This window comes from Populus nigra, chromosome 18 (assembly GCF_951802175.1).
Source record: "Populus nigra chromosome 18, ddPopNigr1.1, whole genome shotgun sequence".
In the NCBI taxonomy this organism is placed as follows: domain Eukaryota; kingdom Viridiplantae; phylum Streptophyta; class Magnoliopsida; order Malpighiales; family Salicaceae; genus Populus; species Populus nigra.
The window spans coordinates 12323741-12448747 of NC_084869.1; the positions used below are offsets into that span (position 1 = coordinate 12323741).

A 125007-nucleotide genomic window follows, 5' to 3' on the forward strand; every position below is an offset into this window, starting at 1 on the left:
CCTTTTACCCTCATGGATATGCCTATAGTTTTGAAGAACTTCCTCGAAAATCTTGCTTGAGGTGACAGTTTCTACCTCATTAAACACTACCTTCTGTTTTTCTGCGTAGTTTGTGCTACCTTCCAAAATTACTTGAAGGCTTCAGAATCCTTGCATAGCTAGAAAGACACCACCTCCATTTGTTGTTGACACCCATGCAACTCTCACAGTTAGGCAGGGTTGCCATGCCATATATAGTAGGATAAGTTTACTGGTTCATTCAGTTGCAATTTGCAGGAACACCCAGTCAGCTATCTGTGAAAATTCTTGTTGGGATACCAATATCTGAAAGAATTTCTAAGGTTCTGCCTCAAAGAGATTTGTCCCCAAATCTCACTGAAATTTGATGTTTGTCTCACAATTGCTGTTAGTAGTTTCTTCTTTCCCTGGTATTCTTGATCATGGAAGCAAATTAAGTAAAATATTTTGTCCTAACTAGCTAGGAACTAATCACTCATTGACAGTCAATCACATGGTTTATAATCCTTCTTACAGATTCAAAATATTAGCTATTAATCTGATACTACTAATAATTAATCTACGTAAATCTTCATGATCACTACATTAATTCACATGGCACAAAATGCCATTCGATGCAAAAGTCACTTACTGAACCACATAATTAGTTTAATTTAATCCCCAGATAACTTAATTAAGTTTTATGTTTGAATATTTGTATATTAAATCCTGCATTTTAGCAGTTCACGATAGATTAGTTATGTATAACTTAATGTGAACTCTTGTTTCTTTGTTAAGAGAGAGAAATTGAGGTAATGTTTATTTATTATTTTAAAATATAAAAAGCAAGGACAATGAGGAAGTTAAGAAGTATATGGGTCCAAATATTTTTTATTTTAAAAATACAGGAATTTACTATAAAATTATCTTTAAAATAAATTTATTTTAAATATATGTCTTTATCTTTTTAATTTTTTTTTATCCCTAATTGCTATATTATTTTAAAAAAATAACTCGAGTAAATTTAGATTGGCAACCTGTGCTATGTCGCGACCTAGATCAAATTGGTTTTAACATAAAAAAATGCTTAGACAATGCCAGTGATTTTAAATAAAAAAGAAAAAAATTTAAGACTCGAGTCATTAATCTCAATGGATCCATTAAGTCAGGTTAGATTAATAATATGATAAAAAAATTTAGCAAAGAATAAAAATAAAAAGACTCATTATAATCGGATTATTTTTAGAATTAGTTAAAAATCCTATAAAAAGCCAAGAAAAAAATTATAGAGCATAATCTCTATAAATATGAGTTTTTTAATAAACAAATAAACAAACTCAGGTGAATCTCATAAACATGGGTCAAGCATAAAAATTCTTAACCTTTTAAATCATAGATCCGGGGTCAATCAAGAATCTCAATTTAATTTTTCAAGGATGAAAGAAAAAAAAATATCAACTTAAAAAACTTGTCAAGGAAAAAAATAGCAATCAAAAGAAAAATGATAAAATCTAATATGTAAATATAATATAGAAGGATGAAATCGTAAAAAAAACTATCATAAATAAATTAAATAGAAATCAAAAGAATAAAGACCAAATTTAAAATAAAAAATGATGGAAGATAAAATAAAAATTTAATTTTATAAATTAATTCAAATAAAAAATAACAATTAAAAAAATAGGAACAAAATCCTAAAGAAAAATAAATTGAAGGGCTAATGTGAGATGTTAAAAGGCTAGGCATGAAAATCAAGAAAAAAAAAAGAGAAGAAAATCAACCACCCTCAAATAGGATGTAATCTAGAAACATGTCGCCCATAAAAGTACTACTTTTCGTGACGAGTCAGAAAACATCAAGAAAGCCTATTTTTTTGCTTTCGTAAGCTATTGCATGCACCGCTTGATGACAACGAGGTAACTTACTTGATGGCTTGTTCATGGAACGTGCTAATAATTTTTTTTAAAAAAAATATTTATTAAATTACCCAAGCATCTTAGGATCATATGATTATTGTAAAAAAAACTAATGTGAAATAACTAATATGATCGTATAGTTAAGCCTCATATTTTTTTGGCTGGATGGGCAAAAGAGTAATCACATTCTGCATGGCAAAATGAATTATAAAAAAAGCTCTTAGGCTAAAGTTGACTCTATGGGTTTTTTCTTTTAAGATTAACCAAGGAATTGAACTATGATAAAATTACAAAAAAAAACCAAGCTATGCTCAAACAATTTTAAAATGACAAATAAACACATAAAAAGATTCCTCTACTGTTCAAGTCTAGTTCATTGTTTTTTTAGTGGTTATAATCCACTCCACCGTAAACAAATGCAAGTGTGAAGTGATTTTCCCACTCCAAAGGGGCTCATGCCCTTCTTGCAGGCTTTGATGAATGTGAAACACCTATAGACTTAAAGAGATAAAAGAGAATAAAATTTTCCAAGTAGATTAAGGAATGATTGTGAAGGTACTCTAAAATGAACGAAACCTTCGATAATTATATTAGGATCTTGGCATGTGGGGCCATTGAATTAGGAGCTCTGTCCCTCTCTAGATAGGCTACGGGCATGGCATTTTAAAGCATATGATTATACAGCCTTCCAATTCTGTAGGTGTGATTTCATTTCTTCCTCTCTATTTTTCTTAATAATTCTTGTGTTTAAGTTTGTTTGTGAACCAGAGTGGTCTGCTCGTTAATCTACTTACCTGTTTTTAATACAAATACTTTCGTAGGTGCCCTTATCTCACACTATTTGGTGAAGAAAGAAAGCCGAATATCTAAGCAGCAAACCCTTATCATGTTCAAGGGATTTCACTTTCTCAATTGATTTCCCATTTCTTCATCGAGATAATACGTTTTCCTCCTCACAAATAAATTCTTAAATTTGCAGTAACAAGTAGGAGAGCAAGCTATATATATATATATATATATATATATATATATATATATATATATATATATATATATATATAAACCCATGAGTTGTTCCCACATGGTATGCGAAGTATCTACCATCAAACCCTCCATGAAAAATGATATTGCAGGCCCGCTTAATTCGTTTTTGTTCTCCTCTCAAGCTTGGTCCATCGTTTTGTCCCTAAATCATTGCATGTCCCTGATAAGACTCAGACCCCAGAAGGGGCAGAAAAATACAAAAGTGGCTTATCAATGGAGATTTATGTATCATGTTGATTTCATGCATTGAATTAATGGGGGGTTCCGAAGGAGATAGAGTAGACAGAACCAGGCGAGAAATTTGAATCTCATGCCAGGCTCTATGGGGTCCAAGATGTGAAGTACCCTCTAACTTTTATGTTGTGTTAAATGTGGGTTGGGAGCACACACCAACTCTGATCCATCGCCTAGAATTGACATTTCTTCGTCTTTTCTGCTTGCATAACACAATACGCCTTTCTAATATAGGTCCCACTCATGAATCTATAAGGGAGTGATCAGGAGTCATGGCCTTCCATAGCGTGTCATGCTATCAAGGATTTTGACAGCCTACAGAGAGGGTTGTTCTATGGTTGAAAGGATTTATTAGTGGGGGAGGATAATGCCATTGACATGGTGGAGTAGAAGAAAAGCTAGGGCATTGTGAATCTCATGGTTGAATAGAGAGAAAATGTAGATCAAGTATTGACAAGTGAAATTAATAGGAACCAGACAACTTTTCTGTCTGAGGTTTGAAAGATATATTGAACAGGCTCCATATTTTTTCCAAATAACAATAATTCCATGTGCTAAGCGCGCATGACTTTTTTTCATCCCATTAATTGGGTTTTGGAAATTATGGCAATCAAAGCTATGTGCTCGGTGCAGATCCTTCTTCCAAGTCCCGTCTATAATAGAAAGATTGTGTCATGTCTTGCTTTTTGAAGTTTTTAAGCCTTAAAGTCTTGATGCCCCAACATGAATTGTCTTACGGAGCTGTCTGTATTCGAGCCAGTGAGAGAGTGGGCACCCATTTCCCGTGTCCTTGAACCTGGAATTATGACTTTAAGGAGCTATGGGTTCATCTAACTGTTTCCACTGGTGGAAGAATGGTCTCCTTGATTAAGGAAAAAGATACGATATTTGAAGTGGTTTGAAGTTGAAAGTACTGTAAATGGACTCTGATTTTTCAGCATGAAAACAATGTAGCTTAGATCTACGATTTTGAAGACTTCTGGTGGAGCAAAAGAAGACTTCCCTCAGTTCAACACGTCTAAACGAAAGTGAATGAAGCTCACAATTTTTGACCAAAATATGTGAACGAAACACAGCCACTTAGTCCCCACAAAAACTGGAGTTGTGTTCCATATAAAGATAGAAAACAATGTGTCCCATTAAACTTGATGATTGAAAACAATACGTGCTCAGAGCCTTGCGTACAAGTCAAGGTGACCCCTTATCTAAGAGTATTAACTTCTTGCTCTAGTCTGGTCATGTTGGTGAATTTCTAGGACAAATCAGACAGCAGAGTCCCTTTTACTGGACTAATTCATCTCCAATATCATCACCATTAATATTAGTTTTTTTTTTTTAATAATGATGCTGTAATGTATAGAAGTGTTTTTAATTAACCTTGCAAGTTCATTACTACTTTACCATGTTAATCTTGACCTAATATTTCTCTTCAATGAACTACCAATTTACCATAGCCCATTAAAGAAAAGTTGGGAGTGGTCCAAGTTAGCTTCAAGAAGCTGTTGTCTATCGCGTCAACTTATTGTGATGCTTCTTGTAGTAATTGGACTTACCCCAGTTGGTGAGAATTGGGGAGCCTAGAGGAGGCTCGGTTTCGAGTTCAATTCTTCATGTTGGGTAGGTTTTGCACGAGCCCAGTCAGTAATGGATGATTGACATAAATATGTAGGCCAATGCTGCACTAGCTCCCATTCATGATGCTCAGAAACAAAGCATGGTAAGCATGCTCAGAAACACATAAATATTACACTAGAACATTGAGACTGCATATCTTAAATTGATTTCTAGAGTGACTATGATACGGATGCGATCGACAATGGTGCTCTGGCATTTTGAGTAACATAGTCTGTACTGCATCCGATGACTTCTGCTGCAAGTTCTGGTTCAAAACAAGACTATGCATGCAAGGATAAACATGAAGGAACCCATAAATCGACCAAATTAATTCAGAACTAAAGAGAAAAAAAAAATGCTTTCACAACTTGACAGCAAAATTTTAGAAGTACAGTTGCTGAGTTTCATCTCAGGCTATAAGTCCAACAAATCATACCGGCCACAATCCATTCCAGATCACTTTTGAAGATCAGAAGCATAGTTAATCCGAATAATCATGAAGTAGTATAACTCACAAAAAAGGTTAGTTTCTATTAAATTGCAATGAGAACGATCAAAAGGGCATGAATGGAGACGCTTACATGTGTGAGTAAGAGAAGAATTTGGCATTATAAATCGTATTGTGGAAGACATAACTCAATGCAGTACAATCAAAAAGCCTGTCAAAAGACAATCCAGAATGTGTTTGGAAATTGATGGTGCACAACTTTAAGAAAATAACGATAATTTCTTCCTTGTTGCCGGTCGCCTCGTGGCCCAAATGGCAACACGCATGCCATTTGGGCTCTGGCTCAAATGACTACACCCAGCTTGGTTCGGCCAGATTTTTTCTTCCACTTTTTTTGGCACACTATCCAGCACGCACGCACCTAAATATTTTTTAAAATTTTTTTGAGGAATGGGAACGCAGTGTCGTCGTGTTGTGCCCTCTCACATACATAAAAAAAAAATTGTATGCTTTGTAATTATAAATTCTTTATAAGTATACACTTTTATATATTTGACTCTATATTTCTAGTAAATAGTGCAAATACATATTATATTCTATGCAAATTAGATATATTTTTTTTCAATCAATAATTATTTATAACTATTATATCTTTAAAAATCACGAATTTCTCCACCAGTTAAAGAATTTACACTACAATCGATGGTGAATACCAAGTTTTTCACCTATTAATTGTCATTCAAATCAACATGTTTTATGGTAAGTTGATCTGATTAAAATCTATAAATATCTTGGATCACTAGGTAAATAGAGGACTTCAAAAGTTATAGGTCATAATTTTCTCAAACTCAAAAGTTTCACTCTTGAACAATTCATTCTTGTATTTTTTTTTCTCATTTTTCCTCGTACACTCACTAACTTAAACATTAAATAGTTGTTTCATTGAAAGCCCAATTTTTGTATAAAGTTTTTTCATGACTTTATTAATGGTATTGTCTATGAAAAACTCAACAAAAAAACTAGTTCATTTTCATTTCACACCTTTCACCAAAAAATTATTTCTATGACTGACGAAATTCTAGGATAAGAGAGAATAGTTAATCTCCATACACATGGACTCCAGCTTCTTCAGGTCTTAAACAACTCTTCCACCGGGTGCAGATGCTCAATAATATTGTTGTAACTATGCAACTACATCTTCACACTCTTTCTCCTATACAACAACAAGCTTCCATGCATGCACCACTAAGCGTGCAAAGGCAACTCTAGTTCCCTAAAAATATGGGGTAGAATGACATGTAAATGGGTAACATCTGCACTGATATACTAAAAAAGAGCCACACTCATCGTTCTCATATAAGATGTTCCAAACAAGGATCTAGTCACCATCAATCTTCATCTAAGTTTCACTTATGCTTCCCACAAAAAAAAAGGCCTGGGTATGAGACAAAATCCATAACTCTACAAGCTCCTGAACACAACCATCACCAGGTGAGAGAATCTTAACTCTATCAAAGAAAATAACACATTTGACTCCTTAAATATTATGTTTTTTACAAAAACTAACTTATACTCATAAACTCCCGAAAGCACATATAAAATATAAGAAGCATTATAAAGTTTGTCACACAAAACAATGATATAATGTGCAAAGTTCTCCACCAATGTTTTGTGGATTTATTTGTGCATGATACTATAGCTTAAAGTCTAACTTCATCCTTTATTTTTATAATCTTGTAATCTTAGCTATAAACTTATTTATTGCTTCAATGTAAGCATTTTAATTAAAAAAACACAATCAAATTTTTGTTATTATACAAGTAGAATATGAGAGCACTAATAACTATCATCAAAGTTTTAATGAGAAAATAATCAAAATAGAAAGATTTCTTGAACCTTTGCCTTAAAAGTCGTAGTTAATGGAATCAATAACTATTTTTCATAGGAAATGTTATATACTTTCACATTCATAAAGCTTCAATTGTCAATTCCCCGAGATCCTGACTGCCCCATTTATCATCATATATACTGACGTGCTAGCTTTTATTAAGAGGAAAATAATTTGTGCAATATCCTACCCCATAAAAACTGGTACAACACGAGAAACCCTATCAAGGCAAGGGGGTGACGAGAGAGCATCCATCCTTAATGGCTCCTCTTCATTGGCTGCTTTCAGAAACAAGTGGTGAAGTAGTTTCATGTTGTCAATGGCAACGCACAAGTCCTTTTCATCTGCTTGCCGCGCATTTGTCACGATAAGTCGCCCTATTTGGCCCAGGTTCTGGAGCCGTTCAATGAGGTTCCCATGCCCCTCAAGACTTGTAAGTTCTTTAGCTTGCAAATATCTAATGGTGCCTTTGTACCAAATTCATAATTAAAATCAGTTCCATGTCCAGGATTATGATGGCATGCTGCAGCTTTGCAATGCCAGAAGGAAGCTCCTCAAATTTGGTTTCCTTGATATCCAATGGTTCTAACCTGAAGTTTTCCATTTGATTCGTGAAGTTGCTCCATTTGAGTTCCAGTCAAGCTCAAGAACCTTAAATTGACCACCGAGTTTGGTAGTTTATCAATCTGCAGACTCTCTAGATCCAACACCCTTCACTATTTAAATCCACGAAAGGCTTTACGGAAGAGAGGTTTAGATGTCTTGTCTGCGGGAAACACAAAGAAAGAGTGGGTGTGTGAGATGCTCTTGACAGAGTATATTTCACGGTCCTTGACTAGAACTGACAATCGACGAGCTCCACTCTCCTGAATTTCTTCTTCTGCATAGAAAACACTGAATATTTCAAGACATCATCACAGCACAAAGTCAGAAGCAATAATTTAAGCATTTAGCAAAATGTACTGCCTTTTGCCCTTTCTTTTATCGTTTAAATGGATCGGGGATGTCTTAATATAAATGCATCCGTATTTCCAATCCAAGGTCAAATGGTTTGATCAGATTGAAGTGTTGGCATGAAAAGATAAACAATAATGAATTTAGCAAAATCTATTGCATCAGCAAATAGATTGCTAGTGCCTGCATTGCACAAGGACTCTGCTGCATTTTGTCCCTTTCCTGTAACATTTGGTTGAGCTATTTCTTGTGGATGGAAGAGTTATCAACTCTTTTTATCACTCTATTGACACCTCTTTCGAACATAAGACTTTCGATTTAAAAAACACATATCTGAACATTTGATACTCTTTAAGGCATTGCCATTGATAAAAAGAACACTGGATCCTTAATATAGAATTGTGTAGCTTCAGTATGTGGACTGAGTTGTGGCCTTAATTTTCTTAGCAGATCCATATACGCATCTGGATTGTCGCTTATATTCTGTTATTCTTAGCAGTTCAATTCGACAGGCGGAGGCTGTTTACTACCATTTTGAATCCAACACGTCTTGCCAATGGAGAAGGTTCAACAGTGGGAACTCTTATATTCGACAATGAGCTTGTCAGCCTGAGGAATCAGTGAAGCAAATATCTTGAATCGAAAAGACAAGCAATCTATTTACCAATAATCAAGATTTTTCTACGCTTTACATAGGACAACAATTGTGTTTGAGAATTTAGCTCACATAAAGCAGCAGTTTCTGAGTTCCAGAATTCATAATTGGTAACAAGCCTTTGCTTGCTATTTGCCTTTTAAACCAGAGATATTGTGTTCTGATTTGCAATTTATCTACAGTTTCTTAACCTTTTCAATTGGATAAGAATCAAGTTCCTATATGATTCTGTATCTAACGCATGTTTTTCCCAAAATACCTGCAATTTTTTATTTTACCTCCTCCTACTTATCTATGCATGTAAACTTCAGAAGATCCTTGCACTGAATGTATCGATGCAAGTTCATGAAGAAGAAGATGGACAGAAATTAGAGGGGAAAAAAAACCCTTTCCCGTAAACCTTAGTAGTTTGACTGAAATTACTTCACAAATTCTACACCACCTATCTTTGAGATCTGAGGACGCTAAGTGAAATAATATTATAGTTTCCAAATTACAACTGCAGCTGCACTGAAAAGGCTATCGTGAACTTGATAGGCAAGGCACAGTTGGGGAAGCAGAGATGGCAGTTCCCTTGGCATTATTGCAAGAGGCACGTATTTGATTTCGAGGAGACCTCTTCTACTGTTTCATAGGCTCCATCCTTTCCTAGACTTCCAATACTGCACAGAGAGTTAAGAATCAAGAACTTTGGAATGCTTAAAGAAACTAAACACAACCCAATCAAACATTAGTGGCGAAGAGTTCAAGTTAGCTGACAAACCTTGTACCATGACCTGGTCCACATTTGACACCAGTAACATTAATGCAAGCGGAAAAACCATTGATCAGTTCCTACAAAAGAGTCTTGGATATTGACATGGTTTGACTCAGAGATATCAATCCCATCAGTATTTGGGCTCTCATCTGGTGCAAGGATTTGAAGATTGGAGACTTCGACGTCAATCACATGCATTTATGCTTACGTGACCTTTTTGGCTGTTGACATGGTGCAAGTTACTTAGTCGGAGACCATTGCTTTTGTTGAAATGGAGAGGCTACATCCGCAACATTCATCACTCACACAGTCAGAACATTATAAAAGGATTCCTTTTTATGTTTTGAGGATGATGAAGACTCTTCGATCAATCGATCTTACTCGACGACGTTTCGAGCAGACACTATCATTATCCAGGAAGACAAATATTGCTTCTTTTTTTTAACATTCATATTAAAATGAGTAACAGGCTAAGAAAGATAACTTAGAAGGACTTAACTCCATTGATCAATAGGTAGACAAACATTGCGAGCTTTAATTCGACCAAGCTTCTCCTCGTCCATCAATTCTTCCCTATCCATCAACAATGAGACCAACAGAGGCTGCGAATCCAATCCATTTTTCATAATCACCATCCCATCAATCAAAGCTGTTTGGTGCACCAATTGTACCTTCGATCTACAATCAGAAAAACAATGCTAGGTTTTTTCAGTGACCCCCTTTGTAAATGATTGAATACAAGAAACGTTTGATGAAAACGTATTCCCTGCTGGTACTTCAAGGGTCGGCATTTCTTCACTTGCTTGACAGAAATGTCCCCATGCTTTTTGGAAAGCCTTTCAAGTACATTTTCAATTCATAAATATCTAATTTTCTCCACATACAGGTTATAATCAAGCTTAAAGAAAATAACAAAAGTACAAACACATTTACGTAGAACTCTAAAGAGCTAGTAAGTCTAACAATCAGGAAGGTTTGCTCCCACTTTCTATTTTTTAAGTTTCAAATCTTGAAGTTAACATTCAAAAGAAATTATTTACTAAAATACACTGAATCGCATAGATTTACTTAAAAGATGCTTCGTAAGTAAAACAAAATTCCCATATAAAAGAGCACATAAACCTACTGAAACAATAAAGCAGGACATGTCCTGATGTAGCATCAATTTTGCCATTTCCATCAGCACCATAGTAGACCACATTATTTATCAAAAATTTTAATTCAGGAATAAAATTAACAAGGAAATAAAATAAACCAGCTAAATAAACCATTATTTATTTCATCATATAACATCTAAGTTAAAAATTCAACTTAAATTTCATCAATTTACAAATAAATACAATTATATAAATTCTAAAACAAACTATAACATGTACAAATAATAAATTCATACAACAAATTTATATAAAAAAAACTTTAAAAGAAGTAAACACTTACACAAAAAATATATACAAAAAAAATATGCGAAAAAAATTAACATTTTAAAATTATGTTCAAATAAAAAAGGGTAAATTTGCTTACTTAAGATGGAGAATTCTTAATAAAATTTAAATCAAAATATGAATGTTATGGTAGCCGAATTTGTTGTGGGAGTTTGAGTTGTATTGAAATTGAGGGGAGGAGGGGGTGGTTGTTACTATTATTTGTTGCAAAAAAAAATACACAAGGAGCAAGATAGAAAGGGGGGGTCGTCAGATCATAAATTAAATATTATCAATGGATTTATCGATGGAATTATTTTGTCGGTCATTCTATCAGTAAAAAATATCATGTCACCATATAATTTATTTTTTTGAATCCCACTGTAATATCATCCATAATTTTGTCGATACATATCTAGGGATTATATCTGTCATATATCTACAAATGAACTTTACCGCCAGGTTAATTCCATTGGTAAAAGTTACATGTCATTGTACTTTTCTAGTTTTTTTTATTCTTTCTTTTCTCACTACAATTCTCTCGGTATATACCGATGAAATATTTTCTTCGGTGCTTACCAAAAGATATGGTGATGGAGAAGCCCGTTAATAAAATTCATTGCAATCTACCGATGAAAAAATTATACTAGTGTTTTCATTTGTAGTTGTCAAATTTCTAGTAGTGAACTACATGCAAATGCAATAATTAAAGGAAAAGAGGTTGAAAATATAAAGGGAATTAATAAAACTAAACAAATAGTACTCTTCGAAGCTAAGATGCAAATCAATCATCAAGCTTTATCAATCAGAATGGTGAGACACAATTATAAATTACCCTTTAATGAAGTGAGGAAAAAATTTAGAAAAAATTAGGTTTTTCATAGATGTATCCTTGATTGTTTTCTATGGATGTGTCCTAGGCCTGACCGTGAGTTCAAGAACTTTTCCATAAAACAAATTCCTTGTTAAAACACAAAACTATTTAATATTTATGTCAGCAAGTAGAAGACGAGTGTGGTGTGTATGAAAAGAAATGTAAGATAAATATATGTATGAAAAGAAAGAGTTTATAGCCTATGTCATGGTTAGCTTTAGGCTAACTTTTATAAATGGTTTTTTATGATCTAAAATGACATGGTTGGCTTTTATGGCCTTGAATGACATGGTTGGCATTTGTATGACTATAAACACCTTTGCATAGTTGGCTTATGGTCTAATTTCTATGGTTATCTCTTTGATGCTTAAGTGAGCAAGTGTAAAAAGAGTATGGTGTTTGTAAAAAGAAATGCAAGAGAAATATATGTGTGGAGGGAAAGAGTCTATGGACTATATGCTATGGTTGATTGGCTTTTATGGCCTAGAATGGCATGGTTAGCTTTTGTATAGCTAGAAGTACCCTTGTATGGTTGGCTTTTGCCTTGACTTTCTATGGCTATCTCTCTTTATGGGATTTTTCTTTTTGCCTTGTGATTGAATGTATTTATACACTCAAGTTTTGGAATTTCTTCATGAAAAAAAAAAAGATCATATATATCATTAATGGAGAAATTGGTATGTTATCATTAACTAGCCACGGTGGTTGTTACTTATTGTGTCAAGTTATGGTTGTTATGTTATGTGCACTATTGGTATAATTATTGGTGATGCATGAAAAGTTTATGCGCAACATATGAAAACCAAAAAAAAATGCATAAAAGGGTTTGTTAGGTCAGGATTAGATAGGATAGGTTAGTATCAAGTGTAAGGCTAAAAACTCTAGTCTTCTAGACTACTCAAACAGCTAAAAATTTGTTTTTAAAATAATATTGTGGCTTCATCATTTGCTTGCCCAAGTCTTTTAAATAATAAGTTTGAAAAACTTATCTAGCATATCATATGTAATAGGAAAGAAAAACTTGTTTCATATTGGTGATGTTAACTTTGTGAATGCATTTGCATGCATGCATAAGAATTCTTCTCTTAATTTATTGTTAACTACAAGAGAGAGGAGATCTTATCAAGGTATGGTAAAGAACATGTTTATCTATAAAATGGAAAATGCTTGGTGATCATAAAAAAATATTATGTAAGGAGATGTATTAAAAAAAAATTCTAATAAAGATTTTTCATGGAGTAATTCACGTCTTTATAGAGACATGACGATTTTATTGTAGATATTTTTCATTAAAATGTGGAGAATCCAATGTAGATGTTGAGATTTCTTTATGAAGAATTTAATATAGATATGGAAATTTCATCATGAAGATCTTCGTGAAGAAAAACTACTACTTTATTGAAAAATTCAAAAAAAATAAAAATAATCCAAAAATTATCTAATCTCAAATAGCTTATCATGGAATGTGCAAGCATGTTTTTCCTTTTTTTTCTAGTTATTTTTCTTTCTTAACAAATTGTTATTCAAGATATCATGTGGTAATTATTTTATCTATCACTTTTTTTCGGACATGATATTTCTTGTGCCTATGATCATGGTGAAAAAAACCACAATTGTTATAATTCATTGTATATGAACCATTTTTCATGGAACGTAAGTATTGCATGAAGGTTTTTTTTTTAATGACGATCAATATCTCATAATGTACGAGATTGAGAGATGTAGTTAAGAGCTCGAAGAATATCAGATAATTGAAAATTATTATTATTATTATTTAAAAAAAGGTTTTTACCGCCGCCACCACATTCTTGATCCCCCTCCCCGTGGTTATTGCATGAAGTTTTTTCTCTCCATGACGGTTAATATCTCATTATGTATGAGAATGAGAGGTGAGGTCAGAGCCGGGAGAATATCAGATGGTTAAAAAATTATTATTATTATTATTTAAAAAAACTTCTGCACCGTCACCATTCTTGATTCCCGGGGGAATTGATTAAAACGGTTAAAAGGGAGATAGAGCCGTCGGACTGGAGGAGCCATGGCCACTCATGGGCCAAAAACATTTAGATGAAGCTAATATATACACACCAATTGGAAAGGGCCATTTTCATGATAAATTGGCCCACCAAAACAGATGGATGAATCCAAAAGAAAAAAAAAATGATGATTGTGGTGAAAATGGTGCCTTGATGGGTTGCAGATCATTGAGTCACCTTGGCAGAGACTCTACTCCTCCTCGTCCTCCATGACACCATCCATCCAATCACCATGAAACCAAAACCCCACAAAAAAACCATCAAAACCCACTTCCAAAAACCAGCAGCAGCAGCAGAAAACCCATCAGATTATGCCTTCAAAATAACAAAAACAGCAGTCTCACAAATCTGCCAGTCGGTAGGGTTTAAGACCACACAACTCTCAGCTCTTGAAACCCTAACCCACGTAGCCACCCTTTGCCTCCAAACACTAGCCAAAACAGCTGTATTATATTCCAATGCGTCTAACCGTACTCAATCAAACATCTTTGACATCATCAACTCATTACATGACATGTCTTCTGTACAAGGTTTCACAGGAGGGTCCACACTGCATTGTAATGGTAGTGGCATGAGTCTTTTGAGGTCGAGTGTGTTAAAGAATATTAATTCTTTTGTTGAGTTCAGTGATGAAATCCCTTTCGCCAAGCCTATTCCAAGAGGGAAATCGATTTCTTTGAGGAGGAATTCGATTCCTTTGGAATTGAATGAATTGGGTTTCAGGGGTTTGCATATTCCTAGGTGGTTGCCAAGGTGTCCTGATGAGAGTAGTTATAACAAATGTGGGGACAGGTGTGAAAAGAAGAGAAAAGGGGAGCTGGTCTTGTGGGAGAAGTCTGATTTGGTGGGTGGTGGAATTGGGAGTGGAGATGAATTCCAGGGGATTTCTTGGGAGAACGAGAGGAGAAGCGGCGGCGGCGATTTGGCAGTGGAGAGAGGGAGGGTGAGGTTTAGGATTGGGGAAGGGGGAGGGGAACAAAAAGGAGGGGTTTTGATTTCTCTTTTGCCATCTGTGGATGGCAGAATTTGAACCCTGTTCCCTCTTGCAAAAGTGATGGAAAAAAAAATGATGAACAGTTACTGCAACCATCAAACCTACCAGGCATGTTGAGATAAAGCCATGTATTCTTCTTGATATATAACAGAGTTGCTGCCACTATACTTAATTTCTAGACTCTCTGCTTGTGCTTGAATTTTGTTGTTTATGATTTTATAGTGGAAAACAATCTGTTTTACAAGGTTCTGATTGAATTCATTCCTCATCTCGCAGACAAAGAGGGGTGTTGTTGAGGTTTCAAGATTTCAAGCCACACCCGTAATTACGAAGCAAACATCTTCTATCAAAATCTGGAAACATCCTAGATTAAGATTAAGATATTGAGGAATAAAATAAAATAAAACTTAAAAAAAAAGACAAAATAAATAGTAATTAAAAAAAATAAAGATTAAATATAATATAAAATAAAGTTTTGAAAGATATAATTGAAAAATAATTCAATTATAAACATAATCAAATTAAAAGACTAATTAAAAATAAAAATAAAATTAATTAAAAGAATGAGTACTAAATCTTAAAGGTGAGAAAAATTAAAAGGAATAAAATTGAAAAAAAATTTAATTTTATGAATTATTTAAAATAAAATCAATAATAATAAAAAAAACACGTACAAATCTGAAAAAAAAAATTAAGAGTAAAGCATACAAGAAAAACTCAAAAACTAAGAAGAAAAAAAAAAAATCATCAACGTAAAACTTGATATATTTTTGCCATATATGCCACTTAGAAATGGAGGCAACATCTAAAGGATAAAAATATCGTTTGGAAATGGAGTTTGGTTGTCGATCAACATTGTACGCACCCCTTAATAGTACGAGAGCATCCACGTGTGCCCATATGATTTTTACATGCAACCCACTTTTTATAATTAAATAATATTTTACATATACTAAATTATTAAATTACCCCTAATAGAAAAATAAAATAGTGAAAAGATTAAAAAAAAAACCTTGACCCAAGATGATAATAATCTAAATTTATGATCATTGTAGTTATTTCATTGTTCCATCTATAATGGAAAAGTAAGAAAACCACTGCCCCCATATGCATTATTTTCCGCCAAAAAAATTACATCAGTTATTTTACTGTGCAAGCAAATCTATTACATCCACGCTGCCAGGACCAATTGTGTTTTATTGATAAGCAGAATAGTATTTAACTGTTTTTTATTTTTTATTTTTTTTTATTATTATCATGAGGTGTCCGAGCCAACTTGCACGCACAACGACTATTCCCCACGACCCACTGAGCATCCTGCAAGTCCAGTGAGCAGGTAAGGCACCGCGGGGGTAACAGGCGTGCACATAGAGGATCGAACTTGGAACGGGGACAGAACAAGTCACACGGTTAACCACTAAGCCAGACCCTCAAGCGCATAGGACAATGGTCTAGCAACAATCAATTTGATACAGTAAAAATTCTACCCCTTTTAGTTTCTTTTAATTAATTTAATTCTGTAAATGAAAGAATTGGAACAAATGTAAAGGAAATTCTAATATGAGCATAGATTTTGCTCAGCTAACAAGTTTGTATGCAAGCAAATGAATATATTAGCCAGAAAGGGTGGCAACAAGAAAACCCATCATTTGGGACCCCACTTGGAGGTAATCCAACTTTTTATCTATCACGAAAGGTTGAAATGATATGACAATAACATATAGGGTTTCATTCACATTCAAAAATAAGTTCTTGGACGATATATCAAAGAAATCTCTAGTTGCTGCTACACACATGGTCATAACAATATATTCAGTATCTGCTTTTGCAACTCGCAAAAGCTCTAGAAACAGTATTATCAAGCCTTCAAAGAATAGCCAGCTCTCATTTTCCACAATTAAAGCCTTTGCAAACAGAGAGGACTATGATGAGGATCAAGGCAATCAGTATTCCCAATACAATCAGCTTAACCTTCATGTTCTGCAGCCACATTTTTCTTCGGATTTGTGTCCCTTGACTGCGAAAGTCTTGTGCCTATAATTACCAATTCCCACACGCAATAAAAGGGAAATTAGTATCATTATGACAATGAAGATTAGGAAAGCATCTAAATCATTTGTCAAAAAGCATGTTAAGACGATGTTGCTATAATATCATGTGATTGTCATGAAACAGGTAGAACAATCAATGACGCAAAATTTTCATTTAAATGATTATAGAATCTCCTTCAAGCAAACCCTACATCCTTCCAAAACATTAAGCATAGGAGTATCGAAACTTTCTTAAATAGCCTACTGTTCCTTAAAAATGCCAGAAATGAGAGAGAAAATCACTTACCTGTGAATGAAGGTTCTCGGTCTTGTCCACAAGAAGTTCTATTTTCTCTCCCCTATCCAGAACCTACATCAATAAAGAAAACGGATCTCTTTTGTTCAAACCTTGAAAACATGTCTTACAGGAACCAAGTTCACCTCAATCAGTCAATGAAGAGAACACATTAATTCGAAATAGGGATGCCCAAATTTCATAACCTCCGAACATAGTTAACATATAGAAATAAAGAGACAATGGTATCCCCTACAGTCCCACCAATGAGCATAATGACCTTACAGGTCCAGCAATTGGGAGGGGGGGAGCATACTAATAAACTGGTGCTGAAAACTCAATCCAGTGATAAAAGCTACTTGTGAACCAAAGAACAGGAATGCCATCCTGCTTAAACATAACCTCTATGCACTAATGCTCCTTAACACACGTCCACATGTTCAAAAGGCACATGGCAAGTACACATGAACAATCTACACATGTGACATATATGGTATCTTATGAACATTTTGGTAAAACCAAATGATTCAACGGTATTATTCATTCCTGCTACAGACCAAAGTATTACAAGAAAAATAATTTGAAAATAATAAACTTGTCATAAACATGAACTACACTTACATTCAGTGATGGAACACACACCTACGGGTGCACCCATAAACAAGTAAACTTGCACAGATGCACACATGAACTTTTAAACATTTTAACATTCTAGCCTTCTGATTCAACAGGAAAACTTATGTCTGCTTTTCAGTCAAGTATTACAAGAAAAAATAACTTGAAAAATGTAAATTAGGATTCAGGCAAGCATAAGGCCACTTACCTTCTCAATGTTCTCCATCATGACACCTTTAACTTCTGAAACCTGAGCTTTCACTTTCGCAAGCTTGCTTATCTCTTCAGGATGATCAGCACAATACTTCATATGTTCCTTCAATTTTGGCCTGCAACAAGTTAACAGTTCACATCAATTATCAACTACATTAACAAAACAAATTTCCATGCTCGTCTCTCAACGGTCTTAACACATCCATAATACCCACCCAAATTCCTTGTTAAGACCACTGGCCTGGGCTGTGGCAGCCTTCCCACCGCCATACTTTGACACGAAATCATCCTTGACACGCTCCAGAAAAGCCATAGGCACTTGTCTTCCAGCCGATTCATCCGCAACAACACAATATGCTGCAACATCAAAAACACTCAAGTCAATATTCAACATCAAAGCATCCAGCACTAAACCACAAACACAAAAACATCAATATAACAGAAACCCAGTTAGGCAATGCACCTCACTTAAAACTCAAAGTCACTCAGAATCCTTAAACTACTTTCATAGGTTATTTAAGAGCACTACAATTCTTAGGTTTTCCATTAACGTAACAGTTTTTGAAACCCGAACAAACAAACTCTCTCAGGCAATCCAAAAACAATTTCAACAGAATTAAACAGATCCAATTCATGTCTCATCGACAACACCTCCCTTACCAAAATCTACAGAAAACTAAACAAATCCATTTGCTAACTCTTTCTTAGCAAAAAACAACGATAGCCCAGTTAACAAAACAGAAAACCCACAGCACAAAATTCATTAAAAACCTAAAAAACTAAGCAAAAACAAGAAGCCAAAAACACTTACTAAACCCATTGTCGGCGAGGTAATTGAAAGTATGACCATCGCAGTTGTAAGTAAACTTGTTGTTAGTAGCAGGAAGTTTCTGGAGACATTGAAACGCTATGGAATTGAAATTCCCGCTGAATTCAGTGTACTCAGCAAGAATCACAGTTCCTCGTGAAACAAACGCGTAAATCAGTGATTTCTGGTTCATTTTTAAAAATTCAAAATTGGGGGTTTTCCAAAAAAAAGAGATCTGAGAGAGATTGTTGGTATCTCTCTCCTTGTTCTAGTCTGTTTCTTTGTTGGTTCGAGGGGGGGAGAAAGAGAAGAGGGTTTAATGAGATGTGTTTTGGGAAGGGGAAAGGGTGAGGAGAGAGAGGAAAGAGTAAAGAAAAGGAAAAGTATGGTTTAATTTAATGATGGGTTTTTGTGTGATAAAATTAAGTAATTGATTATTCAAAGGTTTGAATTTGAAGGAAAAGTAAGAGAAACTATTGTAAGAGATTGTTCTCATTTTTTACTTACATGAGACCACAAAAAAACCATGTATTTTAATCTCATGGATTGTTCTAATTAGGGATGATAATTATACTTAAAATTTGATGGGTATTTTTCAAATTTAATTTGAATAGATAAATGTTATTAAATAAAAATATTTTCATTTACAGATTTGAATAAAATTATAGAAAAAATAAAATATAATTAAGATATGTTTTTATTGAGATGCGGTCCAAAAATACATATAAATTAAATATAATTATGTGTGGGTTTGTAATTGTAATCTATAGTTTACTTAGTGTTAGATATTATGATACTAATTATTTTTTAAAATATTTTTTATTTAAAAATACATCAAATATTATTTTTTTAACTCATTTTTTATATTAGGGTATTTAAATGATATAAAAACATTAAACAATAATATTTTTAAACAAAATAAATCATAATTTTAGCAAATATATGGCCAGTCACATTCCAAACACTACCTAATCAAATGATAAAAATATACTTAATTTTGGCCTAAGAAAATCCAAGAAAAATATACACTACTTCACCATAAAACAAAATGCATTTTAATATGTTCTTTGAAGATTAAATACAGACGATCCCTTTGTTTGAGGGTTATTAACTTCAATGCAACTATAAACACCAAATAATTACGCAAACATTTCTACAAACCTCGTGCAATCAAGAATTGAAAATGTTTAACTATCTAGGTGGTGGTCCAGTGGTAAAAGCTTGGAATCAAGAGGTTTGCTCTCTCTATGGTCTCATGTTCGAGCCATGTGGTTGTGGTTGCTCAGATGATAGCCACTGGAGGCTTACATGGTTGTTAACTTCAGGGCCCGTGGGATTAGTCGAGGTGCGCGCAAGCTGGCCCGAACACCCACGTTAAACTTAAAAAAAAAAGAATTGAAAATGTCTCACCTTATACAGTTTTTTTCCCCTATTAATTAAAGATAATCTTGAACTAATTTATAAACATGTTGGAGAGGAAAGTATTTTTTTAAAAAAAAATTCATCGAAATAATATTATTTTAAAAAAATTATTTTTAACTTTAACGTATTAAAACAATATAAAAATATTAAAACAACTAATTTGAAATAAAAAATATAAAAAATCAATATTTTTAAAATATAAAAACAAACGGTGTATTTAATCTCAGCGATGCAAGTGTGGATCCAGTGATAAGAAGAAGGCTCATGGGATTAGGTTGTGTTATGGATACAGACAATCTCTATCGTTTTTTAGCATAAAAAAATTGTAGTTAACTCCAAAATCTCGTACAAGAAATGTGCTCCCTCGAGATTATAAACTATAGAAAATTCACTTTAATTTATTATTATTGGTCTGCCTTCATTTTGCCCCAACAGCCACGTCGAAATGACGATGAATTAACAGACGATCAGAACAGAAAGGGTGTCATTAGCTGTTGCCTGCTGCGATAAGATTGCAGTTTGGAACTTGAAATTGTGTTTTTAAACTTTTAATTTTTTATATAAAATTAATATTTCTTATTTTTTTATTTATTTTCTCATTTACAAGTAATTATAAGCTCTTGGTAATTTTTGTTTATATTAGGGTCAGTTTGTAAGAAAGTTTTTTAATTTTAAATCACTAGTACTTTAAGGAATTTTTGTAAATGTTTTTTTGTTAATTTTAGAATTTTGATATAAAAAAAATTGTGTTTGATATGAATAGAAAAGGCAAATTACCCTTGAGAGGTCCAAATTAGCTTGTCCTAAAATACAATTTAATTGAAATAATAATAATAATAATAATCCAAGAGCTAGTTTTCATTTATTTCATATATATTGTGTGAAAATAATTATCTATAAAAAATGATATTAATTAGTGATTGAAAAATAAGAAGAAAAAAGAATCGAGAACCGACCATCTTCCTTTTCTCTGTTTTGGTTTGCACCTCGCTCTCATGCACGATCATATCACCTTCCTTATTTTAGGTCACACATCACAAGCTTAAATGGTTTTATCTACCCCACTTTTATTTTATTTTATTTGATAGATTATATAATTGTACACCTTTTAGAATTGTGTGGTTAAAGTAAATTAAATCCTATCAATGCTAATTTTACATAATATTTATTTTTTAAATTCACTTATTTAATACATCGAATATATATTCATTCAATGGTTGATATTTTTTTTATAAATTAATTCTATAAAAAAATTACATAGGATTTACATAGCTCAATAATTTAACAGTAAAGTGCATACTATAGCATCACAAGTGTGTAGATTAAGCTATATCATTGCATGTACTCGATTGTGGGTAAGATTAATTTTTTTTAATGTAAGAAAATATTTAGGTATTGCTAATATGTTTTTTTAATAAAAAAATAATTAAACTATATAAGGATTGACTTGATGTAATATGATCGACTTATAAGGTTAAAAAACAATCTGGACGATCGATAAAAATATAATTTGACTAGAAAAATCAAGACATCATCTTTTTAAAATATTAAAATGATAATATATTAGATCGATTCAAATCAACTCAGGTTAACCTACTAAAATTATTATTCAAGTCATGATCAGACTCTGATAGCCCTATAGAAAGCAATTAAAAAACTTTATCAAACTTAATTATCAATTAACATAATGTTTGAAATTAAAAAAATTAATTGAAAAAAGGATACAAAAACCATATGAGTCAACCAACTAAATGCATGAATTAATTATAAGATTGGAATAATATCATAGAATACAAATCAGAATAAATTATTAGCATATACTAAAAGGCCTTGGATTGAATTGAAAAAAAAAGAGACAAAAAAATGATATATATCAACCCAGGTTAACATATCAAATCTAAGTCAGGAGATTAAGTTTAAAAAAATTATAAAGTCCAATTCTCAATCAATCTAATGTTAAAAAAAATTTTAAAAAAAATATTCAATTAGAAAAAAACAAAAAAAAACCCAAGTCAACTTAACTAACTTACAAAACTCGTGACTCGAGTTATGAGATCATGATAACCCTATATAAAAAAATCAAATAACAATTATGAAGTTTTATATAAAAATAATTAAAAAAATAACTTGAGTCAACATAAATTACTAACAAAAACTCATTACCTGAATTATAAGTCAAGATAACTTCATTAAAAGTAAATTAAAATAAATTATGAAATTTAATTCCCACTAAATTAAAGAATGAAATTTATTTTTTTAAAAATTAAATTAAAAAATTAAAAAACTCTAAAAAATCTTAAGAATCAAAATAAAAAAAGCCTTGGTATTCACTATTCATTGTTTCAGTAATATACCAAGGTCTTTTAATATACAACAACAACAACAACAACAACAATAATAACAACACGATGAGTTTCACCTTAAATTTTAGGTTTTTGTAGTTTGAAGTTTATGGAATTGTAATCTCTGGTAAAAACAAACACTACGTACATAGATTAGGATAAATTTTATTAGTGGTAATTAATGAAGATGATTATCATTCATGTTTATATTAACCAAATTTAATCATTTTCACTTCTATTTTATAATTTCTTCCGCAAAGACATAGTTCATGAAACACATCTAGCTGATCACCATGATTATCAAATAATTGATGAGGAAATATTAGCTATCAATTGGAGGAAAAAAAAAATCAAACAAGCAAACCTCTCTTTTGACCTCAAAAGGAGGAAAAGAAGCTAGTCTATCTCTATCTTGGGTGGAGTTTTAATGTTTTATTATTATAAAAAAAAGTAAAAGTTTTATGCAGCAAAATCCAAAAAGCACCGATTAGTACCTTACTTAGAAGAAACAAAGATTTAGATGCGCGTCATTTTTAAAAATAAATAAATAAATTCTTTTTCCATAGCGCCACTAGGGTAAAAAGTACAAGACCAAAATTAATCTAAATCAATAAAAAAAATATTATTTCATTTTAAAAAAAATTAAAATAACATTGTATTTATTTTTTTTTAAAAAAAACTCATACAAGGCCTCTTATATATATATATATATATATTTTTATTAATAAGAGTGTTTGAGCTAACTTGCGCATACCTCGACTAATCTCATGGGCTCTGAAGTTAATGAGCATATAAGTTTCTAGTAACCATCATATTAGCAACCATAGGGTTCGAACTTGAGACTACAGTAGGAGCAAACTTTTTAATCCCAAATTCTTACAATTAAATCACCTATTAGATGATTATCTCTTATAAATTTTGTTAGGTTACAAGTGAACTTATTAATTTGATCAAATTTGATTGGATTAACTTTTATTTAATTTAATATAAAAGTTAAAATGAATTAAATTAACAGGTCACTAAATTGAGTAGCACCAGTTAATAACACTAAGTTTTTCCCGTCAAAATCCAAGGGTAACATTAAAAATCCAAATAGTTTATAAAAAAAAATCATAAAATTAAAATAGCTCTCTAAATTCTAGGATGATTCCACATACATATATGGTATGCTTATTTTTTTTATCCGTAAACTAATCTCAATCAAATTATACTGAAAACGTTGATATTGCTAATTGACATTTTCATGGCATAATCATTGTCTTAAATTCAGGCGAAGAGTGAATCATGGGAATTTAGAGAACATACTAGCTCGAAACTAAAAATATTTTACGTTTGGTAAAAAGGAAACATTCAAGACAAATCTTTTTTAATTATCCCCATTAATATCATACATAGCTCCTACCATTAGTGGCAATGCTGATCGATCCTATTTATATCTCCCTCCCTCCCTCCCTCCCTCCAATACTATAATCATTTCATAAAATTGAAGTTTCCTTTACCTCTTTTCTTTTTGATACCCTTTTGTGCTTCATAGAAATATATAATTTTTTTTTTCTGGGATAATATGAAGTGCCTAGTTACCGTGTTGTTCTTCTTGTGGATGGCTTCCTATTGCTCATGCCGTCTAATATCCGAGGCTACTGGAAGGAGGTTTAATGTGCTCGACTATGGTGCTGATGGAAATGGCAAAATCGATGCTACACCGGTACATGTCCTGCTTTATTTTTTTAGTAGGTTTAATGTGCTCTTGTCTATGGGAATTTTGTTTTACTTGCGAGGTATCTTTCAAGTAAATCTAAGCGATTCAGTGTATTTTAGTAAATAATTTCTTTTGAATGTTAGCTTCAAGATTTGGACTTAAAAAATCGAAAGTGGGAGCAAACCTTCTTGATTGTTGGACTTACTCTTTCGAGTTCTACGTAAATGTGTTTGTACTTTTGTTATTTTTCTTTAAGCTTGATAACCTGAATGTATGTGGAGAAAACTAGATATTTATGCATTGAAAATGTACTTGAAAGGCTTTCCAAAAAGCATGGGGGGATTTCTGTCAAGCAAGTGAAGAAATGCCAACCCTTGAAGTACCAGCAGGGAAGACGTTCTTGTTGAAGTCGGTCTCGTTCAGTGGCCCTTGCATGTCCAAGAACCCTCATGTTTTGGTACGTTTTCATCAAATATTTTGTTTTATTTAATCATTGACAAACTGGGTCAGTGAAAAAATCTAGCATTGTTTTTCTGATTGTAGATCGAAGGTACAATCGTTGCACCAAACAGCTTTGATTCATGGGATGATGATGATTATCAAAAATGGATTGGATTCACAGCCGTTGTTGGTCTCATTGTTGATGGAGGGGGAAGATTTGATGGACGAGGAGAAGCTTGGTGGAAAGCTTGCAATGTATGTCTACCTTTTGATCAATAAAGTTTAGCTAATTCCTTCCAAGCTATCTTTCTTGAACTGTCACTCATTTTAATATGAATGTTAACCAAAACAATTCTCTTCAGGATAATGATAGTGCCTGCTCGAAACGTCGTCAGGTGAGATTTATTGATCGATTAGTCTTCATTATCCTTGAAACATACAGTGAATCCTTTTATTATTTTCTGATTGTGCAAGTGATGAATGTTGCGGATGTAGGCTCTCCATTTCAACAAATGCAATGGTCTCCGACTAAGTAACTTGCACCATGTCAACAGCCAAAAAGGTCACATATGCATAAATGCATGTGATGATGTCGAAGTCTCCAATCTTCAAATCCTTGCACCAGATGAGAGCCCAAATACTGATGGGATTGATATCTCTGAGTCAAACCATGTCAACATCCACGACTCTTTTATAGGAACCGGTGATTGAACTTTCTAAGATTTTCCCTATCCTTATGCTGCTGGATCTTCATTGATTATCAATTAGTTTGCTTATATATGCACATATGGTTCTGTTCAATTAGGTGATGACTGTATTGCCATCAATGGTTTTTCCACTTCCATTAATGTTACTGGTGTCAAATGCGGGCCAGGCCATGGTATAAGGTTTGTCAGCAAACTTGAACAGTTCACCACTAATGTTTTGTTGGGTTGTGTTTAATTTCTTCAAACATTCTAAAGTTCTTGATTTATGGTTTTTGATTCTTAACTCTCTGTGCAGTATTGGAAGTCTAGGAAAGGATGGAGCCTATGAAACAGTAGAAGATGTCCATGTTAAAAGCTGTGCCTTCAAAGGAACTCAGAATGGTGTACGAATCAAGACATGGGAGGTAACCATGGAAAGAACCAAAACTTTTATGTCATTTCATGTTATTACAATTATGTCATTTCATGTTAAACCCTAAACAAAAAATGTTTTTTTTTTTGCTCTCTAGACCGGATCAGGATATGTCAGGAAGATCACATTTGAGGATATCACATTTGTAAATTCCGAAAACCCTATTATTATTGACCAACAGTACAATCCTAATGGAAACAGGGGTGGCTCAGGAATAAAAATCAGTGATGTTACATACCGCAATGTGCGTGGATCTTCAGCTGATGAGGTAGCAATCGCTTTGAATTGTGCTGGCAAAGCGGCTTGCACCAACATTGTAATGGACAACGTTAAGATTACCTCCTCCAATCCTGGAAAACAAATACGCGCCTCTTGCAATAATGCCAAGGGAACTGCCATCTCTGCCTCTCCAACTGTGCCCTGCCTATCAAGTTGACTATAGCCTTTTCAGTGCAGCTGCAGTTGTAATTTGGAAACTATAATATTATTTCACTCAATGTCCCCAGCTCTCAAAGATAGGTGGTATAGAATAATGCAGCAATTGGCAGCAAAGTCTTCTATGGGATGTTATCCAAAGAGACTATTGGCAGTGTAGAGTTTATGAAGTAATTTCAGTCACACTCTTAAGGTTTATGGGCAAGGTTTTTTTCCTCCCCTTTAATTTCTGTCCATCTTATTTGTCATGAACTTGCATTGATACATTCAGTGCAAGAATCTTCTGGAGTTTACAAGCTTGTCAGTTTACAGGCATTGATAAGCAGGGGGTAAAATGAAATATTGCAGGTATTTAGGGAAGAACATACATCAGATACAGAATCATATATTTGCTACTTTTTAAGGAACTTAATTCCTTTCCTGATGAAAGAAAGTTAAGAAACTGTAGATAAATTGAAAATCAGCAACAAAATATCTCTGGTTTAAATGGAAAATAGGAAACAAAGGCTTGTTACCAGTTACGAATCCTGGAACAAAGAAACTGCTGCTTTATTTGAGCTAAAATCTTCACTTGAAAAAATGACTGTCTCTAGCATCACTCAAACACAATTGTTGTCCGTAAAGTGTACAAAATCTTGATCGGTGGTAAATAGATTAAATTCAAAGAGCTTACTTATGAACATGTAATTGCTTGTCTTTTCTATTCAAGATATTTGCTTCACTGATTCCTCAAGCTGACAAGCTCAATGTCGAATATAAGAGTTCCCAATGTTGAGCCTTCTCCATTGGCAAGACGTGTTGGATTGAAAATGGTAGTAAATAGCCTCTGCCTGTCGAAGAACTGCTAAGAATAACAGAATATAAGTGAGAATCCAGATGCGTATCTAAGAAAATTTATGCCAGAAATCACTCAACGTATTGAAGTTAAACAACTCTCCAGGAAGGATCCAATGTTTCTTTTTATCAATGACAAATGCCTCCAAGAGTTTGAAATGTTCAGATTTGTGTTTTTTCTTGAACCGAAAGTCTTACGTACGAAAGAGGTGTCTTTATCAGAGTGAACAATAAGAGTTGAGAACTCTTCCATTCACAATAAATAGCTCAACCAAATGTTACAGGACAGAGACAGAAAATGAAACACTGATTTATGGTTATGGTGTAATGATGTCTTGAAAATCTCAGTGTTTTCAATGCAAATCTTGAGCCCTAGTAGGTAGACTGAATCGGGATTTCAGAGGCAGAGTCCCCTGGACATGACCGTACTAGACTTTCCTGAACCTATTTTCCCCTATGGATAGCAAATTGTGTTTGAAGAAGTATCGTTTAAAAAATAGACTTTACTGGAGCTTGAAAGTTTCTAGCGACTGTTGTTGGTCCTGGAAGAAACTCATGAAGCTTAGATATGCTGTTTGAGGAAAATCAGCCACGCTATTGCGAAAGGGGAAGAATCTTTCCTCTTGTGAGATAATTGGCATCCTCATGTCCCTCTTGCTAAACAATATAGGACTAGACTGATTTATGAAACTTCAATCTCTAGTGATGCAAGCTGCAAAGGTGTCTTCAACTATTTCTGGTTACGAGTGGCATTAGCCAAATGCAAGGCCAGACGAAATGAATGGATGACATTTGAAGTGTTATGTGGGCATTATTCATCCTTGTTCCAGTAACATTGCATCTTGGCAAACTGCTCCGATACTTATAGCCCACGAACACTAAAAGTAAGGCTTTAACATTTGGCAAATGACCTATGCCCCACAAATTGCTTCATTTAGAATAACCAGGGAAACAACATACATGGCCATAGTACTGCAGAGAATTATAGATAACCAAAGAGAGGAGAAAGAAAAAGAAAGGTTAAATAAGAAAAACAAACATTGGGAGGTAGAGGTTCTTGAGTGGTATTCTGGTAACCCTGTGAAGGTGGAATGATGACTCTACGAACCCCACCAACTTTCATTGATCTCACGGCCGTTTCAATGCCAGCAATGACCTGCCATGCCATGCCATGCCGGCCAGTAAGTAGTACAAGATTAATCTACCTTTTGACTTGATCTCTAACTAATAGTAACTACCTTACCTTCCCAGAACCAAGTGTGAAAACAAAAGGAACAGGTTCACCAGCACTGTCTTTGTGATCATACGTTGAATCAAACCTCCACCCTTGTTTTGCTGCCAACCTTCCATAGTAATGTATTGCAACCTTCATACATTTGAATGGATGGGCTTAATTACAGGCATTAATATGATTATCTGAAGTGATAGGAGAGGAGAATACCTGGTCTCCCTCATCGGGGACTGGGCCGGAACCAATGCGAAGGTCCAAGGCCTTGACACCACCAGAATTTGGGAGGTCCAAGAAGTCAGTAATTGAAGTAGCAGAAGAAGCAGCAGGACATGAGAAGGTAGGTATAGAAAACAGTGCTGTGGATAAGGAAATGATAGACAATGAGAGAGCCCTTCTTGTTGGTGAAGGAGGTGATGGAGAAGTTGAAGAGATCGGAGGTGATGAGGGGAGGTGGTGGGGTACGTGAAGGGATGGGAAGCAGTTCAGCAATACCAAAACCTTATCCATTTTTTGGAGAGGCACGGTCGGATAGTACATAATCATGTTGGGGAAATACATGATCATATAATTATGTTGGAAAATAATAATCAGCGACTGGAGGAAATATGTGTAATTGTTTTTTAACAATTTGGACTTGGAGAACTAGGTCACGTATATGGTCCATGATTTTGTGATTTGTGAAATATCTTGGTGTGTTATTAGGAAAATGATGCATAATATTTTTTAAAATAATTTGTTTTTAGATTTTTTTTATTTTTAATATTAGAATATTAAAATTATTAAAAAAATTATTAATTTAATGTCTTTTAAATAAAATATATTTTTAAAATGTACTTAAAAATAGCAGCCATTATACTTTAAATGTGTGAACGACTAAGAATGCATATATAATTTTATTTATGATTTCATCATTATTAAAAATCACAAGGATGATGAATGCTGTTTACTTTTATTTTAATGGTTCTTAGCTGCTTTTTGATAAAATATAAAATAAAAAAAAAGGGAAAGAAAGCAAACTATACCTTTGTCCAGATAAACATTCTTATACATTAACTACACGTGAAGGAAGAAAACGTACAGCCGTCTTAGCTCAGCTGGTAGAGCGCATGGCTTTTAACCATGTGGTCGTGGGTTCGATTCCCACAGACGGCGACTCTTAACTTTCGAGTTCACTTTTCTTAACTGATATAAATTTTAATTTTAAAAAATAAAGATATTCTCATTTTTCGTATAATAAGATTAAATTGTTATTACATTACACCTTTATGTTTTGGAATTTGTTTTTTTTTATAACATGCTATTGAATTTAAACAACCGCTCCACCTCCTTCTTTAGTGCCGTGGATAATTGTATTTGAGGGAGTTGAAAACATTTTATGTTTAATGTTTAATATTGTAATGTAAAGTATTTTTTTATTTAAAATTATATTAAAATAAATTTTTTATTTTTAATATTGAGACGTTAAATCTATAAAAAATATTAAAAAATATATTTTCAAGAAAAATAAATATTAATCTTGTTCAGTATAGAAATTCTTAATTTTGACTCAGAGTTCAATGGGATTATTTTATGGTATTATTTAAATTCAATTATACAAAACCGAGTTTAATAACTATTATTTTAGCAATAATTGTTTTTTTTTTAAGAAGCAAACAGTACCACGAGAGCACAAGTACCCGACTTGTCTTGGAGGTGGCCCCCCCACATTGCCACTATTTTCTTTCTATTTTGATTTTTTAGCTCAGCATAACTGAAGATTTCAAAAGAAGAAGAAGAGGAGCATTGCAAGAAAGCACCAAGGCAGCGAGAAATGGAGAGCAGTGAAGAAGACGATGATTTCCCTTTTATAGAAAGCATTACTCCTCAGTCCAAGATCGACTCTTTGTATCAATCTCACACTGAGAAGGTTTGTTTTCTTCTTCCATGTTTTTTTTCTTATTTAAGCTAAAATGGTTCAGGTTTTGGTCTGTAAATTTTGAATATAATCGTTTCTCTTTGGTGACTATTTGAGAAAAGATTTGATTTTTGAATGTGGGGTTTCCTTATTATGAGCTCAATTTGTGTCGAGGGCTGATTTTGTCATCTGGGTTTCCTTCATACTGTGCAAAAGCGTGTTTATCGGTGTTTTATGCTGGTCTAAGTTGTACTAAGTTGTTTTAATTCAAAATCCTTAATCCATTGAAATACAGTTTTAGTAATTGTAATGTTTAGATGTATTAGTAATATCTCACCCTTTATTGGGCTCACAATAAATCTAGATTATGATAGGTTGGAGCTTCTTGTGTTGATCTTGGGCATTCAAAATGGTTTTCTTTTATGTCATCCTTTTGCGCTGATTTTAAGAATGTTACTGTGTTAAGATAGTTCCATGATTTTTTCAGTAACTTAAATAAATTTTTGACTGCAGGGAATCAGAAAAGTTTGTTGTGAACTCATTGATTTGAAGGATGCAGTGGAAAATCTATGTGGCAATATGGAAACAAAGTACTTAGCTTTCTTGAGGTAATAAATTCCATGTGTTATTACTTGATAATGAGTCAAAATGAAATGTACCATGTGTTATGTTTGATCTTAGAAAGCTAGCTAGGATGATTTTCTATTCTGAGACTTGGAGTTGGATTGCCATATCAAGCTCTTCAAGGAAATGATTGCAAGCCATTTAGAGATATCTGTTCTCTCATACTTTCTGCAGGATATTGCTTCCTCCTCTCCTAGATTTTAAGCGCTTCCTCCATTTAAGTTTTGTTCTGAATTCCAGAAGAATTTGGGCTTTCAGTCAATAATTTGGATTGCTTGTACTGAAATACTAAAACTTGCATATTTGTTTTGCCTCTTCCTTACTTCAGTGGTCATCCAAATACTTGTAGTCTGGATAGGTGACCTTCTGTATGGACTATCTTTACAAGCACAAGCCTATCCAAATCTGTAGCAATACACGGGAGTGTTTACAATGGATAATATCTCCTTGCAACAATCATAATCAATAATGTCTGGATATTCTTCTGAACATTTCCTTCCATGCCTTGCTTATTGTCAATTTAGTTCTGCTTCATAGTTTCCTGCTGTAAATTACCTTAAATTCCTAATCCCGTCTACTAAATGTTGTTTTATGATATTTGTAGAATGTCTGAAGAAGTAGTGGAAATGGAGCATGAGTTGATTGAGTTGAGAAAGCATATTTCTGCACAACAGATTCTTGTGCAGGATTTGATGACTGGGGTTTGCCGTGAACTGGAAGAGTACAACTCTGCTAATGGTGACATTGGTGATTCTCTGCAAGACCTTCAAGTTGATGAACTTCAAAGTTCCTTGCCAAGTGACACAGATATTCGGAAAGAAATATTCTTGGAGAATTTTGATGTTCTCTTGGCTGAACATAAAGTGGAAGAAGCAATCGAAGCTTTGGAAGCTGAAGAGAAATACTGTCCGGAGCTGAAAGGTCCTGGAGATACCTCATCCATGGAAGCATCATATAGATCAGTGTTTTTGAAGAGAAAGTCAATGCTTGAGGATCAACTGATTGGGATTACTGAACAGCCTTTGGTTGGCGTTCTGGAACTAAAGAAAGCTTTATCTGCATTGATCAAGCTTGGGAAAGGTCCTTTGGCGCATCAACTACTGCTAAAATCATATGGGTCCCGCCTCCAAAAGAGTATTGAGGTTTTCCTTCCTTCATGTTCCGTGTATCCCAAAACATTTCCTGCTACACTATCCAGGCTTATGTTTTCAATAATTTCGGCGACAACAAAAGAATCTGGTTCAATATTCGGTGATAATCCTGTATATACCAATAGGCTCGTTCAGTGGGCAGAGTGGGAAATCGAATACTTTGTACGGTTGGTTAAGAATAATGCACCCTCTTCTGAGACAGTTTTTGCTTTGGGCGCAGCTAGCAATTGTGTTCAGGCTAGTCTTACATACTGCTCAATGCTGGAATCACAAGGTCTGAAACTGTCGAAGTTGCTTTTGGTCCTATTACGACCATACATTGAAGAAGTGTTAGAGTTTAATTTTAGACGGGCCAGAAGGGAAGCTCTGGATGTGGCAGAAATGGATGAGAGCTCACTTTTGTCACCTCATTCTATGTCTCCATTATCTGCATTTGCAACTTCATCAGACAGTGTGCTTGTTGATAGTGGAATGAAATTCATGGACATCGTTGAGGTAAGTTGGTTCTCTTCTGTTATTGTGAATGAAAAATCCATACCTTTATACTCAAATCAGCATAAGCGATGTGTTCATTTATAATGCCTTGCAAGGAAACAATCACTTTCGACTCAGCAATTGCACTGCGTAACTAATTTGATTATTCTTGGCCACTTGATTTTACACAGCTACTTCAAGGTTCATACAAGCATCTATAGACCTTGTGTTCTAGTGCTTGTGAATATGTCTGCACACATAAATATGCATTTGAGGATGTATGTATGACACACTCTTGGTTCACAATGTTTCCAGTTTGAAGTTTTCTTATTGATCTGCTAGTCTACTACTTTATGATGATCCAATGATCATTTCATAGAATTGTTTGGTTCAAATAATTTTTACAGGATATATTGGCACAGCTTACGCCCATGGCTGTCTTGCATTTTGGAGCAAATGTATTGACAAGAATTTCACAGTTGTTTGATAAATACATGGATATGCTATTTAAGTCCCTACCAGGCCCCTCTGATGATGACAATCTCACAGAGCTGAAGGAGGTTATACAATTCAGAGCTGAAACCGATTCGGAGCAGCTTGCACTTTTGGGATTAGCATTTACTATTCTGGATGAACTTCTACCACTTGCTGTAATGAAAGTTTGGAGTCTAAAAACTGAAAGCAGGGAGTTGGAAAGTGAAAGTACTGTGCCTAATGCAAGCATTACTGCAGAACTGAAGGAATGGAAGCGCAACCTTCAGCATTCTTTTGACAAGCTTAGAGATCACTTCTGTCGGCAATATGTTTTGAGCTTCATCTATTCTAGAGAAGGAAAAACACGATTAAACGCACTAATTTATTTAAGTGGGGAAGGGGAGGATTTGTACTGGGGCTCTGATCCTCTTCCATCGTTGCCATTTCAGGTCATCCTTCTTCTCCTACAAATCAAATCTCCATGCTCTTTAGCACTCTATGCGAGTTTTTTTAGTCCTTTGTGATCTTTTGTTTTTAACTTTTTGAGTAGTATCAAATTGTGTGGATTCTTTGATCTGACTCTATTTTACTTGCAATTCAACTTAAAACATGCTCTTGAGAAATGCATAACCAGGCCAAGGATCTTGAATCTGACCCCCTTCTCTCACTCGAGCCACCAAGCAGAAATTGGGCTTAATATGCATTGTTGCACCAGTGTACTTTTTGTACTGAAGATATGTTTTACTGCAGGCCTTATTTGCAAAGCTTCAGCAATTAGCAATTGTGGCTGGAGACGTGTTGCTTGGGAGAGAGAAAATACAGAAAAATTTGCTTGCTAGGCTAACAGAGACTGTTGTGATGTGGCTGTCTGAGGAGCAGGAATTCTGGGATGTATTCGAGGATGAATCAGTTCCACTCAAACCACTTGGCTTGCAGCAGGTATTTTGTTATTCCCTCCGAGAGGATTCTGGGGTGTGGTGTTTCTGTCTTTTTCCTATGCATTTTCGGATGCGGTTTTTTGCTTTGTTTTAGGAATTAAAATTGTTTTGTGTTGGTCATAATGCATTACCTGCTCTTTCCCAGTTATTAGAAAATTATTTTCAGCAAAGGATGATCTTTCTTCTTTATCCTCGACCCAAGCTTGTCCTTTGTTAAATAACTTCTATAAGGAATAATCTTCCTTCTATATCACAAGTTAAGAGTGCAGGATTAATTGAGTATTGTGAAGTCTGGAAATTGAAAAGTTGATTAATTGAAATTTAACCAATGAGTCAGTGACTTGGTCCATCAACTGGGTTGATTTGATCTCCTTGTTAACTGCTCTCCATCTACTCTGTATTCTAAGCTACTTGAATTTGTTTTTGCAGTTAATACTTGACATGCATTTCACTGTTGAAATTGCTTGTTTTGCCGGTTACCCATCTCGACATGTGCAACAGATTGCATCAGCTATAATTACTCGAGCAATCAGGACCTTCTCAGCTAGAGGCATAGATCCACAAAGGTACTCGTAGTTCATTTCCACTGAACACTGCTATTCTCACTGGCAACTGATTTTTCCAACTTTTTTCTGCACAGTGCACTTCCTGAGGATGAATGGTTCGTTGAAACTGCAAAGACAGCCATCAATAAACTTCTGTTAGGAACATCTGGGTCAGACGCATCTGAGATTGACGAGGACCATGTTATCCTACATGATGAAATGGTCTCAGACTCCGATGACACTGCTTCTTCCCTTTCATCAATAGAATCATTTGAATCTTTTGCTTCTGCAAGCATGGGTGAACTAGATAGTCCCGTTTATTTCACTGGTTCTGAGGGCTGAAGATTTTTCCTGTGATAGTAATCTCTGCTCAAGATTTTGAATGTAAAGATTCAAATTGTGAAGCTTAGGACCGTGCCTTGTCATCAGAAGTAATGCTCACAAATGTTGTAGGAAAGTATGTTGTTGTAGTATCTAGTAATATTAGCCGATAAATGTACTTGCAGAGCTGTTATATAAAGATCAACGTTTCATGCTGACCAACATTGTAGACTTTGTAGTTGTCAATGTAATGGAAGCAGATGTCTCTTGTCAAGTTAGTTAATTTATGCAATTTGGAAGGCAGATTTTTACTCAGTTCTTAAAGCTGCTATGGAATTTAAGTATTTAACCAGTGGAGATTTTGAGCTTCTGCAATGTTTCGTTTCCTTTTCCTCTATTTACTCCTCTAGATTCTGACATGAAGCATCAATTCACGTAATTGAACTGATTAGTTTCTGCCATTGCCATTGTTTTTCTTCTAGGCAATAACTAAAGTGTCATTCGTTAATGAACACAAAATTATTTAATTTGATTTAGTTCATTTACTAATTCAAATCAGCAAAGACTCTTTTGAGAAATGGAGTAGCATGTTCATGATTATCACTTCAACATCTGGTGTACATATCAAGCTGTTTTAAGGGCTGCGATGATCTTAATCACCAAGCTATCCTTGCATTTGAAAATAAATAAATAAATTAATTAAACGAACTGATTTATCCATACTAAACTTGCTTATTTGGTTCGTATAGTGAATCCTCATAATTTTATCACCATTAAATCTCTATAATATAAACACACACTTGCTGATTAAAAATGCATGCTTTATTTCCCAACTTTCGAATCTTGTTTACCTATATAAGGTACTAGTGGATCAACCTAAGATATACTAAACTCGAGAGAAGCGAAGCGATTGTGTGTGGAATGAAGATTGGGTTCTTCTTCTTTGCAAATTCTTAAAACCCTAAATTGATCAAAACCAATGTCTCTTCTTCATATCCTAAAACCCTAGAAGAAGCAAAAGCCGCCTTTGATGATCCAACATCAAAAGAAGCAATGGAATCATTAACTTCAACAAAGTCCCATGGAGAAACATTCCAAACAAACACACCCTTGACTGAAAATCAAGAGGAAGAAGAGGAGGGGTGGGGACTCTTTAGTTATTAAATAAATTATAATTTACAATCACCATTTTTACTTTTTTTTTTTTTTAAAGAAGATGTTAAGTGTGCATATAAAGTTTAAAATGTACTTAATTTTCAAATAAAGTAAAATCAAATTTTATAAAGTTTGATTATACAAAAAAATAATCTAATCAAATATGTGGAGTCCTTATTTATAATTTTAAAAATATTTTTTTTCTAAGCCATACATGGCTAGTCCTCGTGCATGGAACTCGTGTAACCCTAACACTTCCTTTTTCTTACTTCTTACATTTAATTATTAAGTGATTATTTTAATCATTTTTTTTCCAAAAATTCGAGGCAAATTATTTGCAATATGTTTTTAGTTTTTAAAATATATTTAGCTTATGGACACGTCATTGCAAAGCAAAATTCCCTTTTTCCCTTCACAATTCAATTTTCTCTTGGTGGCAATGTGAGCCTATGATCATAGAATAAGTATTGTTTTTTTTAAATAGAATGAATATTGTTATCTCTTAGCAAAATGGATCAATTCCTTTCTTGACCATGAGATACCAACAGTATTCTAATACTATTCTTCGTGATAAAGTCGACTGCATTTTACACGATTCCTTCGTTTCAAAGTTAAATCGAAAAGATTCTCTCCATTTCCCTGGTTATAGAGGCTTCATAAGGATTCATGGCATTCTCTCAGAACCGATATTAGTGCATAGACTTCTCTATTTGCTCTCAAGATGTCAGAGGCAGCTGATCCTGGAGAAGTGAAATATGAAGAGGTTGGATATGCTATTAGCTTTTTTAGTAACTCTATTTCTTAAGTAGTTTTTGTTTGCTGCAGTCTCCCTTGGATTAAACATTTCTATAAACAAACTTGGGTTTTAGGTCATTTCATTCCACTTTGATTGTCCTTGATTATTGTTAAAATGAAAATGCATGCAAGACTATCATTGAAGACTGAAAATGATGGTGTTATTGATGGGCTAGAATGGTTTTTATGTTTACAGGATACGGGTAGGTGGAGGTTTACGCCAAGGTCATTGAACATCACTTGGAGTAGTACCGAAGGTTATTGGACGATGCCTGAGAAAGGGTACTGATAATTTTTCCTTTAATCAATTTCAGTGCTGTCTTTTTTTGAGAAAGAAATAAAATTACAATTCTTAAGAACTGTTTAATAATCAATGATATGGAGAAAAGTATCACAGAACAGGAATTTTCTGACTTAGAGCACATTTGATGCACACGTCCTACACATAAATTACAGGACGGATGGCCCTGCAGAGTTGAAAAACGTATGCTGGCTTGAAATAAACAGCTCAACCCCAAAACCCCTATCGAAAGGGGAGAGGTATGCACTGAGCTTCAAAATATCTATGACAGAAGACAATTATGGTTGGCAAACAGCTCCTGCTTTCATGATGGCTAAGGTAGGGAAGAAAGGAATTGCCAAATGGGCAAGAATCAATCTGGCAGATGTGCCAGTAGATCACGAAATTAAAGTTCCTTTAGGCAAGCTTCGGTTTGAAGTTCCGGAAGATGCTCAAGATACCACACTCTATTTCGGATTCTATGAATTGTGGTCTGGAGGATGGAAGGGAGGTTTACGCATTCATGAGGCTGTAGTTGAAAAAATGCCAGATGGAGGTTCTGTTCAAATTAATCACTCTTGTACCATCCTAGAGTTATGGCCAAATGTATTTGGAAAGATTTTTTTTTGGTGAAATATTCTTATGAATCCAAGAAAAAAAATCTGTAACATCATAATAAAATCCTGCGATTGAATCTGCAAGATTCTATAGTCCATGGTTCTCCAGAATTTAAGAGCAAAGTCCACTGGTCTTTGGTTTAAATTACAATGGATAACTCTCCCTTCTCTCTAATTAACCTGCCAAACCTATCTCAAAATAAATTAACCTGAGAACTTGGAAGTCCTGAATTTATTAGTGGCACTCCTCTTCTAAACCGTTCTCACTTCAGTACAAGAGTTGAGCTAGGAAGGGTCCAAAGGGACAGAGTACTGTGAATCTGCAGATGCTGAATTAGGGTGAATTTAGCTAAGGATGGCCTTAAGAGCCGCTACAGGTGTGTTGGTATGAAGTAACAGGCTCAGCTCATCATGTTACAAAAGCGAAGTCGTCTGAAATTAACTTCAAGTTATCTATGAAAAACAATGCATTTTCTTGGACTGATACACCTGTTTTGATGGTGGCCAAGACAGCAAAAAAAAAAAGGGGAAGATGCAAACGTGGTTAAAAATAAACCACTCAAAGTTAGGAGAGGAGTCAAAGGAAATTCCTATAGTAGTATCTGAATGATTCTAAGAAGCTTCAAACCTATTGATCATGAGGTCCGATGGATCACTGTATTTTTAGAATTTCAGTTTTAGCCTAGTTCGATGTTTTAAAGGGTCAAAACTTAATGATAACCTAGGGTTATCAAGCCTCGATAAAATAGATATTACTTGTTTTTGGATACAATACTTTTAGATTTAACTACAAAATAAACCCCATCACATATACATCTAATAATTTGCTAAACTTAATAATTTAGGATATAACTTCATGCTCAGTTTAAGTATACATGAGTCTAGTGTATTATCAGATCTGATATTAATAAGTTTAATTATACACTAAACTTAAGTATATATAGTTTGACGAGTTGTCAGATTCAATATTTTTAGGTTCAGCTAGACACCAAGCTCAAATACATATAATTCTAGTGAACAATCATACCTAATAATATTAGAATTAGCTACGCATTAAACCTAAACAGACATAAGTTTGATAAAGCTATCAGACCTAATATTATTAAATTCAATTATGTCTTGGGTTCAAATATAAATAAATTTAGTAAATTATGAAATTCAATATTATTTAAGTTTAGCTATACCATGAGGCCTAATATATATGCTCTAGCTTATGTTTCATTTCTTTTTGCTCTTTTTACTCCTCTAGATTCTGACATGAAGCATAAATTCACGTAATTGAACTGATTAGTATCTGCCATTGCCATTGTTTTTCTTCTAGGCAATAACTAAAGTGTCATTCGTTAATGAACACAAAATTATTGAATTTGATGTAGTTCATTTACTAATTCAAATCAGCAAAGACTCTTTTTAGAAATGGAGTAGCATGTTCATGATTATCACTTCAACATCTGGTGTACATATCAAGCTTTTTTAAGGTTGCGATGATCTTATTCACTTAAGCTATCCTTGCACTTGAAAATAAATAAATAAATTAATTAAACGAACTGGTTTATCCATACTAAACTTGCTTATTTGGTTCGTATAGTGAATCCTCATAATTTTATCACCATTAAATCTCTATAATATAGACACCCACTTGCTGATTAGAAATGCATGCTTTATTTTTCAACTTTCGAATCTTGTTGACCTATATAAGGTACTAGTGGATCAACCTAAGATATACTAAACTCAGGGTTTAGATCGGTTAATAAAGAAAAGATTGACTAGATATGATCCCTTATAGAAGTTTTTTTTTTTTTTTTTTTTTTTGACTAAATCAAGATTGTTTTGATGCTCTTTTTAAATTATTTTTAGAATTAATTTATATTTACCCTCTCAATCCATCCATGACTTGGCTCTTTTAATTTTAATTTCATTATATTTTAGGTTTTAAAATTATATTTATAAGTATTTAGAAATGTATCAGTAATTATTTTTTAAATTTTTTTTTGCTTGAAAATATAAAAAATAATTTTAAATATATATATTTTAAATTTTATCCCAACACCGCTTGGAACACAAGAAATAACTTATAATGCCCATAACTATAGTCTAATAAATTAATAATAGCTTATGATCCCCATCAGGAAGAAATCCATTGACTCAGTGTCGTCTTGGGCAGATGACAAGTCGCACGTACATCCCTCTAGAATCTAAAGTTCAAAGCCAAGCCAGCCTTGTCTTGCCTGCCTATCTATTAGCCTTCTGTTTGGGGCTCTCTATCTTCCATTTTCCGAGGAGCAAAAGCGCGGGAAAACAGAAAACACAAAGAGAGAGGCTAGAAGATTTCAAGGGCAAATCAGAAATCCAAATCAAGAAAACAATCAGCAAAAATGGGTTTGGATGGAAATTCAAAAGCAGGAATAACAGGAACTATAAATCAAAAGAAATCAGAGACAGAAGTCCCAAATTTAACAGGCAAAGTCCACTTACTACCTTGCTGCATCAAATATGATGGCCCTTCTGCTGTTTCTCACTACTTCAAACCCAAACCCACTGGTAAGTAAGTTCAGCTTTTTCTTCCCTGTTTGCCCATTTGGCCTCCCTCTGTTTATGTACTGTTTCTTATAATTCTATGTGTTTTGGTGCTTCTGTAGGTGTAGAAGTGGAAGAGATGAAAGTTGAGGAAGCTCATTTTAGAGGCAGGAAGTTACAGGGTGCCACACTTGCTATTCCAAATGGGTATTCTGGTAAGCATGTTATATTGTAACCCCGGAATTTTTTTAAATATACTTTTTATGATCCTATATGGGGAAAAAATGGTTTCTTGCTTACATAATGTGGGAAATATTTGAGTCGGTTTGATTCTTGTTTTTTTTTCTTAGTCATTGCTTTTGTGTGGGTGTTTCCAATTTTTTTTTTGATCGTGTGAAATGGTGTAAAATGGTTTCTTTGGACTTGGAGGGTTTTTGGCCCTCCTGTTGGCTGCAGCAGTTAAACTGATAGCTTAAAATTTTGAGTTGGGTGGTTCTGTGACAAAGCCCTCCTCAAAGGGTAGTAAAATTTTGAGTTGGGTGGTTCTGTGACAAAGCCCTCCTCAAAGGGGTAGTATTTCTTCTCTCATTTGTGGATCATATGATTAATTGAGAATTTGGCAATGTTGTGATGTTGGTTCAAATTAATATTTTTTGTTTTTGTATGTTAATTGGGATAGCGTGTTTGGTGGGTTATTGTAGCAATTGGAGCTGGAATGTGAAAGTTATTTATACAGATACCATTGTTTTTACCTGGTAGTACTAAGTATAGATTGGGGTGGAGAGTGGTTAAAAAACTCTGATAAGAACTATGACCTCATTCAAGGACTGAAACATAGAAAAGAACACCATAATCTCTTCAGATGTTAACACGCAAACATACTTGCACACCCAAATTTTGAATTTTAAGTCAGAAACAACTACTTTGGAGGCTAAATTGTATCTCCTCACAATAGTTTTTAAATCAGTCAAGAGGATGGTTCTGGCATGTTCGTCTCATTATCGAGAGACCTGAAACAAGATGGTTTTTGAGATTTGTTTTGCATACTTTTGATTTCACAAATGAGAAGAAACCAACTAGTTTAGGATTGAGGCTTGGTTGTTCTTTTATACCTTCAATTTCATAAGAATGGTTTGGTTTCCTGATGCGAATGAGTTTATGAAATATTGCAGAACAAGTTCAAGCTGGTACTTTTTTCTTATTGTTGTCTGCAGGCTTTGTCATAGGAAAGAAGAGTCCTGGCAAGAGAAAAGCTTCTGACATGTCTGAACAAAACTCAAACACTTGGGAGATAACTGCAAAATTTGAGAACATAACATATTGGAATCACGACAGCTTGCCTTCAAAAGTTGATGCTTTTGTGCGTTCCCTCCACTGGTTATCTGTGGCAGAGGCAGTAAGTTTCCTTTCAATGCCCTTTGTCATATAGAAAGTTGATACACTGACAACTTTCTCTTTTTCTTTGAGCATTTTGATCAGAGGGCACATGTACGAACTAAATTGTCACTTGAATCCAAATAGTTGTTTTGTTTTTTGGGCACAAAATCTCGAGAATGGAAAAGTAACCTGCAAAGAGATGTGTGAGTGAACAGCTTAGGTGTGTATGGCTATTGATTGACTTAACAGAAATGAGCTATTAAGCCCAAAGTCTTACATCTTTCTTACTCTCAGTCCATTTGGGAAATAGACACTGGCAAGGTGTTGGTTATCCAAAAGTGTTTTCTTGAAGAAACTTAAATCAGATTTTTATTGGAACACAGAATCCATTGCTTAGGATTTGACCAACATCTTAGGTTACTGAACTGGTTATCCTTTTTGTTTGAGTAAAAAAATATCAGACCTTTGACCTTTAGTTATCCTGAGAAATTGATTATGATTGCAGCTGCTCGAGCTAGTAAAGAGCTATTACTCTCAAAGTCTTCATTTTTCTTGCTGTTAGTCCAGAAGGAAATGGACACTGGCCAGTTACTGCATTCTTTTTTGTGGAGAAGTGTTGCCTTGAAATATTCAAAACTAGATTCTCTTATCTTTGTTGGAGCTATTTCTAATTTCCTTGCAGCAGTAATTGCCTAGGAAACACAGAAAATCATTGATTAGGATTTCACCAGCATGTAAATTTTGTTGATCACTTCAGCTTTTTATGGACAGAAGAATATTGATCAAGTAACATTTATTATGCATCTTCCATGAGAATTTTGGTTTACAATTGCAGCTGCACAAGCCAGCAGCAGCTGAAGATTTGGCTTCTGCATCTATTGCTCTGGAGAAGAAGTGATGAAGAAACGAGAAGGGCATCTTCTGAATTTTGCTGCTACCCAAGTGTACTTCTCATGCTAAATCAACTGTTTTGTCCTTTGATTTTGCCCTCCAGCACTCCCGGATCTGCAAAATTAGTAATTTATAGTTTGTCGTTATTACGAGTGGGAAAATTACATTTAACATCATGCAGCTTGGTCCGAATTGTTATTACGGTTATAGTTTGAAAAATTGCACTTTACATCTTAAATCAACAAAAAATTTCAATAATCAACCAAATGACAGATCAATCTTTCTGTCTTCAAGTTATGAAAACCTTCCTCTTTGCAAATTCTCGAGACCTTTAAATTGAAACATTAAGGCTGGTTTGAGCTTTGCAGTTTCTTGCCACTGTTTCCCACGAAATCAGGACCCCCCAATGAATGGTGTTTTAGGTAATTAGAAAATTGCCTCTTTTTTATCCTTACATTTGCTGACGCTGTTGGTTGCTCAACCTAGTGGTCTGCACTCCTCTGAGTTATTAGACTTCTTAGGACATGATTTAGAGCAAGTGTCAAATGTTCAAGCTTCTGCTGTTCTGCAACTTTATGATTGACACTGCCACTATTCTCAATACGCCAACTTCCCTTGTCAATCGTTGGGAAAAGGCAAACGATGCCTCCCTTGAATTCATAAAACCATATCATTCTGTGGCTCTTCACAACTGTGCTCTCACCAATGCAACTTGTTAGAGCAACGATCGATAAAGTCAAGCTCAGACAGCGTAAAAAACAGAAAACTACAGATTTCTCAGCCCATACCTGCTGGAAATTCAACAGACTATGTGAGTGCTTCAATTTGAGGTCACGCTGATAAATGAGGTTCTAGATCAGGCTAAGATAGAATCAGGGTGGCTAGAATTGGAAGAAAACTTTCAAATCTGACTTCAAAAAATGGACTACAGATTTGGTGTTTTGGATGTTCTTCTCATCGTTTGAATTGCGATTGTGGGTTTATGGTCGGAGTTGAGGGATCAAAGGGAAGCGAAGCGATTGTGTGTGGAATGAAGATTGGGTTCTTCTTCTTTGCAAATTCTTAAAACCCTCAATTGATCAAAACCTATGTCTCTTCTTGATATCCTAAAACCCTAGAAGAAGCAAAACCCGCCTTTGATGATCCAACATCAAAAGAAGCAATGGAATCATTAACTTCAATAAAGTCCCTTGGAGAAACATTCCAAACAAACACACCCTTGACTGAAAATCAAGAGGAAGAAGAGGAGGGGTGGGGACTCTTTAGTTGTTAAGTAAATTATAATTTATAATCAACATTTTTACTTTTTATTTTTTCTTTGAGAAGATGTTAAGTGTGCATAAAAAGTTTAAATTGTACTTAATTTTTAAATAAAATAAAATCAAATTTTATAAAGTTTGATTATACAAAAAAATAATCTAATCAAGAGTTCTTTTTTATCATTTTAAAAATATTTTTTTCTAACTCATACATGGCTATTCCTCGTGTATGGAACTCGAATAGACCTAACACTTCTCTTTTCTTTCTTCTTACATTTAATTATTAAGTGATTATTTTAATCATTTTTTTTTAAAAAATTCGAGACAAATTATTTGCAATATGTTTTTAGTTTTTAGATTAAAATATATTTAGCTTATGGAAACGTAATTGCAGAGCAAAATTCCCTTTTTCCCTTCACAAGTCAATTTTCTCTTGGTGGCAATGTGAGCATATGATCATAGAATAAGTATTTTTTTTTTTAATTTTTTTAAAAATAGAATGCATATTGTTATCTCTTAGCAAAACGGATCAATTCCTTTCATGACCATAGATATATGACCCCCAACGAGATACCAAAAATATTCTAATACTATTCTTCCTGATAAAGTCGACTTCATTTTACCCGATTCCTTCTTTTCAAAGTTAAATCGAATTTGTCTTTTCCCTTTTGTGGTTGAGATTGTTTCAATGTCCTTGTGTTGACAGGAAAATATTGATGAACAGATGAAGAGTCTCTCCATTTCCCTGGATATAAAGGCTTCATAAGGATTCATGGCATTCTCTCAGAACCGATATTAGTACATAGACTTCTTTATTTGCTCCCAAGATGTCAGAGGCAGCTGATCCTGGAGAAGTGGAATATGAAGAGGTTGGATATGCTATTAGCTTTTTTAGTAACTCTATTTCTTAAGTAGTTTTTGTTTGCTGCAGTCTCCCTTGGATTTAACATTTCTATAAACAAACTTGGGTTTTAGGTCATTTCATTCCACTTTGATTGTCCTTGATTACTGTTAAAATGAAAATGCATGCAAGACTATCATTGAAGACTGAAAATGATGGTGTTATTGATGGGCTAGAATGGTTTTTATGTTTACAGGATACGGGTAGGTGGAGGTTTAAGCCAAGGGGATTGAACATCACTTGGAGTAGTACCGAAGGTTATTGGACGATGCCTGAGAAAGGGTACTGATAATTTTTCCATTAATCAATTTCAGTGCTGTCTTTTTTGAGAAAGAAATAAAATTACAATATTTAAGAACTGTTTAATAATCAATGATATATAGAGAAGTATCACAGGACAGGAATTTTCTGACTTAGAGCACATTTGATGCACACGTCCTACACATAAATTACAGGACGGATGGCCCTGCAGAGTTGCTAAAGGTATGCTGGCTTGAAATAAACGGCTCAACCCCAAAACCCCTATCCAAAGGGGAGAGGTATGCACTGAGCTTCAAAATATCTATGGCAGAAGACAGATTTGGTTGGCAAACAGCTCCTGCTTTCATGATGGCTAAGGTAGGGAAGAAAGGAATTGCCAAACGGGAAAGAATCAAACTGGCAGATGTGCAGGCAGATCACGAAATGGAAGTTCCTTTTGGCAAGCTTCGGTTTGAAGTTTCGAAAAATGCTCAAGATACCACACTCTACTTCGGATTCTATGAATTGTGGTCTGGAGGATGGAAGGGAGGTTTACGAATTCATGAGGCTGTAGTTGAAAAAATGCCAGATTGAGGTTCTGTTCAAATTAATCACTCTTGTACCATCCTAGAGTTATGGCCAAATGTATTTGGAAAGATTTTTTTTTGGTGAAATATTCTTATGAATCCAAGAAAAAAAATTCTGTAACATCATAATAAAATCCTGCGATTGAATCTGCAAGATTCTATAGTCCATGGTTTTCCAGAATTTAAGAGCAAAGTCCACTGGTCTTTGGTTTATATTATAATGGATAACTCTCCCTCCTCTCTAATGAACCTGCCTAACCTATCTCAAAATAAATTAACCTGAGAACTTGGAAGTCCTGAATTTATTAGTGGCACTCCTCTTCTATACCGTTTTCACTTCAGTACAAGAGTTGAGCTAGGAAGGGTCCAAAGGGACAGAGTACTGTGAATCTGCAGATGCTGAATTAGAGTGAATTTAGCTAAGGATGGCCTGAAGAGACGCTACAGGTGTGTTGGTATGAAGTAACAGGCTCAGCTCATCATGTTACAAGAGCGAAGTCGTCTGAAATTAACTTCAAGTTATCCATGAAAAACAATGCATTTTCTTGGACTGATACACCTGTTTTGATGGTGGCCAAGACAGCAAAAAAAAGGGAAGATGCAAACGTGGTTAAAAATAAACCAATCAAAGTTAGGAGAGGAGTCAAAGGAAATTCCTAGAGTAGTATCTGAATGATTCAAAGAAGCTTCGAACCTATTGATCATGAGGTCCGATGGATCACTGTATTTTTAGAATTTCAGTTTTAGCCTAATTCTATGTTTTAAAGGGTCAAAACTCAGTGATAACCTAGCCTTGGTAGAATATCAAGCCTAGATAAAATATATTTTACTTGTTTCTAGGTCCAATAATTTTTAATTTAATTATAAATTGAGCTCAATCACATATGAATATAGTGATTTGCTAAATCTAATATTTTAGGATACAAGTCCATACTCAGATTAAGTATATATGAGTCTAGCGTATTGTCAGACCTGATATTATTGAGTTTAACTACATACTAAGATTAAGTATATATAATTTGACATGCTAAGCTCGAATATATATAAATCTAGCTAACTATCATATCTAATATCATTGGAATTAGCAAAGCATTGAACCGAAATAGATATAAGTTTGACAAAGTTATCAAATCCAACATTATCGAGTTCAATTATATATTGGTTCTAAATACAAATGATTTTGATAAGTTATGAAATCTAATATCCTTTAAATTTAATTATAGGAGGAGACTCAGCATATATGGTCTAGCTTGTGTTTCATTTCTTTTTCCTCTCAATTCACGTAATTGAACTGATTAGTATCTGCCATTGCCATTGTTTTTCTTCTAGGCAATAACTAAAGTGTCATTCGTTAATGAAAACAAAATTATTGAATTTGATGTAGTTCATTTACTAATTCAAATCAGCAAAGACTCTTTTTAGAAATGGAGTAGCATGTTCATGATTATCACTTCAACATCTGGTGTACATATCAAGCTTTTTTAAGGTTGCGATGATCTTTTTTTGAAAGATGTGTATATTATTTAAACGTCAAAGCCTGGCGGGAGTAGTACAGAAACTACACAATATCTTACTATGGCAAAAAACCATAAATAAGATAAAGCGCAGTATAAGAAAAACAAAAGCAAAGAAAACCTTAGAATAGCCATCCGAATGAGCTCAAAGCTAAACATTCCTCTACAAAACAAAAACGAAAATAACTTAAAGACATAGTGGGAGAAGATACAAGAGCAAGGCCACAGAAAAAAGGTGGAGTCAAAGCCAGGCAACAAATTCACTAGATCTCTGCACTCCTTGTTTAACCATGCAGTCTGCCATGCAATTACTTTCACGAAAAATATGGAAGAAGGTGATTGAACCAGAAAAAAGGTTGCGATGATCTTATTCACTTAAGCTATCCTTGCATTTGAAAATAAATAAATAAATTAATTAAACGAACTGATTTATTCATACTAAAATTGCTTTTTGGTTCGTATAGTGAATCCTCATAATTTTATCACCATTAAATCTCTATAATATAAACACACACTTGCTGATTAAAAATGCATGCTTTATTTCCCAACTTTCGAATCTTGTTTACCTATATAAGGTGCGTTCTATTTGATTATAAATCCTGAACCATCCTAGTGGATTAACCTAAACCTAAGATATAATAAACTTGAGGTTTAGACCGGTTAATAAATTAAAGATTAACTAGATTTGATTCCTTATAATTTTTTTTTGTTTTGCTTAAACAAGATTGTTTTGATACTTTTTTTAAATTGTTTTTATTAATAATTTATATTTACCCTCTTAATTCATTTATGGCTTGGATCTTTTAATCTTAATTTTATTGTGTTTCAAGTTTTAAAATTATGTTTTGAGTGTTTAGAAATATATTAATGGTTGCTTTTCATAGTAGTTTTTACTTAAAAATATTTTTAAATAATTTGTTTTAGTTTTTAAAAATAATTTAAAAATATAAAAAATTAATTTTAAATAAATTTTTTAAATTTTTTATCCCAACCGTTTGAAACACAAGAAAGAACTTATAATGCCCATAACTATATTCTAATAAATTAATAATTTATGATCCCCATCAGAAAGAAATCCTTTGATTTCGTGTCGTCTTGGGCAGATGACAAGTCGCACGTACATCCCTCAAGAATCTAAAGTTCTAAGCCAAGCCAGCCTTGTCTTTTCTGTCTATCTATTTAGCCTTCTGTTTAGGGCTCTCTGTCTTCCATTTTCCGAGGAGAAAAAGCGCGGGAAAGCAGAAAACACAAAGAGAGAGGCTAGAAGATTTCAAGGGCAAATCAGAAATCCAAATCAAGAAAACAATCAGCAAAAATGGGTTTGGATGGAAATTCAAAAGCAGGAATAACAGGAACTATAAATCAAAAGAAATCAGAGACAGAAGTCCCAAATTTAACAGGCAAAGTCCACTTACTACCTTGCTGCATCAAATATGATGGCCCTTCTGCTGTTTCTCACTACTTCAAACCCAAACCCACCGGTAAGTAAGTTCAGCCTTTTCTTCCCTGTTTGCCCATTTGGCCTCCCTCTGTTTATGTACTGTTTCTTATAATTCTATGTGTTTTGGTGCTTCTGTAGGTGTAGAAGTGGAAGAGATGAAAGTTGAGGAAGCTCATTTTAGAGGCAGGAAGTTACAGGGTGCCACACTTGCTATTCCAAATGGGTATTCTGGTAAGCATGTTATATTGTAACCCCGGAATTTTTTTAAATATACTTTTTATGATCCTATATGGGGAAAAAATGGTTTCTTGCTTACATAATGTGGGAAATATTTGAGTCGGTTTGATTCTTGTTTTTTTTTCTTAGTCATTGCTTTTGTGTGGGTGTTTCCAATTTTTTTTTTGATCGTGTGAAATGGTGTCAAATGGTTTCTTTGGACTTGGAGGGTTTTTGGCCCTCCTGTTGGCTGCAGCAGTTAAACTGATAGCTTAAAATTTTGAGTTGGGTGGTTCTGTGACAAAGCCCTCCTCAAAGGGGTAGTGTTTCTTCTCTCATTTGTGGATCATATGATTAATTGAGAATTTGGCAATGTTGTGATGATGGTTCAAATTAATATTTTTTGTTTTTGTATGTTTAATTGGGATAGCGTGTTTTGTGGGTTATTGTAGCATTTGGAGCTGGAATGTGAAAGTTATTTATACAGATACCATTGTTTTTACCTGGTAGTACTAAGTATAGATTGGGGTGGAGAGTGGTTAAAAAACTCTGACAAGAACTATGACCTCATTCAAAGACTGAAACATAGAAAGGAACACTATAATCCCTTCAGATGTTAACACGCAAACACACTTGCACACCCAAATTTTGAATTTTAAGTCACAAACAACTACTTTGGAGGCTAAATTGTATCTCCTCACAATAGTTTTTAAATCTGTCAAGAGGATGGTTCTGGCATGTTCGTCTCATTATCGAGAGACCTGAAACAAGATGGTTTTTGAGATTTGTTTTGCATACTTTTGATTTCACAAATGAGAAGAAACCAACTAGTTTAGGATTGAGGCTTGGTTGTTCTTTTATACCTTCAATTTCATAAGAATGGTTTGGTTTCCTGATGCGAATGAGTTTATGAAATATTGCAGAACAAGTTCAAGCTGGTACTTTTTTCTTATTGTTGTCTGCAGGCTTTGTCATAGGAAAGAAGAGTCCTGGCAAGAGAAAAGCTTCTGACATGTCTGAACAAAACTCAAACACTTGGGAGATAACTGCAAAATTTGAGAACATAACATATTGGAATCACGACAGCTTGCCTTCAAAAGTTGATGCTTTTGTGCGTTCCCTCCACTGGTTATCTGTGGCAGAAGCAGTAAGTTTCCTTTCAATGCCCTGTGTCATATAGAAAGTTGAAACACAGAAAATCATTGATTAGGATTTCACCAACATGTAAATTTTGTTGAACACTTGAGCTTTTTATGGACAGAAGAATATTGATCAAGTAACATTTATTATGCATCTTCCATGAGAATTTTGGTTTACAATTGCAGCTGCACAAGCCAGCAGCAGCTGAAGATTTGGCTTCTGCATCTATTGCTCTGGAGAAGAAGTGATGAAGAAACGAGAAGGGCATCTTCTGAATTTTGCTGCTACCCAAGTGTACTTCTCATGCTAAATCAACTGTTTTGTCCTTTGATTTTGCCCTCCAGCACTCCCGGATCTGCAAAATTAGTAATTTATAGTTTGTCGTTATTACGAGTGGGAAAATTACATTTAACATCATGCAGCTTGGTCCGAATTGTTATTACGGTTATAGTTTGAAAAATTGCACTTTACATCTTAAATCAACAAAAAATTTCAATAATCAACCAAATGACAGATCAATCTTTCTGTCTTCAAGTTATGAAAACCTTCCTCTTTGCAAATTCTCGAGACCTTTAAATTGAAACATTAAGGCTGGTTTGAGCTTTGCAGTTTCTTGCCACTGTTTCCCACGAAATCAGGACCCCCCAATGAATGGTGTTTTAGGTAATTAGAAAATTGCCTCTTTTTTATCCTTACATTTGCTGACGCTGTTGGTTGCTCAACCTAGTGGTCTGCACTCCTCTGAGTTATTAGACTTCTTAGGACATGATTTAGAGCAAGTGTCAAATGTTCAAGCTTCTGCTGTTCTGCAACTTTATGATTGACACTGCCACTATACTCAATACGCCAACTTCTCTTGTCAATCATTGGGAAAAGGCAAAAGACGCGTCCCTTGAATTCATAAAACCATATCATTCTGTGGCTCTTCACAACTGTGCTCTCACCAATGCAACTTGTTAGAGCAACGATCGATAAAGTCAAGCTCAGACAGCGTAAAAAACAGAAAACTGCAGATTTCTCAACCCATACCTGCTGGAAATTCAACAGACTATGTGAGTGCTTCAATTTGAGGTCACGCTGATAAATGAGGTTCTAGATCAGGCTAAGATAGAATCAGGGTGGCTAGAATTGGAAGAAAACTTTCAAATCTGACTTCAAAAAATGGACTCCAGATTTGGTGTTTTGGATGTTCTTCTCATCGTTTGAATTGCGATTGTGGGTTTATGGGTGGAGTTGATGGCTGGTGAGGGATCTAAGGGAAGCGAAGCGATTGTGTGTGGAATGAAGATTGGGTTCTTCTTCTTTGCATATTCTTAAAACCCTCAATTGATCAAAACCTATCTCTCTTCTTCATATCCTAAAACCCTAGAAGAAGCAAAACCCGCCTTTGATGATCCAACATCAAAAGAAGCAATGGAATCATTAACTTCAACAAAGTCCCATGAAGAAACATACCAAACAAACAAACAAACACACCCTTGACTGAAAATCAAGTGGAAGAAGAAGAGGGGTGGGGCTCTTTAATCATTAAATAAATTATAATTTATAATCACTATTTTTATTTTTTATTTTTTCTTTGAGAAGATGTTAGGTGTGCATATAAAGTTTAAATTGTACTTAATTTTTGAATAAAATAAAATCAAATTTTATAAAGTCTGATTATACAAAAAAAAAAAAAATCTAATCAAGTTTATTATTTAAAAAATATTTTTTTCTAATGTGTATGGCTATGACCATAATTATTAAACTAAGACTGGTTTGATGGGATGATTCGGAAATTGATTAACCTGGTGGTTGAACCGGTCCAAGTAAAATAAAAAACCAATGAGAGCAAAAAATCGGTCAAATTTGATAAACCTAGTAGGTTGACTCATGACTCGGCTGACCCGAGCGAACCCGGTTGAGACCTAGCTTATATATGCAATAATTTGATTTAACACTGCACCTCACATCAAAGGAAAGTCAAAGTTTGTGACCTCATTTCTTTCTTCGAACAACCAAAAGATCTATTAGCTACTTTCTCTTTGAACAGCCAAGAGATCTATTAGCTAAATTGGAGGAATCGGTGTCCAGCTGGTGCTACTTCTCCAGGTGCTTTATCTCTCCTATGTTGATATTTATGTCCAAGCTATTTATACATGTTTAGTAAAAACCAGAAGCATAAGTGATTGAGTATATGTTCTATTTTCTTCATCTTTTAGAGAGACGCATGCGAATTTCCGTGAATGGTGAATAAGCCCAGATCTATTTAAGAATCATACACAAGGCAAATGCAGGTGTGGGAGTCCTAGTTTAACAGCTTTAGAAAAAGAAAGAACTCATGGAAGTGGTGATTCATATTTGAGTTTCATGTTAAATGAATTATTCTGTCTCCTACCACAAGATTTGTAACTACATTTCAAGACCTATATCCTGAATGAATATGAATGTGAATTCAATCAAAGTACTGTCCGGGAGAGTAAAAGAATGCTTGATATAGGTGCTTGACCGGGGTTGACCTGGGTTGATTCGGGTTGACCCACCAGACCCGTTACCCAATCATTTTACTGAGTTAATTACCTGGTTGGGTTTTATAATTAGAGATACCAAAAATATTCTAATACTATTCTTCGTGATAAAGTCGACTACATTTTACACGATTCCTGTGCCACCTAAAGAGTCAACAATGGTGGGAGTCAACAATGGTGGTGAAGCCATCCTTCCTTAGTCACAAATTGTAGGCACCAAACTTATGCCACTTGCCTTGCCCCTTTGTCCTTTGCTTGGATGCTTGCCTATAAATAGGCAATGCATCCAAGCTTATTTTGCACACAACAAGAGAAGAAGAGAAGAGTGAGAGAGGGAAAGAAATCCCACAAAATTGTGAGGTATTTGTGAGAGAGTAAGTGAGGTGTTTTCTCCTATTAATAGAGAGATTTCAGTTGTTCTCCTATTAGTAGAGAGAGGTTGTAATTCCCACATTACTTAGTAAAATCCTTCTATACTTGCCCGTGGACGTAGCCAAATTGGGTGAACCACGTAAATTCTTGTGTGTCTAATTTCTCATTTTATCCTATTCTTTACCTTTTATCTTGTCGGGTTTGCATGCTAGTATCCTAACAGTGGTATCAGAGCCTTCTGGTTGGTGTTGTTAATACACAAAAGTTATTCGTGTATACGGTTACTATTCACATCTACGACACTATTCACCCATACGGTACTGTTCACATACGCTACTGTTGGCGTATATAGAAAGTCAGTGCGGTGATTAAATACAGTCTAGGAAGTTCTGTCTAAGGAGATTGGGTTTTAAGCGGGACCGTTTGTGACCCCTCCAATCTTTCCTGGGAACTTACTTAGTGAAGTATTATTCACACGATACTATTTCTATATACGTTACAGATCTGTGAAATGGTGATAGCTGAATAGATCTTGGTGAATACAATGGCAGCAAAGTACGAGATTGAGAGGTTCAAGGGGAGCAATTTCTCACTGTGGAAAATGAGAATCAAGGCAATCTTAAGGAAAGACAATTGCTTGGCAGCAATTGGGGATCGGCCCGTGGAGATCACTGATAATGCAAAATGGAATGAGATGGATGGCAATGCTATTGCTAACATACATTTAGCATTAGCCGATGAAGTATTATCAAGTGTGGCGGAGAAAAAAACAACTAAGGAGATATGGGAGACTCTAACAAAGCTATATGAGTCCAAGTCTTTGCACAATAAGATTTTCTTAAAGCGGAGACTTTATACCCTTCGAATGGCAGAAACCACGGCGGTGACTGACCACATCAACACAATAAGAACTCTATTTTCACAACTCACTACGTTGGGTCAACAAATAGAGGAAAGTGAACGTGCAGAGCTTCTACTTCAAAGTCTTCCAGATTCGTATGATCAACTCATTATCAACTTGACCAATAATATCCTCACAGACTATTTAGTCTTTGATGATGTTGCAGCCGCCATCTTGGAAGAAGAAAATAGGCGCAAAAATAAAGGAGACAGAAATAGTTCAAACCAAGCAGAGGCATTGTTGGTGTCAAGAGGGAGATCAACAGAGCATGGCTCCAGTGGGAGTCAAAGGCAAGGGAGGTCCAAATCAAGAAGTAAGAAGACTGTGAAATGCTACAACTATGGCAGAAAAGGGCACTTCAAAAAGGATTGTTGGTTTAAAAAGGGTATAGAGAATACTGCAGAGTCATCAAAACCTCAAGGATGTGTTGCGAGCACCTCAGAAGATGGGGAGGTTTTATATAGTGAAGCAGCGACAATCTCTACAGATAGAGAAGAGCTTACTGAGGTCTGGCTAATGGATTCAGGAGCAACATGGCATATGACTCCCAATCGAGATTGGTTCCATACATATGAACCTATCTCTGGAGGCAAAGTGTTCATGGGTGATAATCATGCTGTAGAGATTGCTGGCATTGACACCATCAAATTGAAGATGTATGATGGCTTAATTCGCACTATTTCAGGAGTGCGACATGTGAAAGACTTGAAGAAGAATCTTTTGTCTGTAGGATAATTTGATAGTCTTGGCTGTAAGATCCAAACAGACAATGGAATAATGAAAATTGTCAAAGGAGCGCTGGTGGTTTTAAAGGCGAGAAAAACAGTTGCAAACATGTTTGTATTAATGGGAGAAACACATCATGTGGCAGAAGCGTCAATCCCATCAGCCAGTCCTGCAGAAGAGAAGACGATGATGTGGCATCAAAAACTAGGCCACATGTCAGAGAAAGGTTTGAAAGTTCTCTCTGATCAGAAGTTACTCCCTGGGCTTACAAAGGTTACTTTACCCTTTTGTGAGCATTGTGTTCAAGCAAACAGCACAGGTTGAAGTTTGGCACATCAACAACTAAGAGCAAATGCATCTTAGACCTGATTCACTCTGATGTTTGGCAAGCACCGGTTGTATCCTTGGGAGGAGCAAGATACTTTGTATCATTCATAGATGACTTCTCCAGGAGATGTTGGGTGTTTCCAATTAGAAGGAAGGCAGATGTGTTCGCAGTCTTTAAAACTTTCAAAGCGCGGGTGGAACTTGAATCTGAAAAGAAGATCAAGTGTTTGAGGACTGACAATGGAGGAGAATATACCAGTGATGAATTTGATAACTTCTGTCAACATGAAGGTATCAAAAGGCAGTTCACAACGGCATACACTCCACAACAAAATGGAGTGGCAGAGCGGATGAACAGAACTCTATTAGAAAGAACAAGAGCAATGTTGAAGGCTGCAGGTCTAGAAAAGTCATTTTGGGCAGAAGCAGTCAATACCGCCTTTTATGTGATAAATTGATCTCCATCAATTGCAATTGAGCTGAAGACACCGATGGAGATGTGGACTGGAAAACCAGCGGATTATTCTCGATTGCATATATTTGGAAGTCCTGTGTACGTGATGTACAATACTCAAGAAGTCAGCAAGCTGGATTCAAAATCCAGAAAATGTATATTCTTGGGATATGCTGATGGAGTGAAGGGGTATTGCTTGTGGGATCCCACTACCCACAAAGTAGTCATCAGTAGGGATGTCATATTTGTAGAAGGTAAAATGCAAATGGAAGAACATAATAGCATTCTAAAGGAGACTACAGAAGTCCAGATGGAAAATACTCCAAATCATGCTTCTTCTGAAATTGTACCAGAACATGAAGAGCAAGAACAAATAGAGACTGAAACTCCTGAAGTTCGGCGGTCGACTCGTGAAAGAAGGCCACCGGCTTGGCACTCAGAATATGTTACTGAGAGCAATATTGCATACTGTCTTCTAACAGAGGATGGAGAGCCATCAACTTTCCATGAGGCTATCAAAAGCACAGATGTATCTATGTGGATGACAGCAATGCAAGAGGAGATTGAAGCTCTGCACAAGAATAACACTTGGGATCTTGTTCCACTACCACAAGGGAGAAAGGCCATTGACAACAAATGGGTTTACAAGATAAAGCGTGATGGCAATGATCAAGTGGAGCGGTATCGTGCAAGATTGGTGGTGAAAGGGTATGCTCAAAAAGAAGGGATAGACTTCAATGAGATATTTTCTCCGGTGGTACGACTTACTACAATCAGAGTAGTCTTGGCGATGTGTGCTATATTTGATCTTCACTTAGAGCAGTTAGATGTGAAAACTGCATTTCTTCATGGAGAACTTGAAGAAGAAATTTATATGCTTCAACCAGAGGGTTTTGCTGAAACAGGCAAGGAGAACTTGGTTTGCAGGTTGAACAAATCTCTATACGGTCTCAAACAGGCGCCGAGGTGTTGGTACAAGAGATTTGATTCCTTCATAATTAGCCTTGGGTACAACAGACTCAGTTCAGACCATTGTACGTATTACAAGAGGTTTGAAGAAGATTTCATCATTTTGTTGTTGTACGTGGATGACATGTTGGTGATAGGCCCCAACAAAGATTGAGTCCAAGAATTGAAGGCACAATTGGCTAGGGAGTTTGATATGAAGGACTTGGGACCAACAAACAAGATTCTAGGGATGCAAATTCACCGAGACAGAAGTAAGAGGAAGATTTGGCTTTCTCAGAAGAATTATTTGAAGAAGATCTTGCGACGCTTCAACATGCAAGATTGTCAGCCAATTTCAACCCCACTTCCTGTTAACTTCAAATTATCCTCAAGTATGTCTCCTAGCAATGAAGCAGAGAGGATGGAGATGTCTCGAGTACCGTATGCATCAGCAGTGGGAAGTTTAATGTTTGCCATGATATGTACAAGACCAGACATTGCACAAGCAGTGGGAGCAGCTAGTCGATACATGGCAAATCCTGGTAGAGAGCATTGGAATACTATTAAGAGGATCTTGAGATACATCAAGGGTACCTCAGATGCTGCCTTATGTTATGGAGGATCAGAATTTACTGTCAAGGGTTATGTTGATTCAGATTTTGCTGGCGACCTTGAGAAAAGAAAATCCACGACAGGCTATGTGTTCATAATTGCAGGAGGAGCTGTGAGCTGGGTCTCTAAACTTCAGACTGTTGTAGCTTTATCCACAACAGAAGCTGAGTACATGGCAGCTACACAAGCTTGTAAAGAAGCAATATGGATGAAGAAACTTATGGAGGAGCTCGGGCACAAACAAGAGAACATTCTTTTGTATTGTGATAGTCAGAGTGCTTTGCATATTGCAAGGAATCCAGCGTTTCATTCAAGAACAAAACACATAGATGTTCAGTATCACTTTGTTCGCGAAGTGGTGGAAGATGGAAGTGTAGATTTTCAAAAGGTTCACACAAAGGAAAACCCAGCAGATGCTTTGACTAAACCAGTCAACACTGATAAGTATATATGGTGCAAATCCTCTTATGGCCTAGTAGAAATGTAAGCAGCATGCAGATGGCAAGTATAAGGATAGAAGAATCACAGAAGATCATGTGTGAAGACTTGATTAAATCATCAAAGTCTTCAAGTGGGAGAATGTGAAACCAGCCACCTAAAGAGTCAACAATGGTGGGAGTCAACAATGGTGGTGAAGCCATCCTTCCTTAGTCACAAATTGTAGGCACCAAACTTATGCCACTTGCCTTGCCCCTTTGTCCTTTGCTTGGATGCTTGCCTATAAATAGGCAATGCATCCAAGCTTATTTTGCACACAACGAGAGAAGAAGAGAAGAGTGAGAGAGGGAAAGAAATCCCACAAAATTGTGAGGTATTTGTGAGAGAGTAAGTGAGGTGTTTTCTCCTATTAATAGAGAGATTTCAGTTGTTCTCCTATTAGTAGAGAGAGGTTGTAATTCCCACATTACTTAGTAAAATCCTTCTATACTTGCCCGTGGACGTAGCCAAATTGGGTGAACCACGTAAATTCTTGTGTGTCTAATTTCTCATTTTATCCTATTCTTTACCTTTTATCTTGTCGGGTTTGCATGCCAGTATCCTAACAATTCCTTCGTTTCAAAGTTAAATCAAATTTGTCTTTTCCCTTTTGTGGTTGAGATTGTTTCAATGTCCTTGTGTTGACAGGAAAATATTGATGAACAGATGAAGATTCTCTCCATTTCCCTGGATATAAAGGCTTCATAAGGATTCATGGCATTCTCTCAGAACCGATATTAGTACATAGACTTCTTTATTTGCTCTCAAGATGTCAGAGGCAGCTGATCCTGGGGAAGTGGAGTATGACGAGGTTGGATATGCTATTAAAAGTAACTCTATTTCTCAAGTAGTTTTTGTTTGCTGCAGCCTCCCTTGGATTAAACATTTCTATAAACAAACTTGGGATTTAGGTCATTTCATTCCACTTCGATTGTCCTTGATTATTGTTAAAATGAAAATGCATGCAAGACTATCACTGAAGACTGAAAATGATGGTGTTATTGATGGGCTAGAATGGTTTTTATGTTTACAGGATACGGGTAGGTGGAGGTTTAAGCCAAGGGGATTGAACATCACTTGGAGTAGTAACCCAGATTATTGGACGATGCCTGAGAAAGGGTACTGATAATTTTTCCTTTAATCAATTTCAGTGCTGTCTTTTTTTGAGAAAGAAATAAAATTACAATTCTTAAGAACTGTTTAATAATCAATGATATGGAGAAAAGTATCACAGAACGGGAATTTTCTGACTTAGAGCACATTTGATGCACACGTCCTACACGTAAATTACAGGACGGATGGCCCTGCAGAGTTGCTAAAGGTATGCTGGCTTGAAATAGAGGGCTCAACCCCAGAACACCTATCGAAAGGGGAGAGGTATGCACTGAGCTTCAAAATATCTATGACAGAAGACACATTTGGTTGGCAAGAAGCTCCTGCTTTCGTGATGGCTAAGGTAGGGAAGAAAGGAATTGCCAAATGGGCAAGAATCAATCTGGCGGATGTGCCGGTAGGTCACGAAATGGAAGTTCCTTTAGGCAAGCTTCAGTTTGAAGTTCCGGAAAATGCTCAAGATACCACACTCTACTTCGGATTCTATGAATTGTGTTGTGGAGGATGGAAGGGAGGTTTACGAATTCATGAGGCTGTAGTTGAAGAAATGCCAGATTGAGGTTCTGTTCAAATTATTCACTCTTGTACTATCCTAGAGTTATGGCCAAATGTATCCGAAAGATTTTTTTTTTGGTGAAATATTCTTATGAATCCAAGAAAAAAAATCTGTAACATCATAATAAAATCCTGCGACTGAATCTGCAATATCTATAGTCCATAGTTTTCCAGAATTTAAGAGCAAAGTCCATTGGACTTTGGTTTATATTATAATGGATAACTCTCCCTCCTCTCTAATTAACCTGCCTAACCTATCTCAAAATAAATTAACCTGAGAACTTGGAAGTCCTGAATTTATTAGTGGCACTCCTCTTCTATACCGTTCTCACTTCACTACAAGAGTTGAGCTAGGAAGGGTCCAAAGGGACACAGTACTGTGAATCTGCAGATGCTGAATTAGGGTGAATTTAGCTAAGGATGGCCTGAAGAGACGCTACAGGTGTGTTGGTATGAAGTAACAGGCTCAGTTCATCATGTTACAAAAGTGAAGTCGTCTGAAATGAACTTCAAGTTATCTATGAAAAACAATGCATTTTCTTGGACTGACACACCTGTTTTGATGATGGCCAAGACAGCAAAAAAAGGGAAGATGCCAATGGTTAAAAATAAACCAATCATAGCTAGGAGAGGAGTCAAAGGAAATTCCTGGAGTAGTATCAGAATGATTCAAAGTAGCTTCAAACCTATTTATCATGAGGTCCGATGGGTCAGTGTATTTTTAGAATTTCAGTTTTAGCCTAATTCTATGTTTAAAAGGTGAAAGTCGGTGTGATAACCTAACATATTTAGGCTCAGCAGAATATCAAGCTTAGATAACATGGGTTTAACTTGCTTCCAGGTCTAATATTTTTTTATTCAATCATGAGCTGAGCCCGATTACATATGAATCTTGTGATTTGATAGACCCAATATTCTTGGTTTTAGCTATATGCTGAACTCAAATACATATATATCCAGCTTGTTATTAGACCCGATATTCTTGGGTTTAACTATGCATGAAGCTCAAGTATATATGAATTTGGCGAGTTATTAGATCCAATATCTTTGGGTTCAATTATGCTCTGAGCTCAAATATATATGGGCCTGGGGAGTTACCATACCTAACATCATTGGGATTAGCTACGCGCAGAACCCAAATAGACACGAGTTTGACAAAGTTGTCAGACCCAACATCATTAGGTTCAGTCACATGCTGAGCCCAATTACAAATAAATTTGGTGAGTTGTCAGACTCAATATCCTTAGGTTTAGCTACGTTCTGAGCCTAAATATATATGGGTCTAGCGAGCTACCAGACCCAATATCCTTAGGTTCAAACATGCGCTAAGCCTAAGTACATATGAGTCTGATGACCTGCTAGATCCAACATCCTTGGATTCAGCCACACGCTGCCAAACCCAATATCCTTGGATTTTGCTATGTGCTAAGCTCAAGTACATGTGGATCTGGCGAGCTGTCAGACCCAATATCTTTGGGTTTAACCACGCCCTGAGCCCAAGTACATGTGGGTCTAGCGAGCTGCCAGACTCAACATCTTTGGGTTCAACCACGTCTTGAGCCCAAATATATATGATACTGACAAATTACCAGACCCAACATTCCTAGATTCAGCTATGCGCTGAACCCAAATAGACATAAGTCTGACAAGTTACCAGACCCGTCTTCCTTGGGCTTGACATCGTTCTAGGTCCAAGTGAGAATGAGACTGACGATTGTTATGAGCCCTATGTTGGGTCACGAGACTTTATTTTTTTATTCTTATAAATTTTAACATAAAATATTAAGAGTCAAGAATAAACATCTCTCAACGCGCTTAGGTGTATAAAAGTCTTATAAAGAGCATATCATATTTTCATCAACATTAATATTGTACAGGGGATACATATCCATCATTAATGTTGTGTAAGAGGTATATATTTCTAATTAATGCTATCATGAGAAAATGATACTTCAACCCTTCTATTCAAGCAAATATATACCTCTTGAACTACTCACAAGTAAAGAATTTACAATTTCTATTCTTTAAATATTCATACTTTAATTCTTAGTGCATTTATGATCATATAAAAACAAGAACAAATACTCTTATTCTTAAAATTTAAAGCTCACTCTTTTATTTATTTCAATTCTTTACTAAAAATCATTGATTTTATCATTCGAAGGTCCCTAAACCCCACCAAAAGAAACTGTTTTGCAAATGTTAGGCCTTCTACCACCAACCATCTATTTTGTGAACTTTGGAGAAGAGAATATTGACATGAATGTGTGTTTACCCATTATCCAAACATTAAAAACCTCATTTCCAAGCATATAATTTTGAAACAGCATCAAGTTCATTGTGCACGAAGCAAATCGGAAGAAGTGTTGATCAACTTGCAAATTGGAAGGGTGGTATGCTAATTTGATCCCGAGGTCATTGTTCAGGAAGCAACAGCTCTACTGCGCATGAATTTGATTAATGCTATAACAACTAGTTCTTATGTTTACCAACACACAGAAAAAACAACTTTGATTTAATGTTTCAAATCAGATCATTTTTTTCCGTAACTCAAAGACTATTTAATCTTAATAAGGGATTAGAAAGAAAATAATCTTGTTTAAGTGACCTGTATGATCAAAATCTTGGTCACAAATTAGGGTACTGTTCAAAGGTGGAATTGTTACGAGACAACCCTTCGTTTAGATTGTGTGCAGTGACATACGTCACATACCCAACCACAAAGTAGAGTGCAAAAGCATTTTTATATCTAGTTGTTGGAATCCATTCTTTTACTTTGTTTTTCTGATAGCAATAACCAGAAGTGGTTTACAACATCAAAACATCGGCCGACTACAATTTTGATTACTCTCAGAAATTCGAACTTCACTTCCATATTCTAAAGTGTAAAAGATTGCATAGTTTGTCAATGCCAACCTGATATGCTCACTCTTTTAGCCGTCCACTGAATTCAGCTTGAAAAGTTGGGCGGCAGAGTTATTTGGATTCAAAGGATGTATCCAACTCAAAATAAGGTTACAAACCCTTATAACATCTTGTATTACAATATTCCTTTCCAACTCTTTCATATGCCAAATTTGCTCGGTTTTTCTCTTGTATGCTTGTTTCAATTCTGTGGTTGGGCAGCTGGAAGATTCTATACTGTTTGCGCGTAATACAGACACGTTTGTTCAAGTTTCTTGATCGGAGAAAACTTCTTGTATATTGCGCGCATGCGAGTGCGCACACACGCAAGCTGAAGCTCAAGTCTTTCTACCCAGTGGATCGATTCTTTTCTTGATCATATATAGAGCACTGACAATTAAAGATTAAAGAAAAGAAAAAGTTCAGGTTCCTTTCTCACTGATAAAGTTTGGCACATTTACTTTTTTTTTTTGCCGTCCTAAGCTATATTCCAATCTCTTTTACTTTGTGTGGTTGAGTTTCTTTTAATGTTCATTTCTTCGAAGCTGACATATTCATGAAGTGAGAAAACTTTCATCCTTTGTGCTGTATAAAAGGCTCAGTAAGGATCCATAAATTTATCATCTCCTTCTCTCAAAACCAACAATACAATTGATTTCCTCTCAAGATGTCTTCAAATAAACCACATTACGAGGCAGAGTGTGATGAAATAGTGAAAAGAGTAAAGTTCAGAATGCTGTTATCTTTCATCAGTTTTGCTATAATCCTACTACTTACTAACATCAACTGAACTTCTTGATGAAATCAACTTGCTATATTGAAGTTGAAATTTATTTCTTGACGAGAGTTCCTCTTCATGTTTACAGGATAGCCAAAGGTGGACATTTAGACCGAGGGGCTTCAACATCATATGGGGCCACGACGAACGCTACTGGAACTTGCCTAAGAAAGGGTAAGGAAACATCTTCTCTTAAAAGTTTCAATGAAGTTGATGGAAAATTCAACTTACAGTGTCTGAAGTTCGATATTTGCTTAGTTATAGAAGGAAAAGATACTTAGTTTTGTAGCATTCGATACATAAACTTTTATTGAAGAATAATATAAATAATATCTAGAGCTTACCTAACAGTTTAAGGTTTTGAAAAAAGATTGTTATTTGACAACTATACTATTCGAACTTCCATATTAATGCAGCACGGACGATCCAGCAGAGCTAGTTCAAGTGTGTTGGCTTGAACTAACAGGTACAACGAAGGACTCTCTACCAGATGGGAAGTACGAAATTAAATTCAAATTAGAGGTGAAACCAGGTGCATTTGGATTGAGTAATAGTCCTATTTTCATGATGGCTAAGGTAGGGAAGAGGGGAAGATACAAATGGAACAAAATCAAACTACAAGAGAAAAACTCAGACAACAGAACTGTTACCGTAGAGCCCACGTTTCAGATTGAGGTTAAAGGAAGTACAGATGATAACAAGCTCTATTTTGGTTTGTATGAAGTGTGGACTGGGAAATGGAAGGGAGGTTTGCTAATTCACAAGGCCACAGTTGATCCAGTGGGACCTTGAGCTTTTGTTCAAATTAACCACAGACACAATCCTATTTAAGATGCAACATAATAATGGAATTAACTGTCTTGTATTACCAAGCTCTGCCTGTTCATGGGGTGTGTCTTCAAGATTTATGTACTCTGTTTTGTTCATCTATCAAATAAATGAATGCTTTGTTTTGTTCCATCTTCAACTAAACTTACTTTAACAATTGCATTCTAGCTATAAAGAAATTTTATTTTTCTCGATAAGCCAGAATCGATTGATTCTACACCAAGAAGGCCAAATGCCGAGCGAAGCGAAAGAAAAACTTGTTAAGGAAACAAATATGTAATTATGTGCTGTAAAATATTTCTTTTCCTATTGCAGTATAGATTTCCTATTGCAGTATAGATTTCCGGAATAGCTTAGCACAATTATAGGAAACAACTCTTGTATAAAGTTACGTTCTCTGATTCAATGAATTCATTCAAGCAAATATTGTCACGACCCGAATCCCAGATCCATGACCGGCATATAGGCAAAGTTCCCCTCCAAGGTTCCATGTCTATGCAAACCCAAACTTACACACAAACTTATCCTAACTCAATCAGAGTTCAACGTAGCATTAATAACAAAATCAACTTCATAATATAATTGAATTATCTTAATACAAGAGTTTATATAAGTCTAAAGTTTTGGAGCACTAACTTGACATAAAAGAAATGTATAAATTACAACCAAAAAGCAGGTTCGGAAGGTTCAACAAAAATAACCTGCTATCAAGCTATAAGCCTGAAAAGAATAATAATGAGATGGTGAGTTCAACAACTCAGTGAGTAGATAATATTCAATATACACACACGAGGTAATATAACAATGAGAATTATATACAATTATGGCTCTAGGTTCTTATATGAAGGTTTCTCAAATAGACCATAACAAGAAGGTCAAATGGTAAAGTTCGTCAGAAAATCAAAATGCAATGAGCATGAGGCTCCGTACTATGGGATGATCAGTCCACACAGGTTGGTGACTCCCCCGACCAACTAGGGTTCAGATACGATGTGCACAAAGACTAACACTACCCTGTTAGCATGGGTATTTTGACTGACATAACATAAGTTCATAATCATAATCTAACAAACATATTCATATCTCAAAGCTCAACTCATGACATCAATCAAATAAGGAGCTATCAATTCAGAAGTCAATTCAAAATATATGTTGGTTCATATCAAGAATTCAGATTCAATAATTGATCATGCTTTATCATAACAAGGATAATAATCAACATATATATTATCAAAAAGCATGATCCAATTCATATTAGCAAATCAAATATTTATAATATTTCTCATGCATATGGAAAATTATCCACTCATCTGACTCGAAAGCAACAAAACTCAAAGCTGATATCGAAGAAAATCCTACTGACGTCTCGCTGGTAGAATATCTGGATTATCTGAATATAAAGGAGATATATTTAAGAATGACTCAAAAGAATATATATAACCTATTTAATACACTTATCTAAGGGTGCATTCCATAATCCTAAATGTTTTTGAACTAACTAGTCAATTTTCTCAAAAACCTAAAATTTAAAGGTTTTCCCGAAATCTAATTCATAATAAAACAACTAATAAAATTAGCAATAATTCACTAAATAACCCTTAATTATTCATCAAACTAATCTGAAAAAGCTAATATTACAGCTAGGGACTAATCTGGAATTTATCATATTTTTAAGGGTCAAGTTGCAACTTTTGTCAAATTGGAGGACCAAACTAAACATATCATAAATTCATGAATATAGTGGAATTATGTCCATAATTCATCCTCATTTCTGTCCAGATCATCTCATTATACTCCAGGGACCATTCTGGAATTTTACCAAAGTTTGGGGACTAAACTATAATTTTCCAAAATTGAAGGACCAAACTGAAATTTTGTCATCTTCAACTTCCAACCCAGAATTTTTAACAGAAACCTACTGTTCTCTCTAAATTCCTAACACAATTTCACCATTCAAACAAAATCATAACTCAAAATCATTATCTTTCAATTCAATCTCTCAAAATCATTCAAATAATCAAATACCCACAACAATTAACTCTATAACATTCAAATTAAATCATCAATCAAACCCAAAACACATGTCGCACATCAAAAAAATCCGCGCGGCATCGACTGGCAATTTTTCATTTGTCGTTTGTTTTGCTTGATTGGTTCGTTGGAGTCGCCACCTAGTAATTTATTGAGGGCTACTAGGAAACCTGATGTACTGGTCTTGTCAGAGATTCACGGGTAAGGGACTGGTTGTGGTTAGGGAAGGTATTAGCACCCCTAACGCACCCTACCTGAGGTAAGCTGCTTCGTGGACTTGATGTGTTTTTTTTTAAAAAAATTTAGCCCAATTCTAAGGCTTTGATAAATCAGTTATTAGTTCCCAAAATATATGTAGATACATGTTCTACATTTTCATGGGAAACACAACATGATTTTTATCTGTCCTTTAGATATTTATGCATATAAATTAAAATATTAAATTCATTTTTTTCTTTTAATTCAATAACATCCATAAAAAAAAATACACAAACACACACATACACCTTCACTGTATTTTTTTTCTGTTCTTTTTCTTTACTGTATTTTTTTTCTCTTTCTTTTCTTTTTTTTTTGCTTCCATGTTTACAAAATACCAAGTACAAAAAAAAAACTCCAAACTAAACCAATATTACATTAAACAAAAATTACATTAAACAATTCTAAAATTACAAAACAGCCATCCAAAAATCCATAACAGTGCTGGGACCAGTTCTGTGACAGCATGAACAATGGCGGTGCGAGGGTCCACGCGCCGCCGTGATATGCCGGAAAATGGTGGGTTCGGCTCAGCTTCTTCTCCTTTTCTCTTCTCTGCCGGTGGTGACCTGCAAAGTAATCAAAAAAACGCAACAAAGCAAGTTGATTTCAGTCTTGTTCTTTGTTTTTCAATCGGCTTCGTTTTTTAGTTCTGCTCCACTTCTCTTTTTTTCTCTTCAGATCCGCTCCTCTTCCCTGCCTCATCTCTTCTCTGTCTCATGGATTTTATCTCCTTCTCCTCTGCTTCGGGCGGCACTGCTGGCTGATGGTGGTTTCGGCAACACTGGAGTTGACGAGGGCGCTGGGGTGTTGTTGTAGTCGTCGTGGGACTGAGAGAAGACGGCGGGGGGCTGTCGCTGAGTTCGGCTTGAGGAGCAGAGGAGGAAGGAGCGGCGGACCGATCTGGGTCCGTGGGGGATGTTGCTCGACTGCTGCTGTATTGGAAGGAAACGGCTGTGATGGAGGCTGAAACTGCCAGCGAGAGGGGAGAGTGCAGGGGGGTGGCTAGTTTCTGTGAGGTGGTCGGCTGCTGTGGGAAGGAGATGGGTCGATGGAGGCAGGTTCAGGAGCTACGAAGAGCAGAGGGAGCAGCTGAGAGGGAGGATCTGTGGAAGGGGGAGCTGATTCGTGGCTGTTGTTGGTCTATGGCCGGTTGATGAGTGAAGATCGGGGAAAGAGAGGAGGTGAGGGGCTGTATTGTGTGGGCTGTGTGGCTGAGGGTGAAGGAAATGGCGTTGGGCAGCTGTGGAGAGGCAGGTTGGGAGAGAGGAGAGGTTGTCCGGTGGAGGTAAGGTGATGTGAAGTGAGGTGCTGGTTTAGGGGGGTGTTCGGGTGGCTGGTCTGAGAGGGAGAGCAACGGTGATGGAGGGGGATGGGCTTAGTCGGGGTTGCTGCTGTTTGGGGGGCTAAACAAAACCAAGCCGGCGGCTTCTTTTTGGTAGAGATGGGGAGTGGGCGCCGCCGGCTGGTTTGTGTGAGGGGGAAGTAAGGGTTAAGGTTTTTTTTAGGGTTTTTTGTGGCTTAGGGTTTTTTGTGGTCTAGGGTTTTTTTTTGGTTGCCCCTTTAATTGCAAAATTGCCCCCCTTGAAAATTCAGTGTAACATGGTATTTATAGGAAAAGTTTTGCTAGGTCTTCAAATTAGTCCCTCAACTTTTCCTTTCCTTCTCTTTTCCTCCTTTTTTTGTAAATTTTGATTTTTATTATATTTTTTTTTGTATTTTTGAAAGCGAGCAAATATCAACATCGACTTAAAATGGAAAATCAATGATTTTAAAAATGATGCGTTAAAAGTTGAACGCGTTCCAAATATCTTTAAAAATTTAAATTCTTTTGAGATGATGCTAAAAATGATAAAAACGATGCAAATGTATTAAAAATGTTTTTTTTTTGGATTTTCAATGTTTTTCGCTATTTTTGAATTTTTCTGAAAATTTATCAAAACATGGGTCAAAAATTGGATAGCAACAGATGCCCCCTCTTTACAATGCTTACGAAGCAAAACTCCTCAATGTTTTGCATAGTAAGATTTGTAAATAAAAACTTGTCTTCTTGTCTTCTTAACTTGTTCAATATCCACTCATGTAAAGACTTTACTCTCTTTTTTTTTTCGTTAACTTGAGATCCCATCTGGCGACCTCCTTGAACCAAAACCAAAATCTGCGTGGTTGGGCTAACCTAAGATCCCGTCCGGCGATCCCCTTTAACCAGAACCAATATCCTGTGTGTGGTTGGGCTAACTTGAGATCCCGTCCGGCGATCCCCTTTAACCAGAACCAATATCTTGTGTGTGATTGGGCTAACCTGAGATCCTCGGCGATCCCCTTTAACCAGAACCAAAATCTGCGTGGTTGGGCTAACCTGAGATCCCGTCCGGTGATCCCCTTTAACCAGAACCAACATCTGTGCGGTTGGGCTAACCTGAGATCCCGTCCGGCGATCCCCTTTAACCAGAACCAATATCCTGTGTGTGGTTGGGCTAACCTGAGATCCCATCCGGCGATCCCCTTTAACCAGAACCAAAATCTGCGTGGTTGGGCTAACCTGAGATCCCGTCCGGCGATCCCCTTTAACCAGAACCAACATCTGTGTGGTTGGGCTAACCTGAGATCCCGTTCGGCGATCCCTTTTAACCAGAACCAATATCCTATGTGTGGTTGGGCTAACCTGAGATCCCATCTGGCGATCCCCTTTAACCAGAACCAGCATGAGATCCCATCTGGCGACCTCATTCAATTAAAACTAAAAAAATATGTGTAGCTCGGTCAACCTGAAATCCCATCTGGCGATTCCCTTTAACCAAAGCTACATGAGATCCCATCTGGCGACCTCATTAAATTGAAACTAAAAAATGTGTGTAGCTCGGTCAACCTGAAATCCCATCTGGCGATTCCCTTTAACCAAAGCTACATGAGATCCCATCTGGCGACCTCATTAAAGTGGAACTAAAAAAATATGGTAGCTCGGTCAACCTGAAATCCCATCTGGCGATTCCCTTTAACCAAAGCTACATGAGATGCCATCTGGCAACCTCATTCAACTGGAACTAAAAAATGCATGGTAGCTCGGTCAACCTGAAATCTCATCTGGCGATTCCTTTTAACCAAAGCTACATGAGATCCCATCTGGCGACCTCATTCAACTGGAACTAAAAAATGTGTGGTAGCTCGGTTAACCTGAAATCCCATCTGGCGATTCCCTTTAACCAAAGCTACATGAGATCCCATCTGGCGACCTCATTAAACCAAAACCAAAAGATGTTATGTAACTCGGTCAACCTGAAATCCCATCTGACGATTTCCTTTAACCAAAGCTACATGAGATTCCATCTGGCGACCTCATTAAATCAAAATAAAGAATATGTGTAACAAAATGGTCTCATTGTAATGGGTGACCTACCCAGGTGGAAAGAATGTGGAAAACGGTCTCATTATGATGGGTGACCTATCCAAATGGAAAGAATGTGAAGTGCGGTCTCATTATAATGGGTGACCTACCCAGACGGAAGATAGAAAAAATATGAAGTGGTCTCATTGTTATGGGTGACCTACCCAGATGGAAAGAATGTGATGTGCGGTCTCATTATAATGGGTGACCTACCCAGATGGAGGATAGAAAAAATATGAAGTGGTCTCATTGTTATGGGTGACCTACCCAGGTGGAGGAAAAAAAACGTGAAGTGGTCTCATTGTTATGGGTGACCTACCCAAAAAAATGTTGGTCTCATTGTAATGGGTGACCTACCCAAGGAAATGTTGGTCTCATTGTAATGGGTGACCTACCCAGGGAAAAGGGAAAGAATGGTCTCCTTGTAATGGGTGACCTACCCAAGTGGAAGAATGGCCTCATTGTAATGGGTGACCTACCCAGATAAAAAAAAACATGGAGAATGGTCTCATTGTAATGGGTGACCTACCCAAGAAAATGTTGGTCTCATTGTAATGGGTGACCTACCCAGATGGAAGATGATGGTCTCATTATGATGGGTGACCTACCCAAGTGAAAGATGAAAGATGAAAGGTGGTCTCATTATAATGGGCGACCTACCCAGATGAAAGATGTGATGTGACAAGTGTGAAAAATGGGACTTACCTGGCGAAGTCTTGAAGGGATGATCAAGAAGGGCCGAAAAACTTGGTGCTTCTTAATAATTCCTGATCGCAGGGTTTGAAAACTCAATGCTTCCTGATTGCAAGGTTGATCTTTTCATTTCTTTGAGATTTTCCTAACAGTAAGGTTTATCTCATCTTCTTCCCGTTCCAAGGTCACAACCATGATTCTCTGTTATTATCAGCTCAATGATTCTCCTTTTTTTTCTTCTTTTTTTTTGGTCCCCAATCTTGCTGAACTACATTGAGGATTTTTCTTGCAACAAAACAAAATAAAAAATATGTGTAATGTTTTAACGTTAGATGACATGTGTCGATACACGACGTCGGGCGACGGCTCCCGCTTTTTTTGTTTATTTACAAAAATGGTTTTTTTTTTTCAATTGGGGGAAAACAAAAATTTTATTGGAGTCGCCATCTAGTAATTTGAGGTAACTAGAAATCCCAAATTAGACACTGGTCCCAGAGATTCGGGAACGGGGTTAGTTATGATTAAGGGAAGGTAGACACCACCCTTAAAACATCCTTTCAAAAGAAAGGTTACCCTTACTTGTGTGTTTTTTATTTGATTCAAATGCTATTATATTTTGGGCTTATTGGTAATTATTTTAAAATGATTAACGTCGGTCCCTAAAAATAGGAGACACTTTAAAATGGCATCAGTCCCTAAAAATTAGGAGACTTGTCTAAAATACTGACGTTTGTCCCTAAAAAGGAGAGTTACGTCTGGGTTACCAAAAGAAATAATGGATATAATCCATTATATTTTGGGTTTATTGGTAATTTGCCTTTTTTTAAAATGATTAACGTCGGTCCCTAAAAATAGGAGACGCGTTAAAAATGACATCAGTCCCTAAAAATTAGGAGACTTGTCTAAAATATGACATTTCAACCCTAAAAAGGAGAATTACGTCTGGATTACCAAAAGAAATAATGGAAATAATCCATATTTGATATTTATATTTTTGACATCGGTCCTTTTAAAAAAAGAGACGTGTCGACAAATAATATTCGTTTATAAAAACAAATTTTATTTTGATATTATTGAGAAATTGATATAACCATATTCGAGAATTGGGCTTTGGATCCACGAACAATAATATAATAAAATGGGTGTGGGAACCACGTTGTTTTTTTATACTTTTTTGTTTTATTGTTTTTTACATGCAAGAAAATTTATATACAAAATAAAATAAAAAAAAAGTTAGAAATCTCAAAAAATTTACCTGAGTATCACTGTATAGGTAAAAGACTGAAATACCCTCGAAATTCTCCGAAAATTACAAAAATGCCACTGGCGGCGCGTGTGACTCACGCGCGGCTACTGGTGGCGGCGGTGAAATTGTCCGGCGAGATTTCTGACCAAACGATGGTCGATCCTGGTAGATCTGATGTCGAGGATTCTGATGGTGGTGGTATCGATGGCCGTTGATGGCTGACGAAGGAGAATCGACGACTTGAAGCTTCGGTGGCCGACGAAAATCGCGGCCTTTTTCCGGCCAGATGAGGCGGAGGAAACGCTGCAAACCACTGGGGTTTTTCTTTACAGCAGGGGATAAACCTTTCTGTGGTGGTGCGGAGGCTGGAGACGGCCGGAAAGTGGAGATCGGATGAGAGAGAGAGCGTCGCCGGCGAGAGGAGAGAGAGGCTCCGAGATTACACTACGGTGTGAACGCGTGTATGGTACACCGGTACCGCTGAACACTGTACGCCGTTGGATCTCGGATGAAATGATCGGATGGCTGTGATTGGCTAGATTAGCAGATTGAACGGACGGTCTGGATGAGCGGAGCGTTGATCTGGTGTGTCGCGATGTACAGAAATCTCGGTGCACCGGCTGACGTGGCGCAACGGGATCAAATCTTGGAATATTCCAACGGCTGAGATGTGTCGGGATATATTTGGTATTTTTCAAATTGTTTTTTTTTTTAAACAATATCCTACTCTTGTGAAGAAAAACTAGAAAAAAATACAACAGTTTCACAGCGATTCTTTCTTTTTTTCTTTCGTTCTTTCTCCCTTTTTTCTCTCCCGCTCTCGTGGCTATTTATAGCCAATGAGTAGGGGACAAATCACATCCACCTTCCATCTACCCTAAATAAAAAAATATATTAATATAACTACTACGTGCATAATTAAACTCCTCCGTTGAAAAAAATTACGTTTGAATTATTGATTTTTGTTTTATTATATATAATAATAAATATTTATATAGGTAAAATTAAAACTCAAATCAGTATTAGAAAAAGCCCGACTTAACCGCTAAAAATCAATTTTAATTACCGAAAATTATGTTGAAACATAAAAAAAAAACTTTCAAATGATATAAAACCGGTGGACCGGGTTTTAACCAAAAAAAAATAACAGTTTTGACCCAAAACGGCATGAAACTCATTTTTTTATCCTGGTCGACATGGTTTGACCCGTATTGATCCGGTGAACTCAGTTTTGGTCAAAAATGACGGTTTCGACCCGAAACGACCCGAAACTCATTTTTACCTTGGTTGACATGGTTTGACCAGTATTGACCCGGTGGACTCAGTATTGGTCAAAAATGACGGTTTTGACCCGAAACGGCTCGAAACTCATTTTTTACCCTGGTCGACATGGTTTGACTCGTATTGACCTGGTGAACTCGGTTTTGGTCAAAAATGACGATTTTGACCCGAAACGGCTCGAAACTCATTTTTTACCCTGGTCGACATGGTTTGACCCGTATTGACCCGGTGAACTCGGTTTTGGTCAAAAATGACGGTTTTGACCCGAAACGGCTCGAAACTCATTTTTTACCCTGGTCGACATTGTTTGACCCGTATTGACCCGGTGAACTCGGTTTTGGTCAAAAATGACGGTTTTGACCCGAAACGGCCCGAAACTAATTTTTTACCCTGGTCGACATGGTTTGACCCGTATTAACCTGGTGGACTCGGTTTTGACGGAAAGATGCGGTTGACTCGAGAAAAATATATTTTGAATTTTCCTTTTTCTTAATTTTTTTGGATTTTTATAAATAATAATAGAAATAAAATAACATTCAAGAAAATCTTGGTGAATCCAAAATTGGGTTACAACAACATGCATACATCCTTACCTGATTTGAAATATAGGTCCCCCCCTTTGATGATCCATCGTCATAGGGTGCCTTTGTTTGCATTCCAAAGCTTTCTTTGTTCTCTTGATGCCTTGGCTCATTCATGCGCTAGCCATCCACTCAGCTGTAAGTGTAGTGCCCCTCCTGGGCTATCCACAACGATTACTGCTCTTGTTGTTTAATCAAGCTTGACTTTGCCCCCTACTGTGGTGTTGCTTGATTCATCATGAAGATCTTAACCGATCATTCATCCTCTGTATTATCCTGAGAATTGTTCTCTCATTGATTATGCGCATCGTGCCAACACCATCACGATTGTCAATCAGTCATAAACTTGCCTCAAGCTGAAACAAATACTCTTCAAGTATATGTTATCACCAATCTTCATGGAAATCATCCAGTCGTCCAGACATGCATCTCATAGCTTGCAGTGAAAGACTCCTCGTTGTATGCTCACTGTTCTTTCTCATGGATTCCTCTCAGCTTGTCAAATCAAATAGTGGAAAGAAATGTTCATGTTATCACCCATATTCATACGGTGAAGTACGCATTTGAGCTTCAGAATAGATGGTCTCATAGTTAGTCTTGGTGGTGTGCATCTTTCTGACATTCATTCCAATGCAACTATGCGATAACATTTGTCGATAACCATGTTTCAAAAGATGACAATATGAGATTGTCCTTTAAGTGCAGCTTTGATCCACCGTCAGTCTTGGTGGTGTGCACATCTTTTCAATATTCATTCAAATGCAGTCATGCGATAACATCTGTCAGGAGTCATAGCCATGTTTCAGAGGGTAACCCAAGCTGATGATAATGAAATGCCCTTCAAGTGCAGCGTTGTTTTCAATTGCGGCTGGAGTTCACTAGATCATGGAATGTTTTTGAACAATATTGCCACCGGTGTGATCTGAATGTTGTTTGTTTTCCTACCCATGATCCACTGTATTGCCTCCAGGTGGTCAACTTTTCAAGGAGTGTCAAGAAGTGTTGATGTCATTCTTGTCAAGGATTTTGCAAACTCGATCGATATTCTTCTTGTTTGACAATCTTTCTATTCTGGAATCAACTCTCATACTTCAAAGATCATGTCTATTCAAAGTCTAGTTTGTTGAAATGAAATCAGAGATGTCCCTTTTTTGAAAAGACCTTTTGAAAATCAAACTTTTTTCAAAGATCCAACACACGTTATTCGAAATATACAGTCCTTTGATTGTCATGTATTTTGAAAACAGAAATTGACCCGTTGTAAGACTAAAATGGGCTTTTTGTTCATGGTTCTTTGTATCCATTTTAGACTCTGATTTCGGGTATATCTTTTGATGGTCTATGATGAGGTGACCTTATGTGAATTTCAAGAAACAAAAGACTCAAGTCAAAACTTGAGGATTCATCAAGAAAGATTGTTTTTTTTTTTAACACCAATTTTATCAGCATGCATAATAACCAGTAGCTTAATCCATGAAGCTATGACTCTTATGGAAAACTCTTCAAGTTTTGAGATCGCCATTTATCGGTTCAGATTGCTTACTTGATCAAAAAGGGCTTTTAAAAGCACGTAATGCAGGCTATGGTCATGGCTTATAAAAGAAAGGAAATTCATAGGCTCAAAAGGTGTTTGGGGGTTTCAAAGACCTAGGATCAACATCAAACTATTCATCAACTCTTTTTCTATTGTTGTCTTTGTAGAGGAAATGACATATAACCTTATTAACCTTAAATATTAGAATTCTCTTAACATAGGTTATATGCAAATCCAACTTTTTCTTTGATGAATAACCAAATCTCAATCATTTGATAACTTCAGGGGCTTTATCATGGATGCCAAAGGTCATGGCTTTCCATAGCATTTCTCATAGTTTTCTAACACGCCCCCAGTCTAGGTCTTCTTTCTTTTAACTCACTCTCAAACTTTGGACTTTTGTTCTAAGCCTTCTCTTTCACTTTTGTCTTCTCTTATCTGCCCCCAGTACGGGGTGTGATCCTAGTCAGGGTTTCTTGAAAGAAAATATTTTATCAGGCTCAAATGGGGACCACAAGGGATAATATTTCAAGAAATGTGAAAGGATAACAAAGATGGCCTTTTCTCATCTCAAGCAAGGTCAGTTGGAACCGATAAATTTTGACCTTATCTAGTGTAATGATTAGAACTTGTACGAGTCATGATTCACGAGTCCATAACTATTGAATCCACTACATGTCATTATGCATACTGCTAAAATTTAGCTACAAGTGTGGTTCAGTTTCAGGAGGTATGAGTTCAAAATTGTTTGGTCACCTCATGTAATTTTCAAGCATCAAGTCATTTCCGCAATCAAAACACTTTTAATGTTCAGGATTAAACTTTGCATGTTGGAGTTTGATCAAACATATTTTGTCAAAATACCCTTTGAAATAAGCATCTCTTGATTTCAAAACAACAGGAAGACAAAGGAAAGACATGTTTCGTTCAAGGATGAGATGTGACCCCAAAACAAAATGCAAGATGGCAAAATTCATGACAAAAATGATTGACAATTCAACACTATTCTTGGATCAGCTTTTCTAGCAATATTTGTGCTTGGCCAAGCATTTCTGATCACTCATCATTCTGAGGATGTTCTGGTGACAAAATGATCGATGACATTATCTTTCACAAACTGAGCTCGATTCTTGAAACTCTTGCATTTGTTGAACTGAAATGGTTGAGGACCCTACCATGACAACACATCTCTTGTCTAGATTAAACCACCTAGAAAACGGTGGTTGCATGGGTTTTGTCGGAGTCAGGCAAAATTCTAGAATCTGGCAGATGCTAGTCGACAAACTTAAGTGGTAGAGGGATGTCAATCCTGACAAAGGTACTTGAGTAGTTGATGCTACAGTGAGACCTGGCTAAACCACATGAATAAGGTTTTCCACTTTCAGAGTTATCTTCTTATTCATTTCTCTTCATTGTTCTGGAATTCATGGCAGAACCTTCAATCTTTCACTTATTCATGGCACGTTCAATTCTTTCGACAATCTTCACAACATCATGTCAATCTTCCCATGTTGTCGTGGTCATTTGTGGATTGTTGGAAACCTTCCAACAGCTAGGTAATCTTGGCAGCACCCGGAGACTTGCAGCATTGTCACTGCCGACGTGTGGGATCACGCGTTGTCTCAATTGGAAGAGAAACTGATGAATTTGAAACCCTTTTGTCTCCTCTTTGATTCCTCACTGACGGTGCAGCAAACAGACACCTGTAGAGGGAGTTCTGCTTTGTGAAAGTTTCAGTCTTCTTCATGTTTTTCAGTCTAGGCATGTCTCTTCTCTCTACTTTTGCATTTTAATACTGACATTGTAAGGAGGAAAATAATAGATGATCTGAAACTACTATATTCCTTATTGAATTTTCCACTTGCAGATCCACAAACAGATTCCTGTCAAGAGAGCTCTGCAATGTTGAAGTTTGATGTTTGCCCCTGTTTTCAGACTAGGTCTGACTCTTTGGCCTACTCCAGTGTTTTGGTGCTGAAACTGATGAGACAAATTTTTATGGCATGTGAAAGTACTGCATCCCCTCTTGCATGCCCCACTGGCAGATCTCCAAACAAATCTCTACAGAGAGAGCTCTGCAACGTAGAAGTTCAGTGTCTAATCATGGTTTTTTTTTTTCGGGGTTTTTTTTTTTTTTTTTTTTTACATCTTGTGCTGCTGAACTGGAATTGAGCTAACAGTTGGGGTAACCTCAAAGAAGGCTAATGCACCATGCACAGAAGGCTAGCAGTTATTTGGTGCCATTGAAATATGTGGAGGCGATGAACAATTAACAAGGCAGCTGACCAAGAACAAAAATTGTCATTAGCTGATGACTGAAGGCATTGTTGTTGTTGTTCATTAGTGAAAAGGAGAGGTGCAGCTTTAATTGGACTGGACAAGCATTGTTCCCACAAAAAACTGTGCAGATTTCAATTTGATGCTTGACACTTGTTCAGGCAGATCTGAGCCTAGCTACTTCACCTCTGATGCTCTCAACTTCCTTTTGACAATGAGCCTCTCTCCGACAACTTTCTTTGCTTCTATCATCTTTCTTCATTCGCGTGTAGCATAGCTTGTGTGGGGGAACCTATCTTTCAACCCGGTACATGCATGATAAATGTATGAACATGTAAACTATATGATGAACTCGCCCTTCGAGGGATGACATATGGTCGTAACTCTTGTATGATGAAACAAAAATCTTAATTCTTGCCCCAAACTCTACAATGAAAATTTTCTTAGTGACGACCATTGGGTCACCCAAAAGTCTTGAGTTCAAGATGCTTCAAGAAGGGTTTGCCCTGATGCAAAACAATGTATACGGAGCACACATCCTAAAGGCAGGTTCTAATCTTTTAAGTGAGATAAAAGGTAGGTTTACTACTTGGTCTCTAAAAGGGGTCTCTTGTTGTCCCAGTGATCACCCTCTTGAAGGCAATATAGGGGCCCAGTAGGTAATGAGATGGCGCATGTACCAACTATTACCAGTCTAAGCACTCAACGAAGAGTTGAGGTTTACACAAACTTAAACCTTGACTAAAAGTCATAAGGTAAGCTGCTAGTCCCCCTCCTAACCTGAAGCTTGTGTGTGCTTAAAAAATTAAAATATATGATGCATGAAAAAATTCTACAAAATGCATGAATAAAACAAGAATAAAACAAGACAAAATGCAAAAACATAAACACATCAAATACACAAAGCTTAGTCCAATATTGTCAGAAACAGTACCTTCCCCAGTAGAGTCGCCATTCTGTCGCACGTCAAAAAAATCCGTGCGGCATCGGCTGGCGATTTTTCATTTGTCGTTTGTTTTGCTTGATTGGTTCGTTGGAGTCGCCACCTAGTAACTTATTGGAGTCGCCACCTTCGATCCCTTTTTCCTCTACCATTTTGACCATTCAGGATTGGTACTTGTTTCCAAGCCTCTCAACGGCGATAATTATTCAACTTGGTGCCGATCCATGACCATCTCTTTAAATGCCAAATATAATTTGGGTTTTATAGATGGTACAATAGCAATGTCGTCTGCCAAGAGCCAACCAGATGCTCATGCTTCATGGAGAAAGTGCAACGATATGATTCTGTCATGGATCCTTAATTCAATCACACCAGATCTTGCAGATAGTGTGATCTATTCAACTACAGCCCAGGAGATTTGGGAAGACTTTCGAGATCATTTTTCTCATAGTAATGCCCCTCGTATTTTTCAGATTGAAAGGGATATCACTTGTCTTTCCCAAGCTCAGATGACTATTGCAGCCTACTATACGAAGCTGCAAAGGATTATGGGATGAACTGGGTTCCTATAATGGAACTATTTGCTCTTGTGGGGCAGATCATAAAGGACGCCAGTTGATGCAATTTCTCATGGGTCTAAATGAATCCTACAAAGCAATTAGAGGGCAAATCTTATTGATGAATCTGTTACCTGATGTTCGTCAGGCTTACTCTTCCATCATTCAAGAAGAAAAGTAGCATAGCTTATGCGACTTACATGAGACAATTGAAACTGCAGCCATGGCAGTTCAAAGAAATGAACCCACAACCTTGGCTGTTCGACCAGGACACGGTTCTTCCCGCTCCAATTCTTCTAACCGCAAGCCATTGCACTGCTCATATTGTGATAATGATCATCATGTATGAGACACATGTTGGAAGTTGCATGGGTACCACCAAGTCATCCAAAACATAAATCAACTCGATTTAATCATAGAGGCGGTCGTTCTCAGTTTGAAAATTCCGCTCAATTTTCAGCCAATCATGTTAAGGAAGGACCAGCACTACATGAAATGCAGTCTGTGATGAATGGACTCTCTAATATACAATTTCAGCAAATATTATCTATTATGAACAATAAGGGGACGAATCAATCCTCTAATCCTAAGGCCAATGTTGCTAGTACTTCTTCAGGTTTGTCACAAACATCGTTGCGCCTCAATCGATTGGTCCTCGATAGTGGTGCAACTGATCATATTACCTCTTCTCCGAGTTTACTTATTAACATTCGGTAGAACACTGTTTTACCACCAGTTATTATGCCAAGTGAAGAACAGCCCCCAATAACATCTACTGGAACTTTACCTATCTACCGGAACTTTACCTTTGAACTCTGTTATATCTCTTAAAAATGTGCTTGGTGTGCCATCTTTTAAGGTGGATTTGATGTCTGTGAGTAAAGTTACAAGAGGTCTTAATTGTTCCGTAACCTTTTTTCCTTATTGGTGTATTTTACAGGACTTGACGACGAAGACGACGATTGGTTTTGGTAAACAACGAGGCAGACTTTATTACCTAACTACATTGGCATCAACCACACCGAGACCTACAATCAAATCCTCTGCTGCCATTGCTAGCCGACCATCTTGTTCTCATGTCGTCTCCTCCACTGACTTATGGCATCGCCGATTAGGGCATCTATCTTCCTCTATATTAGATTTTATGGCAAAAAATTTACTCCATTTCCCTTTCAAATTCAAAAATGCTTGTGAAGTTTGTGCACTTTCCAAGCAATGCCGACTTCCCTTTTCTACTAGTTCACTTTCATCTGTTAGACCTTTTGAGTTAATACATTGTGATATTTGGGGCCACTATAAAATTCCTTCTCTTTCTGGTGCAAAGTATTTTTTGACAGTTGTGGATGATTATTCTCGATTCACATGGGTATTCTTTATGCAGCATAAAAATGAAACACAACATTTACTTACAAATTTTTTCTCTTTTGTTAAAACCCAATTTCATACTTCCATTGCCAAAATTCAAGTCGATAACGGGGGGGAATTCTTTTCTATGCGTGATTTTTTTCGACAAAATGGCACCATTTATCAACACTCTTGCGTTTATACACCCCCAACAAGATGGGGATGTCGAACACAAACATCGTCATATCCTTGAGTCGGCCCGTGCCCTTCGTTTTCAAGCCCACCTTCTTTTGCGTTTTTGGGCAGAATGTGTTCTTTTTGCTGTCCATTTGATTAATCGTTTGCCTACAACACTTCTTTCCTAACAAACTCCTTTTGAACGACTTTATGGCCAGGTTCCCTCTTATTCCCATCTTAAGGTTTTTGGTTGTCTTGCATATGCTACTGTTGTGCATGTCTCTCATAAATTCGCTCCTAGAGCCACACGTTGTGTTTTCCTTGGTTACCCGGTCGGCCAAAAAGCTTACAAACTCTATGACCTTACCACTCATAAAATTTTCACTAGCCGTGATATTGTTTTTCATGAACATATTTTTCCTTTTGAGTCCCCTCCATCCATTCCTCCACCGACTGTACCTGTCCTCCCTCGTTTTATTTCTGACCCTCCTCTTTCCAACACATTCCCCACCATCTCCACCACACCATTAGAATCTGTCCATTCTGTCACCCCTTTCGACCTGACCCTGCCAGATTCACCTTCCGCGTCTCTGCCTCCAGCCACTTCCACCTTTGCTCCACCGGAACCTACCAGCCTTGTTCAACCCCCTTCTTCCATCACTCCAGTGCAGCCCTTACGTCATTCTCAACGACATCATAGTCCTCCTCGTGCTTTACGTGATTATGTCTACAACAACGTAACATCTCCCAAACCATCGCCGTCTTCATCGTCTGGTTCCACAACAGGTACGCAGTATCCTCTTTGTAACTTTATCTCTTACCATCGTTAGTCATCACAACATCATTCTTTTGTTGCTACCATCAGTCAAGATGTTGAGCCCCGCTCATATACAGAAGCCGCTTCCCATTCTCAATGGCAAGCCGCGATGCAATCTGAATTGGCAGCTTTAGCAGCCAACCACACTTGGTCTCTCACTCCTCTCCCTCCTGGAAAACAACTGATTGGATGTCATTGGGTTTATAAAATCAAACTTCGCTCGGATGGCACTATAGAGCGTTATAAAGCTCGCTTGGTGGCCAAGGGTTATACACGGCTGGAAGGTATCGATTATCATGACACTTTTTCTCTCACTGCTAAAATGCTTACTGTCTGTTGTTTATTAGCTCTGGCAGCTGCCCAAGATTGGTCCCTTCACCAGCTCGATGTAAACAATGTTTTCCTTCATGGTGATCTCCATGAAGAAATTTATATGTGTCCGCCTCCTGGTCTTCAGCGATAAGGGGAGAACTTGGTATGTCGCCTCAACAAGTCGTTGTATGGTTTAAAGCAAGCTTCCCGTCTATGGTTTGCCAAATTCTCTACAATTATTCAAGATGCTGGATATGTTCAGTCCAAAGCAGACTACTCGTTGTTCACATGTCGAAATGGCAAGTCCTTTACCGCTTTGTTGATATACGTTGATGATATTCTTATTACAGGTCATGATCTCAAGGCTATATAAACTCTGAAGTAATTTTTGCATAGTCGTTTCCAAATTAAAGATTTGGGTGCTTTGAAATATTTTCTGGGCATTGAGGTCTCTCAGTCAAAGAGAGGTATTTCTATCTCATAGCGAAAATACACTTTGGAAATTCTGAAGGATGGTGGAATTTTAGGTGTTAAACCTGTGAACTTTCCCATGGAGCAAAACACAAAACTCTCAGATGTAGGCGAATTGCTCGGAGATCCATCCCAGTATAGGCGACTTGTGGGACACCTAATTTATTTGACTATTACTCAGCCGGATATCATGTATTCTGTACATGTATTAAGTCGATTCATGCATACACCACGTAGACCACATATGGAAGCTGCCTTGCGTGTGTTGTGTTATTTGAAAAATGCTCCAGGACAAGGTTTGTTTTTCCCTTCTCAAAATGATTTGTCTTTGTGAGCCTTTTGTGATTCGAATTGGGCTGGTTGTCCAATGACTCGTAAATCAACTACGGGCTATTGTGTTTTTTTTGGATCTTCACTTATTTCTTGGCGAACAAAAAGGCAGAAAACAGTGTCACTCTCCTCAGCATAAGCCTAATATAGGGCCATGGCCGGCACATGCTGTGAGTTTTCTTGGTTACGTTCATTGTTGAAAGATTTACGAATATTGCATCTGAAACCAGCATTGCTACATTGTGATAACAAAGCAGCCTTACATATAGCATCCAATCCTGTTTTCCATGAAAGAACCAGACATATAGAAATGGATTGCTACTTTATTCGAGACAAAATACAGGATGGTTCGATTGTGACCAAATTTGTCACTTCGGCAAATCAACTTGCGGATGTATTCACTAAACCATTGGGCAAGGAAAATTTCTCTACCATGATTCGCAAGTTGAGAGTTCTCGATATTCACTCTCCAACTTGAGGGGAAGTGTTAAGGAAACAAATATGTAATTATGTGCTGTAAAATATTTCTTTTCCTATTGCAGTATAGATTTCCAGAATAGCTTAGCACAATTATAGGAAACAACTCTTGTATAAAGTTACGTTCTCTGATTTAATGAATTCATTCAGGCAAATATTCTTTTTCCCTTTTCTCACAAAACTAGCACGATTTTTTTCCCAAATTTGCAGAACAGGCTAAACAGATAAAATAAAAAGAAAAAAAACAGATAAAATAAAAAGAAAAAAGACAACACCTGGTTAATCACTTAAAATAAATAAAACTACGTCCTTCGAAAATATGAGCTCGATTCAACGATGGAATAAGAAGTTACACACGTTTTTGTCAGAGAACGTTTGACATGTCCATTCTTGGATTTGAGCTTATCCATCTTATTCATAAACGTATATGCTAGGCATTTTATGTAGTCCAGTTGCAATAAAACCATATATGACCACTTAGATCCTCCGTAACCTCCTGCATCAATTCTACAGCTACAATTGCAGTGAAAATGTTAGAATTAAGGACAGACTCCAAAGTGCATCTGCAGATAAGTTATGGAAAACTATAATTTTCTTATGGGTAGCTAGTAATTCAGAATCACGAGCTGCATGACAAATCACTTTTGATAGCGTGTGATTTAGAAAAAGGTTTTGTTCCCTCACCTTTAATTATGCCTTTGTACTGTGTCCATATATACTTTACACCAATCCTATCCTAACATGTTCATGTCTTGCATTGCTGAATCAAGGATTAACGTCTTTCTATATTCCATTTGTATTCGTCTTCATACATCTGTCGGTTTCTCGAAGTAATTCTTGTCATAGATACTAATAAATCCTCGACTTGTTCATAGGAAGCTTAATTAAAGGATCAAAGCTAGATAAAGAAGTGTAGGCAGAAAAGCAAAAAGGGAAAGACAAAGAAGCTGAGAGTTGAGAAACTAAGGTGCAGGCCATAAAATATTGTTGTTCTTCCTTGTCACCACACGCACCACCCCTGTTAACTTTACGGTACACAATTTTGATGTCTATAATCTATTTATTATTTAACATAACATAAAATAATGTATATATATTCCGATTAGAGTTGATATTGTTAATAACATATCAGTTATCCATCAAATAAAATAATTATTAAAAAAAACCTACTTATTTGAATTAGCATTCATCGAGTTTCGAGTTCAGGTTAAATTGTCCTCGAACGTAATAAGAATTCTGTCAGCTACATTATATTGCTAGTGCTTAAACAACAACTTCTTTTATATTTTTGTTGTGCATAAAGCTTTGCACTACGATAAGGATTGTGAGGAAAGAATAGAGGCTCTCTCTGGCCCTCGTTGGAAGGGTGTCAGTGATTATTTCCCCCCTTTGTGTTTACATTTTTATCTTCTTATTCAGCTCTCGTTACTCATGTTCTCCGGAACATGCTCAAGTCATATTAGCTTAGGAACCTATGCTGGACATCGCAAACAAGAAGTTTCAAGATCCTGCTCATGACACGTTGAGATCGAGTCTGGCTTTGTCTTGTTTCATTTTCAGAATAAAGTTTCTGATTTTCTTGAAGCGATTGCTTAAGCTTTTAGTTGTCTTAATTTCCATTAATAGAAAAAGGGGAGGATAAACAAGATAAATGATTGAATAAATTGATCTACCATACAGCTTGGCTGGATCCATTTTCAATCTAACAGAGCTACCTTGTACGTAACTCGGTTGGGTTAATTTACAAAGCCTATTATCTACGGTAAACCATAAGGGTGCACGCTACATGTAATATGAGTAAGCTTTCCTGTAACATGAGTGAGTTATAAAATAGAACTGTCACCTTTCACTTGATGAATTATAAAATAGATCACATCCACAATTAAACTTATAGCTATTAATTTGAATATCTAACATTCTAATATCAAGATGAATCGAAGAAAATTTAGAGACACGTTACAAGTTTGTTTTTTGATGAATTATGTTGTTAAAGTTACTAAATTTAACTCAGTTCAAGAATTGAATCACAAATTAATTAAAATAACATCATTTTAATATTAAAAAAAATCAGAATCATTTTGAATTATTATTTTTAATTAAAATAACTAGGTTAAACTGGTGAATTCTTGATTGATTTTTTTTAAAAAAAAAAACTTGATAAGGAGCAGGGAAGAAGCTAGCTGGATCTCAAGCTGACCACCCGGGCCAGTTTAATAAATGGTGGTGTCGAGAAGGTGTCAGAATCCTTTGACAAGGTGTTGGCAGGCAGAGCGAGCCCTTTATTGTGTAAAAGAAAATGGAGATGCTCTTTTATCTTCTCAGAAATTCAAAAACGAAAATGCGTTCTGGGAATATAACTTCAATGGATGCTTTATCACAGAACAACTACCTTTTTCTTTTATAATGGAAGCAAAATGTATCTTCTTTACTTTCTTTCATTGATGTGAACATCATCTGCATCATCACGTGGTAACCTCTGTCGAATCCGAATCCAATGCTCTTGTGAAAGCATCGGTCCACACACACAAACGCATTAGTCTAGATGCGAATGGTTCATCTGAAACCCGATGGGAAAGGAACTTAACCTCGTAAGCTAGCCAAAAAATACCTCACCATTGAAACAGGAAAGAAAAAACACATATTCTCTAGCCCACAAGGCATCTAATTTAATTTGATGGATCACAAATTTTTAGACCACTTGCAATTCAATACATTAATCATAGATCAGCACACTTGATCAAGGGATTACAGCCCAGGATCTGATTGATTTTCCATCACTGTACGGCCAGATCAAGAGTTAGCACAGTTTTGGCAGAATAATTGATGACTAATTTGATCTTCTAGTGCACAAGATGAATGACGACTAATTTGACCTCACCATGCTATAAAAAACAGAAGTGTGTGAGGAACTGATGATTGTGAAGAGATGGGAGCAGGGAGTTCACACGATGAGGCTTCAGAGTCACAGCAGACAGGGGGCGAACCCAGCCATACTCGGCCACAGTACAACGAAGAGACATCGACAGAGGCAAAACAGAGTGAAACCAAGTTGAAGACGGTGGAGAAAGCACCAGAAGCGAAGCCCCTGGTGATACGACAGGAGAAAGCAGCAGATGTTAAGCCACTTTATGATGCCACAGCAAAGAGAGTAAAAGAAGTCAAGTTACCACATAACTGTGAAGCCATATTAAGAGATGCAGACTCCCCAGTTGACAGGTCTTCAGTGGACAAACTGTATGATCAACTGAGCACTGGAGTTTTCTTGAACCAAAAGAGAAAGGTAAAACTCATTTCCATCTCCTTAATTGTACCATTATTTTTTTACTTTCAAAAAATCATTGCAATTTTATTGCAGAAGTACTGGGTTGAAAAGAAGTGCTACAGCAATTGCTTCATGCTGTTTGCTAAGGATCTATCAATCACTTGGGGCGGAGATGCACGTTACTGGAAATGGCCTTCCATATGTGAATCAGGGTAACTATAAATGTATTCAATCCATACTAGGGTTTCTGTCTTGAGTATTTGATTTCGAAGATGCTGGAATCCCAGTTTCCATGCTGTAGCTAGTCTGATATGCATAATGCGTATATCTAGTACATATTCAAAATCATGTCAGCTTCATTTCCAGGAGATTTCATTTTCCTCAAGTCCTAATCATCAGTTCTCTTATGACAGTGATGTCACTGTGGATGTGGCAGAGCTATTAGATGTTTGCTGGCTGGAAATATATGGGAAATTCAACACAAAAATGCTCTCCCCGGGTATTTTGTATGAAGTTGTATTTGTAATAAAGCTGAAAGACCCAGCTTATGGATGGGGAGTTCCAGTGAATGTCTCACTGGTTCTCCCAAATGGATACAAGCAAGAACGCAAAGAAAAGTTACAAACAAAACCAAGAGAGCAATGGATTGAAGTGCCAGTTGGCGAGTTCATAACTTCACCAGAAAATGTTGGGGAGATACAATTCGGCATGCATGAATATGATGGCGGAGAATGGAAGAGGGGCCTTGTTATCAAAGGGATTGCCATTCGACCAAAAACTTAATCTTTCACAGAAATGATGATATAACATTTACTATCGACAGAAATGAACTAAAGAATAATCTACTATCAACAGAAATGGGCTGAAGAATAACCTATGATTTCCTTCAAATATTCAGTGGATAGCAAAGTTACCATGTTTTGAATAATCAAAACAGATTCAAGAGAGTGTAGATCTCCAAGTTTTCATTGAAGATGCTGAATTTGATAAATAAGTTGAATGAAAATAAACTGTGTTGCTATTTAATTCTGTTTTACCTTTTCAAAAAAATAATTATAGCATGATGACATTTTTGCATGTCGCATTTTGTCCCTGCAACACGGTCATCTACAAACTGAAGTGCTTCTTTTCACTGCTCAATTGTAAAGATCATGACCATGAAAGAGACTTCATTAAACTAATTCTTTTATTTTTGAAGAACGTACATGATAAGGAAGCATCCATGTCGCTTATCAAGTAACATGACAGGATATTGTACATAAGTGCATGACAATCAAATAAATAAAGCTATATTAAAAGATCAATTCAGAAAATAAAAACAAGTTAGGGTACCAATATGCAACACCTGCTTGTTGCAGCAAAGCTCCAAATGAGAATAAATGCTAGTCATCTCAAAGATCAGTGCGGTAATTTTCTGGTTTATACCACAATGAGAAATCAATTCCTTTGCTTTTCAGTTTCTCAGTTGCGGGTGCAATTCTCTCCAAAAGCTGCATTATAAAGAAAATCAATATATATCATCTGATTCAAACAAGATCACAGAGCACACTAACGAATTTGGCACATTATTTGAAATCATGGAACAGCTACCAGAAGGGTTGAGGATCACATAGTGTAATATGAATATAGAACATTTGATCTATTTATTTTCAGAGTGAATAGACTTCTCCACATCCATCATGGGATGTGAGTCAGTCTTTTCCTTCCAAGAAAAGGTACTTGTTCTAGCAATTTCCTTCTCATCTTTTCTGGTGGAAGGAAGAAAAAAACTCCCTTATAAATGGGTACTAGATATTTTCCAATTAGAACAAGAGGGCCCAACAATTAGCTATTCAAAATTGTGACCTTAGAAGTCATATATATTTACTGCGAATGCCTTTCCATTTGGTTAAGATTTTCATGCCATTTGTCTCATGTCTGCACTCAAAGAATGGGGAAAACAGAGAAAGAACAATGCTCAATTTTGTCATAGGAAACAGGCAGTGAAGTCTAACCTTGGCATGCAGCACACCGTTAGACACCAAAACAGATCTATCAAATACACAAAATTTTCCACCATCCATGCGAGATACTGTCCCACCAGCCTCTTCAACTATCTGCTTGATAAGTAAAAAGAAGACATTAATATTGAAATATTTAGAACCGAGCCTGATTACTAGCAAAATTGATTCTATATTCAACACATATAGTTTGAAGTGCCTGTTTATGTTAGTTGGGGAATGCCAAGGATGGTGGCTGTGATTTTAGCAAGTTTAACAAGTGGCGAGTAAGAAAAATAATCATAGCGCCAAGAACAATGCGACTATGTTTATTGTAGAGCTTATGGTTGAAGAGTCACCATGGAGCTTTAGGGGGAGAGCACTCAGTCAATGACTCAATGGCAAAGTCAAAATGATAAGTTACTCCTCAATTTCTAGAAATTACAACCTTCAGCATCTTTCTTGATGGGGTAATTGCAGTAATTTTTAAGTGGACACCAACTTAGAAATCCGTTGAACATATTAGCAAAGCATTAGATATTCACCAAAGCAGAAATCTGAGTCGGGAAGCCTTACCACCACACACACCTAAAGGTAAGTTGAGTTATTTGGATTGGCATGTAGGATATAAGAGGTGCCAATACACTAATAGGTCATATTTTACCCCATTAATAAGTACTACAATCTCAAAAAGAGAAATAGAGTCTAATTGCATATGAAGCAAAAGCATTTGCAAAAAGACAACTTTTACCAGAACACCAGCAGCCATATCCCAAGGCTTAAGACGATATTCCCAATATGCTTCTACAATCCCTAGAGCTACATGGCACATGTCAACTGCAGCAGCACCCAGCCTTCTAACACCCTATACATTATTACACAGCAGAAAAAGAAGAGAATGCAAAAACAATATGTTATGTTAAACAAAACAGCAGCCTATCAGACAAGTAAACAATTTAAAAGGAAAACGGCAATACCCTGCTGACATCAGTAAACTCCTTGAATAGTTCTATGTTAGTGGCCCATGGATCATCATGTTCATATCCGAAGCCAGTCACAAGAAGAGACTGTTCAACCTATAAGGAAAAAAAGAAAAGAAAAGAAAAACAAGGGAACAAGAAGAACAAAAGGAAATGAGGAGCAACTTAAAAACCATGAACTTCGGGATATTTACAATCTACCTTGCTAATATAGTCAAAATGGTCAATTTATGTGATTTGGTTACCTATCCATTTCCCTTTTCATTCTTAGTGATTCTAGAAAAGATATGATGCAAAATGATAATTTTATGTAGATAAAATGATGCAAGTCAATTAACTCTCCATGATGTGTTAAATCTATAAGAGTGAGTTCAACTCATTAGTAAGGCTTTAAGCTTCAGCAAGTATTGAAGCCGAGTTTAAAAGTAGCTCCAGATGTGATGTGTGAAAATCAAGGATCTTAATCTTAATCAACACATGATCACGTACCCGATTGGTTTGGCTCGCATGAATTTTTTGGCCATTACAAAATGCTCCTCCACCTAACATGATTAATTGTAGTACCATAGATGAGCAAATGACTGAGGCAATTTAATAAAGAAAATAACAAGTTCAGTAAAATTTCTTACCAGCAATTGCAGTAAATGTGCGTGTATTCCAAGCCATAGGACCACCAACAAACTCCACCTAAAAACAAATGCTAGATTGTCAGCTTTCGTTTTCCTTTTCAGTCATGTAATGTTGATTATTTTTGTTTCCTGTGATTGTGTTTTCATCTTTCTTTTATGTCAAAAAAGAATTAGGCCTTGTCTACTTTATTATCTTTTAAGATAGAAATAAATTTGATTAGTACCACAGCAGCAGCAGCCGGATTCCCTCGGAACAGAACTCCCACAGAAACTGCAAAGCTAGGATAACCATGTGCAAAATTTGTTGTTCCATCTACATAAATAGCAATGTTTGATAACTTCAAGTCACTTAACATGAAAAAATAACAAAGATCTACTCATGCAAAGCTTTTCTGATATATGTCTAGAAAAGATGCCGATCATAATGCTATCAATGATGCATAATTGATAATCAAAATTAAATTCTAAAATTCTATATAACTGTAGTTTCCACGCCCAGCAAAGAGAAAAAATGAAAAAAAAAAATCTTCAAAACAAAAAAGTAAAAAGCATAACAAAAATAACAAACCAAGAGTTAAAAGAGACAAACCTAGAGGATCGATGCACCATAGATAATCTGATAATGTATCTCCTATGATTCCTCCCTCCTCCCCAAGAATGAGGTGATCTCCAAAATTCCTTCTAACAACTTCTAATATAGCCGCCTCACTCATTTTGTCTGTACTGCAAGTAAATTTGGGCAAATAAAGTGAAAATTGTCATGTTTCAGTTCAGAATCCGATCAGTTAAGAAGGTAAACCAACATATCAGATGCTTTGGAAAATCTTTAACCAAAAAGCAACTTAATGACCATATAGTGGTCAATCTGTCAACTCCTCCTTAAGCCAGAACCCAATAGTCAATACATGCATCGTTTTTATGGACTACAATGATAAAATGATTATAGACTGTGATTGAATGACATGATCACACAATGATAATTCTTGCACAGGAAATGGGTTGCCGCCATCAATGAAAATTTCTAACAAGATAAATTTTTCATTTTCAAGAAATCCCCCTTCCAAGACATCCATTTTAAATGATCTCCACTCAAAGACATCTGTATAGCTTTGCATCTGAGTGCAACGGTTGTGTGCGTGAATGCGAGGGTTCATCCAATGTGGGGAACAGGAAGGAGGAGAAAGATTTGTGGAAAACATCTTCCAGCCTCAGAAGGCTATACAATTACTCAATAAGGAAAAACAGCTTGAGGGCATGCCCATTAAGTATATGATTAGTTCCAAATATTGTTAATTTATATCTGCATATTGAGAACATTCCTTCGAATTTTAGTCTACAGAAAAGTGGCAGATGAATTTACTCATAAATTGATAGAGATGAATTTCTTTTTCATCTAGGCCCAGTTATTAAGTTGCTGATATTTAATGATTTAATCAATGCCACACAGCAAGAAATTAAGTATGATCAGAAAGCAAAAAAAGGACTGCTTTTCAATGTTCACATTCTGATTCCACAAGGACATACGAGTGTATTAAGGTGCAAATGCAATTTATCCAGACAGATCATCACCTTGAAACATCTTATCTATCATCTAACTTAGTAGATGACAAGGTAGGCAATAAACAATGATAAAGTAGGTAACAAGCTTTTCCCCTCAATAGCATAAACACTATATGACTATGAATAATAAAGAAAATATAGACATACATCAATAGTTGGGAAACTTTGATAAGTCCTTACTCGGTCACCAAGTCTGTAAGTCCTTTATACGTGATATTTCTAGGCTTATTAACAGCATCCATCACCACCTGGATTGAGAAACAGAATGCTTAGGTAACTACAGGTTCAATTTGCATTTACTTGATGTTATTAATGTACACCAGCCAATCCCTAAATCATACATGGTCAATTAACAACAAAAAAATATACAAAAAAACTTTATTTAAAAAAAAATATTCAGGACATTCACTTGAGAGATATTTAGCAATGTAAACATTTATAAATATGTTAAATGTTGTCGTCTTCTTTTTTTTCTTTAGAACATAGAATTGCTTTGGAAAAGAACAGGGTCATGTATCCATAATTAAATTGACTATCAATTGAACTTCATATCCTATATAGAGTAGAATATAACTCAGGCATTCCAGATTAATTGAAAAATGAAACAAATTTCAGAAGAAACGCATATCATTTCTAAGAAAATTGAACAAAAATAGAACAAAAGCTCATAAATTTCACATTTTCATGAGCTTTTAAAAAAAATCCACTTTGAATTGAACAGGAACCAGAATCAAAGTCTCACTCAGTTAAAGAATCCTTGAAAGAGAGAGCTAGAGAGAGAAATCAAACCTCGGCACCAGTTTTAGCGGCTGTTTCAACTACTTGAATAAGCTGATTAGCTGATATAGGCCCAGTTGATGGAGCACCCACTTTAGGATACTTCCTTTCATTAGTAATCTCTGACAAGGCAGCCTTTGTGCACACATTTCTCGCTAGTTTCAAGTTCAAAAGCTGAATTTTTTTATAACCACTCTGAGAATTCTCAATAAATCTTTGTGGAAAACAAAGTTTTGAGTGATTTAAGAGTGAAAATGATCTGGGGTTCTGAGAAAATTCAAGGGGAATGTTAGTGGAAAACACTAGGGACCTGCCCATTTCAATCCCAGTTAAAGAGTTCTTGATTTTGTGACTTTTTGAGGTACAAAGTTTGGGACCTTTTGAGGTTTTTGCTTGTACTAGCGTCTGTGCCACAGGTTTTTATGCATCTGCGTTGCTAAGGTAGTCTTGTCTGCACGTACTAAGAATCTAACGTGGAATTTCGGTGGACAAACGGCGTAGTGTCATGTCGTTCATGGTGAGTTACATGTCGTCTGGTGTTAGAGGACAAGGAGTTAAGGATGATTATAGAGACTAATACATAATAGCATTTTTGCCTCACCACAGTAGCTTTGACAGTTCACTGACTCAAGTTATGACATTGTATGCATCTGATCAACGAAGATGTCTGAAAAAATGCATTTGATGGGAGAGACTGATGAACACTCTTGACATATTAAAGTAGACTAGCACAAGCTTGCCACCATTAAAAGAATTCTTACTTGCCTTAAAAGTTATAATTGATTTTGGGTTTCTTTATTTTTCTTCTAATGATTTCCGACTTCCGGAATTTTGTGGTAGCATTTCTGCAAGAGATATTAGTTATAGAAAGAGCCCCACCAGTTTTGTATTTCTCATGAGAGACCCTTTTTTTTCAAAGAATTTCAAAATATAGCCTTTTCACTCTCAACTTGTACTTATATACAAGCGGGATAGATCCAAGAAGAGAAGAAAATGACATTCGAATTTGTTCTTCTTCTCATGTCTCTGTTTCTGTGTTTATCTTTATTGTAAATTTGTATATATCTAGGAGTTATAACTTGAATAACATAAAGAGACATGCCCATTTCAATACCAAATATCGAGTTCCTGACTTCCTGAGGCAAGAAGTTCAACCCCTTTGAGGTATTTCCTCTGTACTCGTGCTTGTGCCTCATGTTCTTAAGCATCTGTCCAGTAATTCTAGCAAGCAAGGGTCAAAAGACGTGATGAAATATGATAGACTAAAAATTGGATTAATAAAGATAAAAATCGAGCCTTTTGGTTGTACTTTAAATTGACTTAATCTTAATTATTGTTCTCTGCACATAGGAAATCATATGTACAGAAGCAGATAATGGAATCAATAACCTTCGGTCTCCGTGTATTTTCCTATAATATCAAAAGGGAAAAAAAAATTATTCTTTGAATTCGTCAAGAATATATGAAGTATGTTTACAGAAAAGGATGCCGATAATGTTGAAATAGAATAAAGATTCCCTTTCGATATATTTAGAGTCAAGTAAAAATCCTAGTTTAAAAAGATTTGTATTTAGGATTTGTATTAAATTAATATTTAAATTCATTGTTAGAAAAAAAATAGTTTAAATTTATCTTGATTCCATAAACTTCTATTAAAATATATGGTTATGAGAACGAATATACAAGATGTCCAATTTTTTTAAAACCTTGTTGTTTATAATGACATTATGCTCTCTTTTTTTCCAAACCCTTAAGACTTGCATCTTTTTTTTATATAAAAAAAACATGAAGTTCAAATTGTTTTTAATGTATAAAAGTGAACCGGTCTAGTGTTTTAATAGGTTTTCCGCACAATAAACTTTTGTAATTACATTTATATGTTGTTTGGATAAGTTAATATCTTCTTCTACCTTTTCTTTTCTTTTTAGTTTTGTGATAATATTTATAGATGTTGTTGAATATATGCAATTATATAATCCATCTTATAAGTTTATTTTGTTTTTGTCTTTTATTCTATAAAAATTAACTGGATTTTGCCATAAAAGCATCTAAAACCCACTAAAAAACCAACAAGTTTTGCTAATTTTTATTTTTGAAAAATCAAACTAAATCGATTCAAAACTATTCAATTTAAATTAGTCCTCGTCATTGGATCTGGTTCTAAATATATATATATATATATATATATATATATATATATATATATATATATATATATATATATATATATATATATATAATTCAATTTAATTAGTTTTTTTCTTATAAAAAAACAAACAAAAAATGCTCATCTCTAACAATTATGTTTCCATTAAATGATTCTAACAAAAATTACAATTAACATATCAAAATAGTTCAAGGTAAAATTAATATATAAAATAGTTAGGTGTGAAATTGATACTACCCTAATTCTTTAAGGGTATATTTCGATATTTTTCTTATTTATAATTATAATTACAAAATATACTAAAACAAATATATGTACATGATTATAGCACTCTACAATACCATGATTTTTTTATTGCGACCTTCTATGTACAAATTAATAATTAATTTCTTAAGACTTAATAAGGAAAGAAAAAACTTAAGGCAAAAGTGTAAATTAAGAAGAAATCTCTTGGGCAATCTCAAACTTGCTAGAAAAAATTTATGTTTAGTCCATCCACTTTGCTTTCCTTTTTTTTCTTTACAATCCCTTTAAATTTTACAAGTTTAATTTTGATTTAAAAACTTATTTTCTTAATATTTTAGTTTATAAATTTAATAAATAAAAAAGAAAATGGCCATAAAAAAAATTATATTGATATCAACATGTTCCATTGTTCCATTCTACAAGGTTATTATTATATTGATCGGTCGTGTTGTATATTTCTGAGAGCCGAGCCCAAGATCTTACATTGTTGAATTGAGATCCATTGCTATTGAGATGACTAGTTAACTCTAGTTGGTGGTATTTTGATAGTTTGGTATCGATCCCAATGCACCCTGGGAAAATCGGAAACATAAAAAAAGAAATAAAGAAAATGGCAAGAGCAAAAAGTATGATTCATGCACATACACAAATTTCTTGTGTAATTCATGTTCAAAAACATAATTATTTAATTCCAGTATTAAATCTGCGTGGAACACAAATATCTTTAATTAAATGATGAGATTGAATAAAACGGTGTTAAAGTGTTTTCTCCATTTTAATATCACTCTCTCTTAAAGTGTCATTATATTCAATTTTTCTCAACAATTAAAAATTCAACTCTTAAAAAAAAAAATACTTGCACCATTACTATTAAAATACAAACATAGTTTTTTCAATAATATTAAACTATAATTAAAAAGTTAATCTTGTTTTTGTTTTACAAGTTAAAAGGTGAAGTATAGTTTCATTTATAAAGCTTATATCAAGGCTTGGCATGCCATATCCTGGATTAAGTATACTTTTAAAAGAATTCTAAAAGATGTAGTTTAATTAGTCAGGTCCTGAATTTGCTCTCCAGAGATTACCAGCTCGAGTCCAACAAACCTCAGGACCACTGGAGGTTTACATAGCTGTTAACTTCAAGGCATATAAGATTAGATGAGGTGCACATAAGCTGGTTCAAATACCAAAATTAATCTAAAAGGTATACTTCTAGAAGAGAGAATCTTTAATTCATTCTCTGTTCTTAGAAGTGTCGCACGTTACCCGCGCGGCGATTCGTCGATGGTGATTTTTTGTTATCTTTGCTTGATTCGAGGTCTTGAAAATCGCCACTTAGTATTTGATTGAGGATTACTAGGAAACCCGGATGTACTGGTCGTTGTCAGAGATTCGAGGGTAAGGGACTAGTTGTGGCTAAGGAAAGGTATTAGCACCTCTAACACACCCTACCTGAGATAAGCTGCTTTGTGGTTTGATATGATTTGAAAATTTAAAATATTAGTCAAATTCTTAAGGCTTTAATAAATTAATTATTAGATCCCAAAATATGTAGAAACATGTTCTTATATTTTCACGGAAAGTACAACTTAATTTTATTTTTCTTAAAATACTTGACCATATTCAAATTAAAACATTTAATTCTTTTTATTCTTTTTATTATTTTGGTCCTTTTTTATTTTTACATTAAAAGAAAACATACATAAAAAAAATAAAAAATTCGGACACACATAAACATCACTTTTTAATATACTTACTCACACACTCACATTCACAATTACATTATTACAAAAATATCCATAATTCAAAACTAACCCTACCGAACAGTGTTAGGTTTTTTTGAAAAGTTATACCTAAGAGTCTCAGGTTTGATTGCAACGCCTGACCCAAGAGTAATGTTTATAATATTAATAATAACATTAAACTTGGGTTAACCCTTAGCATAAAAGTGTCTGGACTGCAATACTAGACCCAATAGCATTGGACATGGGTTTGGCTGCAAGGTCGTGTCATAAAAGTGTGATAATTAAATAGATTAGTTAAAAAGAAAAAAAAACCAACAGGAAGAAAAAAACTAATAAAAAAAGAAAAAAATATGAATTAATTGGGTTAACCCTTCAAACCAGGTTAACCCGTCATACCTTGAATTCGCATCGTGAAAGTTTGATAATTAAAAAGAAAAAAACAAATTAATGGGTTAACCCAAAATTAACTGGGTTAACTCGTCAAACCAGGTTAACCTGTCAAACCCGGAATCCGTGTAATGAAAGTTTGATAACTAAATAGAAAAAAATTTAACATTAACAATTTAAATTAAATGAAAAAATTAATTAAAAATAAAAAAACAAAAGGCATCAGCCTTTTCACTGTGGACTGCACTGTGCAGTTCACAGTCAAAGGCATAAAAAAAAAACTAAAGGCATCAGCCCAGAACTACTAGAAAAAAATTTAATATTAATAAACTAAATTAATTAAATAAAATTAATTAAAAAGAAAAAATAAAAGAAAAAAAAACCTCTACGAAGAAAAAAACCTAAATAGAAAGAAATTTAACATTAACAAACTAAACTAAACGAAAAAAATAATTAAAAAGAAAAAAAAGCAAAAAAATAAAATAAAATTCAGGTTAACTCGTCAAACCAAATTAACCCGTTAAATCCGGGATCTGTGTCATGAATGTCTGGTAACTAAATAAAAAAAAAAGTGAACATTAACAAACTGAACAAAACAAAAAAAATTAATTAAAAAGAAAAAAAATTCGGGTTAACTCGTCAAATCATGTTAACCTGTTAAACCTAGTATTTGTGTCATGAAAGTCTGATAACTAAATAAAAAAAATTAACATTAACAAACTAAATTAAACAAAAATATTTATGAAAATAATAATAAAAAAATTGACGGGTCAACCCGAAATTAACTGGGTTGACCCGTGAAACCAGGTTAACCCGTGAAACTCGGGATATGTGTCATGAAAGTCTAATAACTAAATAGAAAGAAATTTAATATTAACAAACTAAACTAAACGAAAAAAATTAATTATAAAAACAAAGAAAAAAGAAAAAAAATCTCAAAAAGCATAAAAAAAAACAGCTAAAAAAACTTCAACAACTAAAAAAAAAAAACACCTAAGGAATCAGTGTTTTACTGTGGACTGCATAATGCAGTCCACAGTAAAACACTGATTCCTTTTAGCTATTTATAATAATATAATAATTAATTAATGTGCTTTATTTTTATTTAAATTTTTTTAAAGAAGAAGTCGTCTCTTCAAGAGAACAAGTCAGCCATAATATAGGAACAATCAGCTCAAGTGGTACCAGCATAGCCAAGGAACTTTCATCCGGCCCATCGTACAAGGTGGTGTGTGGTGTCATTCTATTGGATTGGGTTGGATCAATATTTAAGATATGGAGGCGAATGAGAGGTTCGTTCTTAATTATACAATACTTTTCCACATATATATCGACTAGTACATTTAGGTGGGGGTGAGACCAGGGACCGATCGATGTGCTAAAATAAAGGGATCCTTTTCCGACGAGAGGACTAACAATGGCATGTGATTTTTATAGCTTGGATCCATATTTAAGACATGGAGGCGAATGAGAGGTTCACCTGAATCGAATCCTATTCATTTTAATATTATATTGTATTAAAAATAATTTAAATATTATGTGAATATATCTATATAATATAAATATATTTGCAGCTTATAATTGTTTCCTTTGTGTTTCTTGTTGCAAATCATAATTAATTTTGCTCTTTTTATGTCACTGTACCATGTATTCTTTATTCACTCAATAACCTTCCTCTTTGATTAATAGGAAGGTAATATTAGGGTATGCAGTATTAATTGTTTTTTTAAAGTGTTTGTTATTTATAAATATATTAAAATAATATATTTTTAATTTTTAATTTTTTTTAATATCAACACATCAAACAAAATCTAAAAACATAAAAAAATATTTTTAAATATTTTTTTATATTTTAACCCACCCTTAACCCATAATTCTAAACAGAGACGAATGTTTAAAAATAATCATTTAATTTTCTTTTTCCTATCTTTATTTAAATAATCATTTAGTGTATACATTTTTATTTATCTTTTTTCTATGTGACAGTTGTGTTGCCTTATATGACAGCTGCTGCTGCTGTTGCTGCGGCCGCCGCCACTGTCGTTACCGTTGTTGCTGCTGGGACTGCAACTGCGACTGCTGCTGCTGCTGCGACTGCGACTGCGACTGCAACTGCAACTGCTGCTGCTGCTGCTGCGACTGCGACTGCAACTGCAACTGCAACTGCTGCTGCTGCTGCTGGGACTGTTGCTGCTGCGACTGCTTGAAATCTATTTTTGCATGTTTTGGGATTTGTGAGGGTGTAGGAGACCAAGACAATTGAAATAATGGATATGAGATAGAATAAGAGATGGGGACACATTATTTTTAATATATATTACTATGAAGATTTGATAATAAATAGCAAACAATAAGATTATGAAACACCGTTTACTAAAATAATATTTTGTGAGGTTGTGAGCATTTAATTTACCGTTTAGGATTCTTTTCTTTTTTGTGATGCTTTTCTTGATTTTTCGTTCGGGCGATGGATTTATAATAGAACATCTAGGAAAGACGTTGTAGTGGGATTTTGACAGGACACGCAGGAGAAAAGCAAGTCAACTCGTTAAGACAATAAGTCAGCCATAATGGTAGAATAATCAGCTCAAGTAGTGTTAGTGTAGGCGTAGAAATTTCATCTGATCCATCGTACAGGGTTTATAATGTTATCCGAATTTTTATTCAATTTATTTTAGAATCAGATATGAAGATGAATGAGATGTTAACCAGTAAATACCATCTAGCCAGTCCATATATATGTTGCTACATCTCTTTTCGTTTACCCTACTACAAATGGTGTTGAACACACCAAAATGTCACCCCCTCCTGAAGGAAAATAAATAAAAATAAATAAATGCATGGTAATTGGACATTTCAAGACTCCATGTGCGCGTAAACTCCCTTCATAATAATATATATATATTCATGGGTACTAATGTTTTCTTTTTCTTTGTGAAATAGATGTGTGATTTGTTTATTTTATTTTTTATAAAATAAAAAGAAAATGAAATGAAGGAAGAAAAAATAAGATTTTGGTCAAAATAACTATATTCTTGTACGACTGGTTAGATCCAGCCTAGTAAGAAAAAAAAAGAGTGTGGGTCAAGTCTGGACTTCAGGCCCAACCAGTCCATATTACTTTTTGTGTCTTTTTCATGTATTTTATTCCTATTTTATTTTGATATCTGGCTCAATGAGTCCCTCTTTTATGTCAGAAATTTCAAAAACAATTTGGGATCTTCGTTGATTTATTTATGAGCCCCTCGCATTTTGTTTTATTTTGTTTCTTTGTGAATTGTTTTTTTTTTCTTGCTATATGCTCAATCTACATACCATTAGTATTAAACGCGAACATGTTATGCAATGCATCTTTCTTTCCTTTCTTATCTAAACTTATGAAAAGGCACTACAAGATTTCATAATTTTACCGACGACAATATTCCGTTGGTATGTGATTAAGATTTCATTGGTAATTTATTTACCTACATGTCATGCACTCTATCAGCTCAGCATTTCCAAGGTAGTACAACATGCAAAAGTTTGGACATATGTTAATTTTCTGGTATCCTAAACCGGGGAGTTTCATCATGGACTTAGTATCATAGAAGTTCTTTTTCAGCATGTTCCTTTCAAGTAAAATGTTTCTCGTTTATTCGATAATTCTGTCATAATCAGCCTCCCTCAACCCATAATTCGACTTGATGGTGAACATTTGTGCAATAACCGATAATTTACTATGATTTGTGAAGCCACCCTATAATGAATTATTTTTTTTTCGTTAAAAATTAAAAATTTTATAAATTTATTCATTGACGCTAAAGTTAGGAATATTATGCTTTTTAAGTTTGTGTAATATTTACTAATATTAAAGTTGAAAATATTCGTAACTAAATATTCACCGACTCTAGAGTCAGAAACATTATAGGAAGAACAAAGAAAAAAAAGAGAATAAATTCTTAGTAATTTTATACAAAACTAACAATGCAGTCTGTTTCAGATATGACACTTAAAGGGTGACAATATTTTTCTTTTCACGTAATCAGTCTCTTATCATATAATCTTTGTTAATCACTTAGAGATTCTCGTATCGTATAATCTTTGTTAATCACTTAGAGTGTGGGCCGAGTCTGGACTTCAGGCCCAACCGGTCCAAATTACTTTTGGCCAAGGGAGTGTTTGGCAAAACACATCCTTGTGCCTTTTTCATGTATTTTATTCCTATTTTATTTTGATATCTGGCTAAATGAGTCCCTTTTTTATGTCAGAAATTCCAAAAACAATTTGGGATCTTCATTGATTTATTTGTCGGCCCCTCGCACTTTGTTTTATTTTTTTCTTTGCGTATTGTTTTTTTTTCCTTGCTATATGCTCAATCTACATAACATTACTATTAAACGCGAACATGTTATGCAATGCATCTTTCTTTCCTTTCTTATCTAAACAAGAAGCAAATTATAAAAAGGGTAAGCAGAGGCATAGAAAAATTGTTTCTTCTTTATTAAAAATTTAGAATTTTATGAACTTATTCATTGACGCCAGAGTCAGGAATATCACACCTTTTGAGTTTGTGTAATATTTATCAACGCTAGAGTTGAAAATATTCGTAGGTAAACGTTCATTGATACTAGAGTCAGGAAGATTATAGAAAGAACAAAAAAAAAAACAAAGAGGAGAACAAATTCTTAGTAATTTTAGACGAAATCAGCAATACAACTTACCTCAAGTAGGACGCTTAAGCAGTGATAGTATCTTTCATTTCGCGTAACCAGTTTCGTATCATAGAATCTATGTTGACCAGTTAGGGTTCCTAAAAACCATAATACTAGGTGGCGATTCCTTGAACTAGACAATTCCCCCCAAAGAATAAGATGTCAGATATCGCTTCTTTTTCAATTGAAAATTTTTAATTGCTTGCCATGATGTCCGGGTGTCATAGAATGACGACTCCACTGGGGACTTCTGACTAAGCTTTGTTTTTTGTCTTATTTTTATTGCTATCTCATTTGTTGTACTTGTTTGATTTATTTGATTGCCTTTACTGCTTTAGCATGCATCCCTATTTATATTATCATGCATCACTTCAAGAAAACACATATTAAAATTTAGGATAAGTGGGGAAGTAACGGTATCCTAATGGCTTTAGCTTGGGCAAGATCTGTTAAACCATTCAACTCTCGCTTGATTATTTACTCGATAATGGTTGATATGCCGATCTAATATTTCTCATGGCCTCTATCTTCACAGTACTTGTAAACCTCATATCGACCTTCCGAAACGATCACTGAGCATGCAAAAGACCCTTTGAGACTAGATAGCAACCTACCCCCATGATGCACTTAATGAGTTGAACCGACCTGTTAGGTTGTATCCTGTGCAATCTTGTCATGGCAAGCCCAACATGTGACATCTTGAATCCCAAGACCATTGTCACCCCATGACGGGCGAGTCCACAATGAATGTGCATTTTTCTTATTAATAACATCATCACTTGTGCATGGTTGCATAATTTTTATTTAGCGAGTTGAAATATAGGTTCCCTATTGAAACACACTTATAAGCATTCAACTACGAAAAAGACAAATGGATAACAAAGAAAAAGCTCAGTTAAAAGCTTAACACCAAAAAAAGTTGGAAGGTCTTAGAGAAAAATTCGCACGGCTTACTAGTCTACTCAAATATGTCTTGAGATCTAAATCTGAAGAAGCAAAATTTATAGCCCAGTCTATTCAAATACACTTTTGACATATTAAAGTAGACTAGCACAAGCTTGCCACCATTAAAAGGATTCTTACTTGCCTTAAAAGTTATAATTGATTTTGGGTTACTTTATTTTCCTTCTAATGATTTCCGACTTGTGGAATTTTGTGATAGCATTTCTGCAAGAGATATTAGTTATAGAAAGAGCCCCACCAGTTTTGTATTTCTCATGATGAGAGACCCTTTTTTTTCAAAGAATTTCAAAATATAGCCTTTTCACTCTCAACTTGTACTTATATACAAGCGGGATAGATCCAAGAAGAGAAGAAAATGACATTCGAATTTGTTCTTCTTCTCATGTCGCTGTTTCTGTGTTTATCTTTATTGTGAATTTGTATATATCTAGGAGTTATAACTTGAATAACATAAAGAGACATGCCCATCTCAATACCAAATATCGAGTTCCTGACTTCCTGAGGCAAGAAGTTCAACCCCTTTGAGGTATTTCCTCTGTACTCGTGCTTGTGCCTCATGTTCTTAAGCATCTGTCCAGTAATTCTAGCAAGCAAGGGTCAAAAGACGTGATGAAATATGATAGACTAAAAATTGGATTAATAAAGATAAAAATCGAGCCTTTTGGTTGTACTTTAAATTGACTTCATCTTAATTATTGTTCTCTGCAAATAGGAAATCATATGTACAGAAGCAGATAATGGAATCAATAACCTTCGGTCTACGTGTATTTTCCTATAATATCAAAAGGGAAAAAAAATTATTCTTTGAATTCGTCAAGAATATATGAAGTATGTTTATAGAAAAGGATGCCGATAATGTTGAAATAGGAGAAAGATTCCCTTTTGGTATATTTAGAATCAAGTAAAAATATTCCTAGTTTAAGAAGATTTGTATTTAGGATTTTTATTAAGTTAATATTTAAAATCCTTGTTAGAAAAAGATAGTTTAAATTTATCTTGACTCTATAAACTTCTTTTAAATATAAGGGTGATATGTGTTAATTATCAGTGAATAAAAGCTTAGTATTAATTAAAGTTTCTTGGAATAAATCAAGTCTTGGTTTCAAAACATGACAGCTACCAATCTCACGGTAAGATTTTAGGAGCGCATCCACCGCCACCGAGCCAGCTGGGGCGCGATGTCCTCCTCCTTCGCAAGCTTATGCACTACCCGTCCAAGCTGGTCCGTATGTTGCTCCACCTCCAGTTGATTACCCTCCGACAAAGGGTGCTGAACACACCAAAATATCACCCCCTCCTGAAAAAAGAAGAAGCATAAATGGTAACTGAGCATTTCAAAACTCTCTGTGTGTAAATTCCATTGCAAATAATAATTCATCGTTATATATATATATATATATATAAACACACACACACTTGAGGGGACAAATTTTCTTATTTTTTTGACACAGTTGTCCGTGTTGTTTCGAATGTTTATGCGACTTTAATTCTTCAAAGCGCACATCTCTCGGAATCCACCTTGTGGGAAATTGTCTTAATTTGTTTGTTTTTCACACATGTTTTCTGTATCTAATTTCCTTGTACACATATTTTGATGTAAATCTGTTTTATTATTTCAACAAAATGGGCAATCAATCATGGAATCGCTCTTTCAAAGTTAGAGTTTGGCATCGGTTTTACCCTCCGACTTTTAGAAATTCTTAATTGAGGACTTTTATCCAGTTTTAAGGTTTTCCATTCCACATTAATTTCCATCCAAATTGTACTTTTTTTTATAACAATTATTAGGGGTGAAAAAAATTTCGATAAGCCGATAAAACTAAGAAAAAAATTAATTAAAAAAACCAAACCAAAAATAAAAATAAAAACACTAATTAGAAAATTAAAAGAAAAATTAGTTTGGCTTCGATTTAAAACTTATGAAACCAATTGAATTGAATCATACCGGTCATTAAGAATGAATATAAAAATATTGTTTAAAATATAGTTTCATGATAATGAATATATAAGATGTCTAATTTTTTTAAAACCTTGTTATTAAATGTTGATAATGAATATATCAATTAGTTTATTCTCTAATTTATTGTATCTATGATATATATTATATGTTATTGTCTCACTAAATTAATTGAACTCATCCCTTCTTATTAATATTATTTTCAAGTTCTTAACTTCTGTTAATAGGTTGATTTTGTTAAGAGTTCTCGCTATTTTTTGTTGTTGGTATGTCTTGATTTCTTTTGTGAGACTTTTTTTTTTATTTATTTTTTATTTAATGTCTTAGACACTCTATTATTATATTGTTTCATTTAAAGTTTAGATTTTTATATTGTAATAAGTATTATGAAGTATTATTGATTTAATTGGTTTTGAAGAATATTTTGAAAATTTACAAAATGTTACAAGTTCTATTTAATTTATTTTATAATAAATATATTTGAAACTTAACGTAAATAAGATGTCCTCATAGAAGTGCTTCTATCTCGCCGGTCACTAACTCGGAATCTGGCTGGTGACATTGAATATCTTTAGCACTGTCAATGTGAAACATTTTCCTAGCTAGCTAGGTGCTTAAGTTTCTTGTGAGTTATTGATTTCGAAAAAGGAGTCAGTACCACAATACCAGCTATCAATCTCAAGGTATGCAAAATTAATTAACTATAATCCTATAATGAAATAAGTTGTCAATAATATTACTAGTCTTCTGTTTACATATGGTTAATCAAGTTGATAAATTGATGGGTTGCTAACTTGCTATTGATTTTTCAGGAGCATATCCGCCACCAAGCCAGCAGGTGCCTCCTCCTCCTCCTCCTCCTCCTCCTGGTGCGCCCCAAATATCTTACCCACCACCAGTTCAAGGGTACCATCAAGGTCAATATGTTGCCCACCTGCACCCACTTGAAAAATAATAATAATAATAAGATGCCCTCGTAGCACTGCTATTATTATTATTATTATTATTATTATTATTATTATTATTATTATATTCTGTTTGGTCGTTTTGTACATTTTGGTGGGCCAGGCCCAGGACCCCACATACTTGGACTGATAGTTTGGTAATGAGTCCAATACCCAATGGAAAAATAGGAAAAACAAAAGGAAAAGAATGAAAGTAAAGCACAAAAACAAAGGATAATCCAAGTGCACAAATCTGTGTGGGACTCATGCTCAAAAGCTGAATCCTTTGATTCGTGTATCTGGGGTACTTATCAATAAATCTACGTGGAACACACATTTCTTTAATTAAATTATGAGATTAATTAAGTAATTAATGAAACGGTGTAAGAAATGTCTCTCTGTTCTAGTGTCAAGATTCAACTTTTTAAACCATTTAGTAGGTGGCCGATATTAATTTGAGATTAAAGAGTTATTTGAATAATATTGTTGTTAATATAATGATTATTAAAAGTTTAAATAGCCATTAATTTCAGGATCCATAAAATAAATTGAGTTGTGCATAAACTAATCCAGATATTTATATTAACTAAAAAAAAAATTTAAAAAAAGAAATATAGATTTACTATTAATATCACAAATACACGCATCATTTATTAATAATATTAAGATACAGTTAATAAGTTGATCAGGTTTTGTTTATAAAAAATAAATTATATTTTCATTTAATTAGAAAAATAGCAATATATAGTTCAAATTAATTTGATGGCGTGTCTTAATATAATAAATATGGGTTACGTACAGCAGAGAGCCACCATTTTCTATGCAATTCAAGGCTTTCGAGCTATTTTTGTTGTCTCGTTTTGATTAGAAGATCAATTATTATTTTCATTATCTTGACCATCTAAAAGCAGACTAAAGTTTCATTTCTGGAACCTTCTGTCCATTTTCTATGCAATTCAAGTTAGCAAACGAAGGCAGAGTCCGCATTGCTTTTTTGAACAAATGGATTGAATTATTATTGAAAGAAATCCCAATCGTCACAACATGAACATGATAGGTCGTCTAGCTAGTTTTTCCATGCATGTAAGAAGTCGCCATTGACGAAGACCTTAAAGAACAACTAGCCAATTCTATAAAACATATCATTTCATTCATTTGGTTTTTCCATATACCAAATACAAGTTTTTCATAGGTGATCATATCTTGATTTCAACAATGAGTGGCAGCAGCAACAAGTATCAAGATTCAGACGGTAATTGAATTTATGTTCGGCTTCTGAAAATCTTTTTTTTTTCCTTTTTTTCTGTGATTTAGGAAGTTAATCAATTGATGGGTTACTAAATTGATGATTTTTCAGGAGTATATCCCCCACCACCTACTTCACGTCCACGAAAGAAGGAGGTGCGTCCTCCTCCTCCTCCTCCGGTACCGTCTTTTCCACCACCAGTGCAAGGGTACTATGAAGCCGGTCCTTATGTGGCACCACCTCGAGTTAGTGACCCTATGAACTATGGTCCTCAACACCTCCAACAGCCTCCTCCTCCTCCTCTTCCAGAAAGAACGAGGGATGATGAATTTTGCACAGGATGGTAACTGAGCATTTTTTTTCCCTTTTTATTTAAATAATGATTCACTGTGTATTTATTTATTTATCCTTTTCCTATGTGACACAGTTGCTGCTGCCTCTAGGACGTGTGCTTTGAAGGACTATGAATGATTCTCTGTAAAATTTGTAGCTTATAATTGTTTCCCTTGTCTTTCTTGTTGGAAAATAATAATTATTTTCGCTCTTTTTATGTCACTGTACGTACTACGTTTAACATTTAATCACGTTGCTCTTTAATTAATATTTTTCTCCGTGCTACAACTTTTGATTGCCAGGCTAAATGTTTGAGGGTATCAGATTGTTTGGTAAACAGAATATTTTTTAAAGTTTTTTTTTTAAACACTGGGAAATTCCTGAAAATTGAACCATGCTTTTGTTTCATTTGGGCATCAAATCTGTGCAGAAAAAGATTAATGCAACTTCATATCGATTAGCTAGGAAAGTTCTCCCAGCATGTTTTGAGGACACTTGGTCTAGACATTCGAAACAAGTGAAAGCCGCTTGCTTCCTAGCTGAAGCTTCGTTTCTTCTGTCTCACAATAGTCGAGGATATATGGTGAAACATAAATGATCTAGGATTAAAGATGCAGAAAGCACATGAATTCATTCTTTAAGCGAATCCTTCAACATAATAGCAAAAGGAGATGGTCTCTCAAAGTGTTTTTGGGTACAAGTTAAAACACAAACCTGAAACCAAATAATATGCTTTATTTTTATTTGAATTTTTTTAAAGGAATAAAACAAAGATGATAATCTAATTTTTTTTATTTAATTAAACACTAAGCTTAGCATGAATAAGTTTCACGAGTTAATTTAATATTATGAGCTTAGTTAAGTACTAAATTTAAGTATGTATGATGATCAACTACTTGATTTAGTGTTCTTGAGCTTAATTAAGCAAGTATATATATATGATTTTAAAAATTTTAGGTTTCATAGTTGTTCCATAAAAATCTAGTAAGTTGGAGATATTTTTCAGAGTTATAGATATTCTTAAAGGTTTTAATGTTAGAAGGAGAAGAGGGCTTTTAGTCCTTTCCATGAAAAAAAAAAAAAACAGAGAGATAAAAGAAAGGAAGTAAAGCACAAAAACAAAGAATAATCCAAGTACACAAATCTCTGTGGGATTATCAATAAATCTATATGGAACACAAATTTCTTTAATTAAATTATGAGATTAATTAACTAATGAAACGGTGTAAAAAAGATCTCTTTATTTTAGTGTCAAGATTCAACTCTTTAAAAAAATATATACATTTACCATTAATAGCACAAATACACATAATTTATTAATAATATTAAAATCTAATTAATAAGTTAATCAGGTTTCTTTATAAAGAATGAATTATATTTTCATTTAATTAGAAAAATAGCAATATATAGTTCAAATTAATTTGATTAATTTGATTGCATGGCTTAATAATAAATATGGATTACACGAGAGAGCCATCCTTTTCTATGCAATTCAAGGCTTTCGAAATAAAACCATATAGCAAGAAAAGCCATTGAAGCTACTAGTTTAACGATATGTTTGTTTTTGCATTTTAAAAGTATTTATTTTTAAATTAAAATAAATTATTTTTTTATTTATTTTAAATTAATATTTTTTCATATTTTCAGATTATTTTGATGTGCTATTGTCAAAAATCATTTTAAAAAATAAAAAAATATATTATTTTAATATATTTTAGAATAAAAAAATACTTTAAAAAGCAACAATCATCATACTCCCAAACACCTATAGGCTTCTAGAAGAGAAAATCTTTAACTCCTTCACCTTGATTCTTATAAGAACTATAGGTTTAATTACAGTATCAATTGAAGAAAAAAAAAGCTCATATCTTGGACCATCTAGAGGCAGGCTAAAGAATCATTTTGGAGGAACCTTCTGTACATTTTCCAGTTTCATGGAAGTTAATTAGCAAACGAAGGCAGAGTCCACATTGCTTTTTTGAACAAATGGATTGAATTATTATTGAAATAAATCCCAATTGTCACAACATGATAGGTCGTCTAGCTAGTTTTTCCATGCATGTAAGAAGTCGCCATTGACGAAGACCTTAAAGAACAACTAGCCAACTCTATAAAACACAATATTTCATTTCATTCATTTGGTTTTTTCATATACCAAACAAGTTTTTCAGAGGTGATATCATATCTTGATTTCAACAATGAGTTACTACAACAACCAGTATCAAGCTTCAGCAGGTAATTGAATTTATGTTCGGCTTGTGAAAATCTTTTCTTTTCTTTTTCTTTTTTTCTTTTTTTATGTGATTTAGGAAGTTAATCAATTAATTATGGGTTACTAAATTGATGATTTTTCAGGAGTATATCCTCCACCACCTACTTCATATCCACCAGCACCTGGTTCATATTATCCACCAAAGCAGGAGGTGTATCCTCCTCCTCCTCCTCCACCACAGTTTTATCCACCACCAGTGCAAGGGTACTATCAAGCCGGTCCTTATGTTGCACCACCTCCAGTTAGTTACCCTATGAAATATGGTCCTCAACACCACCAACAGCCACCTCCTCCTCCTCCTCCAGAAAGAACTAATAAGAGGGGTGATGGATACTGCACAGGATGGTAACTGAGCATTTTTTTCCCTTTTTATTTAAATAATGATTCACTGTGTGCCTATTTATTTATTTATCTTTTTCCTATGTGACACAGTTGCGCTGACTTATGTTGCTGCTGCCTCTTGGACATGTGCTTTTAAGGACGATGAATGATTCTTTGTAAAATTTGCAGCTTATAATTGTTTCCCTTGTGTTTCTTGTCGCAAATCATAATTATTTTTGCTCTTTTTATGTCACTGTACGTACAATGTATTCTTTATTCACTCAATATCCTTCCTCTTTGATTAATAGGCAGGTAATATTTGGTATCCATGTATTAATTATTTTTTAAAATATTTTTTATTTATAAATATATTAAAATAATATATTTTAAATTTTTAAATTTTTTTTAATATCAACTCATCAAACAAAATCTAAAAACATAAAAAAAAAATATAAAAGTATATATTTTTGTTATTTTAACCGACCCTTGACCCGTAATTCTAAACAGAGACGAATGCTTAAAAAGGATGTCAGCACAATCAAATTGCTGATAGATGGGCTATATATATATACTAGTTTGTGTTTTGAAAGTTGAGCAGCTTGGTAATGGGACAGGCTCCACGGCGTAACCGACACGAGTGGGAATGGAGACTGTAGACTTCAGAATAGAAAAGAAAAGGCTAAAGAATTGATGCAATGAAACATAACTAATCATTGTATACAGCTATAAGATTTCTCTGATTTTCGAGGAAAAATATTTTTTAATTGTTTTTTATGGTTTTAATATGCTAATATCAATAATAAAAAAATTAAAAAATATATATATTTTAATACATTTTAAAAAATATTTTGAAAAACATATTTTACCAAACACACATTTAATCTTAGTTATAAAATTTGTTTTGGTACAGCAAATCAACTCGGATGATTTACTAATTCAAGGTGTAGCTTGAAATGGGTCAATAGAAAAATTGATATTTTTTAAAAATTTAAAACGATATCATTTTAAATTTTTTTAAAAAATTAAAAATTAAATTTATATAAACCTTAAACCCATACACGAGCCTTGAACTAGATACAACCTGGGTGGGATGTTATAACTATGACTTTGATTGCCACATCTCTGTGTTCGGCTTGTAAAGAAAACATATGAACTTTCAAAGTGTATAAATAAATAATGTTCGTATCATAGGAGAAGTTTTTTTTTTTAATAAATTAGGCATTTAGTACAAAATTCACGAGGGATCGATATCTTGTTCCCAAGTTGAAGAACAAATTAATAAAAGAATTACATTTGTATGACTTCTACAAGAATGGAGACCTAAGCTATGATCTCACAAACGTGAATTGCTCATGCAAACTAGTTTCAGTTCAAAAAGGGAACACAAATTTCTTTAATTAAATTATGAGATTAATTAATTAATTATTCGACCTGTTTGTTTTTGCATTTTAAAAGTGCTTTTGAAAAAATTTAAAAAAAAATTATTTTATTTTATTTTTAAATTAATATTTTCTTAGTATTTTCAGATCATTTTGATGCTTTAATATCAAAAATAATTTTTAAAAAATAAAAAAAATATTATTTTAATGTATTTCTAAGTGAAAAACGCTATAAAAAGCAATCGCAACCACACTTCCAAACGGGATTCAACTATGTTAAAAGAAATATAGATTTACCATTAATATCACAAATACACGCATCATTTATTAATAATATTAAGATACAGTTAATAAGTTGATCAGGTTTCTGTTTATAAAAAATGAATTATATTTCCATTTAATTAGAAAAATAGCAATATATAGTTCAAATTAATTTGATGGCGTGTCTTAATATAATAAATATGGGTTACGTACAGGAGAGAGCCACCATTTTCTATGCAATTCAAGGCTTTCGAGCTATTTTTGTTGTCTCGTTTTGATTAGAAGATCAATTATTATTTTCATTATCTTGACCATCTAAAAGCAGACTAAAGTTTCATTTCTGGAACCTTCTGTCCATTTTCTATGCAATTCAAGTTAGCAAACGAAGGCAGAGTCCGCATTGCTTTTTTGAACAAATGGATTGAATTATTATTGAAAGAAATCCCAATCGTCACCACATGATAGGTCGTCTAGCTAGTTTTTCCATGCATGTAAGAAGTCGCCATTGACGAAGACCTTAAAGAACAACTAGCCAACTCTATAAAACATATCATTTCATTCATTTGGTTTTTCATATACCAAATATAAGTTTTTCATAGGTGATCATATCTTGATTTCAACAATGAGTTACGACAACAACAATCATCAAGCTTCCGCAGGTAATTGAATTTATCTTCGGCTTCTGAAAATCTTTTTTTTTAACTGTTTTTTCTGTGATTTAGGAAGTTAATCAATTGATGGTTTACTAAATTGATGATTTTCAGAAGTATATCCACCAAAGCAGGAGGTGTTGTCTCCTCCAGTATATCATACTTGTATACCAGCAATGCAAGGGTACTATGAAGCCGGTCCTTATGTGGCACCACCTCCAGTTAGTGACCCAATGAAATATGGTCCTGAACACCTTCAACAGCCACCTCCTCCTCCAGAAAGGACTAGTCAGAGGGATGATGACTTTTGCACAGGATGGTAACTGAGCATTTGTTTTTTTTTCCCTTTTTATTTAAATAATGATTCACTGTGTACTTATTTATTTATCCTTTTCCTATGTGACACAGTTGCTGCTGCTGAATCTAGAACGCGTGCTTTGAAGGACTATGAATGGTTCTCTGTAAAATTTGCAGCTTATAATTGTGTTTCCCTTGTGTTTCTTGTTGGAAATAATAATCATTTTCGCTCTTTTTATGTCACTGTACGTACTACGTTTAACGTTTAACATTTGACATTTGTCTAATTCCTTCAGCCTTTTATTATAGGAAAGATGTTAACCATGTTAGAAAATCTTGCTTCCACATGAGTCTATATATCTTAGAAACAGAATTTGGAAGAAAAATTGATTAAAAATTCAGTTTCTACAGATTCAAAGTTCATCGAGTTACCTACCGAAATCAATCTAGCTAGCACCTGTCCATATCCGCTTAAGTGATGGTAAGGGAAGCATTAAGCGGCCGAGACCATAGATAGCCACTGCAAAGAAATGGAGAACCAAGTTCATTGGCCAATGGTCTAGACCAAAGAGTAGAGCTATGGATCCAAGAGTTTTGGGTCTCTTTTAGTTGTTAAATCCAAGAGTCTTAGATCTAGCTTCAATACTGGACTTAAAAGCTACAGGCTCGGATATCAAAATCAAGAGTTGTGGATCTATATGCCGAATCCAAGAGCTACGGATCCGGAGAGCCTTGGATCGGTCTACAAGGCCAGATCCAAGAGCTTTAGGCTAAAGAGAGCCGCAAAACTCAAGTCATTTGGGTTTGTCATTCTTTTCCAACCCCAAGTTACTTGGGTCTGAAAAGCAATGTTGGAGTCAAGTTAATAATAATAATATTAATAATAATAATTGATTTTACTTTAAAATTAAATCTATGTTTTTTTTAATAGTAATAATTTTTTTAAATGTAATAATATTAATAATATTATTATATTCACCCACACAAACATACAAATTGGGATTGTTGTCTCTGGTTATTTGTTATTGGTGAAGCAATTCGGTGTGTTGTATTATGTGTTCCTGCTTTTGCCTCTCCGGTCTAACTATATTTGGTTTTATATTTTAAAAGTTTTTGTAAAAGAATTTAATTTTTTATATTTTTTTATTTAAATTAATAATTTTTAGTATTTTTAAATTATTTTGATGTGCTAATATTAAAAATAATTTTATAATATTAAAAAAAATATTATTTAAATACTTTTTAAATAAAAAATATTTTAAAAAATAACTATAACTACATTTCCAAACAAGTTCTGTATGCAGGTGATTGACACTGATTCTTCCTAGCTCATCAAATCTTTCGAAATTATTGTGGGAAATCGTCTTAATTTGTTTGGTATTCACTTATCAAACAATTAACTTTTTTACATGTGTGCTGTGAATTTTAATTATTTCAGAAAATACGCAACAATAATGATATTTTTCTTTCGAAGTCCGTACTTTATTTAGAAATGAAAGATCAGAATAAACTAAAGGTAAAATTGTGATAAAAATTAGTTTAGATTTAAAATTAGGATTTTTTTTTATGTTTGCCCGTATGTATGTATGTATGTATTATTATTATTATTATATTCTATTTGGTCGTTTTGTACATTTTGATAGGCAAGACCCAGGACCCCACATACTTGGACTGATAGTTTGGTAATGAGTTCAACACCCAATGAAAAAATAAGAAAATCAAAAGAAAAAGAAAGAAAGTAAAACACAAATAATTATTAACTTGATGACTCATAAGATTAGTTGAGTTACACGTAAATTAACTCGAATTTCTATATTATTATTATTATTATATTCTATTTGGTCGTTTTGTACATTTTGATAGGCCAGACCCAGGACCCCACATACTTAGACTGATAGTTTGGTAATGAGTTCAACACCCAATGGAAAAATAAGAAAATCAAAAGGAAAAGAAAGAAAGTAAAACACAAATAATTATTAACTTGATGACTCATAAGATTAGTTGAGTTACACGTAAATTAACTTGAATATCTATATTAATCAAAAAAAAAATTCGACTCTTTGAAAAGAAATATAGATTTACCATTAATATCACAAATACACACATAATTTATTAATAATATTAAGATACAGTTAATAAGTTGATCAGGTTTCTGTTTATAAAAAATGAATTATATTTCTATTTAATTAGAAAAATAGCAATATATAGTTCAAATTAATTTGATGGCGTGTCTTAATATAATAGATATGGGTTACAGGAGAGAGCCACCCTTTTCCATGCAACTCAAGGCTTTCGAGATATTTTTGTTGTCTCGTTTTGATTAGAAGATCAATTATTATTTTCAATATCTTGACCATCTAAAAGCAGACAAAATTTCATTTCGGAGGAACCTTCTGTCCATTTTCTATGCAATTCAAGTTAGAAAACGAAGGCAGAGTCCACATTGCTTTTTTGAACAAATGGATTGAATTATTATTGAAAGAAATCCCAATCGTCACCACATGATAGGTCGTCTAGCTAGTTTTTCCATGCATGTCAGAAGTCGCCATTGACGAAGACCTTAAACAACAACTAGCCAACTCTATAAAACTTATCATTTCATTCATTTGGTTTTTCCACATACCAAATACAAGTTTTTCATAGGTGATCATATCTTGATTTCAAGAATGAGTGACGACAGCAACAAGTATCAAGATTCAGAAGGTAATTGAATTTATGTTCGGCTTCTGAAAATCTTTTTTTTTTTCCTTTTTTCTGTGATTTAGGAAGTTAATCAATTGATGGGTTACTAAATTGATGATTTTTCAGGAGTATATCCTCCTCCTCCTCCTCCTTGTCCACCAAAGCTGGAGGTGCGTCCTCCCCCTTCTCCTCCTCGTCCTCCTCCTCCTCCAACGACTTGTCCACCACCAGTGCAAGGGTACTATGAAGCCGGTCCTTATGTGGCACCACCTCGAGTTAGTGACCCTATGAAATATGGTCCTCAACACCTCCAACAGCCACCTCATTCTCCTTCTCCTCCTCCAAACCAACATAATAAGAGGGATGATGACTTTTGCACAGGATGGTAACTGAGCATTTTTTTCCCCTTTTTATTTAAATAATGATTCACTGTGTACTTATTTATTTATCCCTTTCCTATGTGACACAGTTGCTGCTGCCTCTAGGACGTGTGCTTTGAAGGACTATGAATGATTCGCTGTAAAATTTGCAGCTTATAATTGTGTTTCCCTTGTGTTTCTTGTTGGAAATAATAATTATTTTCGCTCTTTTTATGTCACTGTACGTGCTACGTATAACATTTAATCACGTTGCTCTTTAATTAATATTTTTCTCCGTGCTACAACTTTTGATTGCCAGGCTAAATGTTTGAGGGTATCAGATTGTTTGGTAAACAGAATTTTTTGAAGGTTTTTTTTTTTATATAAATATTTTAAAAAATATATTTTATAAAAACATGTTGAATTACAACAACTCGAATTTTTTAAAAACTTAAAATAATATCATTTCAAGTTTTTTTTGTTTTAAATCAAAGATTAAGTTGTTCTAACTAAACCTTCAACCCATGAGCCTTGAACTAGATTCAACCTGGGTGGGATCTTATAACTATGCTATTAATGACTCTAATTGCAACATCTCTGTGTTCGGCTTGTAAAGGAAACATGTGAACTTTCAAAGTGTATAAATAATGTTGGTATCATAGGGGAATTTTTTTTTTTTTAATAAATTAGGCATTTAGTACAAATTCACGAGGGATATCTTGTTCCCAAGTTGAAGAACAAATAAAAAAATTACAGTTGTATGACTTCTACAAGAATGGAGACCTAAGCTATTCTCACAAACGTAAATTGCTCATGCAAACTAGTTTCAGTTCTTGATGGAAAATCGCTCTATCCATCCTGTCAGGCAATCGGAGGAGCTCTGTGGTATGGCGGTACCCTTACAAGGAAGAACATTTGTCTAATTCCTTCAGCCTTTATTATAGGAAAGATTATTCCTGATGCCCCCTGAAGGCGCAGATGTTAACCATGTTAAAAAATCTTGCTTCCACACTAGTTTATCTTAGAAACAGAATTTTGAAGAAAAATTGATAACTAATTCAGTTTCTACAGATTCAAAGTTCATTGAGATACCTACCGAAATCAATCTAACACCTATCCATATCCGCTCGCTCAAGTGAATGCCCAAGTTGCTTGATTATTTTTTAGAATCAGAAAAGTGAGAAGCACATGTTGATCTCAAACATAAATCAGTAGTAATTCTGTTGTGTTAGTGTAAGAATTCAAATAAATATTGCTTGAAGTGAATTGTAGTAACCTGGGGAGCTACTGCAGTTTTCAGATAGCGAGCCATTTCACCATTAGAAACGGAAGGTTCTTTCTGTCCAGGAAAATCTACCAAACAGCGAATCTCAGTGCTGTAATAGGATAAAACAAGATTGGAGATGGATCTGCCAGAACAAAATGTCCATGGTTTGCATATGGAAGGTTGCAGTTTTCCAGCACCAACGCTGTTAGGATACTGGCATGCAAACCCGACAAGATAAAAGGCAAAGAATATGATAAAATGAGAAATTAGACACACAAGAATTTACGTGGTTCACCCAATTTGGCTACGTCCACGGGCAAGTATAGAAGGATTTTACTAAGTAATGTGGGAATTACAACCTCTCTCTACTAATAGGAGAACAACTGAAATCTCTCTATTAATAGGAGAAAACACCTCACTTACTCTCTCACAAATACCTCACAATTTTATGGGATTAATTTCCCTCTCTCACTCTTCTCTTCCTCTCTTGTTGTGTGCAAAATAAGCTTGGATGCATTGCCTATTTATAGGCAAGCATCCAAGCAATGGGCAAGGCAAGGTGCCTACATTTATTGACTAAGGTGGAAAGGATGGCTTCACCTTCTCCCACCATTGTTGACTTAGGTGAAGGATGGCTACCATTATTGACTTAGGTGGTTGGCTTCACATTTCTAATTCAATCTTGGTGGCTGATGGTGGCTGGCTTCACATTCTCCCACTTGAAGACTTTGATGAGTTAATCAAGTCTTCACACATGATCTTCTGTGATTCTTCTATTCTTATACTTGCCATCTGCATGCTGCTTACGTTTCTACTAGGCCATAAGAGGATTTACACCATATATACTTATCAGTGTTGACTGGTTTAGTCAAAGCATCTGCTGGGTTTTCCTTTGTGTGAACCTTCTGAAAATCTACACTTCCATCTTCCACCACTTCGCAAACAAAGTGATATTGAACATCTATGTGTTTTGTTCTTGAATGAAACGCGGGATTCCTTGCAATATGCAAAGCACTCTGACTATCACAATACAAAAGAATGTTCTCTTGTTTGTGCCCGAGCTCCTCCATAAGTTTCTTCATCCATATTGCTTCTTTACAAGCTTGTGTAGCTGCCATGTACTCAGCTTCTGTTGTGGATAAAGCTACAACAGTCTGAAGTTTAGAGACCCAGCTCACAGCTCCTCCTGCAATTATGAACACATAGCCTGTCGTGGATTTTCTTTTCTCAAGGTCGCCAGCAAAATCTGAATCAACATAACCCTTGACAGTAAATTCTGATCCTCCATAACATAAGGCAGCATCTGAGGTACCCTTGATGTATCTCAAGATCCTCTTAATAGTATTCCAATGCTCTCTACCAGGATTTGCCATGTATCGACTAGCTGCTCCCACTGCTTGTGCAATGTCTGGTCTTGTACATATCATGGCAAACATTAAACTTCCCACTGCTGATGCATACGGTACTCGAGACATCTCCATCCTCTCTGCTTCATTGCTAGGAGACATACTTGAGGATAATTTGAAGTTAACAGGAAGTGGGGTGGAAATTGGCTTACAATCTTGCATGTTGAAGCGTCGCAAGATCTTCTTCAAATAATTCTTCTGAGAAAGCCAAATCTTCCTCTTACTTCTGTCTCAGTGAATTTGCATCCCTAGAATCTTGTTTGCTGGTCCCAAGTCCTTCATATCAAACTCCCTAGCCAATTGTGCCTTCAATTCTTGGACTCGATCTTTGTTGGGGCCTATCACCAACATGTCATCCACGTACAACAACAAAATGATGAAATCTTCTTCAAACCTCTTGTAATACGTACAATGGTCTGAACTGAGTCTGTTGTACCCAAGGCTAATTATGAAGGAATCAAATCTCTTGTACCAACACCTCGGCGCCTGTTTGAGACCGTATAGAGATTTGTTCAACCTGCAAACCAAGTTCTCCTTGCCTGTTTCAGCAAAACCCTCTAGTTGGAGCATATAAATTTCTTCTTCAAGTTCTCCATGAAGAAATGCAGTTTTCACATCTAACTGCTCTAAGTGAAGATCAAATATAGCACACATCGCCAAGACTACTCTGATTGTAGTAAGTCGTACCACCGGAGAAAATATCTCATTGAAGTCTATCCCTTCTTTCTGAGCATACCCTTTCACCACCAATCTTGCACGATACTGCTCCACTTGATCATTGCCATCATGCTTTATCTTGTAAACTCATTTGTTGCCAATGGCCTTTCTTCCTTGTGGTAGCGGAACAAGATCCCAAGTGTTATTCTTGTGTAGAGCTTCAATCTCCTCTTGCATTACTGTCATCCACATAGATACATCTGTACTTTTGATAGCCTCATGGAAAGTTGATGGCTCTCCATCCTCTGTTAGAAGACAATATGCAATGTTACTCTCAGTAACATATTTTGAGTGCCAAGCCGGTGGCCTTCTTTCACGAGTCGACCGCCGAACTTCAGGAGTTTCAGTCTCTATTTGTTCTTGCTCTTCATGCTCTGGTACAACTTCAGAAGAAGCATGATTTGGAGTATTTTCCATCTGGACTTCTGTAGTCTCCTTTAAAATGCTATTATTTTCTTCCATTTGCATTTTATCTTCTGCAAATATAACATCTCTGCTGATGACTACCTTGTGGGCAGTGGGATCCCACAGGCGATACCCCTTAACTCCATTAGCATATCCCAAGAATACACATTTTCTGGATTTTGAATCCAGCTTGCTAACTTCTTGTGTATTGTACATCACGTACACAGGACTTCCAAATATATGCAATCGAGAATAATCAGCTGGCTTCCCAATCCACATCTCCATCGGTGTCTTCAGCTCAATGGCAGTTGATGGAGATCGATTTATCACATAACAGGCGGTATTGACTGCTTCTGCCCAAAATGACTTTTCTAGACCTGCAGCCTTCAACATTGCTCTTGTTCTTTCTAATAGAGTTCTGTTCATCCGCTTTGCCACTCCATTTTGTTGTGGAGTGTATGCCGTTGTGAACTGCCTTTTGATACCTTCATGTTGACAGAAGTTATCAAATTCATCACTGGTATATTCTCCTCCATTGTCAGTCCTTAAACACTTGATCTTCTTTTCAGATTCAAGTTCCACCCGCGCTTTGAAAGTTTTAAAGACTGCGAACACATCTGCCTTCCTTCTAATTGGATACACCCAACATCTCCTAGAGAAGTCATCTATGAATGATACAAAGTATCTTGCTCCTCCCAAGGATACAACCGGTGCTTGCCAAACATCAGAGTGAATCAGGTCTAAGATGCATTTGCTCTTAGTTGTTGATGTGCCAAACTTCAACCTGTGCTGTTTGCTTGTAACACAATGCTCACAAAAGGGTAAAGTAACCTTTGTAAGCCCAGGGAGTAACTTCTGATCAGAGAGAACTTTCAAACCTTTCTCTGACATGTGGCCTAGTTTTTGATGCCATATCATCGTCTTCTCTTCTGCAGGACTGGCTGATGCGATTGACGCTTCTGCCACATAATGTGTTTCTCCCATTAATACAAACATGTTTGCAACTGTCTTTCTCGCCTTTAAAACCACCAGCGCTCCTTTGACAATTTTCATTATTCCATTGTCTGTTCGGATCTTACAGCCAAGACTATCAAATTGGCCTACGGACAAAAGATTCTTCTTCAAGTCTTTCACATGTCGCACTCCTGAAATAGTGCGAATTAAGCCATCATACATCTTCAATTTGATGGTGCCAATGCCAGCAATCTCTACAGCATGATTATCACCCATGAACACTTTGCCTCTAGAGATAGGTTCATATGTATGGAACCAATCTCGATTAGGAGTCATATGCCATGTTGCTCCTGAATCCATTAGCCAGACATCAGTAAACTCTTCTCTATCTGTAGAGATTGTTGCTGCTTCACTATATAAAACCTCCCCATCTTCTGAGGTGCTCGCAACACATCCTTGAGGTTTTGATGACTCTACAGTGTTCTCTATACCCTTTTTAAACCAACAATCCCTTTTGAAGTGCCCTTTTCTGCCACAGTTGTAGCATTTCACAGTCTTCTTGCTTCTTGATTTGGACCTCCCTTGCCTTTGACTCCCACTGGAGCCACGCTCCGTTGATCTCCCTCTTGACACCAACAATGCCTCTGCTTGGTTTGAACTATTTCTGTCTCCTTTATTTTTTCACCTATTTTCTTCTTCCAAGATGGAAGCTGCAACATCATCAAAGACTAAATAGTATGTGAGGATATTATTGGTCAAATTGATAATGAGTTGATCATACGAATCTGGAAGACTTTGAAGTAGAAGCTCTGCACGTTCACTTTCCTCTATTTGTTGACCCAACGTAGTGAGTTGTGAAAATAGAGTTCTTATTGTGTTGATGTGGTCAGTCACCGCCGTGGTTTCTGCCATTCGAAGGGTATAAAGTCTCCGCTTTAAGAAAATCTTATTGTGCAAAGACTTGGACTCATATAGCTTTGTTAGAGTCTCCCATATCTCCTTAGCTGTTTTCTTCTCCGCCACACTTGATAATACTTCATCGGCTAATGCTAAATGTATGTTAGCAATAGCATTGCCATCCATCTCATTCCATTTTGCATTATCAGTGATCTCCGCGGGTCGATCCCCAATTGCTGCCAAGCAATTGTCTTTCCTTAAGATTGCCTTGATTCTCATTTTCCAGAGTGACAAATTGCTCCCATTAAACCTTTCAATCTCGTACTTTGCTGCCATTTTATTCACCGTGATCTATTCAACTATCACCATTTCACAGAACTGTAACGTATACAGAAATAGTATCGTGTGAATAATACTTCACTAAGTAAGTTCCCAGGAAAGATTGGAGGGGTCACAAACGGTCCCGCTTAAAACCCAATCTCCTTAGACAGAACTTCCTAGACTGTATTTAATCACCGCACTGACTTTCTATATACGCCAACAGTAACTTATGTGAACAGTACCGTATGGGTGAATAGTGTCGTATAGGTGAATAGTGTCGTAGACGTGAATAGTAACAGTATACACGAATAACTTTTGTGTATTAACAACACCAACCAGGAAGGCTCTGATACCACTGTTAGGATACTGGCATGCAAACCCGACAAGATAAAAGGCAAAGAATATGATAAAATGAGAAATTAGACACACAAGAATTTACGTGGTTCACCCAATTTGGCTACGTCCACGGGCAAGTATAGAAGGATTTTACTAAGTAATGTGGGAATTACAACCTCTCTCTACTAATAGAAGAACAACTGAAATCTCTCTATTAATAGGAGAAAACACCTCACTTACTCTCTCACAAATACCTCACAATTTTGTGGGATTACTTTCCCTCTCTCACTCTTCTCTTCCTCTCTTGTTGTGTGCAAAATAAGCTTGGATGCATTGCCTATTTATAGGTAAGCATCCAAGCAATGGGCAAGGCAAGGTGCCTACATTTATTGACTAAGGTGGAAAGGATGGCTTCACCTTCTCCCACCATTGTTGACTTAGGTGAAGGATGGCTACACCATTGTTGACTTAGGTGAAGGATGGCTACCATTATTGACTTAGGTGGTTGGCTTCACATTTCTAATTCAATCTTGGTGGTTGGTGGTGGCTGGCTTCACAAACGCAACAAAACACGATGGGATATCAATTATGCAAAAGGAAAGATTAAATTTCAGTTGGCAAGGAAGATTAAATTATGCAAGCTAAATTCCTATGTTGTGGAAAAGGTATGTTACTTTAATATTAGCGCACAGGATCACAAAACTGTTGGGGATTCCGGCTTCTCTATGCGCGGACCGGTGATGTTCTGATAGTTGTCCATTGAAGGCTAAGCACACTGGCACATAATATTCAATATTTAACATGGTTCGACAAAACACCTACATGCACGGAAAAAGTCCATATTATGTTGTGGAAAAGGTTATATGTTATTTCAATATTAGCGCACAGGATCACAAAACTTCAACGAAGGGATTGTTTTGCAATTTGGCAGCACTGATCCTCACCTTAGGATTGCAAAGAGACCGCCGCAGATTTGAAAAACAGCCATCACAGATAATTGTTAATGGAGCATATGCTCCCAGCTCTGTTCCAACCCTGGTTTTGTACTCTACTCCTTTAATAGTCCCATTTTCTTCAATGAGAGATGTTACTGTTCCTTGTTCCAATTTAACCCTGAAGAAAACATTGCAAGAAAATCTGATTTAAGGAAACTATTGAAGGAAAGAATCCCACATAATTAGGTGATATACTGTAATCAATGGGATTACGATTAACCAATGTTAATCCTATAATAGCTCCTAGAATATCTCCTAGAATAGTGGATCTGATTGTATGTAAACTGTGTATATATATGCCGTGCTTCTTTGCACTATTTAATAAAAAACAGATTACAATATTATCATTCTCTTTAGAAACATTATTAATTATGCAACTACCCTGGAAAGATCATATGATTGAAATACTATTATGGAATAGAACTTAAACAAGTATAATGAATGTCCATGAAAGATTACGTGGAAAGAGTTTCAGCTTTGTCTCGCATTTTCTGAATAAAACGGCCATTGTGAAAGCTTCTTCCGGCAACATCTGAATGGAAGTTCTCTAAGGGGTATGATAGTTTGGTGCTTTTTCCCATCTTTAAAGATTGCATATCCAAGCACTCTTTGAGCATCAATTTCACTCGCACAGTCTGCAGATACACAAAGATACACTTAACGTTTACTGCTATAGTTCTGATAGTTTTGACTTTGAGAAGTTTAACTGGTTCTACGAATATATTGAGGTTCTGGCTCGCCTTCAAGGCCCAATTAACTAATATACTAAACCGTCCGTGTGTGTGTGTGTGTGTGTGTGTGTGTGTGTGTGTGTGTGTGTGTGTGTGTGGACCCCCAGTTTTTCCACACACAAAACACTATGGATTAAAACAGTAATTCATGGTGATTTTTCTCCTTTTTTTTTCAAATTTTTTTTTCAGCTGTCTTATTTTTTATTTATTTATTTTTTAAAATTATTTTTGTTGATTTTACCTTTTAAATATTAACCTGGTTAAAATTTTTGATTTGTAATTTTTTTCTTTAAAATACTATAGATTGCTATGATGTTTTTCCACTTAGTTTTTCTATTTTATTTTTTTATTTTTTAAAATTATATTTGTCGATTTTTTTTTTAATATTGAGCTGATTAAGAATTTAGCTTTATAATTTTTTTCTTTAAAACACTGTGAATTGTTGCAGTGTTTTTCCATGTGATTTTTTTATGATTTTTTTCAAAATTATCTTTGTCGATCTTTTTTAAATATTGAGTTGGTTAAGAATTATAATTACAATAAAACTAAATCATATGAGGAAAGCGTTGTAGTTTTTCTCACAAAACACTGTGGATTGCTACAATATTTCTCTAAATGGTTTTTTATTTTATTTTATTGAGAAAGCGTTATAGTTTTTCTCACAAAACATTGTCAATTGCTGCAATGTTTTTTCTCATGGGTTTTTTTCCTTCTAAAATTATCTTTGTTGGTTTTTTTTTAATATTAAGTTGGTAGAGAATTTAGCTTTGTAATTTTTTTTTCTTTTTATTAACTGAAAAGCTAAATCATGTGGCAAAAGCACTGTATCTTTCCTCACAAAACACTGTAAATTACTACAAATTATTTTGTTCAGTTTCTAAATTTTGGATCACCAACACAACTTTTTTTTTCGTCATGAAATATTTGCTTCATCATACCTTTAATTTCTATTACTTATCTAGCGCTGGTTCACAATTATAACACTATCAAATGCATTTGTTTTATAAGCCCGCGGCAGCGCGCGGGCATGTGATCTCGTCCAATTAATTTCAGGTAACCTCCAGGTTGTAGGAATTCTCCAACAACTCTGGCAGACTCAGTCAAGTCTCTTTCAATTACATGCACTCTTCGACCATCCTGCAATATGTACAGAAATATGAGATTGCAATTCTCTCCTGTAATCTTTCCAACATAAGCAATTGACATGGAATGTCTGTCACCTCTCCAGGAGTGTAAGCAAGAGCTGAGCCAGCAACACCAACACCAACAATGATTATATCTGGACTTTCAACATTGCATAACTTGACCATTCCACTTTCAGAGCTCTTCAAAGTTCTGTCCCTCTGAAAATCCTTTGAGACATTAACCTTTTTCTTTCCTTTTGCATGATAAACTAAAATCAACCCCAAAACAGAACAATGACTCCTCCCAAGAGATACTGATATCCCATATCTGGAGATTGCTAAGAATACAAGGGGTGAATGGTGCTGTTACCACTCACTACTTCTAGACTTTCCCTTTCTGTTTTAGTCAAAGAGCTCGCGACTGATACCATGCCTTCTATAGGCTTAAAAAACAGCCAAGTTTTGACATTTTCTGTAAAACATTTAGGCAATGAATTGCTTTCAAATAAAACCATGGGATCCAAAACAGGGGGAGATTGACAGTTATGTTGTTACATTATTGTCACAAAGTAAGTTAGTGAACCCATTTTTGTTATCATCAGGCAATGTATACAGAGCTTAGGATCACTTGACAAGTCTATTTGACGTTTGGAAGCTCATCATTTAAGATCTAAGATTTTTTCGTGTAATCACATGTTTGCTTGACCAAAGACATGTAGTCATAACAACCATGATACCAAAATGAAAAATCATTTGTTTGTAAATTAGTCCTTTAATTTGTTTTCCATAATATTTTTAATTTTTTCCTAAAATGTTCTTTATTTTTAGTTAATTATTTTTAATATTTAAAGGTCCTGTAAGGTCTTTACCTATCTATTTTGACCTATTTTATATAAATCACTTATTACAAGCAAAATAAAAAGTTGATATTTTTATGTGAAAATATCATTTCTTCCAAAAAATAAAAAAAGAGTTCATCTAAGTATAGTAAAGATATGGGTTTGCTTGAGTATTGTTTTTTTAAAAATTATTGATTATTGAATTTGTTGAAACTGATAAGGCTAAACTTCTTTTTTTTTCTAAAAATATGTTTATCTTGAAAAAAAATATTAAATTAATATTTTTTTATTTTTTTCGATAATTTTGATGTGTTAATGTTATAAAAAAATTCTGAAAAAAAGTTATTTTAATATATTTTCAAGTAAAAAAAATAAAACAACACTTTTAAAAAACAATTTATAATACCAAGCACATAATTAATGCATTACAATATATAAGTATATATGACAGAACGGGCCTATGAGAAGGGCAATTTATGAAGTTTAATATGAATTTAACAGTCAGGGGATTAACTTATTATTTTCAAAATCAAAAGGACTAAATCGCAACATAATAAAAAAGGAATTAAATTATAATTTTCCCACAACAGAAATGTTTTGTCCTTGTGAGCCTGAGACTTCTGTAGAGACCCAAATCAGTCACTAGCAACTCATATTTTACCTTCTAACAAATGGAGCAAAGTCCATTTATGATCTATGTATGAAATTGAAATGAATGGAGGATGGCAATTCGTGTAGAGTTTATAACATTCTATTAAAAAAATGCTTTGGCAGCCCTTTTCTTTTAAGCTTTTAGAAAAACATTCTGCTAGGAAAAAAAATCTAATTTTCTGAATGAGCTGCCCTGACACGAGCTTTTTTTAAAAAAAAAAAACAAATTTGATCAAATAAATACAGGGAAATTCCTGAAAATTGAACCATGCTTTTGTTTCATTTGGGCATCAAATCTGTCTAGAAAAAGATTAATGCAACTTCATATCGATTAGCTAGGAAAGTTCTCCCAGTATGTTTTGAGAACACTTGGTCTGGACATTAGAAACAAGTG

At 35.1% G+C, this 125007-nt stretch overlaps 17 protein-coding genes, 2 long non-coding RNA genes, 1 other non-coding gene and 3 pseudogenes across 23 annotated transcripts; 17 read left to right on the top strand and 6 right to left on the bottom strand.

Annotated features, from left to right (window-relative positions):
- Window positions 1-4857: 4857 nt before the first annotated feature.
- LOC133678099 (uncharacterized) lies at window positions 4858-5629 on the bottom strand. The gene is made up of 2 exons (XR_009835899.1): window positions 5387-5629; window positions 4858-5070 (listed from the first exon to the last, which is right to left on the bottom strand). It is a non-coding gene; the product is annotated as an uncharacterized LOC133678099 (long non-coding RNA).
- A 1703-nt stretch (window positions 5630-7332) lies between these two features.
- On the top strand, window positions 7333-8899 carry LOC133677967 (uncharacterized). The gene is made up of 3 exons (XR_009835871.1): window positions 7333-7574; window positions 7650-8100; window positions 8595-8899. It is a non-coding gene; the product is annotated as an uncharacterized LOC133677967 (long non-coding RNA).
- Window positions 8900-9330: 431 nt separating this feature from the next.
- LOC133678338 (probable polygalacturonase At3g15720) lies at window positions 9331-10709 on the bottom strand (annotated as a pseudogene).
- Window positions 10710-13843: 3134 nt separating this feature from the next.
- Window positions 13844-15076, top strand: LOC133678371 (transcription initiation factor TFIID subunit 8-like). Its single transcript, XM_062100657.1, has one exon. The coding sequence runs from the start codon at window positions 14071-14073 to the stop codon at window positions 14866-14868; it is 798 nt and encodes a 265-aa protein (XP_061956641.1). The 5' UTR covers window positions 13844-14070; the 3' UTR covers window positions 14869-15076.
- Window positions 15077-16540: 1464 nt separating this feature from the next.
- Window positions 16541-19201, bottom strand: LOC133678772 (vesicle-associated membrane protein 722-like). Its single transcript, XM_062101260.1, has 5 exons — window positions 18797-19201; window positions 18201-18342; window positions 17981-18101; window positions 17170-17232; window positions 16541-16866 (listed from the first exon to the last, which is right to left on the bottom strand). The coding sequence occupies exons 1-5, from the start codon at window positions 18984-18986 to the stop codon at window positions 16717-16719; spliced, it is 666 nt and encodes a 221-aa protein (XP_061957244.1). The 5' UTR covers window positions 18987-19201; the 3' UTR covers window positions 16541-16716.
- Window positions 19202-24022: 4821 nt separating this feature from the next.
- Window positions 24023-26449, top strand: LOC133677990 (probable polygalacturonase At3g15720). Its single transcript, XM_062100136.1, has 8 exons — window positions 24023-24262; window positions 24576-24713; window positions 24800-24952; window positions 25060-25092; window positions 25193-25400; window positions 25503-25584; window positions 25700-25808; window positions 25914-26449. The coding sequence occupies exons 1-8, from the start codon at window positions 24122-24124 to the stop codon at window positions 26250-26252; spliced, it is 1203 nt and encodes a 400-aa protein (XP_061956120.1). The 5' UTR covers window positions 24023-24121; the 3' UTR covers window positions 26253-26449.
- Window positions 26450-26779: 330 nt separating this feature from the next.
- Window positions 26780-28890, bottom strand: LOC133677992 (peptidyl-prolyl cis-trans isomerase FKBP17-1, chloroplastic). The gene is made up of 4 exons (XM_062100137.1): window positions 28527-28890; window positions 28329-28451; window positions 28125-28241; window positions 26780-27092 (listed from the first exon to the last, which is right to left on the bottom strand). Exons 1-4 carry the CDS (start codon window positions 28878-28880, stop codon window positions 26970-26972), a joined length of 717 nt encoding a protein of 238 aa, XP_061956121.1. The 5' UTR covers window positions 28881-28890; the 3' UTR covers window positions 26780-26969.
- A 505-nt stretch (window positions 28891-29395) lies between these two features.
- Window positions 29396-29468, top strand: TRNAK-UUU (transfer RNA lysine (anticodon UUU)). Its single transcript has one exon. It is a non-coding gene; the product is annotated as a tRNA-Lys (tRNA).
- A 560-nt stretch (window positions 29469-30028) lies between these two features.
- Window positions 30029-35052, top strand: LOC133678622 (exocyst complex component EXO84C-like). The gene is made up of 7 exons (XM_062101003.1): window positions 30029-30222; window positions 30724-30818; window positions 31439-32480; window positions 32867-33382; window positions 33684-33872; window positions 34301-34437; window positions 34512-35052. Exons 1-7 carry the CDS (start codon window positions 30127-30129, stop codon window positions 34756-34758), a joined length of 2322 nt encoding a protein of 773 aa, XP_061956987.1. The 5' UTR covers window positions 30029-30126; the 3' UTR covers window positions 34759-35052.
- Window positions 35053-36495: 1443 nt separating this feature from the next.
- LOC133678991 (protein PHLOEM PROTEIN 2-LIKE A9-like) lies at window positions 36496-37668 on the top strand. The gene is made up of 3 exons (XM_062101544.1): window positions 36496-36655; window positions 36884-36969; window positions 37144-37668. The coding sequence occupies exons 1-3, from the start codon at window positions 36614-36616 to the stop codon at window positions 37598-37600; spliced, it is 585 nt and encodes a 194-aa protein (XP_061957528.1). The 5' UTR covers window positions 36496-36613; the 3' UTR covers window positions 37601-37668.
- A 2127-nt stretch (window positions 37669-39795) lies between these two features.
- Window positions 39796-42545, top strand: LOC133678315 (uncharacterized protein C12B10.15c-like). Its single transcript, XM_062100602.1, has 4 exons — window positions 39796-40125; window positions 40224-40316; window positions 41316-41497; window positions 42314-42545. Exons 1-4 carry the CDS (start codon window positions 39960-39962, stop codon window positions 42374-42376), a joined length of 504 nt encoding a protein of 167 aa, XP_061956586.1. The 5' UTR covers window positions 39796-39959; the 3' UTR covers window positions 42377-42545.
- A 1717-nt stretch (window positions 42546-44262) lies between these two features.
- On the top strand, window positions 44263-45510 carry LOC133678414 (protein PHLOEM PROTEIN 2-LIKE A9-like). The gene is made up of 3 exons (XM_062100708.1): window positions 44263-44497; window positions 44726-44811; window positions 44985-45510. Exons 1-3 carry the CDS (start codon window positions 44456-44458, stop codon window positions 45361-45363), a joined length of 507 nt encoding a protein of 168 aa, XP_061956692.1. The 5' UTR covers window positions 44263-44455; the 3' UTR covers window positions 45364-45510.
- Window positions 45511-48027: 2517 nt separating this feature from the next.
- On the top strand, window positions 48028-50084 carry LOC133678385 (uncharacterized protein C12B10.15c-like). Its single transcript, XM_062100673.1, has 4 exons — window positions 48028-48351; window positions 48450-48542; window positions 49493-49674; window positions 49853-50084. Exons 1-4 carry the CDS (start codon window positions 48186-48188, stop codon window positions 49913-49915), a joined length of 504 nt encoding a protein of 167 aa, XP_061956657.1. The 5' UTR covers window positions 48028-48185; the 3' UTR covers window positions 49916-50084.
- Window positions 50085-51634: 1550 nt separating this feature from the next.
- On the top strand, window positions 51635-58802 carry LOC133677900 (protein PHLOEM PROTEIN 2-LIKE A9-like). Its single transcript, XM_062100035.1, has 4 exons — window positions 51635-51758; window positions 57640-57802; window positions 58025-58110; window positions 58285-58802. Exons 2-4 carry the CDS (start codon window positions 57761-57763, stop codon window positions 58661-58663), a joined length of 507 nt encoding a protein of 168 aa, XP_061956019.1. The 5' UTR covers window positions 51635-51758; window positions 57640-57760; the 3' UTR covers window positions 58664-58802.
- A 3324-nt stretch (window positions 58803-62126) lies between these two features.
- LOC133678218 (protein PHLOEM PROTEIN 2-LIKE A9-like) lies at window positions 62127-63301 on the top strand. Its single transcript, XM_062100458.1, has 3 exons — window positions 62127-62284; window positions 62430-62515; window positions 62758-63301. The coding sequence occupies exons 1-3, from the start codon at window positions 62231-62233 to the stop codon at window positions 63131-63133; spliced, it is 516 nt and encodes a 171-aa protein (XP_061956442.1). The 5' UTR covers window positions 62127-62230; the 3' UTR covers window positions 63134-63301.
- Window positions 63302-65931: 2630 nt separating this feature from the next.
- On the top strand, window positions 65932-81884 carry LOC133678339 (uncharacterized; annotated as a pseudogene).
- A 2594-nt stretch (window positions 81885-84478) lies between these two features.
- LOC133678703 (protein PHLOEM PROTEIN 2-LIKE A1-like) lies at window positions 84479-86171 on the top strand. Its single transcript, XM_062101156.1, has 3 exons — window positions 84479-85163; window positions 85239-85357; window positions 85559-86171. Exons 1-3 carry the CDS (start codon window positions 84810-84812, stop codon window positions 85926-85928), a joined length of 843 nt encoding a protein of 280 aa, XP_061957140.1. The 5' UTR covers window positions 84479-84809; the 3' UTR covers window positions 85929-86171.
- Window positions 86172-86313: 142 nt separating this feature from the next.
- LOC133678701 (phosphatase IMPL1, chloroplastic-like) lies at window positions 86314-91507 on the bottom strand. 4 transcript variants are annotated; one of them, XM_062101152.1, is made up of 10 exons: window positions 91083-91504; window positions 90474-90541; window positions 89323-89456; window positions 88958-89046; window positions 88734-88791; window positions 88594-88646; window positions 88102-88200; window positions 87876-87989; window positions 87013-87241; window positions 86314-86635 (listed from the first exon to the last, which is right to left on the bottom strand). In XM_062101152.1, exons 1-10 carry the CDS (start codon window positions 91386-91388, stop codon window positions 86607-86609), a joined length of 1179 nt encoding a protein of 392 aa, XP_061957136.1. In that variant the 5' UTR covers window positions 91389-91504; the 3' UTR covers window positions 86314-86606. The 4 variants fall into 4 exon arrangements, with proteins under 4 accessions (XP_061957136.1, XP_061957137.1, XP_061957138.1 ...); XM_062101153.1 differs by having other exon boundaries at window positions 87140-87241; window positions 91083-91502; XM_062101154.1 differs by lacking the exon at window positions 87876-87989 and having other exon boundaries at window positions 91083-91507.
- A 13596-nt stretch (window positions 91508-105103) lies between these two features.
- Window positions 105104-106017, top strand: LOC133678388 (leucine-rich repeat extensin-like protein 3). The gene is made up of 3 exons (XM_062100675.1): window positions 105104-105422; window positions 105528-105759; window positions 105844-106017. Exons 1-3 carry the CDS (start codon window positions 105386-105388, stop codon window positions 105857-105859), a joined length of 285 nt encoding a protein of 94 aa, XP_061956659.1. The 5' UTR covers window positions 105104-105385; the 3' UTR covers window positions 105860-106017.
- Window positions 106018-107902: 1885 nt separating this feature from the next.
- LOC133678029 (protein CYSTEINE-RICH TRANSMEMBRANE MODULE 10-like) lies at window positions 107903-108667 on the top strand. Its single transcript, XM_062100179.1, has 2 exons — window positions 107903-107984; window positions 108105-108667. Exons 1-2 carry the CDS (start codon window positions 107948-107950, stop codon window positions 108368-108370), a joined length of 303 nt encoding a protein of 100 aa, XP_061956163.1. The 5' UTR covers window positions 107903-107947; the 3' UTR covers window positions 108371-108667.
- A 1704-nt stretch (window positions 108668-110371) lies between these two features.
- Window positions 110372-111172, top strand: LOC133678389 (protein CYSTEINE-RICH TRANSMEMBRANE MODULE 11-like). The gene is made up of 3 exons (XM_062100677.1): window positions 110372-110641; window positions 110747-110951; window positions 111041-111172. Exons 1-3 carry the CDS (start codon window positions 110605-110607, stop codon window positions 111051-111053), a joined length of 255 nt encoding a protein of 84 aa, XP_061956661.1. The 5' UTR covers window positions 110372-110604; the 3' UTR covers window positions 111054-111172.
- A 2314-nt stretch (window positions 111173-113486) lies between these two features.
- Window positions 113487-114209, top strand: LOC133678387 (leucine-rich repeat extensin-like protein 2). The gene is made up of 3 exons (XM_062100674.1): window positions 113487-113632; window positions 113738-113996; window positions 114081-114209. Exons 1-3 carry the CDS (start codon window positions 113596-113598, stop codon window positions 114094-114096), a joined length of 312 nt encoding a protein of 103 aa, XP_061956658.1. The 5' UTR covers window positions 113487-113595; the 3' UTR covers window positions 114097-114209.
- Window positions 114210-115106: 897 nt separating this feature from the next.
- LOC133678386 (squalene monooxygenase SE1-like) lies at window positions 115107-123449 on the bottom strand (annotated as a pseudogene).
- Window positions 123450-125007: the final 1558 nt, after the last annotated feature.

Excerpts from the sequence above, each read along its gene's own strand:
- LOC133678371 (XM_062100657.1), top strand. The coding sequence starts at position 14,071 with ATGAAACCAAAACCCCACAAAAAAACCATCAAAACCCACTTCCAAAAA.
- LOC133678772 (XM_062101260.1), bottom strand. The coding sequence starts at position 18,986 with ATGAACCAGAAATCACTGATTTACGCGTTTGTTTCACGAGGAACTGTG. Across the intron at positions 17,233-17,980 it reads TGATGGAGAACATTGAGAAG|GTTCTGGATAGGGGAGAGAA; the intron begins GTAAGTGGCCTT and ends TTATTGATGTAG. Across the intron at positions 16,867-17,169 it reads CCGAGAACCTTCATTCACAG|GCACAAGACTTTCGCAGTCA; the intron begins GTAAGTGATTTT and ends TGGTAATTATAG.
- LOC133677990 (XM_062100136.1), top strand. The coding sequence starts at position 24,122 with ATGAAGTGCCTAGTTACCGTGTTGTTCTTCTTGTGGATGGCTTCCTAT. Across the intron at positions 24,953-25,059 it reads CTTGGTGGAAAGCTTGCAAT|GATAATGATAGTGCCTGCTC; the intron begins GTATGTCTACCT and ends AATTCTCTTCAG. Across the intron at positions 25,401-25,502 it reads CGACTCTTTTATAGGAACCG|GTGATGACTGTATTGCCATC; the intron begins GTGATTGAACTT and ends CTGTTCAATTAG.
- LOC133677992 (XM_062100137.1), bottom strand. The coding sequence starts at position 28,880 with ATGATCATGTATTTCCCCAACATGATTATGTACTATCCGACCGTGCCT. Across the intron at positions 28,242-28,328 it reads TCACACTTGGTTCTGGGAAG|GTCATTGCTGGCATTGAAAC; the intron begins GTAAGGTAGTTA and ends ATGGCATGGCAG. Across the intron at positions 27,093-28,124 it reads AAGAACCTCTACCTCCCAAT|TTCTTCGACAGGCAGAGGCT; the intron begins GTTTGTTTTTCT and ends TATTCTTAGCAG.
- LOC133678622 (XM_062101003.1), top strand. The coding sequence starts at position 30,127 with ATGGAGAGCAGTGAAGAAGACGATGATTTCCCTTTTATAGAAAGCATT. Across the intron at positions 33,873-34,300 it reads AACCACTTGGCTTGCAGCAG|TTAATACTTGACATGCATTT; the intron begins GTATTTTGTTAT and ends TTGTTTTTGCAG. Across the intron at positions 34,438-34,511 it reads AGAGGCATAGATCCACAAAG|TGCACTTCCTGAGGATGAAT; the intron begins GTACTCGTAGTT and ends TTTTCTGCACAG.
- LOC133678991 (XM_062101544.1), top strand. The coding sequence starts at position 36,614 with ATGTCAGAGGCAGCTGATCCTGGAGAAGTGAAATATGAAGAG. Across the intron at positions 36,656-36,883 it reads GAGAAGTGAAATATGAAGAG|GATACGGGTAGGTGGAGGTT; the intron begins GTTGGATATGCT and ends TTATGTTTACAG. Across the intron at positions 36,970-37,143 it reads TGGACGATGCCTGAGAAAGG|GACGGATGGCCCTGCAGAGT; the intron begins GTACTGATAATT and ends CATAAATTACAG.
- LOC133678315 (XM_062100602.1), top strand. The coding sequence starts at position 39,960 with ATGGGTTTGGATGGAAATTCAAAAGCAGGAATAACAGGAACTATAAAT. Across the intron at positions 40,126-40,223 it reads CTTCAAACCCAAACCCACTG|GTGTAGAAGTGGAAGAGATG; the intron begins GTAAGTAAGTTC and ends GTGCTTCTGTAG. Across the intron at positions 40,317-41,315 it reads TATTCCAAATGGGTATTCTG|GCTTTGTCATAGGAAAGAAG; the intron begins GTAAGCATGTTA and ends TGTTGTCTGCAG.
- LOC133678414 (XM_062100708.1), top strand. The coding sequence starts at position 44,456 with ATGTCAGAGGCAGCTGATCCTGGAGAAGTGGAATATGAAGAG. Across the intron at positions 44,498-44,725 it reads GAGAAGTGGAATATGAAGAG|GATACGGGTAGGTGGAGGTT; the intron begins GTTGGATATGCT and ends TTATGTTTACAG. Across the intron at positions 44,812-44,984 it reads TGGACGATGCCTGAGAAAGG|GACGGATGGCCCTGCAGAGT; the intron begins GTACTGATAATT and ends CATAAATTACAG.
- LOC133678385 (XM_062100673.1), top strand. The coding sequence starts at position 48,186 with ATGGGTTTGGATGGAAATTCAAAAGCAGGAATAACAGGAACTATAAAT. Across the intron at positions 48,352-48,449 it reads CTTCAAACCCAAACCCACCG|GTGTAGAAGTGGAAGAGATG; the intron begins GTAAGTAAGTTC and ends GTGCTTCTGTAG. Across the intron at positions 48,543-49,492 it reads TATTCCAAATGGGTATTCTG|GCTTTGTCATAGGAAAGAAG; the intron begins GTAAGCATGTTA and ends TGTTGTCTGCAG.
- LOC133677900 (XM_062100035.1), top strand. The coding sequence starts at position 57,761 with ATGTCAGAGGCAGCTGATCCTGGGGAAGTGGAGTATGACGAG. Across the intron at positions 57,803-58,024 it reads GGGAAGTGGAGTATGACGAG|GATACGGGTAGGTGGAGGTT; the intron begins GTTGGATATGCT and ends TTATGTTTACAG. Across the intron at positions 58,111-58,284 it reads TGGACGATGCCTGAGAAAGG|GACGGATGGCCCTGCAGAGT; the intron begins GTACTGATAATT and ends CGTAAATTACAG.
- LOC133678218 (XM_062100458.1), top strand. The coding sequence starts at position 62,231 with ATGTCTTCAAATAAACCACATTACGAGGCAGAGTGTGATGAAATAGTG. Across the intron at positions 62,285-62,429 it reads GTGATGAAATAGTGAAAAGA|GATAGCCAAAGGTGGACATT; the intron begins GTAAAGTTCAGA and ends TCATGTTTACAG. Across the intron at positions 62,516-62,757 it reads TGGAACTTGCCTAAGAAAGG|CACGGACGATCCAGCAGAGC; the intron begins GTAAGGAAACAT and ends ATATTAATGCAG.
- LOC133678703 (XM_062101156.1), top strand. The coding sequence starts at position 84,810 with ATGGGAGCAGGGAGTTCACACGATGAGGCTTCAGAGTCACAGCAGACA. Across the intron at positions 85,164-85,238 it reads TCTTGAACCAAAAGAGAAAG|AAGTACTGGGTTGAAAAGAA; the intron begins GTAAAACTCATT and ends ATTTTATTGCAG. Across the intron at positions 85,358-85,558 it reads CCTTCCATATGTGAATCAGG|TGATGTCACTGTGGATGTGG; the intron begins GTAACTATAAAT and ends CTCTTATGACAG.
- LOC133678701 (XM_062101152.1), bottom strand. The coding sequence starts at position 91,388 with ATGGGCAGGTCCCTAGTGTTTTCCACTAACATTCCCCTTGAATTTTCT. Across the intron at positions 90,542-91,082 it reads CCGCTAAAACTGGTGCCGAG|GTGGTGATGGATGCTGTTAA; the intron begins GTTTGATTTCTC and ends TTCTCAATCCAG. Across the intron at positions 89,047-89,322 it reads ATGGTGCATCGATCCTCTAG|ATGGAACAACAAATTTTGCA; the intron begins GTTTGTCTCTTT and ends CTATTTATGTAG.
- LOC133678388 (XM_062100675.1), top strand. The coding sequence starts at position 105,386 with ATGAGTGGCAGCAGCAACAAGTATCAAGATTCAGACG. Across the intron at positions 105,423-105,527 it reads CAAGTATCAAGATTCAGACG|GAGTATATCCCCCACCACCT; the intron begins GTAATTGAATTT and ends ATGATTTTTCAG.
- LOC133678029 (XM_062100179.1), top strand. The coding sequence starts at position 107,948 with ATGAGTTACTACAACAACCAGTATCAAGCTTCAGCAG. Across the intron at positions 107,985-108,104 it reads CCAGTATCAAGCTTCAGCAG|GAGTATATCCTCCACCACCT; the intron begins GTAATTGAATTT and ends ATGATTTTTCAG.
- LOC133678389 (XM_062100677.1), top strand. The coding sequence starts at position 110,605 with ATGAGTTACGACAACAACAATCATCAAGCTTCCGCAG. Across the intron at positions 110,642-110,746 it reads CAATCATCAAGCTTCCGCAG|AAGTATATCCACCAAAGCAG; the intron begins GTAATTGAATTT and ends GATGATTTTCAG.
- LOC133678387 (XM_062100674.1), top strand. The coding sequence starts at position 113,596 with ATGAGTGACGACAGCAACAAGTATCAAGATTCAGAAG. Across the intron at positions 113,633-113,737 it reads CAAGTATCAAGATTCAGAAG|GAGTATATCCTCCTCCTCCT; the intron begins GTAATTGAATTT and ends ATGATTTTTCAG.